This window comes from Pleurodeles waltl, chromosome 11 (genome assembly GCF_031143425.1).
Source record: "Pleurodeles waltl isolate 20211129_DDA chromosome 11, aPleWal1.hap1.20221129, whole genome shotgun sequence".
NCBI lineage: Eukaryota > Metazoa > Chordata > Amphibia > Caudata > Salamandridae > Pleurodeles > Pleurodeles waltl.
Window position 1 is genome coordinate 30,841,024 of NC_090450.1, and position 144,179 is coordinate 30,985,202.

The 144,179-nt window shown below is 43.9% G+C and overlaps 1 protein-coding gene across 1 annotated transcript; it reads left to right on the plus strand.

The window, feature by feature from the left end:
• The first annotated feature begins 14,759 nt into the window (after positions 1 to 14,759).
• Positions 14,760 to 114,740, plus strand: LOC138265296 (cytochrome P450 2J2-like). Its single transcript, XM_069212902.1, has 9 exons — positions 14,760 to 15,126; positions 62,359 to 62,521; positions 68,221 to 68,370; positions 73,143 to 73,303; positions 77,495 to 77,671; positions 78,080 to 78,221; positions 88,269 to 88,456; positions 94,046 to 94,187; positions 114,360 to 114,740. The coding sequence occupies exons 1-9, from the start codon at positions 14,956 to 14,958 to the stop codon at positions 114,536 to 114,538; spliced, it is 1,473 nt and encodes a 490-aa protein (XP_069069003.1). The 5' UTR covers positions 14,760 to 14,955; the 3' UTR covers positions 114,539 to 114,740.
• The last annotated feature ends 29,439 nt before the right edge of the window (positions 114,741 to 144,179 follow it).

Here is a 144,179-nt window from a genome sequence, read left to right on the forward strand (position 1 = left end):
GGATAGGCCACCAACGCGATGTGGCCATTAGGGTGATCAGCTGACGGCTCATGCCCCGTCCCTCTTGAGAGAAATTCCCCAGCTGGACCTCTGTGATCTTCCTAGTCTAGCGCCTCAGGTCCTCCCACCGCTTCCTACAGTGGACGCTATGTTGATGATAGACCCCCAGGGTCCACACCTTCTGGGCGATGGCTTTCCATATAGTCCGCTTCTGATGAGCGTTGACCTCTATGGACACAAGAGATTAAACAAACGTATGTCAAGGCAATGATTTGGCTATTGCTATTGGTTCTAACTCAATTTGTCTACAGCACAAGCCAAAATCATCAATGAACACATGACAAGTTTGCTTTACACATGTTGAGCACTAGCAAGACATGTAGATACACTTGTGGTGTCATCTGCTGCCCACCCTCATCCCTGGTCAAATACTACACTGACTAAGCCAACACACTACAATCATGTTGACCAGTGCCACATACATACCCTGTGTTGCTGGCCACAAAGAAAAATGACATACCATTCAGAGTTTGTGCTTTATTGTACAGACACCTTTACAGCCAGGTCCATTGATTTGAAGCATACGGTCTATAAAGCTTGGAAGCATAGTACAAACTACATCCTAAGATTGGACAGTCATGAGAGCCATCAAAACCAGTGACAGTTTTCTCAATACTGATGTGTGGTAATGTGGACAAGTTAACGTTATATATTACTACGTCTGTTGGAGTGTGTGTAGTATGCATCTACATTCCATAGTTGTCATTGGTGTGGATGAATGTTAACAAATTGTGGCAACAGACTCAAAAGCACTTGTGAAACAAATAATACGTGCACTGAAACTGTGTAAATAGAACTAGACCTGTTTAGGTAAATCATTGCATCATGTAATTTGTCTCCAGATCTGTAGGTGTAAGGGGCCTGTTAACATGAAATGTGACACATTACCAATGTGGTTCAATGGAATGAGGCATTAGGTCAAAGGGGTTACCTCTGTTACCATTCCAAATATATTTCCTATAAAACTATCCCCTGGCTAATAATGTGTGTTCAAATTATTTCAGTGTTCATCCAGTGTTCATAGATCTACAGGGACAATATAATTGGCCTCAGTTGTAGTGCCACACAACCCCTGTCCCATGGTAAAGATTCGGCACAACTCAATCTCATGTCTTGCTAACTGCTGCAGAGCATCTCAGTCCAAAGTGAACCTCATATTTCATGCATTTTTAAAATGACAACATGCAACTTTAGGTAATTCCATATGTGTGTTCAGGGCTGTGTGGCACTCTGAACGTGTCTGTCAGCTACTGATACTTCACAGGCAACATGTTTCTGGAGACATGACCTACACTGAGTCATAGGTGGGAAATTGCACCTACCAAACCTTGTTCACAGGATGTCATTCCAGGATACATTCACAACTCATGCACTAAGGGCCAGACTAGTGTTAGCATGCTCTGAATGCTACATTACTTTCAGCTCCGCGGAAAGCTAAACATGCATATATGGGTTCATACCCTACAAATGGAAGGTAGGGATTTCCACACATCACACATCACACATCACAATGATGATGTTCATTACACAATGTATAGTGCTGTCCAATTCCAGAAACCATTAGCCTATGTAAGGGCCACATTGCTGTAGCTGAGTAATCAGAGTGGACATTAGACGACAGAGGCACAATGTTTGCAATGAGGAGTATTATAAATTAAAACTGAGCATGTGAGACAGTTACTGGTTCCTCTGGTGAGCCATAGAGCTGGCCATACAGGGAGAGGGCCTCATTTGCCAGCATTTCTAGCTCCTCTGAAGAGAAGGCACGGGCCCTCTCACCTGCTTGGGAGGACATGATTGCTCCCAGAGGTCACAAACAGCAGCACAAATGGAGGAGGTCTTGATAGCAGCAGTGTCAGGAGGCAAGTGAGCTTTTTTTTAAATCCCGGTGTACAAGTATGCAATGTACGCGGTCATCAGTGTCAGTGGACGCAGCTATTAGCTCACGTATGCCACAATCAGCCTATGGCTCTGTCCGTCATGTACTCATCTACCTTACTGCTCACTCAATTTCTGTTGGAGGCATCTGACGCACACTGTCCAATAGGCGAGATCAGGCAGCCGCCATTTCAATGGCTGATAATGCTGTAATGGAGACTGTTGTCTGCATCACCATCACTACAAATAAGGGGTTAAATATGTAATCCTGTAAATTACTTTTGACAAGAATTTTAATGAACCCTTCTGTGTCTGGTGTGTTAGTGTGCATGTTGGCTTGATTAGCGCAGTGCACTGTACACCTTCGTTGACAGTATCCTCCCCATTCCCAAATATATGGCACATATATTTTTTTATATATACATCAGTGTGGAACATTTTGTCATCAATGGGCAAACAACATTTCAGGGCAATAGTGGGGATTTTTAATTAATATAGCATAATAAACAATTTTGATGAAAATGTCTTTGGAAAAATAAAAAGTGTTACGTACAGTCACATGCTTTTTAACTTCCTATTCACATATGTTACGGTGGACATTGTGGACAACCTTCATACACTGTCTCCAATTCACACCTAGCTGCCCTGTGAGAGAGAGAGGACAACAGCCTCCTGGGTACCGCCCATTCCCAGACCTTCACATAATGGTAGAAAGATACATCATCTGTAGGTTTTGATTGAATAGGCAAACCGTTCTGAACCAAGTCATCAGTTGGAGACTGATTTCCTACCACAAAACACAAATCCCACATGTTTGACACCAATAGTGAAACTGATGGCAGTATTGCATTTCCTGGCAACAGGTTCATTTCAATACACTGTGGCAATCTGTGGTGGTACGTCATAATCAATGTTCTGTTGTGTGCTAAGAGATGTGCTTTCAGCAATGATGCAACACCTGGACAGCTACTTCCAGTTTCCCAGGTTTGAGGATTTAGCTGATTAGAAGGATGAATGCTATGGTGTAGAAAGGATATCACACGTTGTGGGAACCATTGATGGCACCCATATTGCCTTAGTCCCATCACATAATAGGGAAAACTGTTTACCACATCAGGAAGAATTCCCCTTCTATTAACTTCCAAGTTTTGCTGCTTAACTGATCTGTACATTTCCAATGTCTGTGCCTGCTTCCTTAGATCTGCCCATGAGTCCTTTGTCATACGGAACAGCACCTTACGCCAGCTGAAGTCACAAATACAATGAGAGGGCCTGGCTTGTTGGTAAGTATGATGTGAGCTAACGTTGTGTGGGTATTGTAAGGTAATATAAACAGGAATTGTGTAACTTATATTTGCACCTCTGACTGTCTTCCATCTAGGGGACTCAGCCTCTCCCAACTGGACTTGGTTGTTAGCCCCACTGAGGAATCCTCAAGTCCAGGGCAAGTCCGCTTCAATGAGGACCGTGGAAGGACAAGGTTGCCAGTGGAGTGGGCTTTCAGGCTCCTGAAGGCCAGATTCCGCTGTCTTGGCAAAACTGGAGGAGCCCTGCTCTCCTCACCCGGGGTCTTTCAGATCGCCATGGACTCCTGCATGCTCCATAACCTAACCCTGTGACGGAACATACCCTATATTGCAGAGAATGGAGAGCCTGAAGTGCCACTGGGTGAGGATGATGGAATGCCAAATGATGATGATAGAGAGGAGGAGGAAGGAGCTGTCTTGTGGCAAGATCTCACCAGCAACTTCTTCTCAAAGGTGTAAGTATTTTGTCAACTTGTCATGAATTGGACTGTGCCACCTACTGTTCTAGTGCTGATGGAAGGAGTATTTTGAGGGGAACTATTGTGGAGGACAACGTCATGTTGATCCTGGTTGAGGGTGTTTGTTGAGCAAAGAAATGACATGCTAAGTAGTTTGGCTGTGCTTTGTTTTGCTCATTCAAATTGGAAAGGACTGTGATCTCAAGGATTTGTTGGTCTTAAATGCCTTACCTCAATGGGTTGTCAGCTAATTTTCCAGTCTATTCGGTTTCAGGTACCTTCACCATGGCATCATCATTTGGAAATTTCAGAGTTGTGACAATACTGGTTATTTGGTGCTCTTTTGATGTACAGTGTGGAGAATGGTAGTCCTGTGGCATGACCGAGACAGACTGTGGATGTACGAATCGTGGAGCAGGACAGCTTGCACAGTGATCTTTTGGAGGCAAGGCATACACCATTGCACTTGTTCCTTGTCAGATGCTGGTCATAATGCAATGTGTGTGCCAACATGTGCTACAACATGATGTTGTGTTGGAACCCAATCATTCTATTCTTCCTCGAGATTGGCTAAATCTTCATTGTGTGTAATTTGTTTGTAGCTGTTGATGTGTTTCCTCAGTGTAGGGAAAGGTGCATGTAGCACAACAGATTTGTTGTTGACAATTCACAAGATACTGGGAATGTTGATTGGAATCGTCCTGTGCTTAGAGAATGTGGTACTGCCATGTGAATGTCTGTTGGGTTCATTGAGGAGGAATTTCCTTTGTGGACTTGGTGATATGGCTCGTGGTGGTGACAGGCACCACATAAAGTTTGCCTATTCACAATGAAATGGTAAGATGTGTCCCTTCCTTCCATGTTGAGTTTGTCTGCAGAACAAATCATGGCCACTGGTGCCTAAAATTATTGTTTTGTCTGATTTGCTGTGTCTGGCATGGGGCCTGACTATTGATGCCTCAATGTACTTAAGCTGGTATATGGTTTCATACATCTATGTATGTTTGGGTGAGACATGGTTGTGCCTCTGAGCTAAACCTTGGATATGTCCATCATATCCATATCCATACTTACACAGTACATATTTATACCATTGTCAAGCTCATGTGGCAGTACATGCATACAATGCTAGACGCATGAAAGACAACAGCAGGGAATGATTCTGTTTTTTATTTTTTTATTTTAGTGAACAGAAGAACAGAAACATTGGGTATAACAAAAAAAGAAAAGTGAAGAAGTCAGTCATGGTGGATGAAATCATTTCTGTAGTTGCCACAATCTTTAGAGTCCAAAGTCCATAATACTGCTATTGTCAGAAAGGTATGTGTGTCCAGAAATAGTCCACAGTGTGTATGTGTAACACACACTGGAGGACATGAGGGGTGAGGTTTCTAAGTGTTGGAGGTATTGCCATCCACACTTCCTGGTGATTTTCTGGGATGGCCCCACTTTCTAGTTCGGGAAGGATCCACTGCTGCAGAGACAGAGGTGTCTGGTGGTATGTCCTCCTCTGGCAGGGCCTCTCTTCCTGTGGCTCCTGCAGATATAGATGATCCTGATGGAGTTGGACCATAGGGAGAGGTTGATGGAGAGGGGGAAAGCCCTGCCAGGTGGGTGTATATGTCCATCAGCACCCCTATTTGTGAGCTGATGTTGGCGTTATGGGCCTCCAACTGATTGCGTATGTCCCTATGCAGTTGCTCCATCTCCCTCAGTTCTGTGAGTACCTGAGCCATCATGCATTGGGACTGCTGGTAGACACCCAGAATGTGTCAGATGGTGTCCTGGTTGTGAGTGTCCCCAGTAGCCTCTCTCTGACTGCCCACAATTCACCTCCCACAATTCCTCCCACCATGAGCTTGTGCCCTTGGCCCAGGCTGCCTACTCCCACTTGTTCCTGGCTCCTCTGTAACTGGGGTGGTAATTGTCACATCAGGATCCAGGACTGGGGTGCACATGATAGTGGTTACCGTGCTAGGTACACAGGTTGTGCTGGATGATGTTTGTTGATGTGTTGTGTCTGGGGTGGGAGGTGTGGTTGTGGGCCGGGTGACACTCACAGTTGATGTCTGCCCAGGCAGGCCAGATTGACCAGCACTGTCCTCCTCATCCAGATCAAAAGAAGTGTTTTCATTCCTGACCTCCAGGGATAGTATGGGTGTCTTCTCTCTCTGCATGGGTGGCCCAGGTGTTCTGACGATTAGACCAGTTGTGAGACACAGAACAATGTTATTCTTGGAAGTGTTTTGGGTACATCCTGTTTTTTTTGTGTGTAGGAGGCTGGCCTGACTTATAGTGGGTACCTTGTGGTACTTACACTTTGTGCCAGGTCCAGTTATCCCTTATTAGTAGATGATTAGAAGTGTTCTAGCAGCTTAGGCTGATAGAGGTAGCTATAGCAGAGCAGCTTAGGCTGAACTAAGAGACATGCAAAGCTCCTACTATACCACTTATATCACTTAGCACTATATCATAAGAAAAAACAATACTCAGAGTTACTAAAAATAAAGGTACTTTATTTTAGTGACAATATGCCAAAAGTATCTCAGAGGATATATTCCCTTAGGAGGTAAGTAATATACACAAAATATACACACAAACCAAAATCAGGTAAGTAAACAGTTAGAAAAGTAGTGCAAACACTGTAGAACACAATAGAATGCAATAGTAGACAAAAGGCCTAGGGGCAACACAAACCATTTACTCCAAAAGTGGAATGCGAACCACAAATGACCCCAGGCCTCGTGTAGTGTGTAGAGGGCCGCTGGGAGTGTAAGAAAACACTAAAGGTGTCCAAGATACCTGTAAGGAAATGCCTCCTTGGCATGGTTACCCCCCTGACTTTTTGCCTTTGCTGATGCTAAGTTTTGATTTGAAAGTGTGCTGAGGCCTGCTAACCAGGCCCCAGCACCAGTGTTCTTTCCCTAACCTGTACTTTTGTTTTCACAATTGGCACACCCTGGCATCCAGGTAAGTCCCTTGTAACTGGTCCCTGGTACCAAGGGCCCTGATGCCAGGGAAGGTCTCTAAGGGATGCAGCATGTCTTATGCCACCCTGGGGACCCCTCACTCAGCACAGACACACTGCTTGCCAGCTTGTGTGTGCTAGTGAGGACAAAACGAGTAAGTCGACATGGCACTCCCCTCAGGGTGCCATGCCAACCTTACACTGCATATGCAGTATAGATAAGTCACCCCTCTAGCAGGCCTTACAGCCCTAAGGCAGGGTGCACTATACCATAGGTGAGGGCACCAGTGCATGAGCACTGTGCCCCTACAGTGTCTAAGCAAAACCCTTAGACATTGTAAGTGCAGGGTAGCCATAAGAGTATATGGTCTGGGAGTCTGTCATACACAAGGTCCACAGCACCATAATGGCTACACTGAAAACTGGGAAGTTTGGTATCAAACTTCTCAGCACAATAAATGCACACTGATGCCAGTGTACATTTTATTGTAACATTCACCCCAGAGGGCACCTTAGAGGTGCCCCCTGAAACCTTAACCAACTACCCGTGTAGGCTGACTGGTTTTAGTAGCCTGCCACAATCGAGACATGTTGCTGGCCACATGGGGAGAGTGCCTTTGTCACTCTGTGGCTAGTAACAAAGCCTGTACTGGGTGGAGATGCTTATCACCTCCCCCTTGCAGGAACTGTAACACCTGGCTGTGAGCCTCAAAGGCTCACCCCCTTTGTTACAGCACCCCAGGGCATTCTAGCTAGTGGAGTTGCCCACCCCCTCCGGCCACTGCCCCACTTTTGGCGGCAAGGCCGGAGGAGATAATGAGAAAAACAAGGAGGAGTCACTGGCCAGTCAGGACAGCCCCTAAGGCAACCTGAGCTGAGGTGACTCTGACTTTTAGAAATCCTCCATCTTGCAGATGGAGGATTCCCCCAATAGGGATAGGAATGTGACCCCCTCCCCTTGGGAGGAGGCACAAAGAGGGTGTAGCCACCCTCAGGGCTAGTAGCCATTGGCTACTGCCCTCCCAGACCTAAACACACCCCTAAATTCTGTATTCAGGGGCTCCCCAGAACCTAGGAACTCAGATTCCTGCAACCTAAGAAGAAGAGGACTGCTAAGCTGAAAAACCCTGCAGAGAAGACGGAGACACCAACTGCTTTGGCCCCAGCTCTACCGGCCTGTCTCCCCCCTTCTAAAGTCACTGCTCCAGCGACGCTCCCCCCAGGGGACTGCCCTGCTCTAGAAGGACCAAGAAACTCCCGAGGACAGCGGCTCTGTTCACCCAAGACTGCAACTTTGTTTCAAAGAAGCAACTTTAAAACGGCTTGCGTTTCCCGACGGAAGCATAAGACTTGCTACTCTGCACCCGACGCCCCTGGCTCGACTTGTGGAGAAACAACACTTCAGGGAGGACTCCCCGGCGACTGCGAGACCGTGAGTAGCCAGAGTTGTTCCCCCTGAGCCCCCACAGCGAAGCCTGCAGAGGGAATCCCAAGGCTCCCCCTGACCGCGACTGCCTGTCTCCCAGATCCCGACGCCTGGTAAAGACTCTGCACCGCAGCCCCCAGGACCTGAAAGATCGGAACTCCAGTGCAGGAGTGGCCCCCATGAGGCCCTCTCCCTTGCCCAGGTAGTGGCTACCCCGAGGAGCCTCCCCCCCTTGCCTGCCTGCATCGCTGAAGAGACCCTTTGGTCTCCCATTGATTTCTATTGGAAACCCGACGCGTGTTTGCACATTGCACCCGGCCGCCCCCGTGCTGCTGAGGGTGTACTTTCTGTGCTGACTTGTGTTCCCCCCGGTGCCCTACAAAACCCCCCTGGTCTGCCCTCCAAAGATGCGGGTACTTACCTGCTGGTAGACTGGAACCGGGGCACCCCCTTCTCCATTGAAGCCTATGCATTTTGGGCACCACTTTGACCTCTGCACCTGACCGGCCCTGAGCTGCTTGTGTGGTAACTTTTGGGTTGCTCTGAACCCCCAACGGTGGGCTACTTTGGACCTAAACTTGAACCCCGTAGGTGGTTTACTTACCTGCAAAAGCTAACAAACTCTTACTCCCCCTAGGAACTGTTGAAAATTGCACTGTCTAGTTTTAAAATAGCTATATGTGATTTATGTGAAAACTGTATATGCTATTTTGCTAATTCAAAGTTCCTAAAGTATCTACCTACAATACCTTTCATTTGAAGTATTACATGTAAATCTTGAACCTGTGGTTCTTAAAATAAACTAAGAAAATATATTTTTCTATACAAAAACCTATTGGCGTGGAATTGTCTTTGAGTGTGTGTTCCTCATTTATTGCTTGTGTATGTACAACAAATGCTTAACACTACTCCTTTGATAAGCCTACTGCTCGACCACACTACCACAAAATAGAGCATTCGTATTATCTCTTTTTGCCACTATCTTACCTCTAAGGGGAACCCTTGGACTCTGTGCATACTATTCCATACTTTGAAATAGTGCATACAGAGCTAACTTCCTACAATACCCCACCCCAAGACCCTGAAAAGTAGGAGTAAAGTTACCCTACAACCCCAGAAAGACAGTAAAGTCGAGATAGCGGAGACAGCGGACTCTGCAAAGACAACAACTGACTTCAAAGCACTGAAGACGGATTCCTGGACCTGAGGACCTGCAAAGGAAGGGGACCAAGTCCAAGAGTCACGCAAGTGTCCGGGGGGGGGGGGGCAGGAGCCCACTAAACCCCAGAGGAAGGTGCAAAAGGGCTGCCTCCAGGTGGAAGAAGCCAAAGATTCTGCAACAACGGAAGGTGCCAGGAACTTCTCCTTTGGTCAGAAGATGTCCCACGGCGTGCTGGAGGATGCAGAGCTGTTTCCACTCAGAAAGCCCGTAAAAAATCCTCCTAGCTGCAAGAGTCGCAGTTAACGATTTTGGGTGCTGCCAGGGCCCAGGAAGGATCAGGAGGTCGCCCCTTGTAGGGGGAGACAGAAGGGGCGCTCAGCAACACAGAGAGCCCACGCAGAAGCAGACAGCACCCACAGAAGCACCTGAACAGGCATTCAGAAGATCTGAGCACGGCGGTCGACTCAGCACAACAAAATAGGGTCCCACGAAGTCAGAGTCCAACTAAGCGAGTTGGGCAATGCAGGACATAGTGCTGGGGACCTGGGCTTGTCTGTGCACAAAGGAAGTCTTGCAAAAGTGCACAGAAGCCCTAACAGCTGCAGTTCACGCAACACACAGGATTACTGTCTGGCGTGGGGAGGCAAGGACTTACCTCCACCAAATTTGGACAGAAGGGACACTGGACTGTCGGGGACACTTGGATCCAGCTCCTGCGTTCCGGGGACCACGCTTGTCAAGATGAGAGGGGACCCAGAGGCGCGGTGATGCAGAAGTTTGGTGCCTGCGTTGGGAGGAGGAAGATTCCATCGACCCACAGGAGATTTCTACTTGGCTTCCAGTGCAGGGTGAAGGCAGACAGCCCTCAGAGCATGCACCACCAGGAAACAGTCGGGGAAGTCGGTAGGATGAGGCACTACAATGTTGCTGGTAGTCTTCTTGCTACTTTGTTGCAGTTTTGCAGGCGTCCTGGAGCAGTCAGCGGTCGATCCTTGGCAGAAGTTGAAGAGGGAAGTGCAGATGAACTCTGGTGAGCTCTTGCATTCGTTATCTGGAGAGATACCCACAGGAGAGACCCTAAATAGCCCTCCGAGGAAGATTGGCTACAGAGAAAGGTAAGCACCTATCAGGAGGGGACTCTGACGTCACCTGCTGGCACTGGCCACTCAGAGGTGTCCATTGTGTCCTCACACCTCTGCATCCAAGATGGCAGATGTCTGGGACACACTGGAGGAGCTCTGGGCACCTCCCCTTGAGAGGTGCTGGTCAGGGGAGTGGTCACTCCCCTTTCCTTTGTCCAGTTTCACACCAGAGCAGGGCTGGGGGGTTCCCTGAACCGGTGTAGACTGGCTTATGCAAGGAGGGCACCATCTGTGCCCTTCAAAGCATTTCCAGAGGCCAGGAGAGGCTACTCCTCTCTGGTCCTTCACACCTATTTCCAAAGGGAGAGGGTGTAACACCCTCTCTCAGAGGAAATCCTTTGTTCTGCCTCCCTGGGGCTGGGCTGCCCAGGCCCCGGGGGCAGAAACCTGTCTGAGGGTTGGCAGAAGCAGTAGCTGCAGAGAAAACACCAGAAAGTTAGTTTGGCAGTTCCCGGGCTCTATTCTGACACAGGCAAAAACAACCATACATACAATAAAAATGGGGCTAACATGCCAGGCAAGATGGTACTTTCCTACATTGTGACACAGTGAGTACAAACCTAGGAGAAGAAAAAGGTAGAGATTACTATTGTGACATATTTAATTGGTCTTAAACCTATTGTGAAGACATTTGTAGACATGAGATTTTGTACTTAATTCATGCAGCTCTTTGGATGTCCTGAGGTGTTTCCCTTTTGTATTGGTGTTTGCACATGACATCTCCTCAGCATTCTAGCCAACACAGTGGAGATGTCACATTTCTAACTGACCATTTCAAAGGCCTAGCTGTGTATCAGACAAACTCAGTAAAGATTCTCCTTTAAGAGAGCCTGGGATAAGGGACATACACCTACTCCTCCCAGTCTAAGGAGGGGGAAGCTAAGCACATACATCTAGTAGCTGAAATGCACAATGTGAAACCGGAAAACCTGGGAGAAACACTGGCTTCCTCACTTTACCAAATTGTGTGATCCTAGACAATACTTTTATTTCACTTCCACCCCTTTTTAGGTCCAGTATAGCAGCACTCAAGTGCTGCTTTTCCGATGTGTTGTTATCTATTTGAGCTTTTAACTACACCCACCTCACGCCCATCACTATCACTCGTTCATGGTCTTGCCCATCGAAAATCCTTTGTTATCATTAGTAAATGCTTTACGTTTGTCCCTACTTGGGGCCGTTTGCTTACCGCCTTGGACTTCGACCCTGTTACATGGCTAATTGCATTTTTGCTTATACGTTTGAGTGCGAGCAAACTTCTTTTTCCTTTTCATTGTCTCCTTCACGCTCATGCCTTGCCGCTTTGAATTGCCTCTCTTATGTGAAACTGTTTTACTTTTCATTTTCAATTTATATGGCAAGAAAAGTCAGGTTAGATGTTTACAACACTAATGCGAGACCCATTGCATTGCAAGAGCTTGTTCTTCATTATCACTTAAACAAGGACCTCAAAATACATGATTTCAGGATGCATGCTGTAAAAAACCTTTTCCTCTGTTTGATTTAATAAACTATAATGTTTGACCTGTATAAAAGGAACCCAGGTCCACCAAAGAGTGCACATAACAACTAACTTCCTTATTTAGTTCACTATTGGCATTGTAGGTAGGGTGGGGGGAAGAATTAATGTTTCTAAATTGATATTTGAAAACTATTACTTTTAAAATAATACATCTATATGCAGTAATATAATCTGATGTACTAAAGGGAAAAGGTTCTGCATGTTAATTAAATACACTTTTTGAATTTTGAAGAGACTATCATATTTTTACACTTTTGCTGTAAGATGGCTATAAAAATGAAGGTGCTCCTAAATTTAGGTTGTACGGGGTTCAAAAGTTACTTTCTTTACACCAATTAAGCTTTAAATAAATATTTGCCTGTTTATTTAACATCTTGTTATTGTTAGCATCTCTAGTAAACAGCAGCAGACTGCGGCTGTCCACCAGGGGCGCGCTTTAAGGTCACGAGGGCCTTATGCAGCCCGCAGGCCGTGCTTTGACTATAAGGCCTGTATTTATACTCTTTAGCGCCGCATTTGTGTCATTTTTGGACGCAGAAACGGCGCAAACTTGCAAAACACAATCGTATTTTGCAAGTTTGCGCCGTTTTTGCGTCAAAAAGCGGCGCAAATGCAGCGCTAAAAAAGGATAAATATGGGCCTAAATGCCTTAAAAAGATTGCCACATTTCCCAAAAAAATAAATACCCACCATTTGTTGTTTTTTTCAAGAGTCTGAAAAGGCCCTGACACCATACTAAATAGAACTTTAAACAAATCGTATGTATTCACTTGTAACATGACTTTTTATACCTCTGTGACTTTAGTCAGGGACAGGTAACGCAGCTTTAGAACACATTTAAAAGTACTTTCTATTTATACCTGAAGTTTGAACTTGAAGTATGTACAGGTAAGGGTTAAAACACTGCCTTTAGGAAAGTTTGTTTCTTTGTGTTCTGGCTGAGACCTTAAAATAGCAGTGGTGCGGGTAGAAAACCGGACAGGTGGCAATCCTACTGCCCCAGGGATGAAGGGAAAGAGTAAATGAAGCAGAGAGAAAGGAGGTGCAGTGAATATAAAGGGGGTAAGACAAAGGAAAGAACTAAGATAAGAGGTGGTGGAGCGGTGTCAGGAAAAGTACAGCAGAGAGGCGACGGATGATAGTAATGCGGGCGGAACAGCAAGAAAGAGCAAGAGGCTTGAAGAAACAGGGGAAGAGGAGCATTGTATGTGACGGGCAGAATCAGTGAGGGAAGGGAAGAGTCTGGGGGAATAGTTACTAACATTTTGCACTGAGTTTGCATGACAGAAGCGACACAAATCATATGTGTATTTGGAATGTACTTTCCAGCGCAAAACCTGTTTCTCGTTGGAAAGTCAACTGAAAGTAATGCAAAGCAGTACCTATTGCATCGTGCATTACTTTGTGTCAAAGTGGTGTTCCATGAGCAGTACATGGACATTCTCTTGCAACCACCCATAGTATTTCTAGCTAGTAAACAAGGTTTTGCATAAAACATCACACCCTTTTGACATTGGCAATATTGGGGAGAAATGCTTATAATTCTCCAAGCTTTTACAGCTATGCATGTGTACCTGACTATACTGCACACATACAAAGTAGGAGAAGTGTAAAACTTAGGCCTCATTTAGAGTTTGGCAGATGGGTTAATCCATCACAAACATGACGTATATCCCGTTCATGGTTTTATGATATCCGGAGGATGTATTCAGTGCTTGAAATGGAAAAATGAAAGTGCCGGTACTCTGTATCATAGTACCTGCTTGTTTCTAAGAAGTGCCGGTACTCTCCAATTGAAAGTATTACGTTATTCTTAAGATGTGCCGGTACTATCCTTCTCAAAATAAAAAAGTGCCAGTACTCAGTACCGGACAGTACCGGCCCATTTAAAGCACTGGATGTAATGGAATCGTACTACGGTGGACAGGATATTCATCACAATTTTGATGGAGTAACCCCGTCCGCCAAAGTGTAAATCAGGCCCTTAGTCTAGGCATAGTATTTTGTAGAGGAAGGTAGGAGTAAGAGTAATTTCTGTTGCTGCTGTTTGGGCAATCTGTTGTGGAATTTTAATCATACACTAATCTGGAAACTATTGCTGAACATCTGAGTAATCATGTCCTTCTGGAGAAACCTAGTCCTAGCTTTTAAGTCCAGTTTGATTAATGTAATGTATGTCCAAATTAATACAGACTTAAATATTTATACTTATTTTATTAGGGTTATTACTATTTATGTTTCAGCTGCTTCAAAAATGCCAAAAATGAATGGTCAATTGATGTCACCGCCTGTGATATTACATCTTACAGGGGCCTCGCGTGTTCCTATGCTGCCTGGGATCGGGAACCCCGAGACATCATGCACAGGAGAATAAAATTGCTTTAATGTTATTTTCCACGATCATGTGCACGTCATCGGTTTAGTTCGTCATCTCAGAGAGGACTCCAGAGTCAGAGGTCGAGGCCACTTTCGATTGACTTTTAATGGTCCGAGGGTTTTCACGAAGAGAGGAATATTACCAGAACCTCTGGGCAGCAACTTGATTGTCAGCCAGAAAAAGAGTTATCACCTCCCAGAATGAAGAGCTGGCGATGACTCACCTTAATAACATCTGGGCGACGGGGCGCTAATTCTTAGGAAACGGGCGCCTCGGGGGAAAAGTTCACAGAAGACACATAGGTCGGAGGGAAAATACTGTGTACTGTTCAATGCACATGACTTATCTGATTTATTTACTTAAAGCCAACTCTCCTTGAGTGCCCGGGAGAGGAGGATGGACTGAAATTGGAACAGGGATGCTCTGGGAGTGGTTTCTAGGAGAGGGAGGGATGAGTTGAGACGATCAGAGCTAGGACGCACTGTCAGGAGTCATCAAGTGACAGATGAGCCGGAGGTTCTGAGACAAGAGAGACGGTGAGAGGAGGTAAAAGGGCGAGGAAGAAATTAATGCAACAAAGAGAAACAGAGAGCGAGGTGGAATATAAGTGAAGGTTCAGCCTGTTTTGTACCCAAGGTAAAAGCAGGTGTCCGCCATGCCGCCCCTGGGTGCTGTGTTACTGGCCCTGGTGGTTACTCTTATCGCAACGCAATATCTCAAGCTTCAGTTGTTGAGAAGGCGGTATCCTCCTGGGCCAACCCCGCTCCCCATCATCGGCAACCTGTGGACCCTGAAATGTGAGCTTCGCTATGAGACCCTCATGCAGGTAAGAGCAGCTGGGGAGGGCAGGTCCAGGGGTATCGGGTGAGTCCAGGGTGGACACCACAGCACTGGCTGCTGCTGTGGGAGGACACATCAGTCGCACTGTGGCTGAAGGCAGGTGGTGTATTTCAGTGTTACAGGAGGGGGTGGAGAACTGATGTGTTGCACATTTCATGGTGCGAACTGAGGCACTGATGGTGAAGTAAGAGTGCCTTGGCATCCCTCTCACACTAGCAGCCACCAATTCTTCAGCTCTTCACTCTTACTGTATAGGGAGTGAATGCAGGCAGCACTGGATCTCAGTAAGAGAGAAAACACTGACATTCATACACAAGCATCTCACTTGTGAAGGGAGTGCATCATGACAAGAATGGGCAGTGGCAGCATCACTTGGATCTTGGGCAGGCTGGTTATCTTCAATTAGCAGATCCAGGGGGCAGCACTGGCACCTGCTGAGGCTTTGCAGTTCTTTGAGATAAGTTAGAACAGTTTCTCACTAAACAGGGTAGTCTTCCGCCTTATCCTCGCTTTGAAGCACCCTGAGGATGGCAACCCAAAATACAATAACATATCCAATTCTTACTTTTTTTGTGGGTGCACAGAGATTCACAGAACTCATAAATATGAACTGTTCCTCTGGTTTAAAGGGACACAATATATAAAGAATTAGAGTCTGTTAGTGATAAGCCAAAAAAAACAACTAGTGTTTGTGCTGCACTTCAAAATTTGAAAGGAACCAAACAAATTCAAATCCATTCTTCTAGGTACATATCTGAGTCCCATAGTAACCAAAACCCCATAAATATACCAGCGTCTGTAATTTCATTCCGATGACATACGTCCCATATTGCTCCCAGAGATAGTGTATCTTTTTCAGATAGTACTTGGTCATTAAGGAGCTGTTGATGGGTTACACTCTGTGCTGGAAATATTAGAAAAGAGGTTATGTGGTTCAGGCTCACGCAAATGGTAATTCCTTGGTGTTGGTGCAGTTGCCTCTAGGACCAAGGTAGATCTGCTTTGTTCTGCTTCAATTCCATCACTTGGTTTGTAGATGTTAACCCAATACACAACAACCTAAGCTACACAGGCATGAAGAGATAGCAGGTGTGGATGGAGTAGCACAGGGACCTTGCAGGGACAAAGAGCAAACAGCTACCAACAACATTCACAGCTGTAACTTACAACTTAAAACTGAATGCACCACGGCCCCCAGCAAGAGTGCTTTAACTTCCATTCAAATATATCATATCAAAAGGAAACTTGCACAGTGAAAACGCAAAATTAATCGATTTCTAATTTGTACTATAGAAAACAATAGTAAAGAAAATACTGGTTAATAAAAAAGGGAAACAGGAGTCATGACTACAAATCAATGTAGCGTTCACATAGCAAAATTGTTAGAAATGGGGTCTTTGGTTGGCAGTTAGGTTTCCTCCTGTCCAAGCAAGGGCCCGCTCTCTATCAGGGTAAGACACACACAATCCAAATTATCCTGTGCCCACCATCTGTTAGCTTGGCACTGACCAGTCAGGCTTAACTTAGAAGGCATTGCATAAAGTATTTGTGCAATAAAGCATGCAATAATACAATATAAACACCACAAAAATACACCACACAGGTTTAGAAAAATATAGAATATTTATCTGGTTAAACGCCGGTCAAAACACATTGAAATATCACTTTAGAAAATGATACAAAGAGTCTTTACTTCTTAGAAGCAATAAGTGTCTCTTATAAGCACAAAGTACCTGGTTTGTGTCTAAAATATCCGCAAGGGGCCACAGAGGAGGAGTTTTTTGTAGTTTTGGGCTAATTGTTGCGTCTTTTTCATTTGCTGATGTTGTTTTGGGGGGGGTCTTTCTCCGTTATTTAATGGGTGCTGGGACTTAGTGAAGGCATTTCTTGTTGGGATAATGTCAAAGGTTCCTTCAAAGAGACGCAGGATTGTTTCCTCTTCTTCATCTTCGGGGGAGGATGTTGCGGTTCCCCTCTCCACTCCTGGGGGTTGCCAGGTTGCGGTGGGGGCTCCTGCACCTCTCATGTCCAGGGAGGAGGTTCAGGACATGATTGAGGGGCTGTGTCTCATGCTCTGCAGGCTGGAGCATCCAGACCCGGACGTTCTTCGGCTGCCCGGCCTTCAGGGGCTACGGAGGGGTCCTCTTCTTCAGATGATGACACTCTTTCTACTTCTTGGTGGGAAATATGAATCCAGGGAAGAGATGTGGGAGGTTCTGATGCATGTTGGGTACAGTTTAGGTTTTCCTATTTTTCAACCTACGGGGACTGATTCGCACTTGTTCCCTCATTATCAAATGCCTTCGAGGTTTGCCATGCCTTTTCAGGGCCCTGTTAAGGATATGGTGCTTCGGGAGTGGAAGGATGTGGACAAGTCTCAGGTTCCGCGGTTCCTTCAGAAGCTGTACTTATTGGAAGGGGAAGATGTGTTGCCACCTTCCGTTAAGCTGGATTCCATTTTGGCAACTCTGATTGGCAAGACAGCGGTCAATCCGGAGGATTGTGTTCCTGCTGATGCCACTGACCGTAAGGTGGATTCAAGTCTAAAAAAGGCATTTGCGGCTGAGAATTTGGCCCTCAGAGCGGGTATTTTTTCTGCTTATTCTGCACAATCCTTGGTGCAGGATTTTGACAAACTGGCGGTTGCTGTTCAGGAAGGTTCGGAGTGTTCGGAACTGCTGGCTGTTATGGAACAACAGGCCAGGTTGCTGGCAGACATGTCTTCTGATGTTGTCCGTACTTCGGCTCTGACATCAGGAGCTTTGATTGGGGCTCGCAGATCCCTCTGGTTAAGGATGTGGAAGGTGGATCCTGGGGAGAAGTCCGCTCTCCTGAGACTGCCTTTTGAGGGGCACAATTTGTTTGAAGATCAGTTGCCTTCCATGCTTTCGAAGGCTTTTAAGGAGAGGAAACACGACTTGCCTTACAAAGGTGGTTCTTCTTCTGGCAAGGGTTAGCGGAAGCATTTGCGGTCTTCACCCAAAGTTGATTCCAAGTCTTTTTCTTTCAGGAAGCGTCGTTTTCAGCCCTGTTTTTCTCCTAAAAAGTCTGCTTCTTCGGGGTGGGGCAGATTCAAGAAGGGGTCCCGACAATCATTGTGGGCCTGGAAAAGGGCTGGTTGGGGGATGGCTGAGGCACTTTCTTCCCGTTTGGAAGGAGGATGTTGGCGATCGCTGGGTGCTGGACATTGTAAACAATGGCTACGCCATAGACTTCGACAGGGTACCTCCAGATTCCGGGGTTCGTCCTACTCTGCTGCCTGTGGACGGGGTTCGGAGGCAGGCGTTGTTGGAAGGGGTCCGGGACTTGCTTCTCAAAAGGGCCATATCTCATGTGCCTGTGGGGGAGAGGGGTCTGGGCACTTATTCCATCTTGTTCCTAGTTCCGAAGGTGTCAGGGGGATTTCGTCCTGTCCTCAATCTGAAGGGTGTGAATGCCTGGATCAAGACGGTACATTTCCGTATGCTTTCCATTTAGTCGATTTTTCCTCTGGTCAGTCCAGGGGATTTCCTGGGTGCTCTAGATCTGCAGGATGCTTACCTGCATGTTCCAGTGGCTCTGCCTTCTCAGCGGTTCCTCCACTTTGCGGTGGGCCAGGACCATTTTCAGTTTTGTGTCCTGCCATTTGGCCTCAAGTCCTCTCCACGGATTTTCACCAAGGTACTGGCCCCTCTGGTGGCTCTTCTACATTCCGAAGGGGTGTTTGTCCATCCTTATTTGGACGATATTCTAATTCAAGCGCCCACTCAAGTTATGTTACAAAGGCATGTGGCCCGGGTTCTGTTGGTCCTGCAACACCACGGTTTTTTGGTCAACTGGGGGAAGTCAGATTTGGTTCCTTCCCAGGATCTGGTTTTTCTCGGGGCCCAATTTCAGACTCTTCAGGGCTTGGTGACTGTGTCGGAGGAACGGTTGGTGTGCCTCCAGTCATAGGTGTTGTCGATCTTGTCACAGCCGGCTCCCAGAGCCCTTCAATGGTTACGTCTGCAGGGTCATTTGGCATCTGTGGTTTTTCTGGTGCCGTGGGCACGGTTTCATCTTCTTTGCCTGATGAACTGGTTTCTCGTTTGTTGGTCTCCAGGGTCGAGTTCTCCCCTCGGGCACGGATTCCTGTGTCAGGGTTTGTTCGCCGGGAGTTGGGTTGGTGGCTGGTGCCGGCTCATTTTCGTGTGGGGGTGTCTTTATCTCCTCCTCACCCGGTGGTAGTGACGACCGATGCCAGCCTCTCCGGTTGGGGGGCTTGGATGGGGTCGGCTCATGTCCAGGGGCTTTGGTCACCTCTGGAGGCCAGATGCTCCGCAAATTGGTGGGAATTGAAGGTGGTGCTTCTGGCTCTGGTTCATTTTCAGGAATCCCTGAAGGGTTTAGCAGTTCTTATTTGGACAGACAACTTGGTGACCAAAGCTTACTTGAACTGGCAGGGAGGGACCAGGTCGCAGTCGCTGTTCCGCATTGCGAGGGACATTTTTGTTTGGGCACAAATGTGGGTTCTTTTCCTGCGTGCCACCTACATTCAGGGAGTGGTCAATGTTTGGGCGGATCTTCCGAGCCGGGTCATTCCTTCGTCTCAGCTTTTCTCCCTCCTGTTGTCCCTGTTTCATCGCCTGGTTCACCTGTGGGGTCTTCCGGTGTTGGGTGTGTTTGCCTCCCCAGAGAATGCGAAAGTCAGTCGCTTTTGCTCCTGGTTTTGTTGTCCTCAGGCTTGGGCGGTGGACGGGATGTTGTGTCCTTGGCCACAGGGTCTTTTGTACTCGTTCCTGCCCTTCCAGTTGCTCCGTGCATTTCTGGTGAGGGTACGTCTGCTGAAGGCCAGGGTTCTCTTGATCGCGCCCCATTGGCCACGGGCGAATTGGTTTCCGTTGCTTCGGTTAATGGCATCTGATCAGCATGTGGACTCTCCCTCTCTGTCCCTCGCCTCTGGAGTTTCCTTGCCTCCCGATGGGATCGTTGAGGCGGTTGCACTTGACGGCTTGGAAGTTGAACGGAGGGGATTGATGTGCTTAGGGGTTCCAGTCGCTTTGAGTTCTACTTTACTGGCTTCGCGGCGTCATTCCACTTTACTGTCTTATGGTCGGCAGTGGAAGATATTTTCTTCCTGGTGTTTGCGGCATAGGTTGGATCCTATGGCTGCTTCTCTGTTTGAGGTGATGCAGTTTTACAGGATGGGGCCCAGTTGGGGTTGTCTGTGGCTTCCCTTCGGGTGCAGTGGGCTGCAATTCAGGCTTTTAGGGGTCTGTGGCGTAATCTGTCTGATGAGGGTCATTTGGTGCCTTGGTTTTTCCAGGGCCGCCTTAACTTGTTTCCTCGTCCGATGCGAGCCTTTCCTTCCTGGGATCTTTCTTTGGTGTTGGAGGCTTTGACTGTTCCTCCCTTTGAACCTCTGGATTCATGCGACTTACATCATCTTTCTTTGAAGAACTTTTTTCTGGTGGCCATTACTTTAGCCCGTCGTTTGGGGGAGTTAGGGGCCTTGGCCTGCTCTTTTCCTTTTTGTAAGGTTTTTCCTGATCGGGTGGTACTTATCCCAGTTCCTTCGTTTGTTCCCAAAGTGAATTTGTCTTTCCATGCTCGTCAGGAGGTTATCCTCCTGCTTTTTGTCCCGATCCTTCCTCGGATGAGAAGGTTCGGTTGCATTCGTTGGATGTACGTCAGGCTTTGTTGGAGTATCTAAAAGTGGTTGCTCCTTTCCGGAAAGGTGATTCTCTGTTTGTTAATTTCGGTCCGGCCCGGAAGGGGGAGAAGCCATCCACTGTTTCCTTGAGTCGTTGGGTTCGCTCTCTGATTTTGATGGTTTATTCTTTGAAAGGGGTTGTTCCGCCCCAGGGGATACAGGGACGTTCTACCAGGGCTATGGCTGTTGCGGTGGCGGAGCTGCAGGGCGCTTCTGTGGTGGAAATTTGCAGGGCCGCTACTTGGGCCTCACCTTCTACCTCTGTTCGTCATTACAGACTGGCGGACTTGGGCAGTTTGGAGTCGGTATTGGGTCACTGTGTCCTCTAGGATGTAATATGAGGGTGATTGTCTGATGTCCTTTTTTGGTTGTGATTAAACTTGTTGCAACTCAGTGTCCATCTCCTGTTTTTCTCTTGCTATGTCTCATTGGTGGAAAGGAAGGCGAAGGAGGGACGGGAGGTAATGCGTCCATTACTTACAATAATGTCATTACTCCTAGTCCTACTCCCTCGTCTTCCTTTCCATTCCCTCCCGCCCTCCCGGTACGGACCACCTGAGTTGCTGCCTGGGTTTGTTTCTGCACAGGAGATGGTGTGGGTGGCAGGGGATTTAAGGGGAAGGGAGGGGTCTAGGGATAGGCAGGGAGCCTCTCATTGGTGGAAAGGAGGGTGAGGGAGTAGGACTAGGAGTAATGCCATTATCGTAAGTAATGGACGCCTTACAAGACACCGCCACGAGAAAGGAAAGAGAGTGAGGGTGTGGAAAGATTTCTCTTGTTTGGTACACAGAGGAGCTGGGTTTTTACTTTTTGGCAGGCGTGCGCCATGCTGGTCCTCAGTGCTGCGTTTCTGGCTCTGATTGTGGCTCTCCTGGCGGGGCAGTATTTCAAGCTTCAGTGGTCGAGGAGATGGTACCCCCAGACCAAACCCACTCCCCATCATCGGCAACCTGTGGACCCTCCGGTTTCAGCTGCGCCAAGAGACCCTCATGCATGTACTGTAAAGTTAACAACAAAAACGATTACACGTTTAATTGTGTGAATGCAGTAGGACAACCAGTGTGTCATGGGCCCTCGGGCAAGGAAGGAAAAAGCTCCCCAAACCCAACTGCTGTTTGAATTATAAAACACAGCAAAGCTTTGGACCCTCTAAAATATTTTCTTGTCCTGTGCGTGTGCTGCCATAGCATGACAGCCCGGCCAAGTGTCACATATGTTGCATTAGAATAACGCATTTTCCCGCATTACTGCAATACCTCAGATTGTCACGCAAGTCCTGAAGTCATGTAAAACCTTCTTGTTCCAGTTTCTTACTGTCAGGTAAGCTCCGAGCAGGTGCAGCTCCTCCGTTAGGGCGGAGGAGCATCTACCCACCCCCCACAAGCAGCAACCGCTGCAAATCACCTTTAACAAACAAAATGATTTTAAACCATGCTTATTATATTTTTGTTTGTTAAAGGGGCGGGCATTGGGGATGACAAGATGAGTGCACACTGCACATATGTTTTGCCAGCCATCTCGGGCGAGCCAAACATACATGCGTAGTAGGCTTTTTCTGGGCTGGAGAGAGCATGCACAGACTCCCAGTCTGCCTGGAAGCACCTTGCTTTGAGCAGAGTCAGGATTGGCCGCATCGCCCACTCCCTGCCCCCAACAAAGCCACGTGAGCCGCTCCTGGCCCGAGTAGTGTTTATCAAGGGCCACAAGGTGGCGCTGGTGTACAATGGGAGTTGTAGTATTCTTGATATATTATGATATTTATCTGGTTCCCTCATCTTCATTGCTTTATTTTGCTCACAAGAAAGTGTCACTGATAGTTGTTGAAATGTCACTCATAATTACACTGAAATTTTGAAAATATCACCCATAGCAATTTGAAATCTTGACAGCTATAGCATGGATGCAGCTTTTGCATGAAAGTGATGCTCCATATGTATATATCACACTCACAGAACTACAGCAAGATGTACACACTTTTTGGACAGGTACTGGTGGTTACTGCCTCTTGGATGTGCCCTGGGTACTGCTTACCAGTCCCAGGACCAGTGCTCTGTGTAAAATGGATATGCAAATTGGCTAATTATAATTGGCTAAGTTAACCTACCTATAAGTCCCTAGTATATGGTATGGCATGTAGGTTTAGGGACCACAGCATATGTAGTGCACCCATAGGTGCACTGCTGAGGTGCCCAGTGTCATTTTAAAGGCAGGCCTGCCTTGCTGGCTGCTTTTAAATTAAAGTTATATGCAAATTCGACTTTGGAATTAAAAGTAGTTCCAAAGTCTTAAACTTCCTTATTTTTGCATATAAGTCACCCCTAAGGTGTACCCTATGTGCCCCTAGGGCTGGGTGCCATGTAACTATAAGCAGGGACTTTAAAAAATAGTTTTATAAGCCCTGGGGAGGTCAAAACAGCCAAATTCGTTTTTCCCTCATTGTAGTAAATGGCCTTCATAGGCTAGAATGGGGAGACTTTATTTTAATTTTTAAAGTCTCCTTAAATGATGCATACGAAGAGTTTGGTATCAAATTAATTGTTGTAATAAATCCCACACCTTCCAGTTGTGGGATTTAATATAACTTGTTCAGGTAAAGAGTTTTAAACTTTACCTGAAAAGTTGCCAATTTCAGCCCTGCATTGTTTTTGCTGCTGTGCTCTGATTGGCCAGCCTCTAGCAGCCAGGCTGCCTTGATGAGGTGTGAAGTGGCCTGGCTTCACACAAAGGAATGTGCCTGTGGGAGAGAATCTCCCCTCAGCAGATGGTGAGGCGGGAAGGAGGAGGGCTGTCAAACTGGTCTTCAAAGGCAGAGAAGGACATTTGGAGCAACCAGCAACACCCCCACATCCTGCAACCCCAGACAACTAGGTGCCCCCTTGATTAGATTAGGAGAGGTCAGGAGAGGGGTGTGTTTATGATTGTTAGCCACACCAGTGGGTGGGCTCAGCCAGATGTAACCTCCAAAAATCAGATTCAGCCATGATGGATTTTTGGAGAATGTTGCCTCCTGGGATTGATTTTTGCCACACTTCCCAGGAAGTGGTCATCACAGGGGGAAGGACCCTTCGCCTGATTGGAGAACCAGGACCCCCCTGCTTTTCACCCAGGAGCAAGGATAAAACTGGCAGACCTGCACCCACACCACAGATCCCCATCAGATTCCAACAAGGAAGAACCAAAGGAGAAGAAGGACTGCCCTGCTGGACACCTGGCCTGCACCTGGAACCTGCACTCAGAAGGACTGCACCAGCTGCACACTTGGGCTTCACCACAAGAAGGACTTTGCCTGGCTTCAACTGGTTCAAGGAGGGACTCCCTGTTTGCTACGGGTGAAAAATTGCTATCCAGAGTCCCCTGCACCAAATCCTGAAGAAATCAACCAGCTTGCCACTGCTCGGTGGCCAAAAAGGAGTTTGCGCCAGGTGCCTTCTGGGAGTTGTAGTCCGCACCCCCCAAGGACCATCTCAGAACTTCTGGACCCTTGGGGTGAGCTGTGGACCTCAAAAGAACCTTAAAAGGACATCTGGGAGAAGTCCCAGAAGTTTGGAGAACTTTTGTAAAAAAGCTCCATAGAGGGACCGACCCGCCGCGGCAACTCTAGCTGGCTTGCCTCAACCGCGACCCGGCCTGATTTGCTGGTTCGTCCCGGTAAAGAAAATCTCTGAAAAAGAGACTAAGTCCGAAGGTAAAAATCTCCACGAGGATTCCCGCATCGCGCATCCGCAGAAGGGCTCCAGGAGGTCGGATTGGACTAGCAGGTTCGTCCCGCTGAAGAAAATCTTCGAAAAAGAGACTAGGGGGGTTATTCTAACTTTGGAGGAGGTGTTAATCCGTCCCAAAAGTGACGGAAAAGTGACGGATTTACCACCAGCCGTATTACGAGTCCATTATATCCTATGGAACTCGTAATACGGCTGGTGGTATATCCGTCACTTTACCGTCACTTTTGGGACGGATTAACACTCCTCCAAAGTTAGAATAACCCCCTATGTGTGACATTTTCATAATTTCAGTATAATTATGAGTGACATTTCACAGACTATGAGTGACACATTTTTGCAAGCAAAATCAAGCAATGAAGGTGAGGGAACCATATAAATATAGCAATATATTGAGATTCCTATACCTCCCTGGTGCACCAGTGGAACCGTGTGGCCTTTGATAAACACTACTCAGAATTTACCTAGCAAAGTGAGAAATTTTAATTAGAAGGATTTGGTGCAGTTCAGGACATGGTTCTTTTGCATGACAATGTCAGGCATTGCAGTAATGCGGGAAAATTACCGGAATTGTTTCATTCTAACGCAATATACGTGACACTTGGCAGAGCTGGTGTTGGCATGCAGCTACAAGATGATACGACGGCCTTGCCACAAAATATTTATTTAACATTATTTTCAGCAATCCTAAACAGCAGCCGAGCTGCTCTTCATCATGACTAAAACTCACAGGTGAGACCTATTGGCTCTACCAATGTTTGTTTATTTTAGTATGTATGTGTTGCCACTGAACACAAATGTTTATCTAAAACTGTGTATCTGTGAGCATACGCACATGTACATGCATGCAAATCTTGATGTATGTATGCGAGTGTGTATTTGTACATCTTGCTGTAGTTCTGTGAGTGTGATATATATATCTGGAGCATCACTTTCATGCAAAAGCTGAATCCATGCTATAGCTGCCAAGATTTCATATTGCTATGGGTGATATTTTCCAAATTTCTGTGTAATTATGAGTGACATTTCAACAACAATCAGTGACACTTTCTTATGAGCAAAATAAAGTGATGAAGATGAGGGAACCATATAAATATCATAATATATCAAGAATACTACAACTCCCACTGTACACCAGCGCCACCTTGTGGCCCTTGATAAACACTACTCGGGCCAGGAGCGGCTCACGTGGCTTTGTTGGGGGCAGGGAGGGGGCGATGCGGCCGGGGGCCCTGCGGCCAATCCTGACTGCTCAATGCAAGGTGCTCCCAGGCAGACTGGGAGGCTGTGCATGCTCTCTCCATCCCAGAGAGAGCCTACTGCGCATGTATGTTTGGCTCGCCCGAGATGGCTGGCAAAACATATATGTGCAGTGTGCACTCATCTTGTGTTGGAAAATGGGTTATTGGTAAGGGCAGGTAGATACCTACACTTAGCAATATGCCACTAAACCTCCACTAAGGTCCAGTTAGGTCTCAGTAAATTAGCCCCAGCTCAATCCTTGGTAGCTTGGCAACGAGCGTCAAGGCTTAACTTAGGAGACAGAGGGGGTCATTCGGACCCTGGCGGTAAAAACCGCCAGTGCCAACGACCGCGGGAGCACCGCCAACAGGCTGGCGGTGCTCCCATGGGCATTCTACCGCCGCGGTCAGAAACGGAAAACCGGCGGTGTACTGCCGGTTTTCCGCTGCCCTGGGGAATCCTCCATGCGCCGCCATGGGGATTCCGACCCCCATTACCGCCATCCTGTTCCTGGCGGTTGTCACCGCCAGGAACAGGATGGCGGTAAGGGGTGTCGTGGGGCCCCCCTAACAGGGCCCCACCAAGATTTTCAGTGTCTGCCATGCAGACACTGAAAATCGCGACGGGTGCAACTGCACCCGTCGCACCCTTCCCACTCCGCCGGCTCCATTCGGAGCCGGCTTCCTCGTGGGAAGGGGTTTCCCGCTGGGCGGGCGGGCGGCCTTCTGTCGGTCGCCTGCCCGCCCAGCGGGAAACTCAGAATAACTGCGGCGGTCTTTTGACTGCGCAGCGGTATTCTGGCGGTTCCCGCCAGGCCGGTGGCTTCTCCCGCCGGCCAGGGTCAGAATGACCCCCATAGTCCTTGACAGCTATGCAACACGGATGCATACAGTTCACAAAAACGAATGAGACAGGCATTATTTTCTTTTTATTTACCAATTGAAGGTGGATTAGCAAATAAAACGCTGTGGAAAATGTGTCTTTTTGGTATAGGGCTTACGTGTTTCTTTGCTATAGCGCCAGTGCACTTACAAATAAATAAATAAACCAACGGTGGAGTGTGTTAGGGTTTGTAATGGTGATCCGCTATGCAGTACAGGCAAGGACTACACAGGCATGTTACTTAGTGTGCATACAACAACTTCACCACTCAAGGGAAGTAAACCTTTTGATAACATGTTCCACATGATCTTTGACTCCTCAACTCCTCCTCCTTTGTGGGGGTGAACAAACCTTTGCTTTCACCATGATACTCCCCAGTGAAGGTACGCGTCCAATTCTACAGGGGTGGAGAGGATCTGCTAACCAGAACCTCAGTGTTTATGCTCTCTCTGCTTTTAAAATTGTCACTGCAGGCTAGTGACTAATTTTACCAATTCTCATTGGCACACTGGGACACCCTTATAATTCCCTAGTATATCGTACCTACGTACCCAGGGTGTTGGGGTCCAGGAGCTCCCTATGGGCTGCAGCATTCCTTTTGCCACCCATAGGGAGCTCAGACAATTCTTACACAGGACTGCCATTGCAGCCTGAGTGAAATAACGTCCACGTTATTTCACTTCCATTTTACACTGTACTTAAGTAACTTAAAAGTCACCTATATGTCTAACCCTCACTTAGTGAAGGTTAGGTGCAAAGTTACTAAGTGGGAGGGTACCATGGCACTAGCCAAGGTGTCCCCCCATTGTTCAGGGCAATTTCCATGGACTTTGTGAGTGCAGGGACACCATTACACATGTGAACTACATATAGGTCAATACCTATGTGTAGCGTTACAATGGTAACTGCGAACATGGCCATGTAACATGTCTAGGATCATGGAACTGTCACCCCAATACCATTCTGGTATTGGAGGGACAATTCCATGCATCCCCGGGGCTCCAGCATGGACCCCCGGTACTGCCAACCCAGCTCTCTGGGGCTTTCTCTGCAGCTACTGCACTGCCAAACCTCAGACAGGTTTCTGCCCCCCTGGGGCCTGGGCAGCCCAGTCCCAGGAAGGCAGAACAAAGGATTTCCTCTGAGATAGGGTGTAACACCCTCTCCATTTGGAAATAGGTGTTAAGGGCTGGGGAGGAGTAGCCTCCCCCAGCCTCTGGAAACGCTTTGAAGGGCATAGATGGTGCCCTCCTTGCATAAGCCAGTCTACACTGGTTCAGGGAGCCCCCAGCCCCTGCTCTGGCGCGAAACAGGACAAAGGAAAGGGGAGTGACCACTCCCCTGTCCATCACCACCCCAGGGGTGGTTCCCAGAGCTCCTCCAGTGTGTCCCAGACCTCTGCCATCTTGAATGCAGAGGTGTGAGGGCACAATGGAGACCTCTGAGTGGCCAGTGCCAGCAGGTGACGTCAGAGACCCTTCCTGATAGGCTCTTACCTTGTTAGGTAGCCAATCCTCCTCTGAGGGCTATTTAGGGTCTCTTCTGTGGGTTTCTCAGCAGATAACGAATGCAAGAGCTCACCAGAGTTCCTCTGCACTTCCCTCTTCGACTTCTGCCAAGGATCGACCGTTGACTGCTCCAGGACGCCTGCAAAACCGCAACAAAGTAGCAAGAAGACTACCAGCAACATTGTAGCACCTCATCCTGCCGGCTTTCTCGACTGTTTCCTGGTGGTGCATGCTCTGAGGGCTGTCTGCCTTCACCCTGCACTAGAAGTCAAGAAGAAATCTCCAGTGGGTCGACGGGATCTTCCCCCTGCTAACACAAGCACCAAACTTCTGCATCACCGGTCCACTGGGTCCCCTCTCATCTTGACGAGCGTGGTCCCTGGGACACAGGAGCTGGATCCAAGTGTCCCCAACTGTCCAGTGGCACTTCCGTCCAAATTTGGTGGAGGTAAGTCCTTGCCTTCCCACGCCAGACAGTAATCCTGTGTACTGCGTGAACTGTAGCTGCTAGGGCTTCTGTGCACTTTTGCAAGACTTCCTTCGTGCACAGTGCAGCCTAGGTCCCCAGCACTCCGTCCTGCATTGCTCAACTTGCTGAGTTGGACTCCGACTTCGTGGGATGCTCTTTTGTTGTGCTGAGATGACTGCCATGTTCAGATCTTCTGAATACCTGTTCAGGTGCTTCTGCGGGTGCTGCCTCCTTCTGCGTGGGCTCTCTGTGTTGCTGAGCGCCCCTCTGTCTCCTCCTCCAAGGGACGACCTGCTGGTCCTTCCTGGGCCCTGGCAGCACCCAAAATCCTCAACTGCGACTCTTGCAGATATCAAGGCTTGTTTGTGGTCTTTCTGCATGGAAATAACTCTACATCCTCCCACGCGCCGTGGGACATCTTCTGACCAAAGGAGAAGTTCCTGGCACCTTCTGTAGTTACAGAATCTTTGGCTTCTTCCACCTGGAGGCAGCCCTTTTGTACCTTCTTCCAGGGTTTAGTGGGCTCCTGCCCCCCCTGGACACTTGCGTGACTCTTGGACTTGGTCCCCTTCCTTTGCAGGTCCTCAGGTCCAGGAATCCGTCTTCAGTGCTTTGCAGTCAGTTGTTGTCTTTGCAGAATCCCCTATCTCGACTGTACTGTCTTTCTGGGGTAGTAGGGTAACTTTATTCCTACTTTTCAGGGTCTTGGGGTGGGGTATCTTGGACACCGTTAGTGTTTTCTTACACTCCCAGCGGCCCTCTACACACTACACTAGGCCTGGGGTCCATTTGTGGTTCACATTCCACTTTTGGAGTATATGGTTTGTGTTGCCCCTAGGCCTATTGTCTCCTATTGCATTTTATTGTGTTCTACAGTGTTTGCACTACTTTTCTAACTGTTTACTTACCTAATTTTGGTTTCTGTGTATATTTTGTGTATATTACTTACCTCCTAAGGGAGTATATCCTCTGAGATACTTTTGGCATATTGTCAGTAAAATAAAGTACCTTTATTTTTAGTAACTCTGAATATTGTGTTTTCTTATTATATAGTGCTATATGATATAAGTGGTATAGTAGGAGGTTTGCATGTCTCCTAGTTCAGCCTCAGCTGCTCTGCTATAGCTACCTCTAACAGCCTAAGCTGCTAGAACACTTCTAATCTACTAATGAGGGATCACTGGACCTGGCACAAGGTGTAAGTACCACAAGGTACCCACTATAAGGCAGGCCAGCCTCATACGTTGGTGGTGCAGCGGTGGGAAAAGTACTTGTAACTGCTTTACCACTTTGTCATTGGTGCTTTTCATGAGAGAAATATATATACAGAATAGTTCAAGATATACACATTGAACTAAACAGTTTAACTTTCCTTCTCTAAAACTTTTAAAAGTTTGAAAAAGTTTTTTCTCTGTTCTTTTAAAAGTTCCAAAAATGCTTTCTTTCTCTGTCCTAAACCTTTTCTATCATGTCTGCAGTAGAGCTTACTCCCACAATTATTCAGGCAACAAATGAGAGTTTAAACTTTAAAAGATAAGCCTAAGCTGCTAGAACACTACTAAGCACTACTAATCTACTAATAAGGGATAACTGGACCTGGCAAAAGGTGTAAGTACCACAAGGTACCCACTATAAGCCAGGCCAGCCTCCTACAGCGATGGGTAAGGAGACAGAGTATAGGCAGTCAGGGATGGGGTAGCACATGGACAAAGGAAGCGGGGCAGGGATGGAGAAGCAGACAGACAACAGAGGCTGACTGGGGGTGGGTAAACAGATAAGCAATATGGGTAGGCAGGGATGGGGTAGCACATGGACAATGGAAGGCAGGCAGGGATGAAGAAACACACAGACAACAGAAGGTGGACGGGGGCGATGGTGAGGCAACCAACATGGAGGGGGGAAGCTACTGAAGGAAGCTATTGCGAGGAGAGAAACACAAGGTTGAAAATGAGGCATGTGGAGTAAATGAGGGGGACAGCTGGAAACCACATGCACTCTTGTAGAGTGCTTAATCAAAAAGAAAAATTATGTGCCTGAAAAGTGAGCAGTGGAAGGACACAAGTAATGAGTTCATGCTCCAAAGAAGGGACAACCAACAGAAGAGAAAAGCTCATGAATATGAAGCAAGCAAATGAGAGTGTCAATAAAGCCAGCTGATGGTAAGAACGGGCTGTAAGCCAAATGTAAACTAACAGTGTGTCTTGCAACAGATATCGCGTTTGCTGTCTCAGGAGAGACCCAAAAAGAGATGGTTGGTGGAATGCTTGATTTCATCTTATCTGCTAGTAATCCCTGAAAACCACATGCTACTCCATTTTTTGCCCAGTTTATTCATCTGACAGAGACCATTTGTTAGCATTGGGGTCTCTAGTTGGAAGTGGTTTGCACCCTGTTCAAGTAGAAACCCTCACTCTAGTCAGGGCAAGGGAGGTACACAGCTTAGATAACTCCTGCTCACCCCTTTGGTAGCTTGGCTCAAGCAGTCAGGCTTATCTCAGAGGTCATGTGTAAAGTATTTGTACACACACAGTAACACAGTGAAAATACCACAAAAGAAGTTCACACTAGTTTATAAAAATAGCCAAATATTTATCTGAAACAAACCAAAGCAGCAAAATCCAACATACACAAGTCAAGATATCACTTTTTAAAGGTTTTAGATGAGTCTTAATCCATAGAAATTAATAGTGGTAACTTTTTAGCACAAAGTACCTCCGATACATTAAAACCAAAGACGATGTGGGCCGCAGAGAAGGTGAGGCACTGAAAAAGCAAAGCGATGCACCGGTTTCTTACTGTACAGGGGAGGTCATGCGTCAATTCTTTCTCGCAACTGAGGCAATGCACTGGTTTCTTACTGGCAGGGGAGGTGATGCATTGATTCTTTCCCCGCAGGAAAGGCAATGCATTGATTTCCAGATATGCAGCCTCTGTTCCTTACTGTGGTGCGGGGTCAATGAGAAAATTACACCCAGGTATTATGCGTGGAAAATCCGGATGCACTGTGATGTTGGGGCTGGAGTGAAACTGGCACTGCGTCGATTCTGCAGACGCAAGACTGGGGCTGAGTCGATTCTTCTGCTGCAGGACAATTGCTGTGTCAATTCTTTAGCCTCTGTGTGTTGATTTTCTCCCTCAGGTTGCCAGCTTGCACTTCCAAGAGCCCAGGGAAGGGAGTTGGCACCACTTAGCAAGTCAGGACTTTCAGCAGAAGAGCGCAGGCACTGACAGATAAAGTCTTTGATGTCCCAAGACTTCTTATAAGGAGGCAAGAGAACCTTGGAAAGCAGGATGTATAAAGCAAAGTCCAGTCCTTTCACTCCCAGGACAGAAGCCACAAGCAGAAGGCCAGCACAACAAAGCAACAGGGAGTGTGACAGTCCCTCCTACAGTTTCCAGCTCCTCTTCCTGGCAGACTGTCCTCAGTCCAGCAGTGTTCTAACTATGTGGTGTCCGAGGTCCAGTACTTAGACCCATTTCTGTCTTCAAAGTAGGCAAACATCAAAGTAAAATCTTTGTAGTGCACAAGACCCTGCCTTTCGTGCCCTGGGCCCAGACACAGTCCAGGGGGTTGGAGACTACTTTGTGTGAGGACAGGCACAGCCCTATTCAAGTGCAAGTGTAAGAGTCTCCCACCACTCTAGCTAAGGGAGACCCACCAGCCCGGTGATGGACCATCAGGATATGAAGTGCACACCAGGTGGACCATTTGGATATGCAGGCACACATTAGCTCCCTTTCTGTGACTGTCTAGACGGAATACACAAACAGCCCAACTGCCATTCTGACCAAGACGTGTATTCAGCAGACAGGCAGAGGAACATAATGGTTAAGCAAGAAAATGCCTACTTTCCAAAAGTGCTATTGGTATTTTCAAACTTACAATTCAAAAACCAACTTCACCAAAAGATATATTTTTAAATTGTGAGGTCAGAGACCCCAAACTCCACATCCCTATCTGCGCCTAATGGGAAATTACACATAAAGGATATCTCAAGGTAATTCCCATGTTACCCTATGGGAGAGATAGTCCTTGCAGTAGTGAACAAGCATTTGCAATGCATGTGTGTCACATTTTTGGGATTTAGAGCTATTGGTGTTGTAAATGACAATGCATTTTACCCATGTTGTTTGGCTTGGAGTGGTTGTCTGTGATGTGGAGTGGAATAATGTGGGTTGGATTAGAATTGTTAGTTGTGGAATTGTGTATGGTGGGATTGTGTGGTGTGGACTGGATTTGTGTAGAGGAATTATCTGGCATGGTGTGCAGTGGCATTATGTGGATAGTAATTATGTGGTATTGAGTGTACTGGAATTATATGTAAAATTTTATTTTGTATTGTGGAGTGGTATGTAGTGGAGTTTAATTTTGTGGTGTGCTGTTAAATTTTGTGGCATGATGTGTAATTCAGTGGTGTGGTTTGGATGTATGTTGTGTGGTGTGTAATTGTGCTGTTCAGTTTAATTATGTGTTTTTTTTGTCAAATTATGTGGTGTGGAATGGAATTGTGTGGTGTGGAAGTGTGTGGTGTTGAGTGAAATTTTGCTGTCTGAAATTATGTTGCATGTTATGGATTGTATTTATGTGGATTGTCACTATGTAGCATAGAATGGATTTATGGGGCATTGAGTAGAGTGTAATTATGTGGGGTTGCAATATGTGGCATTGCCTGGCATTTTGTGGCATTATGTTGTGTGGTGTAGAATTGTGTGCACTGAATTGTGTGGCGTGACATTGTGTGGTGTCTCGTGGAATTATGTGGCATACTTTGGAGTGGTATTATGTGGCATGGTGTGGAGTGGAAATACGTTGTATGGTGAGAACACTTAAAAGTACAGAGATCTACCATAAGCGTAAACTACTCCCTAGAAAGTAGGGAAGGACCTACTAGCATTTCTTCTTTCAATCCCCCAAGTCCCCACACCCCAACCAGGTTAAGTGAAGGGGCAGAGATATGGACATTGAAGCAAACAATGCTAGGTCAGTCAAAGCCGAAGGCTAAACAGAATGTTGAGTGTTACAGCATGCCCTGTCAGTGCATATCTGCAATCACTGTGCACGTGAAACTACATCATCATATCCCGCCTGTGCCCCATGTAACACCATATCCGGTTGCGAGGAGGTCATGTAAGTGCAAAAGCTTCTATACTCGCACCATATGAAGGAGTTTAATAAAGGCTACTACAAGGCGCTCCTTAGGAGACACTCATTAGGCCCGGCCCATTTAGTGTGTAAGAGAACGTCAGCCAAAGGGCATTATAGGGTCCTCCTCCAAATGTCACAGAGGATCACACATGTCGGTACTCAGAACAAGTATTTACAAATTATCAGTGTAAGCTTAGCGAGCAGTTCATATTCAGATTTCACCAGCACTTTAAAATGCAATTGAGAGTGAATAAGCAGTTTCATAACATTCAAGTACACTAAGCAACGGCTACCAACTTGCGTATTAATGGTTGTTTATTTTTTCATAAAACAACTCTAAAAAGAGGATAACATTTACAGAACACTTCTAAAACATCAAGAGCTACAAATTTAATGGACATAAATGTGCCAGCTGGTTCGAGGTCTGAGACTTCATACAGTGATAAGACAATCATCACACACCCATTGTGAAGTCGCTCAGATGTCCCCTGAAAAAATCTTCCTCCAGCACTCTGCAATAAATGGAAGTGTGGCCTTTCACCAGGAAACTCAGCTGAAAACCACAATGGCCCTCATTACAACATTGCCGGTAAATCCCAATTACCGTCATGCTGACGGCTGCCAAAATACCGCTGCAGCGGCTTTAGTCCGCTCACAATATTATCACACACACACACCAATCTGACATAATAGCACCACATACACAAATCCGCCAGCCCAAAGGTCAGTGTTAAAGTGTAGGTACCAACACCCGTACCGTTACGCCAACAAAACATCGCCCACCACAATATGATCTACCAATCACCACAGCGGACATTCAATGGCGCTAAACCATTGGCTGTACATACCGCCACGCTCAAAATAGCCACCCACATACAAAACAACATGTCATTGGCCAATTCAAAGCCCACACACCTGACACCCATACACACCCCACACCACTATAAAACACACACCCACTTTACCCACAACCCTTTACAAACAACTATTGCCACCACAAGACTGAGAAGAACAGCACAGAGAGAACTAGACAGACACACTACTCACACCTATACACCACTCACGCACTCCACATCATTTACCCCGTCGTCCGTGTAGAGCCACAGCTGTTTGGAGTACAGGTCCAGCAAAAATCAATAGCCAGGAAGATGGAGCTATGGCGGAGAATCGTGGCCAAGAATTGTGGACAGGGTGAACGCCGTGGGACAGAACCCAAGAACAAGGGACAACATCAGGAAGAGATGGAACAACCTAGAGGGGGAAGGTATTTTCCATAGCATCAAGGCACCAGCTCGCCACACAGAGGACTGGCGGTGGACCCCCACCTCCTCCCCCTCAACTCACAGCATGGGAAGAGCAAGTCTTGGCATTACTGCATCCTGAGGGACTCACAGGAGTAGCCAGAGGAATGGACAGAGGTAACTCAATTTATGCTACTAATCACCCCCCATACCTGCATGCCATCACACCCCATCACCCTCACTCCCATCATTCTGTTGCATAGGCTCTCATTATTCTAATGAGACTACTGGATTTTGAGCAGCAAGATCGTCCACGGTGTGGGAGACTGAGTCCGACCCACAGTGGGTGACAACTGCCGCTCCAAATCCGGGTTTTTTGCTCCGGCTAACTACCAGTGCCTCATCTCTACCAGAAGATAGGGATGATTGGGCAGCAGAGCGCATGACATATTAGGCTTCTCAGGGAAGTCCTGGTCACTCAGGCCACTTCCGGTTCTCTCATTCACAATACAGTCTCATATATAAATGACAGACAGAAGCAGTATATGTTTCAATGATTGGTTTAATAATACTACTGCATCTCAGATAGCAAAGCGTGAGCTGCAATAACCAGGACGACACAACATGACAGTATTAAAATAGTGATGAGAAGAGTGAAGCATAAGAAAAACGCTATCATATTTTCACTATGATCGATGGGTTATTTCCTATCTAAGTCATAATCTGAGCACAGCATGTTAAGCTGTAATTCTGCCTTTCGGGGTCCCCGGGAGGACATCACCCTCATACCTGAGCAAAGGCCTGTAGTCTGCATTAGCATCTGTAGAGAAGCATTCAGAAATCAGGATACAGTCATGGTTCCCTGGTTGGAATCTCCCTCTTAACGTGTAATGGGCCTAGGAAGTGTTTTTACAATAACACAGCTGATGTTCAAAGAAAATGTCCCTACGTAAGGATGTGTATTTTCTACGAATGTTGGAGACTAAACTTCTACCACGTTCACCGGCAATGTACCGAACTGCAGCCTTGAATGAAGCACAGAGTGATCAAGAAGGTCTTGTTTGAGAACAGAGTGCTGGCTTAGGCAAAAACAGTTAGATAGATGAAAATAAAACAAGACCGTAAAACTGGTTATTGTAAAAATAACAATGCAAAGCCGAATAAAACATAACTAAGTTAAAGGGCACAGCGGCCTAATGTGTCAAACTAACGTGCATGGAGCTATTTCTAAAATGGCTACACAACAACTCCACTCCATCCCCCACACTGAACCTGCACATCTGACTAACCACAATGCCAAGCCCTGCATGCCATACCTATGCATGGACACCCCTCACAGCCCTGAATGGACACTCATCACTGAAGCATGCACAGCATAGAGAACTTACAATCCCACCATTCACTAACATACAAAAGTGAATGCTGGCAGGGCAACTCCAACCATAAAGGGGAAGCCATGGAAGTACAATATGTCATACACATCAACCATAACACATCTATTACATCCTCACATGTACCCCAGCCAATGTCACCGCAGAGGAGGTACCACCACCATCCAGTCCCCCAACAGAAGATGTCCCCAGTGATGACAGTAACTCTGGACTTCATGATCTGGATGACCTACCTGGCCCATCAGGGACCACTGGACAGTCGGCCACCCCAGCCCACACTCAGTCCACCACAGAGCCTCCCCCACCAGGATCCAACACCACAGCACCCACCCGGCATCCCCACACCTCTGTCCCCAGGACACGTCAATCAGGAGTGTGCCCACCTGTACAGTGACCCCAGTCCTCACCTCGCTCACAAGACAATTAGGGACCTGGGGTCAGTGGCAGTAGGCACACCGTTCAGGGAACAGGGGCACAGGCCAACAGGTACACTGAGAGGACTGCTGTGTACCAGGGTGAGGACAGGAGCAGAGAACCGACTCTCCAGGAGGCACTCTTCGAGATCCTGGGAGCATACCAACATTCCCAGGACACGATGGGCCTGACAACGTGCAGGGGAACAGGCCGCTGCAGGAGGGACAGTATGAGGGGACCAGGGAGGACTTGCAGGCCATCAACAACACCCTGATCTCCATAGCAGGGATGCTGGCAGACATGGCCATCATCATGAGGGAGGCAGTCTCACACCAACGGGCCCCTGCCACTAGCCAGTCATCTGAACAGCACTCCACTTCGGCTGCCGCTAGTGGCCAGGTGGCCCCGCCACAGGACCAACAGGTCACCAGCACCCCTCCCCCTGCAGAAGGTGAACCGTCCAGCAAACATTCCCTGCGACCCAGGCATAAGCCAGACACACTTGCCAAGCCCAACGCCAAGAAATGAGACTCTCCTGATGCTCACCCTTGTGTCCCACTCTGTCACCTTGTCCACTTTGAACTGCCATTACTCCCCTTCCTATGTCCCCATGAGGTCACCAGCACCCCTCCCCTGCAGAAGGTGAACCATCCCGCAAACGTTCCCTGCAACCCAGGCATAAGCCAGAGACACTTGTCAAGCCCACCACCAGGAAATTAGACTCTCCTGATGGTCGCCCTTGTGTCCCACCCTGTCACCTCGTCCACTTTGAACTGCTATTACTCCCCTTCCTATGTCCCCATGGACGTTGCACCTGTGATACAGACAGACTGGAACTATACCCTGAACTTTCCTCCATCATTACCTCATTCCATTGCACTTTCCCCTCTATAGTTTAGCACAACAATAAACACCCTGGGATAAAACTCGTCTACTAGTATTTTGAACATTTTTAATTTGTAACAGCAACAACCGTTGAAAATGAACTGTAAATTGCATGAGCATAGAATACATGACCTGTAGATGGCTGTTGTGTGCACATCAGGATAATGTTGTCAAATCACCAACATCTGTAATATGAGTATCCATAGGTAACAGTAACTAGGGGAAAGAAGTGGTTAAAGCCAGCATGCCAATTCCACACAGAATACAACAATAGTCATCAAAATGGGAAGTTACAATGTCTCACCTGTGCGTCATTGGAAGCACTGACGTATCACCAATGTTCTGTCCACATCCTCCTCCTCTGCCTCCTCATCCTCACTGTCCACAGGGGCACTGCTGCCACAGGGGCATCTCCAGTCTCCTCCTCCTGCAGATAAGGTACATGCCATCTGAGGGCCAGGTTGTGCAACGTGCAGCATGCCACTACTATCTGTCACACCTTCTCGGGTGAGTAGCACAGGGATCCACCTGTCTGATTGAGGCACCTAAACCTGGCCTTCATGAAGCAAAAGGTCCTTTCAATGATCCTTCTGGTTCGCCCATGTGCCTCATTGTAACGTTCTTCTGCCCTAGTCCTGGCATTCCTCACAGGGGTCAGCAGCCATGATAGGTTTGGGTAACCAGAGTCACCTGCAAATATTAAGGGGCAATATTTATATACACACGATCCTATATGACCAACACCATAGGCATAGACCAACATATACTGGGTGGGTACCAGGGCTCATCTATTAGCCACACCCTGTGCCTCTGTAGTTGGTCCACTACATTTGGGATGCTGCAATTTCTTAGAACAAAGGCATCATGCACCGACCCAGGATTCTTAGCATTGACATGGGAGATGTACTGGTCCGCCAAGCACACCATCTGAACATTCATTGGGTGGTAACTCTTACGAATCCTGAACACCTGTTCATTCTGGTGGAGGGGATAAATGCAATATTTGTACCATCCATTGCCCCAATTATGTTGGGGGTATGTCCCATTGCATAAAAGTCGGCCTTTACTGTGGACAAATCCTCGACCTGGGGGAAAGCAATGTAGATGCACATGTGTTTTAGCAGGGCTGACAACATTCTTGTCAGCACTATTGAGAACATTGGTTGTGACATTCCTGCTGCCAAGCTCACTGTCACTTGGAAAGAACCAGTTGCCAGGAATGAGGACAGATAGCACTTGCACAAGAGGGGGGATCCCAGTGGGGTGATGGATAGCAGATATCAGGTCAGGCTCCAATTGAGCACACAGCTCTGTAATTGTGGCCCGGCCTGGTCTATAGATGAGGATAATGTGCCTGTCCTCCAGTGTAGCCATGTCCACCAGGGGTCTGTACATGGGGCTATGTCTCCATCTCCTATTCATCCGCAGAGGTAGGTATCTAAGGGAAAAAGAGTGAGGAGGCTGTCACAAACTGAACATAAGAGCTACAACGGTAGTTTGCATTCTGTACACATATAATGGGTCAGTGAAATTTGCCCAGTATGTGCCTATTTCACCTGTGACGCAGCATGATTCCATAGGGCTTCCCCCCAACACCATGAAATGGCGTCTGCCTGTCCTGTGTGTAGGGACAGGTGGAAGTGAGATAATTCAGCTGACGTTGTGCACCGTCACGGGAGGCAGTCGAGAATGCCGTGCAATTCCCTATTGGATTGTATTGGGCCCTATGGTGTGCGGTGGCCAATGGGGATCTACGTCGGCGGTGACAGTATGCACCGCCGCGGACGTGACCGCCATTTTCTATCTGATTCATCACTTGCTACCTGACATTCAACAGGAGAGGCCCTACACTGCATGTGCTGCTGTGACCTGTGTCTGGAACCTACTATGGCCCGTGTGACCGGGGAAAGGGCCGCAAACTTCACTTCGGAGGAGTTGGAGAGAATGGTGGATGGGGTCCTACACCAGTACGGACTGCTGTATGGGCCTTCAGACCAACAGGTGAGTACACTGTGGGCACGATGCATGCGGCATGCATGTATGGAGATGTGTGTGATGGCTCCGTGTAAGGGGGGAGGGATGCCCTCCTGGCTGGATACACATTGGGTGCTGGGCTATGTGGGTCCCAATAGTGCTATGAACGGGTATGGTGGGCCATATGTGTAACTGGCTAGACTGGTTGTCTAATGGTGTTTTCCTGTGTGTATTGCCTCTGCAGGTCAGCGCCCATCAAAAGAAGGGTAGATGGCATGCCATAGCCAAGGATGTGAAGTCCCTGGGGGTCTGTGGCAGGCGGAGCACCCACTGTCGGAAACGGTGGGAGGACCTGAGCCGCTGGGCACGGAAGGCGTGGAGGCCCAGATGTGGATGACCTCCCAATGAGGAAGTGGTGCCCGTCGGACCCTGATCCCCCTAATGGCCCGCATACTGGCGGTGGCTTATCCAGAGCTGGATGGGCGCTTGAGGGCATCACAGCAGCCACAAGGGGGTGAGTACAGGGGCTATCATTTCAACGTACGTATGGTGGGGTGGTATCTGGGTGGTGGTTATGTGTTAGTGGGTGCCCCCAGGCCAGGCCTGACATAGCAGCTTAGGTCCTCTGCTAGCTATGGATCTGAGGGACAATCCAACCTACCTAGCTTGTTAGTTTCAACCTCTGGGCAGGGCTACGTGGGTCCCAGGTGTGCTGCAGTTGACAGTGTGTACCCCTCATCATTCCTTAGTGACTAGCCAATTCACTGGTAGTTCAGTTCACATTGCGTAGGCCTGTTCCCTGTGTGTGTTGGTGCAGCCATTGACCCAGTGTCTCCTTTGTCTCCCCCCACTTTCTTGTTTTGTCATCCTGTCCTTATGTGCATTAGCCTCATCTGACGGAGGAGCAGAGGCACCGGCGACAAAGGGAGCTGCATCCCACAGGACCCTGGAGGCAGAGTCCACTGACACCGAGGGAACCAGTGGGATGGAGGGCGAGGGAAGCACCACGGCGGAGACTGAAGGGGACAATTCTGACTCAGATGCCTCCTCCGATTGGAGCTCCCTGGTCATGGGAGACACTTCTGTGACGACCCCAGCTACAGGTACAGCTGTCACCCCTGTACCAGCACTGCCCTCCCAGCAGCCCCTCAGCGAGTTTCCCGTGCCCACTCACCCAGGAGGGTGGGCATCTATTTTGCCCCAGGCACCTCAGGCCCTGCCCCAGTGAACCCTGCTGCCCTGAGTGAGGAGGCTATTGACCTCCTAAGATCCATCTCTGTAGGGCAAACAACCATTGTGAATGCCATCCAGGGGCAACAGATTAATGCATTCCTGGAGCGCATTCAGACTGGATTGGCGGTCCAATAGAGATCGATCCAGGCTCTGGCCTCCTCTCTGATGACAGCCATTGTCCATGTTTCTACCGTCCCCCCTCCAGCTCCCACTTCTCAGTCCCATTCCCCTCATCCTCAACCCATCCCAAGCACACAGCCAGACGAGCATGCACACAGGACAACACCCAAGAGTGTAACAGGCAAACACAAGTACCAGACTTCATCCCACAGGCACTCACACATACACCATCCAGTTGCAGACACAACATCCACCACTTCCACTGTCTTCCCCTCTTCCTTCCTCCTCCTCCACCTCCCACCCAGTTACATCCCACTCACACCTGCATGCACTACATCATCATCCACTACGTACATCATCACCACAGCAAGCAGAACACACACCTCACTGGCAGACACCTCCACAACAGCCATGCACACATCCCCTGTGTCTGTCCCCCCTAAAGTACACAAACGCAAGCACTTGTACACCCAACAGCCATCCACCCCACAACAGCATACAGTCCATGCACCTAAATCCAGCAGACAGACACCTCTAACAACCACTCCCTCATCCTCCACTTCCATTTCTTCTCCCTCTTCCCACCCTGTTGTCCCTAAAAAGGTTTTCCTTTCCACCTTTGACCTCATCCCTACCCCTCCCCCCATCCTGCATGCATGGCCAGTGTAGCCAGCACCCAGCCAAGCACCTCAGCCACACAGTCCAAGGCCCCAGTTCCATCTGCACCTACTCGTGGTATAAAGGATTCCAGGCCACATGTACTGAAGGGGAAGGAGCCTGCACCAGCAGACAAGAAGGGGAAGGAGCCTGCACCAGCCAGCCGGAAGGGGAAGGAGCCTGCACAAGCCTGCTGGAAGGTGAGGGAGCCTGCACCAGCCAGCCGGAAGGGGAAGGAGCCTGCCCCAGCCAGCCGGAAGGGGAAGGAGCCTGCACCATCTAGCCAGAAGGGGATGGAGCCTGCACCAGCCAGTCGGAAGGGGAAGGAGCCTGCACCAGTGTCATGACCACACAAACATGCCAAGTCAAAACAAAGAAGTGCATGAGAAAAACAAAGAGATATCCTCAGTGGAGACAGCAAAGCCCAAACTGGAAGAAGGTTTGCAGAGTAATCTTGCGCTTATTTCAAAAGAAGAATCAAGAAGAGAAGATCCAAGATGGCCGCTGTGAGTCCTGAAGGTTAGTTACAGTTCTAGTCTTGCAATCGGTTGGTTGCTAGGTTACGAGCTCTCCAGCTGGAAGCCTTGCACTTCAACTGAGGTCTGACAGGAATCAGCTGTGTGGAGAGAGAGCGCGCTTCAGAACAGAAACTCCTGTGAGGTAAAATTACATTTGAAGATTATATTACAGAAAAAAGATAAATATAGTGAAGGTGTATTCAAAGAGTTTGATAGTAGACCGTTCCCGTGGAAGTCGGCAAGGCTACAGAGTTAATGTATGAATTAACCTTATGTTTACAAGGTTCTTGTTTAAGATATTAAAGTCAAAGAAAAAACGAACTTTAAAAGAGCAAGTATCTACAAATGTCAAGGTTATAAACAAAGGCCAAGTTTAAAGGAGAAACGAACTGTTAACAAATAAGCATTTACAAATTCAATGGTAATAAACCAAAACAGAGTTTAAAAGAGAAACAAACTTAAATAAACAAGCATTTACAACTACAAGTTATCGACAGATGTCGAAGTAAGGAAGGAGAAACTAACTGTAATAAATAAGCATTTACAAATACAAGTTATCAACAAATGTCGAAGTAAGAAAGGAGAAACAAATTTTAATAAACAAGCATTTACAAATACAAGTATTGACAGAAGTCACAATACGACAGGAGAAATTAAATAACATCAGCTGATTTGAAGAACGCATTATCACCAACTATATATATATATAGCAACTTAAAACCAATCTCTAACAAATGTTGAGAAGTTCTTCCAGAATCAGTAATAAGCATTTTTTTAAGAAGAGCTATCATTTATAGAGAGAAGCAAGGCTACAGAGAACTCAGGGTGAGTGAAGAAATAATAGAATTAAAGAGAATTAAGTGTTGAGAGTAGAAAGTGAAAAAACTGATGTTGTATGTCCCTAGTAATTGCGACTGTGACTCTTGCAGGTGCTGTATCCAATCTTAGATGTGAAGAGGCAGACTGAGTACTGGCGTTCATCATCTCTGTGGCAGTCTCTCTACCATCCCATTCCCCTTTCCCCCTCCGGGGTACTCAGCACGAAGGATTAATATTCGTTGTGAGTAGCTCGGGTCGGGACTGAGGAGTTGTCTTCTGCTTCTGAGGAAATCGAATAGAAGTATCCTGACAGATTGAAGTGCCGTCACCCTAATTTTAGGGAAAAAACAGATTTCCTCCTGAGCAGAATGGCAGAAGGAATTGATATAAAAGCATTAGCCACCGTTTTGGAAGGGTTACAGAAACAATTAAATAACACCATAGAAGAAACAGTCCAAATAAAACAGCGAATAAATGAGTTAGGGAACACCGCTAAATCAAATGAATCTGTGTTTTCACAAATCCTTAGCCCTTCACAGTCTGCAGGTATATCCACTCAAGTAATTCATGCGGTTTCCCCTGTTATTCCTTTGGCTCAACCGGAGCGCTTCGGTGGGGATCCAAATAAGGCGCAGATTTTTCTGACCCAATGCTCATTGCATTTTTTATGTAGACCAGTCATTTTTTCCGAAGACCAGTCCAAAGTGGCATTTATATTGTCTTATCTGACAGGAGATGCGGCCGCATGGTCCATGCCAATAATTTCCAGAAATGATCCTGTTTTATATAATTTCCAAAATTTCAAGGAAGAGTTCTTAAGAATATTTGATCGGCGAACTGCAGCTCAAGCCACTGACAATGAACTACTGGAAATCAGGCAAGGTAGATCTAGTAGCCTATCTGGCTCATTTCAATAAACTAATTGTAGAGACTGCCTGGCCGGAGTCAAAAAGAGCCGCCATATTTTATCGTGGACTGAGAGATGAATTGAAAGATGCCTTAGCACAAGTTCCAAATAGACCCACCGAAATTTCGGAGTTAATTGATCTTGTGTTACAGATTGACCACCGGTTAACTGAACGAAGAGCAGAAAAGAGAAGAGAGTATCGACAATTTCCCCTGAGAATTGATCGTGTAAGAAATGATCATACGAGAGCCGGAGAAGGGATAACGATAGAAGAACCAATGCAAATTGGTTCCATCCGAGGTCCTTTATCTAAGGAAGAAAAAGAGAAAAGAAGAGTGAATCAACTATGTTTATATTGCGGTGCATCTGGGCATTTTGTTAAAAACTGTCCCAAGAAACCCAAAGCTCTTCAGTCGGGAAAAGGCCAGCTTCATCAGTAGAGGGAGTTGCCCTGATGAAAGCAGAACCCAAGACAACTCCTTTAGATCAACGAGTGGCGAATACCTTACAAACCGCCGCGCCACATTTGGTACAAACAGTATCAGTTAAGACCCTTGAGAAGGAAATTCAAGGGATCTCAGTTATGATAGACTCTGGAGCTACGGGCAACTTCTGTGATATCAAATACGCTCGTAAAATGGGTATTCGATTTATCAAGAAATCTACTTTGGAAGTAGTAAGAGCTGTGGATGGAACCAATCTTTCTTCAGGACCCATTTCCCATGAGACCGAACCAATTCAGATGCAAGGTTTTGGTGGACATCAGGAGCAGATAATCTTTAATTTGATAGATGCTCCACAATTTCAACTCATTTTGGGTCTGCCCTGGCTTACAGAACATAATCCACAAATTGATTGGAGCAAAAGAACGATCAAGATGAATTCTTCTTACTGCAAAGAGAATTGCTTTCATGATGGAGTGGAAGTGTCCACCAAGTCCCAAGCGGCCTGTTTATCATCACACTCTTCAATGATCTGTGCACTAAAGACAGCAGAAATCCCAAAAGAATATGAGGATTTAGTCGCCGTTTTTGATGAAAAGGAGGCTGAGAAATTGCCACCACATCGACCCTACGACTGCAAAATTGAACTGGAGCCAGGTGCGATATTGCCATGTAGCAGAATATACGCATTGACCGAAGCAGAGAATCAACATTTAAAGGAGTATTTGGATCAATATCTTGCTAATGGTTTTATTCGTCCTTCTGAATCTCCAGTGTCATCCCCACTATTTTTCATACCAAAGAAGGATGGGAGTCTTCGAACTTGCATTGATTATCGAGCCCTCAATCAGGTTACCATCAAGAATCGATACCCACTGCCTTTAGTGTCAGTTTTATTAGATCAAGTAAAGAATGCTAGAATCTACACCAAATTGGACCTGCGAGGAGCATATCATTTGATTCGAGTGGCTTCAGGGGATGAATGGAAAACCGCTTTTCGGACTCGATACGGATTATTTGAATATCAAGTGATGCCTTATGGGTTATGCAATGCTCCCGCTGCCTTCCAGCATTTCGTTAATGATATATTACGAGAATTCCCCAACCGGATTGCCGTGGTTTATATAGATTACATTTTAATCTTTTCCGACAATCTACAGGAGCACATTTCCCATGTTCGATCCATCCTCACAAGGTTGCAAGAAAACCATCTCCATGTAAAATTGGAGAAGTGTGCATTTCATGTGGAACGAGTTGAGTTCTTAGGATTCATTTTGTCACCAGAAGGCGTTAGTATGGATCCTGCCAAGATAAAGACAGTGCAACATTGGCCTTCTCCTTGCAATGTCAAAGAGATCCAGAGTTTCTTGGGGTTCCCTAATTTTTATCGAAGATTCATATCCAATTTTTCTCAAACAGTTACTCCCATTACTCGATTGTTGAAGAAAGGAGTGAAGTTTGAGTGGACAAAAGAAGCTGAAAATGCTTTTAATTTTTTGAAGAATTCCTTCGTCTCAGCTCCAATCTTGCTTCACCCCAATCCAGATGAGCCATATTATGTGGAGGCAGATGCTTCAGATGTTGCCATAGGAGGTATCCTTTCCCAGCGTCATAAAGATACAGGTCAATTACATCCAGTGGCCTATTTCTCTCGAAAATTAACACCACCAGAGATAAATTATTCAATTGCGGATAAGGAGCTATTGGCAGTCAAAGAAACTTTTCGTGAGTGGAGGCATTACATTTTGGGAGCTAAGCATAAAGTGACCGTTTACACGGACCACCGAAATTTACAGTTTTTAAAATCAGCTCGAACTCTAACAGCTAGACAACTGCGTTGGTCCCTATATTTTGCAGACTTTGATTTTGTTATCACTTTCAGACCAGGAAAAGTAAATGGGAAGGCAGATGCTCTATCTCGAATCGATACCGGTGCAGTTAAAGAGCCTCCAGAAAAAGAATTGATTATTCCACAAGAGAAGTTCATATCTGCCATATTGTATGAAAATTTAACCAAAGAAATTCAAGAAAACTTAACATTCGAAGGAATGCTGAAGTGGTCCAAAGAAGGCCAAGGAAGAGAAATCAAAAAAGGTTTGCCATACTTTAAAGGTGCACTGTATGTTCCGACTGTGGAGCTGCAAGAAAAAATTCTTCAGGCTTATCATGACGATCAATTGGCTGGACACAAAGGAATTCAAAAGACTCAAAATCTAATACAACGAGAATTTTGGTGGCCAAAAATGAAAACTCAGATAAGACAATATGTGTCAACTTGTGACAAATGTCAAAGAGGGAAATCAAATAGAACAGCTTCACAAGGTCTGTTAAGACCTTTGCCCACTGCACCCCATGCCTGGCATACTGTTACTATGGATCTTATAGTGGACCTCCCTAGTAGCCAAGGTTTTAACACTATCCTAGTTTTTGTAGACACTTTCACTAAAATGGCGCATTTCATTCCTTTGAAAGAAATCCCTGGAGCCCCACAGGTTGCACAGTTGTTTACACTACACATAGTACGCGCCCATGGTATCCCAAAAATGATAGTTTCAGACAGGGGGTCCCAATTTGTTTCTCGCTTTTGGAAGGCCTTTAGTAAAAGATTAGGAATTGATTCTCGTTACTCTACCAGTTACCATCCTGAAACCGATGGGCAAACAGAGAGAGTGAATTAAGAGTTAGAACAGTATTTAAGACTCAATTTATTCGATAAAGAGAAGGAATGGCCCGAGTTGATGTGGGCAGCTGAATTTGCTTACAATAATGCTGTTCATTCCACCACTGGGTTCACCCCCTTTTATCTGAACCATGGTAGACATCCTAATGTAATGTTGGGTAAAGAAGATGATTCAGTGCCTGCAGTAGAAGAGATGGTGAGGGATTTGCAGACCACGTTAGTTAGGGCTAGAAAAAACATCATTCAAGCAAAAGACTCATATAAGACTCAGGCTGATAGAAAAAGAAGAGAGAGCCCCATTTATTCGAAAGGAGACAAAGTTTGGTTATCCACTCGTCATTTACGTCTCAAAGGAAATCGCAAATTTCAGCCACGATATATAGGTCCATTCAAAGTTGACAAGATGATCAATCCAGTGGCAGTTAAATTGCAGTTGCCAGCTCATCTAAAGATACATCCTGTTTTCCATGTCTCCTTGTTAAAGAACAGTCCTCCAAATTTACGTCAAAACTCCCCTCCAATTCCTATCCAGATTAGCTCTGCAGAAGAGTATGAGGTCAATCAAATCTTAGATTCCAAAATCCGTAATGGCCAGCTTCATTATCTAATTGATTGGAAAGGTTATGGTCCAGAGGAACGATCCTGGGAGCCGCATGAGTATGTACATGCTTCAAGATTAGTGAGAAACTTTCACAGAACCTACCCAAGCAAACCTAAATTGGAGAACTGTTCCTTGAGGGGGAGTACTGTCATGACCACACAAACATGCCATGTCAAAACAAAGAAGTGCATGAGAAAAGCAAAGAGATATCCACAGTTGAGACAGCAAAGCCCAAACTGGAAGAAGGTTTGCAGAGTAATCTTGCGCTTATTTCAAAAGAAGAATCAAGAAGAGAAGATCCAAGATGGCCGCTGTGAGTCCTGAAGGTTAGTTACAGTTATAGTCTTGCAATCGGTTGGTTGCTAGGTTACGAGCTCTCCAGCTGGAAGCCTTGCACTTCAACTGAGGTCTGACAGGAATCAGCTGTGTGGAGAGAGAGCGCGCTTCAGAACAGAAACTCCTGTGAGGTAAAATTACATTTGAAGATTATATTACAGAAAAAAGATAAATATAGTGAAGGTTTATTCAAAGAGTTTGATAGTAGACCGTTCCCGTGGAAGTCGGCAAGGCTACAGAGTTAATGTATGAATTAACCTTATGTTTACAAGGTTCTTGTTTAAGATATTAAAGTCAAACAAAAAAAACGAACTTTAAAAGAGCAAGTATCTACAAATGTCAAGGTTATAAACAAAGGACAAGTTTAAAGGAGAAACGAACTGTTAACAAATAAGCATTTACAAATTCAATGGTAATAAACCAAAACAGAGTTTAAAAGAGAAACAAACTTAAATAAACAAGCATTTACAACTACAAGTTATCGACAGATGTCGAAGTAAGGAAGGAGAAACTAACTGTAATAAATAAGCATTTACAAATACAAGTTATCAACAAATGTCGAAGTAAGAAAGGAGAAACAAATTTTAATAAACAAGCATTTACAAATACAAGTATTGACAGAAGTCACAATACGACAGGAGAAATTAAATAACATCAGCTGATTTGAAGAACGCATTATCACCAACTATATATATATATAGCAACTTAAAACCAATCTCTAACAAAGGTTGAGAAGTTCTTCCAGAATCATTAATAAGCATTTTTTTAAGAAGAGCTATCATTTATAGAGAGAAGCAAGGCTACAGAGAACTCAGGGTGAGTGAAGAAATAATAGAATTAAAGAGAATTAAGTGTTGAGAGTAGAAAGTGAAAAAACTGATGTTGTATGTCCCTAGTAATTGCGACTGTGACTCTTGCAGGTGCTGTATCCAATCTTAGATGTGAAGAGGCAGACTGAGTACTGGCGTTCATCATCTCTGTGGCAGTCTCTCTACCATCCCATTCCCCTTTCCCCCTCCGGGGTACTCAGCACGAAGGATTAATATTCGTTGTGAGAAGCTCGGGTCGGGACTGAGGAGTTGTCTTCTGCTTCTGAGGAAATCGAATAGAAGTATCCTGACAGATTGAAGTGCCGTCACCCTAATTTTAGGGAAAAAACAGATTTCCTCCTGAGCAGAATGGCAGAAGGAATTGATATAAAAGCATTAGCCACCGTTTTGGAAGGGTTACAGAAACAATTAAATAACACCATAGAAGAAACAGTCCAAATAAAACAGCGAATAAATGAGTTAGGGAACACCGCTAAATCAAATGAATCTGTGTTTTCACAAATCCCTAGCCCTTCACAGTCTGCAGGTATATCCACTCAAGTAATTCATGCGGTTTCCCCTGTTATTCCTTTGGCTCAACCGGAGCGCTTCGGTGGGGATCCAAATAAGGCGCAGATTTTTCTGACCCAATGCTCATTGCATTTTTTATGTAGACCAGTCATTTTTTCCGAAGACCAGTCCAAAGTGGCATTTATATTGTCTTATCTGACAGGAGATGCGGCCGCATGGTCCATGCCAATAATTTCCAGAAATGATCCTGTTTTATATAATTTCCAAAATTTCAAGGAAGAGTTCTTAAGAATATTTGATCGGCGAACTGCAGCTCAAGCCACTGACAATGAACTACTGGAAATCAGGCAAGGTAGATCTAGTAGCCTATCTGGCTCATTTCAATAAACTAATTGTAGAGACTGCCTGGCCGGAGTCAAAAAGAGCCACCATATTTTATCGTGGACAGAGAGATGAATTGAAAGATGCCTTAGCACAAGTTCCAAATAGACCCACCGAAATTTCGGAGTTAATTGATCTTGTGTTACAGATTGACCACCGGTTAACTGAACGAAGAGCAGAAAAGAGAAGAGAGTATCGACAATTTCCCCTGAGAATTGATCGTGTAAGAAATGATCATACGAGAGCCGGAGAAGGGATAACGATAGAAGAACCAATGCAAATTGGTTCCATCCGAGGTCCTTTATCTAAGGAAGAAAAAGAGAAAAGAAGAGTGAATCAACTATGTTTATATTGCGGTGCATCTGGGCATTTTGTTAAAAACTGTCCCAAGAAACCCAAAGCTCTTCAGTCGGGAAAAGGCCAGCTTCATCAGTAGAGGGAGTTGCCCTGATGAAAGCAGAACCCAAGACAACTCCTTTAGATCAACGAGTGGCGAATACCTTACAAACCGCCGCGCCACATTTGGTACAAACAGTATCAGTTAAGACCCTTGAGAAGGAAATTCAAGGGATCTCAGTTATGATAGACTCTGGAGCTACGGGCAACTTCTGTGATATCAAATACGCTCGTAAAATGGGTATTCGATTTATCAAGAAATCTACTTTGGAAGTAGTAAGAGCTGTGGATGGAACCAATCTTTCTTCAGGACCCATTTCCCATGAGACCGAACCAATTCAGATGCAAGGTTTTGGTGGACATCAGGAGCAGATAATCTTTAATTTGATAGATGCTCCACAATTTCAACTCATTTTGGGTCTGCCCTGGCTTACAGAACATAATCCACAAATTGATTGGAGCAAAAGAACGATCAAGATGAATTCTTCTTACTGCAAAGAGAATTGCTTTCATGATGGAGTGGAAGTGTCCACCAAGTCCCAAGCGGCCTGTTTATCATCACACTCTTCAATGATCTGTGCACTAAAGACAGCAGAAATCCCAAAAGAATATGAGGATTTAGTCGCCGTTTTTGATGAAAAGGAGGCTGAGAAATTGCCACCACATCGACCCTACGACTGCAAAATTGAACTGGAGCCAGGTGCGATATTGCCATGTAGCAGAATATACGCATTGACCGAAGCAGAGAATCAACATTTAAAGGAGTATTTGGATCAATATCTTGCTAATGGTTTTATTCGTCCTTCTGAATCTCCAGTGTCATCCCCACTATTTTTCATACCAAAGAAGGATGGGAGTCTTCGAACTTGCATTGATTATCGAGCCCTCAATCAGGTTACCATCAAGAATCGATACCCACTGCCTTTAGTGTCAGTTTTATTAGATCAAGTAAAGAATGCTAGAATCTACACCAAATTGGACCTGCGAGGAGCATATCATTTGATTCGAGTGGCTTCAGGGGATAAATGGAAAACCGCTTTTCGGACTCGATACGGATTATTTGAATATCAAGTGATGCCTTATGGGTTATGCAATGCTCCCGCTGCCTTCCAGCATTTCGTTAATGATATATTACGAGAATTCCCCAACCGGATTGCCGTGGTTTATATAGATTACATTTTAATCTTTTCCTACAATCTACAGGAGCACATTTCCCATGTTCGATCCATCCTCACAAGGTTGCAAGAAAACCATCTCCATGTAAAATTGGAGAAGTGCGCATTTCATGTGGAACGAGTTGAGTTCTTAGGATTCATTTTGTCACCAGAAGGCGTTAGTATGGATCCTGCCAAGATAAAGACAGTGCAACATTGGCCTTATCCTTGCAATGTCAAAAAGATCCAGAGTTTCTAGGGGTTCGCTAATTTTTATCGAAGATTCATATCCAATTTTTCTCAAACAGTTACACCCATTACTCGATTGTTGAAGAAAGGAGTGAAGTTTGAGTGGACAAAAGAAGCTGAAAATGCTTTTAATTTTTTGAAGAATTCCTTCGTCTCAGCTCCAATCTTGCTTCACCCCAATCCAGATGAGCCATATTATGTGGAGGCAGATGCTTCCGATGTTGCCATAGGAGGTATCCTTTCCCAGCGTCATAAAGATACAGGTCAATTACATCCAGTGGCCTATTTCTCTCGAAAATTAACACCACCAGAGATAAATTATTCAATTGCGGATAAGGAGCTATTGGCAGTCAAAGAAACTTTTCGTGAGTGGAGGCATTACATTTTGGGAGCTAAGCATAAAGTGACCGTTTACACGGACCACCGAAATTTACAGTTTTTAAAATCAGCTCGAACTCTAACAGCTAGGCAACTGCGTTGGTCCCTATATTTTGCAGACTTTGATTTTGTTATCACTTTCAGACCAGGAAAAGTAAATGGGAAGGCAGATGCTCTATCTCGAATCGATACCGGTGCAGTTAAAGAGCCTCCAGAAAAAGAATTGATTATTCCACAAGAGAAGTTCATATCTGCCATATTGTATGAAAATTTAACCAAAGAAATTCAAGAAAACTTAACATTCGAAGGAATGCTGAAGTGGTCCAAAGAAGGCCAAGGAAGAGAAATCAAAAAAGGTTTGCCATACTTTAAAGGTGCACTGTATGTTCCGACTGTGGAGCTGCAAGAAAAAATTCTTCAGGCTTATCATGACGATCAATTGGCTGGACACAAAGGAATTCAAAAGACTCAAAATCTAATACAACGAGAATTTTGGTGGCCAAAAATGAAAACTCAGATAAGACAATATGTGTCAACTTGTGACAAATGTCAAAGAGGGAAATCAAATAGAACAGCTTCACAAGGTCTGTTAAGACCTTTGCCCACTGCACCCCATGCCTGGCATACTGTTACTATGGATCTTATAGTGGACCTCCCTAGTAGCCAAGGTTTTAACACTATCCTAGTTTTTGTAGACACTTTCACTAAAATGGCGCATTTCATTCCTTTGAAAGAAATCCCTGGAGCCCCACAGGTTGCACAGTTGTTTACACAACACATAGTACGCGCCCATGGTATCCCAAAAATTATAGTTTCAGACAGGGGGTCCCAATTTGTTTCTCGCTTTTGGAAGGCCTTTAGTAAAAGATTAGGAATTGATTCTCGTTACTCTACCAGTTACCATCCTGAAACCGATGGGCAAACAGAGAGAGTGAATTAAGAGTTAGAACAGTATTTAAGACTCAATTTATTCGATAAAGAGAAGGAATGGCCCGAGTTGATGTGGGCAGCTGAATTTGCTTACAATAATGCTGTTCATTCCACCACTGGGTTCACCCCCTTTTATCTGAACCATGGTAGACATCCTAATGTAATGTTGGGTAAAGAAGATGATTCAGTGCCTGCAGTAGAAGAGATGGTGAGGGATTTGCAGACCACGTTAGTTAGGGCTAGAAAAAACATCATTCAAGCAAAAGACTCATATAGGACTCAGGCTGATAGAAAAAGAAGAGAGAGCCCCATTTATTCGAAAGGAGACAAAGTTTGGTTATCCACCGTCATTTACGTCTCAAAGGAAATCGCAAATTTCAGCCACGATATATAGGTCCATTCAAAGTTGACAAGATGATCAATCCAGTGGCAGTTAAATTGCAGTTGCCAGCTCATCTAAAGATACATCCTGTTTTCCATGTCTCCTTGTTAAAGAACAGTCCTCCAAATTTACGTCAAAACTCCCCTCCAATTCCTATCCAGATTAGCTCTGCAGAAGAGTATGAGGTCAATCAAATCTTAGATTCCAAAATCCGTAATGGCCAGCTTCATTATCTAATTGATTGGAAAGGTTATGGTCCAGAGGAACGATCCTGGGAGCCGCATGAGTATGTACATGCTTCAAGATTAGTGAGAAACTTTCACAGAACCTACCCAAGCAAACCTAAATTGGAGAACTGTTCCTTGAGGGGGAGTACTGTCATGACCACACAAACATGCCATGTCAAAACAAAGAAGTGCATGAGAAAAGCAAAGAGATATCCTCAGTGGAGACAGCAAAGCCCAAACTGGAAGAAGGTTTGCAGAGTAATCTTGCGCTTATTTCAAAAGAAGAATCAAGAAGAGAAGATCCAAGATGGCCGCTGTGAGTCCTGAAGGTTAGTTACAGTTCTAGTCTTGCAATCGGTTGGTTGCTAGGTTACGAGCTCTCCAGCTGGAAGCCTTGCACTTCAACTGAGGTCTGACAGGAATCAGCTGTGTGGAGAGAGAGCGCGCTTCAGAACAGAAACTCCTGTGAGGTAAAATTACATTTGAAGATTATATTACAGAAACAAGATAAATATAGTGAAGGTTTATTCAAAGAGTTTGATAGTAGACCGTTCCCGTGGAAGTCGGCAAGGCTACAGAGTTAATGTATGAATTAACCTTATGTTTACAAGGTTCTTGTTTAAGATATTAAAGTCAAAGAAAAAACGAACTTTAAAAGAGCAAGTATCTACAAATGTCAAGGTTATAAACAAAGGCCAAGTTTAAAGGAGAAACGAACTGTTAACAAATAAGCATTTACAAATTCAATGGTAATAAACCAAAACAGAGTTTAAAAGAGAAACGAACTTAAATAAACAAGCATTTACAACTACAAGTTATCGACAGATGTCGAAGTAAGGAAGGAGAAACTAACTGTAATAAACAAGCATTTACAAATACAAGTTATCAACAAATGTCGAAGTAAGAAAGGAGAAACGAACTTTAATAAACAAGCATTTACAAATACAAGTATTGACAGAAGTCACAATAAGACAGGAGAAATTAAATAACATCAGCTGATTTGAAGAACGCATTATCACCAACTATATATATATATATAGCAACTTAAAACCAATCTCTAACAAAGGTTGAGAAGTTCTTCCAGAATCAGTAATAAACATTTTTTTAAGAAGAGCTATCATTTATAGAGAGAAGCAAGGCTACAGAGAACTCAGGGTGAGTGAAGAAATAATAGAATTAAAGAGAATTAAGTGTTGAGAGTAGAAAGTGAAAAAACTGATGTTGTATGTACCTAGTAATTGCGACTGTGACTCTTGCAGGTGCTGTATCCAATCTTAGATGTGAAGAGCCAGACTGAGTACTGGCGTTCATCATCTCTGTGGCAGTCTCTCTACCATCCCATTCCCCTTTCCCCCTCCGGGGTACTCAGCACGAAGGATTAATGTTCATTGTGAGTAGCTCGGGTCGGGATTGAGGAGTTGTCTTCTGCTTCTGAGGAAATCGAATAGAAGTATCCTGACAACCAGCAGCTGTCACGGAGCCCCCACCACCAACCGTGGTTGTGTAGCCATTGCAGGGTGTAGGGGCTGTGCAAGAGCCTCCAACCAGCAGCACCACCACAGTGCTGCCATCGGAGGGTGCAGGAGCATTGCAGGAGCAATGCAGGAGCCTCCAACCACCACCACCTCCACCACAGTACAGCCGTCACCACCGGCGGACGCAATGTGATCTTGCCTCCATGGGCAGCTGTGTGGCCTCTCCACTCCAGAAGCAGTGAGCAAGCTACCCACTGGAGAGACTGTGGCCTATCACTCCCCAGGACCAAGAACAGGGCATGTTGTCCCCTCCAGAACCAGTGGGGAAAAAACCCACTCGAGAGGCTGTGGCCTATCACTCCCCAGGACCAAGCACAGGTCATGTTGCCCCCTCCAGAACCAGTGGGGAAGACACCCACTCGAGAGACTATGGCTGGCGTGTTGCCCCCTCGAGAACCAGTGGGGAAGACACCCACTCGAGAGACTGTGGCCTATCACTTCCCAGGACCAAGCACAGGGCAAGTTGTCCCCTTCAGAACGAGTGGGGAAGACACCCACTTGAGAGACTGTGGCCTATCACTCCCCAGGACCAAGCTCAAGGCATGTTGCCGCGTCCAGAACAGCTTCCGGCTGAGGTGCCCCCCCCGGAGGGGCCTGCCTATTTGCCAACTGATGCCCCTGCAGTGTTCTCTCCGCATTGATGCAGGTAACAAGTGAGGCCTTTGACTTTGCCTTGTGGCCCACGAGAACTGAGGACTGGGCAGTGTCCCTTTTTTGTATATATGTACAGAACTGTTTCATTGCCAAATCGAATTGATGATTTTATTGTTGATGTCATAACATTCATTTTAGTCCATTCCTGTTTTCCTTGCATTATTGTGGAGATTTTCGGGGTGAAATTGTATATGTAATGCAGCTGGTTGAGTGTATGGTGTATGTTTGTTGGGTGTGTGTCGTGCCTGTGTGTGTCACTCTCATTTTCCTCCCCCCTTCCCTTGTGTGCTAGGCGGCTGTACTCACCGTCGTCGTCTTCACCGGTGTTGGTGTTCGTGGTGGAGCAGAACATAGAATATCAGCGGGAAGACTTGCAGTTCTGGTTCCATGGCAGCGTGGTTCTTCCCTGTTTCTCCAATGGTGAGTCCTTTCACTTCTGTGCAGTGTTACAGCCAGGCTTTTGTTGGCATTGGTACCGCCCCGGAAAAGGTAGAGGACTGTGTGGTCATTATGGCGGTCATTCCGACCGTGGCGGTCGGCGGTGAAGCGGCGGTAAGACCGCCAACAGGCTGGCGGTCTTTTTTCTGACATTCTGACCATGGTGGTCACCGCCATGGCCAGCTGCCGCTTCACCGTTCCGACCGCCACGGCGGTAACGACCGCCGGGCTGGAGACCTGGGTCTCCAGCCGGCGGTCGTCACATACCGCCGGCGGTATTCCGACCCGCCTGACCCCGGCTTACCGCCATGGATTTCTTGCGGTTTGGGACCGCCATGAAATCCATGGCGGTAAGCACTATCAGTGCCAGGGAATCCCTTCCCTGGCACTGATAGGGGTCACCGCCATGGATTTCTTGCGGTTTGGGACCGCCATGAAATCCATGGCGGTAAGCACTATCAGTGCCAGGGAATCCCTTCCCTGGCACTGATAGGGGTCTCCCCCACCCCCCACCCCCACCCCAACTCCCTCCCCTACCCCCCCACCACCCCTGCCACCCCCAAAAGGTTGCAGGACCCCCCTCCCCACCCTGATCCCCAACATGTACACAGACATACACACATACACACACGCATACATGCACGCATTCATGCACATACACACGACCCCCCGCATTCATGCACGCACTCTCAACATACACACACACACCCCGCATTCATGCACGCACTCCCAACATACACACACACCCTCCCGCATTCATGCATGCACTCTCAACATACACACACACCCCCCCCGCATTCATGCACGCACTCTCAACATACACACATACACGCACGCCCCCATGCACGCACACAACTCACAACACCCCCCCATGCCCTTTCCCTAACGGACGATCACCTTACCTGTTCCGGTGATCCTCCGGGAGGGAACGGGACCCATGGGGGCAGCTCCACCGACACCGACACGCCAACAGAACACCGCCACAGCGAATCACAAGTTGTGATTCGCTGGGCGGTGTTCTGTTGGCGTGGCGGTGGAGGTGGAGCTACCTCCACTTCCCTGCCTGCCGCCAGTATGGCTGTTGGCGGCTCTTCGCCCGGAAACGGGCGGAGCGCTGCCAACGGTCATAATGGCCCGTGCGGAAGACCTTCCGTACGGCGGTCCCTCGGCGGTCTACAAAAAAGACCGCCGAGGTCAGAATGACCCCCTATATGTTGGGCGTTACTTTCACTTCTGCCTGCCTGCAGTCGGCTACCACCGTGGTGGCTTTTGTTCCCCCCCTGACGGTCGGTGTGTTACATTGGCTGTCTATTGGAGATACCACCATCATGGTCATATTTTGGTGGTCATAACAGCCAGCCAGTTGGCGGTATTACCGCCACCTTATCTCCAACCACCAGGGTTGTAGTGAGGGCAATGTGTATACATTACTGACTCAAGAGAGCTTGGTCTGCTCCACCCTTACTGTCCAAGCCATGAAGGGTTCAGACCAATCAACTTTGCAGAAATATATGCTACTGGTGCTTATAGACTGCGCCACACAGCCCCATTCAATAGATCTCCTCGCTCATCAAATGCATAGTGAGTATGCAAAACATGCGGTAGATCAATAGCAAAGTATAGATTATGTAACGCCCAAATAATTAACTTGGTAAAAGGCTTTTTAATCATATGCCACCGATAATTGGCTACTCTGCCCTCTAACCAGACACCTGGCGCAAACGGGGCAGGCTTCGCAGTTTAATGTGGCTTCACATCCGTAGTGTATCCGAGCTTTAGTTCTATAGACACAGCTCTCACACAAACAGAGGCAACGCAGTTCGAATTCGACCCTCCCCTACTCCCACCTCCCAGGTAAATCTTTTGTTTTCCCATGGGAAATTATTATTTAAATGAAACACACACACAGCAAGCTGATCAGATTACAATTCCCCACATGCTAAAGTGCAAGAATCTTCTTTTCCTTGGGACAGGGGGCATGCGAGGCATACATGCATTGGGCAGTACACGAATGACTGTCATACAAATGACGTTTTAACCACATCATTAAAGTGTGCCAGAACAAAGTACCTGGCATGTGTCTAGACTAAAGACGAATCTGGCCACAGAGTGGGTGAGGCACCGAAAAAGCAAAGCGATGTGATGATTCCTTTATCTGCAGGGGAGGTGATGCATCGATTCTTTCTTCACAGATGAGTCGATGCATCATTTCCTTACTGGCAGGGGAGGTGATGCATCAATTCTTTCCTCTCAGGAAAGGCAATGCGTTGATTTCTGGACCCCCAGCCTCGGTTCCTGGGAGGAGCTGACACTTGCACCTGCATAGGGGTGTGCCTGTCCTCAAACAAACCAGTCTTCAACCCCCTGGGGTGTGTCTGGGGCCAGGGTAGGGAGAGGCAGGGTTTTGTGCACTACAAAGACTTCTCTTTGAAGTTTGCCTACTTCAAAGACAAAAATGGGTATAAGTACTGGATCTCTGACACCACATAGTTAGAAGGCTTTTGGACTGAGGCCATTCTGCCAGGAAGAAAAGCTGAATGCTGTAGGAGGCACTACCACTCTGGCAGTTGCTTTGTTGTGCTGGTTTTCTGCTTGTTGTTTCTGCCCTGGAAGTGGATGGACTGGACTTTGCTTTCTACATCCTCCTTTCAAGGGTTCTCCAAGGGCTTGAGCTGAGCTTTCCTCCTGTTGCAAAGTCTCAGGGCCATCAAAGATTTCACCTACCAGCACCTGGGCTCTCTTGCTGAGAGTCCTGACTTGTCAAGTGGTGCCAAATCTAGTTCGTGGACCCTTGGAAGTGAGGTCTGGTGCAACTAAGAAGAAAGTAAGCACATCGAGTCTAGAGCGACTTTGGAACTGACTCTACTCTCGGACACCGCAGCGCTGCCTGCACTGGAGCTTCAGTCCCCGCAGAGTACAATGACAGCGACCTGCCGCACAGGCCCGATGCCACTGCAGTGCCTCAGACTTCCTGCTGCAGTGTGAGTCCTGAGTGCCGTGTCACTGACAGCCGTGACAGCAGACTCTGCAATAGCAGCCGCGGCCCCAAGGTGTGATCGTGACACTGCAAAGTTGACGCCTTGAATCTTGACCTGTTGGATTCATCTACCCCACTGGTTTGTAAGGAACCGACACCTCACCACCAACACCCCATCAACTCCCCTGCAACCATAAGGAATCAACACCTCACCTCCCCTGCTGAGCAATAGGGAACTGGAAGCTCACCTCCCTGGTAGCAGTAAGGAACCGGTGCCGCACCGACTCCAGCAAGACACCTCAACTCTCTGACTCCATGCAACCACTTTGTTTCCTCATGGACCTACAAGGTACTGTACCTTTGGTCCGCGCGACTCCGAGACTGGCCCAACTCCCTCGTGAGTGGCATCGGACTGTTGGGAACAACTCCGTCAAGGAGCCGTGATAGCCCCAGCTGGAGCTATTGTGTTTTTAAGCGCTTTACTTAGATTTGATCTTTGAAAGTTTGTATCTCTACTTGGACTTTTGTTGTTTTGATCTTGTTTTACGCAGACATATATTGGCTAAATTTCTAAACTGGTGTGGAGTCCATTTGTAGTGTTTTCACACTGTGTGTGTGAGTGTGTGTGTGTGTGTGAGTACATACATATACTTTAAACACTGCCTCTGAGATAAGCCAGATTGGCTGGTGTCAAGCTACCAAGAGGGTGAACAGAGGTTATCTTAGCTGTGTGACTCCCTCACCCTGACTACAGTGAGGATCCCTAGTTGGACAGGGTGCAAGTTGTTGCCAACTAGACACCCCATGTCTAACAAGCCCACTAAGTGGTTTACTAAGAGCTACAAGAAGATCAGAAATCTCTTGAACAAATGTCGCACCCCCTTAAATCAGGAAATGTTATCTTTCTGGTAAGTACACCAAATTTATTTTTGTGGCCAGAGTATATTTGTTCCAGAGGTTGCCATACTACAAAAACAACCCATAAAGTGTTTTGACATTGTTAAAAATTTCACTACCCCCCAGCCACACTACCCTGCTAGTTATCTTCCACAACAAAGAGATTTATTAAAAAGCTCTCTTTTCTTTGATCAAAAAACTAAAGATTAAGTTTTCCCTCTTCATCACTCTCCTTAATATCATAAAGGTGGTCAATTTTCAAAGTTATAACAATGACTGACTTTGTTAGCAAATTGATTAATCTTAAGCCAGCCTCTCCCTCTGCCAACACAGTCTCTGCAAAAATTATTAAAATGAATGAAAACATATTTTTGTCCTTCATCCCCCTGCTGACTAGTGTGATTAATTTCTCCCTGACTCAAGATGTAGTCCTTGGTTGCCTGCAAATTGACAAAATCACCAGCTACTAGAAACAATAATTTACTTTTTTTCTGGACATTTCGAGGTTGCGAAAGACCTGTGTTTTAAAATAAAAGTAGAATTGTTTTTAAATATAGAACAAAAATAGAGACAGTTCCTGAATCTCGAAATCAGGGCAAAGGCTGTTTGATTATATGAAGACAGTACCTGACGAGTAATCGCCACCTGGTGCTGCTTCTATTTTTGTGCTGCTGTCAATGGTGGACACACACCAAGGTGCATGCAAAACCTCCGGGACATCTGTTTTATGGAAATGAAGCCTGGCGGCGAACTCAGTAAACTGATGCAAGCTGTCCCAGGAAGCAAAATGTAATAAAAAAACAAAGAGTTTTCAGTCATCCACACCATATTTTTCCATCACCGGACATTAACAACAAGCAGTGATGAGGGAGGAAGTGGGGGGATGGCTCAAGAAACGAAGCAGAAGGGGGTTTGAGATATGTGACCTTGGTTTCTGAATACACAGCAAATGTGACAAGATGAGAACAAGATTTACAGGCATGTTTATGCAGCTCGGGGCAAGTGAAAACACAATCACTCATGTTAAATGCTCTTTAACAAAGAAGAAAGTAGTTCCTAAAACAAATCCGACCAGTGGATGAATAGGAGTAATTGGTCCATGCTCTCAGGAACAGGAAGAGGCATGACGCATGCATGCCATGGACAAATGGGGAGAAAAATAGGAGCGCGATGATAGAGCCAGCAAATGGGAAGCCCACAAAGTATATATAACATGTCTCTTTGAGACAGTGGCTGCCCTGTCTAGCTGAGACCTAAAAATTAGATGCAGACACAGAAAACCTTATGAGACTCCACTTTTATTCAATCGCTTCTTCCCAAAATCCCTGGAAGCTGTGTTGCCAAACCAAAACACTACACTGAGTCAAATAACTTCTTTGATGACTTCCAATCAGGCTTCAGACACAACCGCAACATGGATACAGTGATGCTACAAATAGTGGATAGTGCATTGTGCATGCTACACAACATTGGTTTGGGACTACACACTCGTGGTGGCTGGTCTGCAGCATTTCACAAAGTCAATCATTCTTCCCTTTAAAAAATCTTAGAATGTCAAATGGGGATCAGTTCTACTGGTTTAAATCAATACTAATAAGTTATACACATCACAGCACCTAAAACTGTCAAGCTATCCTCTTCCCAATGCTCTTCAGTCCCTATATGGAGTTCTTCATCACCTGGCTTTACATCTTAGAGCTACTCCACTGAAAGCACCCCATTGACCAGAGTACTAAATCATCTGCATGAAGCTGTCATATGATGTCCGTAAGTCTCTCTATGGCGAGCAAACAAACATCACCCACGGAGCAGTAATGCCTCTTCAATGTGAAACCCTACTCTTATAAAAAATAAAGAACTCTGACACAGTGTTTCTTGGAAGTCCTCCCACAATGGGGAACTCCATCCATCCAGCTTTTCATACCAATCCATCATATGACCCTTTCAAGCAAGAAGATAAGCCCTACTCTTCCAGCACCTCTTCTAATCTTGACTGATTTATACGAGTAAAATGACCTCCATGACCCTCTTTCTGGTGTGCCGTTTTCTATTGAAAATTAGACTAGCCAATTGGCCTTATCCAAGAATGTACATATTCTGGTTCCTATTTGATCATTATTTACATTATATTTTGCAAATACATGGGTTAGCCTGTAGTACTACTAGGTAAAGCACCCTGAAGCCCTATACATATGCTTCACGCCATATAAGTATACAAATAGAAAAAATAAATTTTAGGGTAATTGTGGTGCCTTCAAAGAGGTACATGTTAATCATAGCTCTTTGGTTTGGTAAGAGGCTGAAAATTAGAAATCTGGAGTTACTTCTTTATGAGCTGCTAAGATAATATGGTGGCTCTAACTGCTGGCCTAACCTTTGCCTGCTTGTCTCCTAACCTGTATCACTTTCACTTTCTATTCACAGCTTGCAAATACTTATGGGAACATTTTCACCATTTGGCTGGGAAAAACACCAGCGGTCGTGCTGAATGGATGTTGGTCTGTAAGAGATGCTCTAATCTCCCACTCGGAGGAGCTCTCTGGACGCCCCATCACCCCTGCACTTGAAGAAATGGCAAAGGGCAGAGGTAAGGACAGGCCTACCTTTTTATGTGTGAAATCTCTGCAGTTGTAAAATTACTATCAGTAAAATAAAAATTGTAATATGTGAATAAAAAATAAAAAAGTATATGTACACAAAAGTGTACGTTTGCCTTCGTACTAAAGCGCAATAAAGCTTGGGCATCGGCATCCAAGCACAACCACCTGAGGGCCTAAAGGGTGTTCCCTCTTACAATCCACCCCCCAAAGCATTCAGTGGCCCAGTGCTTAACGATTGAAATTGTCATTTGCCAAAATCTTGAAAACCATGTGCATCATTCACCAATGACAGTCCTGCCCTATATGGCTGACAGGATACCGTGTCTGGGGTTCTCAGCACACCCACACCCATGACAAAATTAGACTGCAGGAAAAGAAGTGTAAAAAAAGAAAATAAAATCCAGCAGACCATCTTCATCTATGCAGTCCGGACCTGGAACAAAATCCCTACATCCACTTGGAGTGCCCCACCAAAAACATTAGAGAAATATCAATAAGATAGTTCAAAACTCAGCTCTATTTTATCTCTACAATATCAGCTCTCAGATCTCCCAATAAGGAAAATAGCAAGTTTACACATCTCAAAATCAGTGACATTTTTGTGTACCACAAGCAATGGTCATCTCTTGACATTCCTCTTTTGAGTAAAAGGCAGGATTTGGGCCCTTCCCCTTTAGTTCTTATAGGCATGGATTGACAATGAGAGATTCCGTATCCTTTTCTAGGGAACAGTAAGGGTGGCTGAAGTACAAGCAATCCAGGACTCCTGTTTACACATATGTCCTTTTCCAGCGCAAGTACTGCATGGGATCATTAGTCTCCTGAAATTGCACCAGCTGTTGAGTAGGCTTTGAGTAAGTGTTTGTTTGTTGTGCAGAGTGTATTGCTTATTGTGGTGGAAGCCTTCTTTTCAAGATTGTCAGAAATGGCCCTTTCTGTAGAGCCACCCCAAACATTTTGCCTTCCTTCTTCTCTTTTCCTGGCCTTGTTTTTGTTGGCTTTACGACCCTATGCACTTTTTCTATGCTGACCAGTGCTAAAGTGCTTGTGCTCTCCACTTAGAATGTGGTATCATTGGCTTATCCACAATTGGAATATTTATTTTACATATAAGTCCCTAGTTCAGTGCACTACATGTGGCAAGTGGGTCTGTAAATTAAATGCTACTAGTGGACCTGCAGCCCTGAATGTACCACCCACTTTAGTAGCCCTATAAACATGTCGCAGGAGTGCCATTGCAGAGTCTGTGTGTGCAGTTTTAGCTGCCGTGACAGCCTCTCACCAGGCCGTAACCTTCCTTTTTAATACATATAAGCCACCTCTAAGGTAGGCCCTGGACAGTCTCAAGGACAGGGTATAGTGTATTTGAAAAGTTGAACATGTACTTTTATGTTTTAAATATCCTGGTAGTGAAAAACACTTAAATTAGTTTTTATCTACTGAAAGGCCTACCTCTCCCATAGGTTACCATTGTGATTCCCTTATTACATTTTATGAGGGCAGTTTCTAATTGGGTAAAGATAGATATCTCAAGTTTAGTGTCTCTGGACTCATAATTTCAAAACACAATTTATGGCAAATCTGGATTTTAAGCTGCAAGTCTGAAAATGCCACTTATAGAAAGTTGGCATTTTCTTACTTTAACAATTCTGCTTGTCTATGAATATACGTCTGGGTTGGGTGACAGCTGGGCATTGTGCATTCCCTTTAGAAAGTCACATACAAAGGGAGCTGATGTGTGCCTAATGGTCTATTCTCAACCTGATGCCCATCACCAGGCTGATGGGCCTTCCTGAGATAGAGTGGGAGGGAGGAGCTAACACTTGCACCTGAATAGGGCTGTGCCTGTCCCCACAGAAAGAGCTTCATTCCCCCCCGGAGTGAGTCTGGAGCCAGGGCAGGAAGGATAGGGACCTTGTGATCTTCGAAGGCCCCTTTGAAGTCTCCCCCACTTCAAAAGTACAACTGGGTATAGGTACTGGATCCCTGACCACCAAATCGGAACTCTGTTGGAACGGAGGACATTCTGCCTGGAAGAAGAGCTGCTATGCTGTAAATGGGACAGACACTTTGCTTACTGCATTGCTGTATTGTCTTGCCTGTTGACTGCTGCGCTGTAGGAGAGACTACAACTTTGTTACACGCCTTGCTGTGTTGGCTTGCTGCTTCTTGCCTGGGATTGGGAAGAACTGGACCTGCTCTCTACATCCTTGAACCCAAGTTCTCCAAGGGCTACCTTGCTTGCATCCTGTTTTTGCAGTCTGTCAGTTTACAGGAAACGGAAGTGTCTGCAGTTGAGTTCATATTTGTGTATATATGCTCATGCTGTTCAAACTCGTATTTATGTTTCATTAATGAAAAGCCTTTATTATTAGGGCAAACACTAAATAAATGTTGTAAGCTCGAACTAAGGAACTACAGGTTCCTGTAAATAAGTGTGTACACACACGTTTGAAAAGTTTAACAATATGAGACTATGTATAATGCTCCCAGAATGCTCTCTGATTAGATCCAGATATTTGCAGAAACCTGGTCAGAAAAAAATGAACTAGGAAAGAAACATTTTGCTAAATTACTGTGAAATTTTAAGTACCATTTCTTTAAAGAATCATTTAATAAAATGTGTAGATGCATGCTTGTATTTCCAAAAAAAACATTAATTATGGAAGCTCAGTGTGACCAGTGTCAACAAGACTATGGGAAACATGAAAATAGACAAGCATTGGCAAAGCCAGCTAATCTGACATTGGTGGTCAGACTTTTGGTTCTGTCAGTGGGTGTCTTGTTTTTAATTTGGCTTTGGAAAATGTGTTTTGTTGTGGGAGCTGCCAGGCCCTTAGGATTGTAACAAACATTGGCAAAAAGCAAACATACTTTTTGTTCTCAAAAAGCACACATTGCCACAGTAGTTCCTGGAACTGAACAAAAGTACTTTGTGTGCCTATATGCTCCTTGTTAAAAGCAGATCGCTAGCACTCACAGTAAAGACAGTTGATAGATGGTTAGAGAGAGAAGTAGAATTTTATTATAAACAAAAGGTCTTTTTTTTTACGCAGACTTAATTAGGAGAAAGTCACAAAAGTGCACCCATGGTATATGTCTTTGCATTAGTGCAGAATTATGGCTTTCGTGAATTCACAAGAATTTGCATAAGTAGACCAGGAAATCATACTCCTAGAAAATATTTGTGGACTGTCTTTTAGCACAAGAAAATATTCATATGTAGATTTGCTCATGCGAAGATGTATTGAGGGGTTTACAAGTTCACTTTCCCTTCAACCATTTTTTCCCAACCCTGAAAGAACTTCTAATTCTGCCCCTGTCAGGAGTAAATATCCAGCCTTTCTCAGAATGGGAAAAGATTACAGAAGAGCTGATGAAAATCCTTAAAACATGCAAGTTAGTAGGTTTGCACCGACTCAAAGGCAATCCAGCCCTGGAACTAGCGCTTTCTGCTTTCTCCAGCTCTAGTAAAAGGTGGCCAAATAAGGAAATTGCTAGTATTCAAGCCCTAATATAGTATTCACCCCTGCATAATTCTGAGGCAATTATCAGAGCTCTTATATAATGAGATTGCTGCCATAATTTGTTGCCTCACTATGTGGCACCAAAGGGACAAGTACATTTTTTACAGGTCAAGTAGATTTATGAAGTATCCTGTCCCATGAACAAGTAGATATTTCATTAAATGCCATACCCTTGGCTCTTGGAAGTGGATTTTGCTGTGCTGTACAAAAATCCATGCATTGCCTCCTTTTCACCAGTCAGAACCGATGCATCTCCTTCAACAACGATGCATTGCCCCGCTCGAGGACTCCACATCGCAGGCTGTGAGGCTCGATGGGGATGCATCACCTACCTTGCTTCGAGGCCACTTCTGGTTGCTATCAGGTTGCTTGGCTCAGAACCAACACATTGCCTACATCCAGCTGAACTGAAGACGCATCGCTTCACCTTGCTGCTTGAATCGGCCACTCTTCGATGACGCATCCTCCAGGAAGGGATTGTTTGCGGCGGGCCTTGCATGGTTTCTGTATCTGACACTTACGCCATTGCGATCTGCCTGAACGTTCGGATTTCCCCAGGTCAAGCGCAACCAGATGTCCCAGCTTTGCCCTTTATGCTTCTAAGCACTTTATTGTGTTTAATCATTACAAATTCATTTCTCAAGTTCTACTTCTTGGGTGTCATTCTGGCTTCAGTTTGTTCATTAAATTAAGCTCTATTAATATAACCTGGTGTGGGTTATTATTGTGTGGTGTTTTCACTGTTCCACTTCACTATACAGAGGGTGAGCACAGATTAAATTAGGGTGTGTTTTTGACTTACCCTGATTAGGATTGTGGTCCCTATTTGGACAGGGTGCTAACCTCTGCCAACTAGTGACCCAATTTCTAACAAAGATGAATTCTGAGTTGAAGAAAATAGCTGAATAGTCCCTGCTATATGCTTCTTCTCTTGAGAACATTGCACCTCGTACACTGCAGTGGATGTATTCCCTATTAGGATTAACATATCTAACAGTCAGAAAGATTCTTAATGGTGAAGGGAAAATACTTGTGGGCTGATCCAAAATGTGTATTGACACTTACACCACACTTTGGCCCTCATTTTAAGATTGGCGGTAAATTTCACCTTCCGCCGCTGCGACGGCCGCCAAAATACCGTCGCCGCTGCTAACATCCGCCCACCAAATTATGACCACAGCTGGATTTCTGGCAAAAGACGGGCGGAAATCCAGCTGTGGCCATACTGGCGGATGGTGTTAAGGTGGCGCTGCTACCACCAGCAGCGCCACGCCAGTAGCTCCGTGTCTGGTTCCCTGCAGGAAGACCCCCTGGATGCATGTAAGTTGGCCTTCGGACATGGGAGGGGGGGGGTGTTGTGTGTGTGTGTGTGTGGGTTTGTGTGCATGAACGTGTGAGTGTGTGCGTGAATGCGACTGTGTGCGTAGTATTGTATGCGTGGGTGTATGCATGAATGAGAGTATGTGTATGTATGGAAATGTGAATGCGTGTCTCTGTGTCAGTGTGAATGTGTGTATGCATGTGTGCGAGGATGAGTGGATGCGTGCATGCATGAATGCATGTATGTCTGTGAGTGTGTGTATGCGTGGTGCGTGTCTGCGAGTGTGCATGAATGGGGGTTGGGGAATTGGAAGGGGGCGAGCGTGGATCAGGGGGTTGGGTGCATCTGGGGAGTGTTTGGGGGTGGGGGCCTCCTACCAGTGACAGGGAATGAATTCCCTGTCACTGGTAGGGCCTACCGCCATGGTTTTCATGGCATTGTGAATGCCACGAAAACCATGGCGGTAGGCAGGGTCAAAATGTCATCAGCAGTACAATAACGGCCGCCGGGCTGGAGATTGTTATCTCCGGCCTGGGGGCTGCTACCGCCATGGCTGCAGCCAACCCGCCAGTGTCATAATGTAGTGGTATGTACCGCTAGCCTTTTGGCGGTACTACCGCCACATTATCACCGACCACCATGGTCATAATGACACCCATAGTTTGAAGTGGGATGACCCAAACCCCCCTCTCTAATTTTTTTTTTATAATATTTTTTTTTCATCATATGTGCTCTGGCAAATAGATAAATCTGCCTTTATGCCAGACCTGATGCACTGTACTTCTTATGTAGAAAATCTGGTTTAAAAGAAACAGTAACCTAAAGTTGATTTTTTTAGGCATTGTTCATTCATCTGGGAACAGTTGGAAACAACATAGACGCTTTAGCCTGATGACGCTGCGGAACCTGGGACTCGGAAGGAGAAGTTTGGAAGTGCGAATCCAGGAGGAGACAAAACATCTGACAGAGATTTTTGAGATGACAAAAGGTATATCATGTTCGTCTATGCTATGTGGTTCTGTGTGTGGGTGTGTGAGTGTGTGGGTGTGTGTACATATATATATATTTATTGCTCATTACTTATGCTGGATTGTGAATTTTTAAACAAATGACCTTTAAATATCCTTGTCCAGAACACACTCAGTAAGTGAGGGGAGCACGTGCACCCCTCCTCGCACACCCTTTCGCAGCACTTAGAGGTTTTTCCAGACTGGGCAAATAACTAGACCTGGGTGGAATTTTTTATAATATAGGAGTAATCAGATTAAATTAGGTCATTACACGTTATTTTTTTTAACAGAATTACTGATAATTACCCAATTACTACTTGTTGTATAATGAAAGTTTTGGGGGCAAAATTCTACAATGAGAGCACAATTAGCAAGCTAAGCACTATTGTGCTATGCTGCATTTAGCGCTGTTTCTTAGTGCGAAATGTATCATCGCATTTTCGGATGCAGGGTGCTTTTTTAGCTAAAATAATAGAGCTAAATGCTGGTAATAAGTTGGAGAAAATCCTACCCTAAGAGCAGCTGTTCATGCTTGCTGTTTCTGTTCTGTTACATTTAGCTCTATTTCTTAGCGGAGAATGCATCCTCACGTCCATTTTGAATGCAAGGGAGCATTTTTGCACTAACATACAGCATTAAATGCATAATAAGTCTGTGGTGTTCTTCCTTCTGATTCCCTGTCATCCCCTGATGCAAGCAGCTTTGACAGGCCACGTGCATCATCAAAGTTCTAGGACTCAACTGGGCTTAGATGAAGCTTTCTGCCTCTTGAGCCCAGAGAATGCCTGATCCCTGCAAGGGGCAGTCAAGGTTAGCTGAGGAGAGGCCAGAGGCTGCCAGGTTGAGATAGATGGGGCAGATCAAGTGCACCTGAGAACCAGTGCTTAATTTGTAAATAAAAACGTGCAGGTGCCCAAAGCCCTCCTTTGAAACATGTGGCTGATGCAATTAAATGTGCGAGAACTGAGTACTGAGGCAGCGTAATCCTGAAGCCATCTCGGGCCTCTTCAATCCATATAAAGCCACTCCTGCCCCTTCGGCTCACTCTTGCAGCTTTCTGCTTTCTCCCTTTCTGACGCTTTTTTGTTTTTCTCTTCCTTCTTCTTTCCCATATTTGTCTTTAGCTCGTAGTAAATGCTTGAGGCAGAAAAATAAGTCCTGGCACTCAAAAATAAGCACCGGAAACAACAAACACAAATTAAGCACTGTGAGAACAGAAAAGCACCAGCAGCAGGCAAGACAGGAATATGTGCAGGTAGAAATGTCTACTTCATCCTCCTTCCTTCTCCGATCCCACCCTTCCTCTTAGTGGCAGGTCGCCTGAAGGATAAGCCAGTAATAGGAGCTCAGGGTAAGATGCTTTCCTGCACTGTGCTCTTTAAGAACTGCTGCATCTGTCAGTGCCAGTGCCTGCAATCTTCTCTCCCTGCTTCCTCGTAAAGACATACACTTGGCATGGTAGAGTGCAGCAAAGTCAAAGGCACCCAGCTTTCAGTGCCTGGTACTTGCCTGTATACTGCTCTTCTGCACATGCGCTAGACTCAGCAGCAACAGAACCACAGACCGGTGTGTTAAGCTCCTCTTCCCTCTTCCAGGGCTGGGACTTCACCTTAGATGCCTCCTTGGAGAGAACATGCACTATACAATAGGCACATGTTGTCCCATTCCATTCAGTGCCATGTGGACATGTATGCCTCAGCATGTGTTAGTCAGCGTTGTGTGTGACCATAGATCAAGAATATTCCAGACAAAGTTATCTTGTGCAACCTGGACTCGCTCATGCATTTCCAACCAACTCATGGCCTCTGAAGATGTCGTTAGTCAGCTACTTACAAGTTGAATGTAGATCACAGGGATATTGCAAGTTATGAAGGAGGTCATAACCATGCAGAGGTATGAGGTCGAAGGTCACCGAACTCCAAGGTGGCTTGCAATGTCCTTATGCACGTAAGGTACATGGTCTGAGTATTTTATTCCTTGTGATATGTATTGGCACACAGTCGATCTTCCGTCAACCCTCTGGTGAACCCTCGTTCTCATGTTTCTTAGTATGAAAGAAATATTAAGCTGTAGATAAAAAGAATAAAAGTGTATTTCTTCACTGTGCAATAAATATGATAAAATGGACTTAAATTGTAGGTGGTTGCTAAACGTATCTGAAGCAATCAATGGAGTGCTGCTGTGAAATAAACACAGAATCAAAACAGCTCCCTGTGCCAAAGACTGTAAATATTCAGAGTAAATAGTTAGGAAGAAAGGGCCGAAACCCCACTGCCCTTTCTATTAGTGCTTAAACAGAGGTTGACATCCTGCTCAGTGGCCGGCCTGTGACATTTAATGCCGACTCTGGAGTCACCACTCAGATAGAATAGAATATTTCAAGTAGTCGTTTTCATGTTATAGGTATGTAGTGTAATGACAACTAGGAGGTAATGGGCCAATAAGAGACATACATTGATACAGCTATTTCAGGTTTCCATCTATTAGTGCTAGGTTACTCATCTATGTAACTCTGCATGTATTACATCGTGCATTTCCTTGCAAGGGACTAATCACGAGGGTGTTGGGCAGCCATTCCCATCAAGATTACCACTCTGGTCTCAACAATAGAAATCTCTCCTACTACCACACATCCATTCACTTCTGTATGGTGTTGATCATACTGTTCATTTATTCCAATTGTAGTTGAAGTTGACATTTACATAGCACACTTTTGTTAAAATTATCCATTATCCAGTATATTGCCGTTTTCAAATGATCATTGATGGTTCTTGATGGTAAAATGTATATATTCTGACGTCACCCCTTGGTCACTACATACTGCATTCTTTACAATTTCTATTAATACATAGCTTGTTTTTTGCTTTTGTCCTGCATTGCTGTGATTTAACAATGCGTGTCCTTTTGAATCTCTGGGGCATATGTATATATTCTATTATGCAGTTTTGCATCAAAAAGTTTAGCACCGGCTTGCGCCATTCCTGAGCACCAGCCGGGTGCCATTTTTATGGAATGGCGCAAGCCGGTGCAAAGGGTGGGCTAGTATGAAAAAAAATGACTTAGCCGAGTGGGGGTGGCAACACGGGAGAAGGGGGTTTTGTACCAAAAAATGATGTTAGGCTGGTTAGAGGCAAAAAAAATGCCTCTAACCAGACTAGCGACATTTTCTGACATAAAACCATCCATACCACATCACTCCTGTCTTAGAAAAGACAGGAGTCATGCCCACCACCCCAATGGCCAGCACAGGGGACCAGTGTCTTCTGGGCATGGCCATTGCACCCAGTGCCATGTAGGGGGACCCATTCAGGTCCCCTAATGGCACTTAAAAAAAAAATACTTACCTGTACTTGCCTATACTTACCTGGGATGGGGTCCCCCATCCTCTGCTGTCCCTCTGGTGTGGGTGGGGGTGTTCCTGGGGCTTGGGGAGGGCACCTGTGGACCCAGTCCATGGTGTTTTACCATGGAAATGGGTCCCCAGATCCCCTAATGCCTGGTCTAACCCAGGCGTTAAATAATGGTGCAAAGCAAGCTTTCCACCATTATTTAGCTGCTCCTCCCACCCGCGCATCATTTTAGCACAGGGGAATAACTATGGGGCTATAGGGTTAGCACCATTTTTTATAGAGAATGCCTACCTTGCATCTCATTGATGCAAGGTAGGTTCACGCATCTAAAAAATAGTGCAAACTCCAATATTTTGACGTTAGATGTGTCTAATGTCAGAATATTAATATGAAGTTAGTTTTGCGCCGAATTTGGGTAAAAAATGCAACAAATTCGGCACAAATGGAGTATAAGAACAGTCATCCTCTGGTGTAACTCCTAGCCTGTTGCCTCCCTTTCCCTTTCTCTCAGACCTTCATCATGATCTGGTAACTTTCAGGAAGGTACTAAAACCCTACTTGACTCAGCTTTGCCTCAGCTAATCTGTTAGCTTGTCACTACCCTCACTTACTGTTGTCCTACTGTTACCCTTTCGTGTCCTTTCAGATTTCTCCTCTTGCAATTGTTCTTCTCTGAGTATTTCGGAAGCACATTCTACCCTTTTTTAGGCACAGCTGTGCTATGGAAAAATATCAATATCAACTCAAATAAATAAAGTACAAGACGAAGCAAAAGGCAGAGTGAGTCCATAGTTTCATCACACCATGAAGGAGTGACTGCATAGTTTTATGAAATCTTATCTTAAAAAAGTGTCCCTGTGGGATTGAAATACCTTAATTACCCATCATGGTGTGATGCTCTGATAATGGGACATCCGTCATAAAACTGTAGAAGCCCCTCCTTCATTTTCTTGGCTCTTGTGCCGTATTATAACTTGAAGGAGTTGTTGCAGTTGAAGGAGGTCTGGCAGGCCCAGTGATTGGAGGCTCCACCTACTCTCCTATCATGTCAGCCACAGCGCAGTGGTAGAAATTACCGAACATTGTGTTGGATCAACTTCCTAATTGAGGCTACCTGGTCCATCACCACTTTCCACTGCAACACCCCGCTAGACGAATGTCATACAAACTATAGCGACGATCCAAGTAAACCATTGCAAGTCATTCTGTGAGGGAACTCCCAACTCACACATAAAGTTGGCAATGCAAAGTTATTCCAGTGCCCACATTTGTTGGTGGTGGAAGCTGCTTTTGGGGCAAAAGGACAAGCTTAAACAGAACATCCCTTCCTCCTCTTGCACGCCAGAGGATCTCACTCTGTGCCCCAGTAACTTATTTTCTCCGTGCTGCTCTCCCCCTAGGGAACCCTGTGGATCCCTCTCAAGCCCTCGTACACTGTGTCAGCAATGTCATCTCTGCTGTGGTGTTTGGTCACCGCTTCTCCAGAGAAGACAAGGAATTCCACGAGCTCGTTGAAGCCAATAACTTCCTTCTATCATTTCTGGGAAAAACCTGGTGCCGGGTGAGTATTAAAAAAAAAAGCATTCAATTGAAAAGGATTGGTAAATCTTTTGAAACAAGATGCTTATAGTGAAAAAAATGTGTTTGTTTAAGAGGAACTGATAGAGTAACCAAGAGCTGGGCAGTGATAGAATGGGGTTTCTTGAATCTCAATATTTTAGTGAAATCATCAAAAAGAATCTCCTACTAGTCTTATGGACCTTTGATTGTCCACTTGATGTATAATAAAAGAGCTAACATCATAAGTGCATTGCATGCAGTGGAACCAAGATGGCCTCACAAGAATGGCAGAGAGGATGGCATCCGAACCTTACGGGTTTTAATAACAACGTTAGTTAAAGCTACATATCAACTCAATCGGCAACATTTACAGAAAAATAAAGTAAGAACATACATATTTAAATGTTCATGCAGTCGAAATTTATATATGATCAAAAAGAATATACAAAGCAAAATAACATACAGTAAGCAGGGTCCATACAACCAGGCAGAGCCTCTACGCCAGAGTTCATCACTTGCACTTTTGTACATCATTATTGTCTTTCGCCCTTGGTCACTGAATCGGGTCCACCACCACCATGACTTGTTTTTACTGTTGCATTATCACAGTCTCTAGGGTGCATTGGGCATGAGTTTCAGGACTCTACACTTGCCATCTTAAGCCGGGTGTCCTTCTTTCACTTCAGGAACCTTTTAAGCAGCCACAGAGACAAGTCATCGTACAAAGAACTGCACTCCTACTGCTGTAAGCAAGCCCACATATAGTGTCATGTCCTAAGGGTTGCAAAAGTCCCACAAGTAAAATTTGAGGTCTAGTGCAGGTTCACACCAGAACAGTAACAGTAGTAGGTCCAACACCACACATGGCCAGCCACTGGTACTGCAACACCCGCAGATAGAAAATAATGGAAGTAGGGTCTTAAAATAAAACCCTATCAGAAATATTGTGAAATAAAGTTATTTCAAATAATTATAAAAATAAATAAATATTATTTAAGGTTCAAAAATATTAAAAACAATTATTATTTCATTATAAAATATTTCAACAACCTTTTTCATTTTAAAATTATTACAACATTATATTGTATTATCATATCATTAAATGAAATTACTTTGAAATAATTCTATTCTTGAAGTTTAATACTCCCTATACTTTACCATATGCAGATCACTGGCCCATCCAAGAGTCTTCCAGTGTCCAGAGAAAAGTAAAAAACAAAGGGCCTGATTCTAACTTTGGAGGACGGTGTTAAACCGTCCCAAAAGTGGCGGATATACCACCTACCGTATTACGAGTTCCATAGGATATAATGGACTCGTAATACGGTAGGTGGTATATCCGCCACTTTTGGGACGGTTTAACACCGTCCTCCAAAGTTAGAATCAGGCCCTCAATGTTTAACTTCAGAAAAGTTATAAATAATAGCAATGGTAGGCTTCAAAAATTGCAGCAACATTTTCCAGGGGACACACAAGGTGAAAGGAAAGGGAAATGGATCCTTTAACATGTCTCAATCAAGGGAACGGTAGAGGTAGCTGAGTCATGCCAGACCAGTCCATGCAGTTGAGGTACCAAAATCTTGTACGTATATTGTCTGCAATAAATATTTTGGGACAGTATTTTTGTAAAAAGTTATTTAGGACAGGCTAATTCTGTCAAATGATATTTATGTACCCAGTATTCTGACAAACGACTATGCATGTGAGCGTCCTATAGCTGTGGGACAAAAGACAACATCAAGCCTAACTACACACTATCTCCCCCACCATAGCATTCCAGTCCATTGATTTTCACCCGACATGTTTTTTAGACAAAGGACCACCTTATACAAATCAGTACCAACCCTATTCCACATTGGAACAATCATACTAGAATGGCCAGCCATGGCCTCCTACTGAAAGAACCACAAGAACCCCAAGCTGGATTTGATCTTCTTGGGTCTCAACAGTGAGCTATAGCTTGAGTTCTGAGTCACAATGGGCACTGTACCAAGGTCTTGGAATTCCTGTTGCATTTAGGGTGAGAACTGCAACAACAACAAGGGGATGGATGGAATGCTTGGTATTAATCTTATCCACTGGCAATCACTCTGGGCCGCATTCCAGTCCTTTGTTTTTTGCGTACCATGCCACTCTAGACAAAAGTGCACCATTTGCAAATTACCACTGACCTTGCTCCTAACGGGAACAGTCAGTTCCTGATTGCCAGGAGAGGCTTCCTCCAGAAGGAACCACAAGCAACCCAAACCTGTTTTGACCTACTTAGGTCTCATTGAGTTCAATGGCACTGTGAGCACAGGGCCTGTGTCTGGGCAAACCTGCTTCAGTTAGGGCATAATCTGCAACAACAAGGTGGCGTACGAAATGCTTGAATTATTCTCAGCTACAGGCAATTGCTCTGGGCTCCATTCAAGCTCATTGTTTTTCACCCACCGTGCCACTCTACACAAAAGCCCTCCTTATCTATATAGGTACCTGCCCTGCTCCACATTGGAACTGTCTCTTCCAAAGTGCCAGGCAAGGCCCCCTCCAAAAGGCACCACAAGCAATCCCAGACTGGATTCAACCTAATTGGGTCTCATCACTGAGGTGCAGGGTACGTTAAGTCCAGTACCCTATTGAGCATTGGACCAATGATTGCGCATGCACCTCACAGTTAGAACCTGATTGACACAACAACAAGGTGATGGATGGAATGCTTGAATTAATCTTAGTCTCAGGTAATCACTCTGCACAGCATTCTTGTCCATCCTTTTTCACCGTTCATGCCACTCAAACAAAGTCCTGCCTTATACAAATCAGTACCAACCATTCTCCTCATAGGTCCTATGAATAGTCTGTCCCAAACTGCCAGGCCCCACTTCACGCAAACTGTTTTAGCTGAGCAGTTACTATCCATTTTTAATATCATGTTGAACATCATTATAAACTCAGTTTTTCTAAAGTTAGCTTGAGGCACATAGTTGTGTCTTATTTTAAACCAACCATCAACTAAGCCACAATTTCTACACTTGGGCTTGGTGAAATGATTAGAAATGAGGGGTAGCTGACCATTGATGAGTACTTACACAGAGTAGATGAGCGTAGCTGAGCAGTGATTGAGTACTTACACAGAGCAGATGAGCGTAGCTGACCATTGATGAGTACTTACACAGAGCAGATGAGCGTAGCTGACCATTGATGAGTACTTACACAGAGCAGATGAGCGTAGCTGACCATTGATGAGTACTTACACAGAGTGGATGAGCGTAGCTGAGCAGTGATTGAGTACTTACAAAAATTAGATGACCATGCTCAATAATGCTTAATTGGTCTGGCACAATAAAGGCTCAGCTTGAATGTGTGTGTTAGTTGGTGTTCAGCAATGCAAACAGCAAGGCAAAGTCACCAGTGGTGCTTCTTGAGGCTCAGCGGAATAGTGGAATGCTCTCCGCTGAGTGCTCCATTCACTTTTTGGTTTCAGGGCTTCTGTGTCACTGCCACTGCTGTGGTTTTCGAATAATACATGAGAAGCCCTGAATTAAATGGAAATCTAGCGGTCCTTGTGCATCCTGATGCCCTCCAAGAGTAGCAGCAAGAGCATCTATTGTTTCTGATTGGCCAAAAAGCATGCCTCTCCAAGTTCCTCTCTTCAGTCATTTTCAAAGCTTGGCTTTTGCCATGTGCCTATTACCAAGGCTTCTTGTCAGAGCCCATCCCAGTCCTAACACTTAAACATCCAATTGGTCTGTCCTTTGTTCTATAGCAGACATCAATTAAATAGAAAACACTGCTCATTGAAGTGGATGGGATAGAAGCATGAGAACCACATGGGAGGCACCAGGACTACAACGCAGTCACTGGGTTAAGACTTCTAGGAGCTGTGTGTTTTTTACTTCATCCATTCCCAATACATTCAATTGTCTGTCTGTTTGAATCCAAATTGATCAATTTTGTTTACCCCTGACTGCAGAGTAGATCAGATTGAAAAGTGTGTTGTCTTTGACACTGGTGTGTATTTAAAATGAATACTATGGTACTGTTGATTGCATTTCCAATAATCGAAGATATGGAAATTGAATGGGCAGCTAGGGCCTAGAAGCCCCATTTAGAGTGGGGACTGATGGGCATGTTAACCCTGTAACTAGAATTGTTTAATTTATGATTGTGGATACATACAGGTCTTCTTCAACTCCATTGTTTCTCACTCTAGCTGTATGATATCGCCCCCTGGCTGATGCGATGTCTGCCTGGACCTCAGCAGGATTTCATGAGGCTCAATACTCTCATTGAGAAATTTGTGGAGAAGGAAATCAAAATCCACAAAGAGAATGGACTTTCAAAGGAGCCACAAGATTTAATCGACTGCTACCTGAACCAAATATCCAACGTAGGTATTTGCTGCTTCCGGGGTGGTTGGTCTAGTCCTTTTAAAAGAGAAGAATAAAGGATAGGAAATATAGAATTATTTCACAAGATGAAAAAGCATGACCCATTATAGCATTTCGGGTTTGTATGTCACTCTGTAGTTAGCATGAGTCACAGAGAAACAAGTCCAATCCACCACTTTTCACATCCATCTCTACTTAAATTGGGTATATTCCATCACATCATCTATGTTTGAATGTGCCCATGCAATCTCGTGTTAGTCAGCTGCATCTAGCTACACACTGGCTAGAGTTGTTGACCTCATTCATCCAGCCTCAAGGGTACCTTAACAAAAATATATTTTCTATTGCAGCAAAGATGACTTCAGTATTGGAATTCTATTGAATTTGCCTTTCGTTATTCCAAACAGACCTCAGATGATGCCAACTCTTGTTATGACAATGACAACCTGGTCCGCACTGTGGCTGATTTCTTCATAGCTGGCACTGAATCGCCCTCCACCACTTTAGGATGGGCCCTGCTGTACATGGTGAATGAACCAGCTATCCAGGGTAAGGCCCTGTGGAGGTACAAGAGTCACTATATTATCACATTCTTCTTCAGAAAGCGAATGGACCATTGTGGTTAGTGACATTTAACTAAAGAATGATATTTTATATCTTAGGGCCATAAAGTTACAGGAAGTTATGGATCCTTAAGAACCAGTCTATATAGCATCTGGGCTGGGAACAGGTACTTTGTAAAAACTAAACCATACTGAGTGGTGAGGATGTTTTAATTAATGTCACCACTTTGTCGTCTGTATTAAGCAGTTTTGACATTGCCTGCAGTGCACTAGTCAACTTACAGAAATATGCAGTATATAGCGCCAGCCTTTGCCAGTAACTACTGGGGTTTTAAGAGACCACCCTTTAATGAACAGCAACACTGTCATATGTTATAGCAGCCCCGGGCAGTTAGGGGGTGAGCCCTGTATTTCCCAGTGCTGCTTGTCAATCACAGGCTGCAAGCAAGCACCCACCCTTTTCCAAGTCATCACTGGGTGGAGTGAGGTCAACCCGCAGAAAGGACCCGACCCCTTTCATGAGTTACCTGGGTTTCAAAACTCGTTCGCTCTATCCGCGCTGAATACAAGTTTTACAACTGATATTTATTAGTGTTGTAGTTTTTCATGTTACAACCTCGCTATGTAGATTATTTTCATGATCTCATTTGCCAAATAAGGCGTTGAGCTTTCTTTGATATTTAATTTGCGCCTTTTTATGAGACCCTCCAAATCAAAGTTGCACACACTAAAGGCTTAAGTTATTCCGCCGTTTTGTTTCTTGTGTTTCTATTATTCAGTGAGGTCTAATTTCATAAAATGCTCTACGCGCTCCTTTCCACTTTTTTGCCCCATTTAAACTACGCTCGACATCATATTTATTCAAACGTTTCAGCGAGCAAAAAGGTCAACAAAGTGCAATAACAACCTTTTTGAGACACATATTTAAATTGTGCCCGTGCCTCTTTATCTTTTTACATTGCTGCGCTTAGAGTTCAGCTGTGATCTCAGTGAATAGAACACTTCAGCAAGCGCTCTCATCATGGACGTCAATTCACTGAAATACCGCTTTCACTCACACACACATACTTATACATACACAGAAATTCATATTTACATACACTCTCCCACATCAGCACACTCTCATCCGCAAGCACACGCACAACATACATTTGAAAGCATTTTTACCTACCTGAGCTGGCATGTAGGGGCATATTCCAGCTAATTGCACTCCATTTTATTACACTGATCTAATAATTTATTATTCACTATTAGTTTAATAATAAATTCATACAAAACAAAAAAAGTAGAGCCGCAAACAACATCTATAAGGACGAGCTGCCACTGAGCTTCTGGCATTCGCGGCTCGCTGCGCGAAAGGGGCAGGGCAACATGTGGGGATGGGATAAAAAATGAATTATTAATAAAAAAACTAAGCACTTACCTTGATCGCCACCGCCGCACTGCTCCATCCACTCCTCTGCGCGAGCACAGGCTCCCAGCCTGCCCTGAGGCCAATCCTGACACTGCTCAGAGCAGTTAACCTGTGCATGTTCTCTCCAGCCCGGCAACTGTGACGGCCGGCCAAACATACATGCACATTGAGGGGGAGCGCTGTGCACTGAACCCCACTGCTCATCAACCCTGTGGCCCGACCCTTTACAAGAAAATGATAATAAACACAGTTTATTGCTGTTTTCTTGTAAAGGTTTTGCAGGGAAAAGGGGGGCAACGTTCATCCGCCCTAACGAGGAGCTGCCCCTGGCTCCTGGCATTGAATTTGCCACCTCTGAGACCGGGGAGCAGCAAAGGGCAAGCCAGCGGTCGAAACTGCGGCCCCTGGCTGCCGCTAAATGATGTCCTTGGCTCTCATGATAGTCTCACAAAGCGCAGGGACAGCCATTTTCCCTTTCCGAGTCACAGATAAGATGGTTACGCGCTCCTCTGCTCCTCCCATTAACGGCATAAATATTCCTTCTCTTTCTAAGGCAGTAATGAACATTTTGATGCACTGGTTTCAATTTTTAACTTTGCTGCTTTTATATTCAACTGGTATTGTTTTTATTTGAGCACTACTCTCTGTGTTTGAAATGTAAACTTCACAGAATGATTTTCTGTGAAAATAAAATGTACAAGGTGCTCTTTGCTAATTTTTTTCAATCTTGCAATGCTTAAGGTGAGATTGCATTTAAATTAGCATTTCAGAAAGATTTTACGTTTGAGTTTCTCAGACTATGTTGCCATTTTTCGAGTCAACACAATTGTCTGCAAGATTCCAACCAGAGCTCTTTTGTGGGTGTTGTTTCATTTATATGAGACACAGGATTTTTTTTTTGAGTCAGTCTTTGCAACATGTTATAATTTAGAGGGACATTTCAGCTAAATTGATATTTTAACTGTGATATGTAGTCAGATTGCTATGTTGCTTGTCATACGGCTTGTCAGTCAGCATTAATGCAGTGAGTCAGGAACACAACTTGGAGACACTGAATAACATATTACTTCCTGTTTTTGTACAGTGCACATCCTGATCTCTTGTATTTCAAGGCTCTCTCATATTTGCTAATGAATGAATTCATTAACACATATGAGAGTGCCTTAAAATGGGAAACAGCCTCAACCACATCGGCGAAACAACGAGGTTTGTTGTCCACGAAAGCGGAACAACGCTTTACTGAACAACGACCCTGTTTTCCTCTGCCTTAACCACGCATGTTCGGAACAACGAACATGGGTGGTTAAGGCAGAGGAAAACAGACTCTGGATCGGAGAGGATGTGGTCAGGTAAGGGGGACTGGGGTAGGGTTGGGGTGGGGTAGTTTTAGGGGCGGGGCATAATTTTAGGTTTTAGGGGTGGGGGTGGGTGGTCATGGTAGTTTTAGGGGTGGGGGGTTGGGGTGGTTTTAGGTTTTAGGGGCGGAGTGGGGAGGTCGCAGTAGTTTTTAGGGCAGGGGTGGGGGGTTGGGGTGGTTTTAGGGGCAGGGGTTGCGGTAATTTTAGGGGGCGGGTGGAGTGGTTTTAGGGGTGGGGAGTCGCAGTAATTTTAGGTGCTGGGTGGGGGTTGGGGTAATTTTAGGTTTTAGGGGCAGGGTGGAGGGGTTGCGGTAGTTTTAGGGGCGGGGTGATGGGCTGGGGTAGTTTAGGTTTTAGGGGTTGGGGTGGTTTTAGGTTTTAGAGGTGGGGGTGGGGGGTCACGGTAATTTTAGGGGCAGGGTTGGGGTGGTTTTAGGGGCAGGGGTGGACGGTTTGAGGTAGTTTTAGGGGCGGGTGGGGGTTGTTGTAGTTTAGATTTTAGGGGCGGGGTTGGGGTGGTTTTAGGTGTTAGGGGCGGGGCGGGGTGTGGTCTGGTGGTTTTAGGGTTTAGGGGTGGGGGTAGCTGTCATTTTAGGGCTGGGGTTGAGGTAGTTTTAGGTTTTAGGGCTGGGGTGGGGATCGAGTAGTTTTAGTGGCGGGGTGAGGGGCGAGGGCGATCGCATGCTGGAACCATGCATGCCTTTCCCTGGAACTGCCTTTACAACGCAAAATTGTTGTTAAGGCATTCGTGGTAAAGGCATTAGTGGTAACAATGCAGTAGTTGTTCCGACTGCGTTGTGGTCAGGCATGCGTGGTTCCAACATGTGTTGTTCTGACATACATTCCCTTGAAATACCTGAGCTAAGGACATGCACGGTACAAAAAGTAATACATGACTCAGTGACTAAGTATTGCCAAGTTGGGTTCCTTGTTCACTATATTAAAGTGCTTTGCTTGGCAAAACAGAAATCGGAACTGCATTTTCGTTCCATTTCTCACAGGAGTACAGTTTGAAATTGTGCCAATATAAACCAGTTTTTTTACCCCCTCCGAACCTCTCTGAGAAACATCAAGCTCTTTTGCCTGGTTAAATTTATTTGGTCTTATGCCTAACCACTTTCAAATTCGACGAGCCATAACTGGGTGCCATGAAGTTTTCGTCACATCTCTACCACTGGGTTTCACAACTTTGGAGGTCATTAAATGCCAATAGTGCACTCCCATCACATTTGTATTTTTTTCTATACCTCCTCGATTCAGTCTCGAGCTTTTGTGCAGTGAGGTGCTCAATAGTCTCCTCCACATATATATCAGGTTTTTTACCATGTCTTGGATGCTGCAAAATGATCTCCTTGGCAGAGCAGTGTAACATCTACATGTGGTGCTTGGACTCAGAATAGAATGCTGCTTGACATTCCAGTGCCTCCATGCAGCCAAAGGCTATCAGGAAGCTTGAGGCTAATGTAAGAGATGCAAAATTGGGTAGACCAACTATATTCTCATCATCATCAGAATTAATTTCTAATAACAAGGTCTAGATTTGACAAGCATTTATTTCTGGCTAGGCACAACAAGAGACTAGTTGGGGAATTACTGAAGCCCTCTGTTAAGGCGTATATTACAATCCAAACTACCTGGACTTAAAACCACACGTTGATCTAGTTTTTCACACGTGGGAGCAAATTTTGCTTGGTCTCTAGATTTGGATTGTGGTTTATTAGATACAATTTGAACTTTTTGTTTTGGCAATACGTCACTGCCACAGTATGCTGTAGCCAGTGTGATAAATATTCACCCCAGATCTTGATGCATTTCCTATTTTTTTCTGAAGGTTTTTCAAGGCGTTTAAAAGAACGTATTTGTTACCCATTTTGAAGAGACAAGGTTTTCGGAGGTGCAGAACTGCATTTATTTTTAAAAATAATATTACTCTATACTGAAGTGTGTCTCAGTGTGGATAATTTTCCTAAACCAGCGATCGGGCAATGTCAAAGCTTACTTTTAAATATCTGATATCTTACAAATTCACATGAAGAGTACAGGCTAATAATATTGTGATATGTATGAAATTGTGTACGTCTAAAAATCTAATTGGTTCTATAAATGTATATTGCAGCTTGGTTTTGCCATTCAAGCCCCTCATCAACACTATTTGCAACTTGTGTAGCTCTACTTTAAGAATTGGGAATGGTCAGAATGATTATCATGTGTGATTTGTGTATAATTTATTTGTTTTTATTATTGTGCTTTTATGGTTATTTAACTATATTTGAATAAAGACTTTTGATGTTGGCAATGATTTTCTGGAGTTTGTTTTGAGTTTCTCTTTCTTGTTTTTCCTCCTTGTTTGCCCTTTTCACCTTCTTTACCTCCCCCTCCTTGGAACCACAAACTGAACATGACTTTATCTTTATAATTCAACGACTTGTGTCACCATCTCTTCATCAACAGCTCACACTCTTCTTGTATGAGGTGTGTGGTCCTAATAGGGTAAATCGCCACACTTCACAGCCTTATTCATCACTCATTTCACCTAAACACAACATCTACTTGTTCAAGGCCATGGCAAATGTTTAGTAGCCTTAGAAGATGTTGTAAGTTTCACCTGATCTAGGATGGAGTGTGCTGTTTCAATCATACATGCAGAAATCCAAGATCAGTTCATCAGTACAAATTTATCAAAGCTGCTGATGGCATTCCAGGAAGTCTAATAGTTCTTTCCATGATCACTTCACAGGGACCTAACCCTGTTGATTTGTAGGAGTATATCACCAGTAGAAGTGCTTCTGGTCAATTCAGTAAATTGATACACTCTAATTCCACTTTGTTTATAATTGTATGTTGTGCTTTTCACCATGCCTGATGCTTCTGGATAATAACTATATTTGAACTTCTTGGTTATTTTCAATGCAGCACACAAAATTCTCATGATTTCATTTTTAAAGTGTGTCTCCTTATCCAACTCAATTACTGTTGGCATTCCAAAACGAGGGATAATTTTTTCCAGTAGCAATTTTATAACTGTTTGTACATCATGCCTTCTTGTTGGATATGCCTCAGTCTACTTTGAAAACAAGAAAACAATGACTAATATACTTTGCAGATTATTGTGTAGTGGCATTTCTACAAAATCAATCTGCGGTCTTGTGATTGGACCATCTGCCTTCCCTACAAGGCTCAATTTTACATGTTTTCTTTACAGTATTGTTTTGTTGACTTACCATACAACTAACAGAAATATTCTTCAGTTGTTCTGAAATTATGATTAAACGAAAGAGCTTTAAAATGCCTTACCATCCCATTATGTCCCACATGAGAACATCAATGAAAGTCTTATTTTCTTTAGCAATGAATCTGGCAAGACAAACCTCCTATCAGCACATTTCCAAAACTCATCTTGATCTTGCTTGCTTCCTGCATTTTCCTGCTTTTTCTTTTCAAAATCTGACACTTCATTTTTATTACATATTTTAGCTCCTCTAATTATTCTTTTTTCACACAAGATAGAGCATCTCTGACTTCAAAGTATAATTTTAAAAAAAGTATAATATTAGTATAATATTAGAAGTTGTCTCTCTCTTTGAGAATAGGTGGTTGTGAGACTGGGAAAGGAAGAAATCGGGTGACAAGACACACTGACCTATGTGACAATTTATTTTGTATGATTGTTCATCTGTTTCTATGGATTGTGTGGTGGTAGTTGTTGCATAATACTTTGCATCTGTGACAGTACAATATTGCCCAAAATTACCATGTCCATGTGCTGCACATTTCAACACTATTATCCTTTATGGCAATTTTAAAGCATATTACAAATAAAAAATGCACTGGTCATTTTTAATCAGAATACCAGTTGAGGGAACGAGACCACGTTGTGACCAAAAAGGATCAGTCACAAACAACATCAAAACAATATTGACTATCAGTGTAGACAGTAACACTCAATGCATTGGCTACGCAGCAAGCTCTTAATCAATTCAGCTATTCATGCAGAGTGTTATAAAGTCGGAAGCAGATTGATTTTACAAGTCAGACTTTATTTCCATCTCCAATACTTCAATTGTCTCTTCCCTTCACACCGTTCACGTTCAGCCACCTCAACAGCCTCCTCTCCTCCCTGCTCCTCACTTAACATTTCGAACCACCTAACCTTGCACCAAAAAGGGGGGGAACATAAACGGGAACTACCATTTCTACTTTATTGTATATTATAACATATATTTACCTTATTATGATTTTATTCCATAACTTAATTTATGAGAATTGTAATAAAATATTCCTATGTTAAAATCTATAAGATAAGTAAATAAATTATACCAACTAACTATATTACAACACAGAGGTTACACAGCACAAGTGGATGCCTCAAAATTGTGTGTCAAAGTGTAAACTGCATATGCTGCTTGTAATTTGTTCTGGATGTCTCTCAAACAAGAGCCATCCACAAAAAAAAACAATTCAGCCAAAGTGAGTGCTACATCCTGAATATCAGCTCTTGGTTTGGTGCACAACTCTGTCACATCCACACCATCATATTCATCCATATCTTGTACATCATCCCTATTTTTTTAAATCACTTGGAAGCTGTAAAATAGTCTATATGTTCCATTCCTATATTGATACCCTCAGTTTTACCAGCATCACCAATTCATTTTTAGTCAATCTCAAATTGGTCATACTCTGGGCTTTTGTGTGGGCTACAAGTGTCTCTACTGAATGAGGCATTAACTCATTTAAGAGGTGACCCCTACGTATTGAATCACGCTGGGTAATGGCAATTAAAGTGGAGCACCCTATCTCCAAGGCAAAGCCCTAGCAACTATATCTAGGGTTCCAGAACAATATGCAGTATGTCTTTTATTACCACTGTGCTGTCATAACAAAACAGAACACCCTTCTATGTCAAGACAAAATAAATAAAATTATATATTGTAAACAGGCATTGCTAAAGCTAACATTTAACACATGTTTTAGCTCCAAAAACGCTTTCATGCACTTGTCATTCCATGGCGCCGGATCAGTGATGTCACTATGGGCCCGATATTACTGGCAGCCGGCCCACCAGCTATCAGTGAGGACGGTCGGGAGAACGCCGCCAAGCCAGCTGTCTCCCAACCGCCGCATGATGACATCCCTGACAGCATGCCGATACCAATGTGGAGCTAATGCTGGTTGCACTGAGTGCGTAGCCAGCAAGTCAGGCGCACTGTTGCTAAACACCACGTTGTGCATGGCAGTCAGTGCACACACAGGCAATGCTGGCAGGGGGGCCAGTACAACACTCAGGACATCGGCATATTTGTCCTGGGGCCCCTCCTGAGACTCTTTCCCTGCCTTTCTGATGACCTTTTCATGGCGGTGTCCCCGCCATGAAAAGGTCAGAGGAAAGGCAGGTCGGAATGTGCACGGCAGTGCCACTGCTGGCACCACCTCAATTGTCCGCTGCTGTCCCTATCTCCACCATGGTTGGTCAGGAATTGGCGATGCCGGCGGTCTTGTCGTGGTCCAACCACCACCACCTTATCAGGCGGTCAGACCGCCAACGTTGGTACAGCGGTCCCAAGAACGCTGTACTCGTTATCTGGCCCTATGTGACAATCAAGGAAAAGTTGAAATTCCACTGACAACAGTAGCCTACCATTGCTAGAAGGATTCTCACGTCTCTCTGTGATGTTGATAAGTGATACAACCTGTGGATGCTTTCTCCCTCCTCTTTGAATATGATGTCCAAAATATATAACTTCTGTCTGACAAAACTGTAGCTATGTAGGTGAAACCTTACGTCCATTGTCAGCTAGATAATCCAACAATGCAATGATATCCAGTTTACATTCTTATTTTGTTTTTGTTGCAGTCATCTAGTCATGAATATATTGCATGAAAGCTGGATCACCAGGCAACTCTAAAGATTTTAAATTATTTTTAATTGAACGAGATTCTGTGCACCCTTGTGGATCCTTGCCCCAAACCAGAACTTTATTTTTAAATTTGAATTCATAAAGATACTGACTATCTTCATGAAGAGTAAATGAGAAAAATGCAGAACACAAATCATTCACTGTGAACCGTTCTACATCTACTAGAATTCAATACAAAATCTCTCTTGGATTCTGGACTATGGAACATCACAAAATATTATCTTACTGATTTTGGGAAGTTCCTGAACTGTCTTCTATTTCTCATTAGGTTCTTGAGGACCTTTATCGCTGATTCACATGGACTTCCCAAAACCTCTTTTAAAATGCCTTAATACAACATCTTTTAAATCACTGTTGTAATCCCTCCCTCACTTCTTCGATAAAGTCTTGAAACTCAAGGGATTTTCTCTTCTGTGAGTACTAGAAATATATCCCTTTTCACTTCTTGTGATTTCAGTTTAAATTCTACGTCAGGATTCTTGGTCTGAATGTAGACACCAGCTCTTGTAAAATAGATCAAAACAAGTATTTTTTCATAATGGGTCACAACAGATTTACTGGACTAGTTCCACCTATCATGAATTCATAATTGCCTATTTCTGAACCTGTTTTTACTAGAACATTTAATGACAACTTAATATTGCTGGTTTATTTGAAATACCTACAGCTAGGACTTCTTTTCTCAATAGGGTAGGTTAGGAACTTCCACTGGTCTAATTGTGGAACTGGCCGCACCTGTATTAATGAAAAATGATACGGAATGGCCATTAATTTCTTTTATAAATGGGCCATTCTAATCTGCATTTAGAATTGCACCAAGAGTACAGTCCTTTTCCACCCAGGCACCATCATTGCATCTCACTCACTCCCTGAAAAAACTCCAAGAGTTGCCACAGATGATAGAAATCATCCCCTAATCATTTATGGTCTCACTTGGCGTTGGGCGAAACTTTTTAGAAATTAAAAATATGTAAATTCTGTGGAAGTACTGTCGCAATATTCTGCATTAAGATAGTAGAACTGGACGTGAAGGCATAGATCGATTGAACAACCTTGTATTTTGCATATTCTGCATAGGAGTCAGTAAGGCTGACTACCATTGAAAAGCACTAGAAGACAGATGAGAGAAAATAAATGTGGGAGAGACCAGTTTTGATGCAGAATCGGATTGGATGTCAGGCCATGCACTGGCATGATCTCTCCATGATATATCATTTGTCAGTGAGTTAGGAAAGCATGACCATGTGAATCAATTTAAGTGTAGCTACTAGAGGCAGTAACAGCACCTAGTAAAATCTGACAAGGACATTTTCCAACACTAACTAGAATTTTTTTCTCATTAGAGAAAGTTCAGAAGGAGTTGGATGCTGTCCTTGGAGAGTCCAAGACAATCCAGTGGGAGGACAGGAAGATTCTTCCGTACACCAATGCTGTGATCCATGAGGTCCAACGCTACAGCAATATTCAGTCAGCTGGTGTTTTTAGAGAGACTGTAAAGGAGACAACATTGCAAGGTTTCAACATTGTAAAGGTAAGTTTGGACTCACATTGTGAGTCAGGGCATCAAACATATGGGCGGAACCCACAATGTAAGATGGGGCATGAAGCTTAGGCATTATCCTCTCGCTAGGCAGAGACAGATTAGAAATATGAGCAGAGAAGAATAGTCTCTAAAGCTAAGGATCTGATACAGGCCATATAATGTAACTGTGAGTTGTTGTATGATGTAAAACTATAGGGTTTATATAAAAGACAGCTGCTGTAAGAAATTGGATCATTATTTGGGATGGATGACTACCCCCCTCAAAGAATAATCATCACGCTTGGCAGGTTGAACCCTCAAAGTCACTAAAATATGAAATCAAAACCCTGTTAGGTATGGCACAGAGCAGGCAGGCTTAAATTAGAGCAATTTGTAAAGTATTTATGAAGTACCAAAGCGAAATTATAGTCATAATGCAAAACAATACAAATCCCAAATTGAGTTAGACAGACTAAATTCAATAAACAAAATGACATCACAATGACAAAAAAACAATATTGGAATCTGGAGACATGATTTTTTTAAAGTATTAAGCAAAAATAGTGCCAAAAAACCACAACACACCAATGGGGTATTTTTTAAATCAGGACCTCGGAGCAATTTGAAGCTGAACATGATGGAGCTCATATTTGAAACATCACCTTGGTTTGTCCTGGCCAAATATTTTATCTTGTAACTTAGGGCTTGATTGGTATCTTGGCAGATGGGATACTCTGTCCACTTTATTGTAAGTGCATTATATCCAGGGTCACTGGAATTATGCAGAAGGGGACAGTCAAACTATACTGTAATGATAAGAAAAATATGTGTCAAGAGAAGACAAATTATGCGGGTTAATGTGCCACATTTTGTGACACCATTATTCTGTCATGTTTGCATGGATTAACACTGTATGGGCATTAGTTACACCTTGTTAGCACCAGTCTACCACCCAAATAGAGCAATAAGCAACAGATAAGTGACTAGTCAAGCTTTGCAAAGGGCCTTCCACTGTGCAGCAATAAGTGATGCTGCGTTTTTAGTAACGTTTGAGCTAGAAACAAAATTGTTTGTGTTAAAATCTGCGTATTATGCATCAGATGATGGAGTATGTGTCACATCTCCACATTCTTCATCTGTGTGCCCAGCCTGGACTCTCAAGAGCTGCTGACAAGGCTGCGGAGTCCCCTCTTCCATCTTTCAATGGCCCTCTCAAGGGAAGGTAAGAGTGATGCAAAGAGGAGGAAAGCACTAAGTAATAAGTACATCAGATACACCCTTGCACATATGCTTGCAGTAGTCTGCAAAGTCCAGAATGAAGACCAGAACATTAGAGACAAAGCTCATTCAGTTATCTTTAGCGGTTATCCAGAAGTGTTCTGTTCTATAGCCCAGTGAACCCTCAGAACTTCAGAAAAACCCAGGAGAAATGTTAAAGATCTTTTTCGCTCACAGCTTTGTCCTTCTTGGACCCAATGTTCCATGTCGAACAGAGCAGTAAGACTGAGGAAACAGGCAACCGGGAAACAAATTACACTACTAGAGAGCCATTGCATGCCAAGCCAAAAGTTGGGTATGCTTTTTTATGCACTGTAGAAAAGAGCCTGAAGCCTTAAACACCACCATTTGACCCACTCCACAGATAGATTCCTGCTCAGGTTCTCAAACCACCAGGTTCATCACAGGCGCCACCCTGCTGATACTGGAGCACCACAGAAATTAAACTTCTCAGTACTTGTGGAAGAGACCCACTCACACTCTCATTAGGCAAATAGCGAGAGCACCCAAAGTTTGTGGGGACATGTTACTTCCCAATAATTCACTATCACGTAATCTAACAAATTTGTGTATGCTTGGAATAATGCTAGGTGGGAGGGCCTCTTTCGACATCACTTCCCAGACTTCAAAGAAACATGTATATGACCAGTTACTGGCACATTTTCATCTCTGTCTGTCCATTTCACTCCACAGTATTAGTTAAAAATCCAAAAATACCATGCCCAGCTCTACCGGAACCGGGTACCATAAGACCTTGCCCCTTGCAGCTACTTTCTTTAAAAAATCTGCATCTTAGAGCGTTTATACCATATATACACTGTGGAGCGCTCCTCCCAATGCTGACTCCAGCACAGACCATCTTTTTCAGGAACATTTGTTTCTGGCAATGTTCAATAAACTTGTTATGAGCTTTTCAGGCGCTAAAGAGTGATCATCATGTCTTTTCAAACTATGACAATGAGAGAGTCAAAATGTAAATAACCAGCAAGGGAGGAGGTAATTTTGGACACGGAACTATAGAGGGAGAATGGAAAAGATATTGGGAAAAAATAGTCTCCCTGTCTACCATAGGGAATATACATATAAGTGATGATGGCTTGGTGTCAGATGCCCTACAAAATCCAAAAAATGTTCAGATCATCCCATGATCATCATCACTGGACAGGACGTCTCTACCTCAACTAGGAATAGGAAGATGTCTGTAGGCAGGCATATTTTATAAACACTGTCCCTGACATACCCTTAATTAATTGGTACTTCCACACTATTGCCGCCACTAGTTTCATAGTCTGTGCTACCAGAAGTAGGGAAAGACTGCACACCTGCCTTATGTACCGCCGTAATGGAAAGAGGCAAGAGTAAACACCATGAACTATTACCTGAGCAGAAGACATAGCATATCCCACCACTGCCAAATCTAAAGGCCACATTCCCCCAAATTGCCACCAGAAGGTGCTAGTCAGAGAACCCATTCATTGTATCTGAAGGATCTCTCTATCAGGTGTGACATTGTGCTGATATTATCTAAGGCTCTTCATCCCTTTACATATCCTACTTACTCAGGGAATACCAAGCCAGGAGCATTCCCTCCATATATAACCTAATATTGAGGTTCAGTGGCTTGACTGGGCTATAGGGTGCTCATCAGGTGTCACTGTTGCCCCTTTTAATAGGATAACAGTTATATCCTTCTTTTTACCATACACTGCTGCACAGCTTTTCCCTCTGTAACAATGTTAAATACCTGCCTGTGTGTGGGGCAGCCAGCTCACGGAAGGTCTCAGAACTATCATGTACATCCATCAGGTCCCAGGGATGCCTTGTTCACTTCAGACCATTAATATTCTGTAGAACTACTTCTTTGTTAACCCATGGCCCTAGACCTATCACCAAAAACTCAAATTCCCCCAAAAGGTCACACAATGCATTATGCTGCCCTATTATACAGAGACTCATTTAAAGGGCTAAATCATGGTGGCCTTCAGCACCTGCTCTTCATCTGCACCCATAACATGTCCTATTTTAGATCTGTCTTTTTATCAAGCAGAGCATCTGTAGTATTCTCTGTTGTCACTGAATGTTTGCTTAATAGCCAGTTTTGACCTCAGATTTAGTTATTGACGAGTCAACCTCCGACCTTTCATTTTTTGTACTTCCCTAAAAAACATTCTGGACTCCAAAACCTTGTGTGCTTCATCTGCCTCCCTCAATGCACTCATAAGCTTTCTCCACATTGGAGAACCAAACCTAGCAGCTGCTGTTGCAAGTGATGCCACCTTTCCCCTCCCTGCAGCTTTCTATGCATCCTGAATTATAACTGCCTTCAAGTTAACATTTACATTACATTCTAAATACTCTTCAAAGCAATGCTTGAGGTCCACTGCATTGAATATTCCTCTCATCAATTATCTCCCCAACCTCCAACTCCAGTCTCTGATGACAGAGACTTCCATATCCATAATAACAAAAGAAAGTGCATGATTTGATCCTGTAATCCTGCTAGCTTCATACCTCTAAAGTCTCTCATTAGTCCTGATATCCACATTATGTGCTCATTTTTTAAATATATGTTATAGATATGTAAAAATGTACAATCACATTCTGCCATGGTATTCTTACAAATGTCAGTAGATCAGTATTTATATCTCAATGTAAAAAGGTGTCTGTTTTTAATAAGAATAGCAGTGCCAGAATATTACATCCATTGTAACTTATATTTGTGCTAACTGAAGGTTTAGGCCCTGCAAAACATCATCCTTCAGTAGTAGTGCTTGACTGTTTGAGCTCACTATACCCTAAAAGCCAAAGGCTAAAAATGTATTCCATGGCAATTCAGTGAGCTTGCAGTACTAGCTAGCATCTCTGGTTCTAGGGTCAATGACAGTACTTATCTGAATGATTGCATTGTTACTCCCCAGTTACAAAGACCCAGAGTGCCAGTCTAAACAGCCAGTTAGCTTAGGCTCAATAAAGGACCTTGAAAGATTAATGCCTTACTGTTAACTGTATGGTTTTCATGTACTGATCAGTCGTATATAATCTGCAAACATTAGCAAAGGATTCTGGGTTATAAGGCATTTTCCTTTACTGACATCAGACGCTTCTCAATTTGTGCTGGAAACCCATCTCCTCTCTTGTTCAGTCAGCCACTGCTATATCTGAATGCACATTTAAAGTTGAAGCAGGTGAAAAGACCCATACTCCCCATGTCATGGGTGCTCCATGATGCACACACACTTTTTCTAGGATTTGCAAAACAGAGAAAAAAATCATTTCACACAAAGATTTCAAACACTTGTTATTTGGAAGGTTCTAAATCCTTCATTATCTACAAGTAGAGATTTAGGCAATAAAGCAGAATTGTCAAGCAATAGAAAGACCTCAAAGAGTGGTTGAGGGCACCTGAGATGACAAGCTCAGCTGGAAGCGGTCTAACTAGGCTGTCACTGTTAGCCTTACCCAGAGAGCAGTACATTGAAATGCTTGTTGGGGCGAAGCAGAACAGTGTCTATAGGATTCATTGTTCAGTGGTTGTGTAACAGATGATCATGCTCCAACTTTCAAACCCTAATTCCCTTATCTTGCTGCTTCCGAATTGGAGATTTATTAATTCTATGGTGTGTTTTATAGCAGAAGAGGGAATAAAAATAGTTGTGAAGGCTATTCCAAAAATGTGGATATATATGATGGGATTTCAGCTTTGTTATTTTTGTGTGAGACTTTGCTTTCCTCTTTTTTTGGTTGGACTAAATAATTTACCAAAAATAAGCTTCATCTGTTCTTCTACATTGTCTTGCATTACACTTTTTGGCTCATTGTTGACACCAGGGCAGGCATGTGATTGTAATGGTATAATGTTAGAATTGTTTTAGGACAAGACATTTTCCTACAGCTCTCCATTACCATTCATGTATGGTGTACGTGAAAAAAGGGTTTAAAATGACTGTGTGTAAGATAACATGAGACAACTTCCATTGTGTCTTTACTTTCTTCAGGATCACCATTGTGAAATTGTCTTAATTCAGTGTTAGACTTAGGTCACAGTCAATGGACACTACCATATGTTCATCTTTCCACCTATATGAGTACCTGAGCTCTTTCAACCTTTTTACATCATTAAATAAATAAATAAATTAGATATTTGCTTTTATTCATAGATGTGATAGTGGCCGCTCTATGTATTAAACCAAGATTTTTAAAGTTAATTTTTTCTATTTGGGCTGTTTTATTGCAGGATGATAGAACAAGAGGCTTAAGACAATGATTGTGAGATGAGGTGTAAAAGATGAGAATAACTTGAAGGTGGTTTAATTCCTTTAGGGCACCATCATTATTCCTAATCTGGCATCCTGTCATTTCGACCCCGATCACTGGGAGACACCCCATCAATTCAACCCGAACCACTTCCTGGACAAGGATGGGAACTTTGTGAGCAATGAGGCCTTCTTGGCATTCTCCGCAGGTAGGTCTTGTAGAAATTGTGATGATAAAGATATGTTATATCTCACTTGTTGTTTCTTGATCTCCACTTCTCTTTTTGGTAAAAAAAGATATCATTGGGTCACCGCATTAGAATCAGAAAATTGCCACTGAATGCGCCCATGACACTGTGGTTCTGTTTTCTTCAAAGACAGATATTTACATATGAGAACTCCCTGGTGAAGTGCCTTGGAAAAGTATGAACTGTACAAATGCTCTTTAGAGCAGGGCAAGTCAACAGATAAACAGGGAGAGCCTAGAAGACCTGAGCCAAAAGTCTGGCTTGGCTCTTATTGCCCATGCACGAGTCGAGCCCTAAAACTGTTTGCCATGTAAATCATGCAGCAACGTCAGGTAAAATATGATAATGTCTCTTAAGAATAAAAAAAAAGTGTATTTCTTTAACTTGTGGATTATTTAACATCAATGTGTCACATTATAGCACTGCACTGTGAAGTTATTATTAAAAACTATAGTTTTTAAACATGAAGTTAGAACCATATCTGTCCCCAGTAAGAGGCAGGGCAGGTTCCCTGTGAACCCTGTATGTGGTCCTGATTCTTACAAATAGTGCAAATTATAGCCTATTAAATGAGAAAGGATAGGTATTCGTACAGCTGGCAGCCCAAACTCACTTACTAAATGAAGAAAAAGGAGGAAACGTGAAAAAACTATTTGCCTAAGATCATCTAATTTGGTTAAGCAGTGAATCTGCAATTAATCCAGGTTTTCTAGTTTCACTTTGTACCAGTAAAGCACTGAAGAGTATCTGCTTGTCTCTCCTTTTTACCTCAAATGTTGATGTTTTATTTTTGCCTCTTTGTGCATGAGGGTAGAGCGAGAGTGGCAGACAGAGGCCACATGAAAGGACGGCTCCTTAAGGGTTCACGGTTCCAACTGGACCTCAAGCAGAGCCAGAGTATGTGCTTAAGCCTGGCTCAAACTTTCAGTGGCTCACCCACCTCTAATGTTCATGCTATTTTCTTACACAGAGTTTGTCACAACACAATTGTTGGAGCTAGAAATGTCCCTCCTTCTGAATATCATCAGGAATCTGGGAACAGTGCTTGATTTGAGGTGGCGGTTGCAAGTTGGTCCCTCCAGAACTCATTTTTGGAGACAGAATTTATTTTTCCTCAACAGACTTTGATCCAAAGCAAGAGAGGGAAACACAAAAGGGGTAAAGAAGGAGAAAGAGGAAGACAGAAAAACAGCTACAAAAGGAGAAGGGATGAAAAAGAACCTTCAAGAGTGACATAAATAGACAGAAATAAAGAGTGAGAAAAAGGGAGCATCTGCAGGGGATTTAAGGAGGCATGAGATGGAAACAAAACTTTGCAGCCTTAGTATTTGGCACAACTACCTTCAATAGCACCGGCTGCTGTTTTCTGAGCAAAAGTTTAGGCCTTCACTTATGTAAATATTGTACTATATAAGCACTTCCTGAGATAAACCTGCAGCGGGGGAGAGATTAGTGGTTATTTCTGTCTTTCAAATGCTGAATAACATCATTAATCACACTGAAAGCCTGTTGTTGACCATTCCAAGAGATGCAGAACTGGGTGAAGAGGACATTTTTTTCTTTATATTGTACAGCCCAGCTAGAATTTATCAAAGTAACTACATTTTTTAATTTAACTGGGCAACATTACTTTAAGAGGAACTATTATCTAGATTTTATAGCTTGCAAAATGACGGTCACCTTGCAATAACAAGCCCTAGTCCTTTCTACCACAGCTCTGCAAACTCTTATCCGGAAACTCCAATCCAGCCAGAAGGCTGGACAATACTACCTGGGTTCGGTCCTAAGGACTAGCTCCCCGGGGTTTCTGTGGCTTTTTGTTCTAGTGCAATAGCAATACTTTCCATTACCTCCAGTCTTTGACAACAGCAGAGTCTGAACAGCAAGCAATGTTCTGCAATCCCACAGTACACATCTGAGTCGTGCGGTCTGTTCAAGTAGGGATGGAGCCCGTCCATGATGCTTTGGTACATCTGTAGCAGCATGGACGTACTTCTGAGCTGGGCGTCACAATTCTGAGGAGCGGACCCAGGTGAATTGTCAGTTGTACATCTGCAGAGTAGTGGACAGCTGTCACACGCATTGCATACCCCATAGCTCCAAGCCCATGGAGCATGACTTCGATGATAGCCAAGATCTTGATAAGAACCAAGACTTAAAGGACTTTGGGCTACACCCGTCTCCGTGTTAGAGGATTTTGGAAGAGCTAGTTGACACAGTCACTGATACTAACTTCCTAGTCAGTCACATATAGCAGAGAGGGGTTGAGGATGTTGCAAAGTTCTGCTGTTGAGATGCTACACTTAGAACAAAGTAAAAACCTGTGCACACTCTGTTTGCAGGATCTTTGAGATCCCAAAAGCCAGTTTGCGGTGCTGCACTGAGACCATTAATGTACCCAGTACTAGTACACCTGGGATACAACCAATCTCATTTACGCCACAACAGCTGATATTTGCATTGTGGAATTTTTTGTTAGATGGGGATCAGTTATTTACCAATAATTCTCATTACACTGATTCTTATTGTACTCATAATATGGTAGCAAGTCATGCCTCAGACACATGCACTTTGCCCATAACTGCTTGTTAGACACCCGTTCCTCATGCACCACTCACATCTAATTCCATTAAGGACGCTGTGTCTATATACCACGAAGAACCCAAATCCCTTGCCTGACTTGAGAATCTAGAAGGCTTTGGTTGTAGTCTGGAATATTGATTTACCTATTTATATCGTCAAGGTACATAGATATGATGTTAGATATGAGAAATCTATCCTTACTTATCTGTCAATGTTTTTATTCCTTGATGTTTTGAGAATGATATTGAGGTAAAATAATATTCCCTACTCGATATTCAGACCCTCAAAGCCAACCAGTGTTTGAAGGTCAACTGAAGGCACAACAAAAAGCCCCCCGGCAACACATAAAATGAATACCGCAACCATGCCAACCATATTATTTTTTTATTACAGCAGACAGGAAAAAAACACAGAAATAGACTAAATAACAGGAAACACTGCACTCACTAATCATCAAGAGGAACTTGGAGCCAAAGAAACACAAACAATAAAAATTCAGAACCATGATCAAAGTGGTGACCAAAAACAGCACCAGAGCAAGAAAAAATTGATCAACCCGACAATTAAAGAAACCTTAGACATGCTCTCAAACACATTGACTTTTTTACATTTAGGGTACAGGGTAGGTTGAAAAGACCAGCCTGTGTAGCTATGAACCATTCCGGGAGCAATAGTGTAAGAAGGAAGTTGTTATCGTGCCTAGTTATGAGCATAAAGTACTTTGCAGGTAAAGGTATTTTTTGCTGGTTGAATGGTGGTAGTGATAGTTATGCAGAAGCACAGCAATTATTTAGCACCTGTAAAAGGTAAGATTGTTAATAAGTATCGCCTTAGTTTCCATTTACTTCCACTAAACACTTCTTTTGGCTGCCCTACCTTGAGGTGTGGTTTTGTATGTGTGCTGGGCTTTGAAGTAGTTGACTCAGAGGCTCATATAGTGTGGACATGTACTTTCCAAATCATAGCTGATTATCAATCCATGGCAAACAGGCCCATAAAAGTCACCATGTGTGTCTCACACTGGCAGAATAATCATACATACATAAGATCAGATGACTTAGTTTCATCAGGGACACAGGGTTCCAGCTGTGGTGACCTTTCCTTTTACAAATTCATTAATATTTACAAGAGTTTCTGTTGAAGTGAACTCGGAGCATAATTCCCAAAATGCACTGAGGTTTTAAAGAAAAGTCCTTGACTGGGAAATTGCATTCCTGGTGATAAGAAGTCATCTTGTAACATTCTTTCTTTGCACCACCATGGGCCGGGCATCACCTGACCCTTGCTTGGCAACCTTATAAAACCACCCTACACCTGCAGTTACAAAATACATGGTAGCTTGCAACAAGCTCCTTCAGGACACCGAGGATAATCCCTTCTAGTTTTCTTTAGAGCCACCTAACAAAATTGGGCAATGCCATGAAATGCTGGCTGAGAAGCACGAGACTTGCATCAATGGCAGAACTAAGGGGGGAGTCTGGAATAATGTGCAAGCCATTCATTAATCCATAGGTGGACATGCACGATTCCTCCAGTTTTGTTTGTTTGTAACTGGTGCTCATTCATTTCCTCAAGGTTTGTCACTCTTACACAGACAGTAATCCAAATTAAAAAGTTACTGACAGAAAAGAAACAGTATTCTCGATGTTTAAATAACACTAAAAAATGTGGACAGGATTTGCAAATTGATGGGCAGTGTCCCTACCAACTTGTAAAGAAATGTTTTATAAAACATTGACTAAAACTTATAAGTCTAGCTAGGATCATTTAAAATGTTTGCCATACCAATGAAATGTAAAAGACTTGAAAAAAGTCACAGACCAAGGAAGGTCACCAGTGAAACAGGTGTCAGTGGTTTATAAATCATGTGACTAAAACAGCATAAACACAGCGTCAGGATTGGTGGAATCAGGCTCTCTCAGCACTCACCAGAGCGCTAAAGACCTGTGCTTTCTCAAACCCAGCTGTCTTAAGACAGTTGGGTTAAAGATGTTTAAAGTGCGCATGTCTGACTGCCCGTTACGAGACGGCCAGCCAAAAGGACATGCGCACTTTAAAAAAATGCACAACTCCCTGCAGCCACTCTGCAGCAATAGCCCCATCCCTTAATGACACTCTGTTTTGGATGGGGTGCTGAAAAATGAAATGGTAATAAACAAAGTTTATTACCATTTAATTTATCTGTTATGAGGGGCATTTTTTTGGTGGGGCGATGTTCCTCCGCTCACATGGAGGGACCACCCCTGAATGCGAGATGCGTGCTTTCTGTTTACTAATTTCAGCATTGTCACAAAAACGGGGCCGTTATAGTTTACATTAAGAATTCATTAACCATTGCTGTTTATCAGATTTCCGCAAGTTACTGATTTTCACATGCATGTTGTCTGGAGTATGCAAAGCAGCCTTGACTGTTTCCACAATTCCATATATGTAAATTTTACAAAGCAATGGAAGTTTCTGCAGTGACACATATATTATTGTTTCAGTGGCAGACTATGTTCCATGATGACTATATAAGTAAAGCATACCTTGCTATGTCAGTTTGTACAATGCCCTTATAAATAAAGAATACATTGCCAGGCTAGTTTCCATCAATACCTCCTATGTTAAGCATGCATTGTCATAACAGTTTCTACAATGCATCTGCATTGAACACCCACTCCTCCAAACAGGCTAAGAATGGTCTCAACACTGTTTCACAGTAATACATGGTCCAGCACATTAGTGGTGGTACCACACTGGTGTCATGCAGAAACCACACTGAGCTTCTGACAACACACTCCACAGAAGGTCCTAGAGTTCGCTCACTGAGCTCTTACCACCATTTTAATGGGAAAATAGCAAGTACCCCACATGAGCTCTGGTGATCTGCACCTTTCCTGATGGGCTAAACCATCATCCACATACTGAGATACTTATTTTCTCCACTTCTTCACTTCACTTCTTTCTCATCTCACTTGCACCTGCTGCATTCCCATTCTTGATCCTTTGTCGCACACCTCGTTTGTCTTCCGCTAAACAGCTTCCTTTCCTTTCCACTGCTATCTCTATGGGATTAAAAGGTTTTAGTGTGAATGCAGCTGATGTTTTCTGGTTAGTTTGCTGCTGTGAAGCACAACCATGTGCCCCTCCTTTATGTTTGGCCTGTGTCACTGGCTCCCACATTTGAGCCTTTATCTTATCCGAGCAGAACCCAACAAACATCTATGGCTGGTTTGGATGCTTTAGGTGACTGGACTCTGGTTTGTGTGTAATTATACCAGAACCCAATATCAGCATCATTTGAAGACCAGCTTTCAAACACTGGCTCATTTCTACTGGTTCTGGGGAACAAATATGGACATATGTCATTATGTTGCCTCCAACCCCTGCCCTGTGGCTCACCATTGAAAACTGGTCCAGTTAATTTACTCATTCTGAATGCAGGTAAACCTGTTTTTCTCTGCACATGCAGACATGCACAGTGAAAGCTCATAAAATGGTGGAGCAGTCAATATGAAGGCCCCACTGAGGGCTAACACCCTTGCAAAACCATTCTAAAACCTGCTGTGCTTCAGTGACATAGGGCAAAATGATGTCCCCAACACAATGTGGGGAGGGACCCCAGAGTTTCCAATATTGGCTCAGATATTCATAGACTTTGAACTGAATAGGGGCGGCCTGAATGTCAGGGTCCCCGCTGCAGGCAAAGGGTGCAGAGGCTTACATCAGTTGTGTAATGAAACTTGAGGGCCCCACCCCTGCAAAAGTGAATAGAGATGGAACACCACCTACTACTTTTGCCAAGGGGGGCTCCTGGAGGTCGCATTATGTGGCTACAGGGACTTATGTTACACAACTAGCCTGCATCATGCCCCTTCTGTGCTTGATGGTAGAAATCCTCAAGAACGTGTTTCCAGCTGCGCTGAGGGTTTGCTTTACTGACCAGTCTAACCTTTGTTAACTTGAAGTGCTGCGCGAGGCAACACTCCCTCATCTACACCAAGTACCAATTCAACTAAGTTGCTGGGTGTTGTGGCGTGGCGCCTTTTCAACTGGATGAGTCTGGTGCTGTCCACGCAAACGCATTTATTGCTTGAACGCGACTCCGTTCTCTCAGGAGGTTTTGTCCGTTAGTGCAAGACGGGGGATGGCGACAAGAACTGTATGAGAGCAGTAGATGCTGAGACACTCTCCCCAAGGTTGTTAGCAAATAAAGTATTTTTTGGACACCTTACTAGTCTCATAGATATCAATAACACTGAAAGATTTGCCATTGAGCTGGCAACCTCGGTTCTCTAGATCCCATGCTGCTGATTCCCCTGAAACTCTGCCCATACCACCGACTTTCATGCTGCCTTCTCTAAGAGGACTGGGTTTTTCCCTTCCTTCTTCTTGCATATAAGAAAATTACCCAACGCTTACAAAACTACATCAATGGCTAAGTCATTTTCATGTTTCTACTGCATGAAGGTACTGTGCATTTATTTTTCTTGCCAAGGATTGTGGCACATTCGATGATGTGCACACCACTCTAAACCAAATACTTGTAGTATGAAGGCATCATTAACTACTTTGTGCTGTTTTGTGTAAATTTTTAATAAAAACTGTACCTCATATTCTGATTCATCCAATCTGAACTATATTGTACGGTGATCTGCACACCTGTTGAAAGGTTTACTGTTCTGCATACTGATAATTTGCACATATTTTCACCTTAGTCAGCTCTACATTCCTATTACAGTGCCATTATCAATAAGTATTTTCTCTTGTTTTGAAATTCTTACCACTCTTATACAATAACATTTTTTCTCTCAAACTGGAGGCTGTTCATCTGCCTCCCTTTTTTGCATTTACATTGTGATCCTCTTGTTGCATGGAAGGATTAGTATGGATCATTTAATGTTTATCTTGGTGCAAAGGTGCACAATATTTTATAGCAGAAAGAAGAAAATTCATATCAAAACACTATTTAGGAAGAGAAGGTCAATATATTTTTTAACGTTTGCTTTCGTGTTCTTACTACACCTAAACAGAGATTAGAGAAACGTTTTGACACACAAGGTATTGTTGCCAGGTACTGTACTATTTTTTCAAGGAAGCAAAAACTAGAAGAATCACTAGAATCTTATGTCACAGGTGTATGGATCTTAGCAGTTAACTGTGATTTTGAAAATTTTAATGAAAAGTTAATAAGGGACCAGTTAGATGTGAAGTGTCAGAAAGCCATTTAGGAAAAAATACTTTACTTCATGAAACTGTTCCTTTAAGAAGTAGCTGATGCTACTTCGAATGATTGCATTTTCACAGGACACAAGAGTTAAAAGGTTAAAAAGTATAAAAACAAATCTGGAAGAATGTGTTCTCAATGTTAAAAGCACAAGTAATCAAGTTGCTAATGGATTCTGGAGCCAGAGTCATCATCATCACAGACAATATGTTTGAGAAGTATTGCAAGAACAAACCGGTTGAAGATCCTGACATCAGAACTAAGGGCCTGATTTAGATATTGGTGGACAGGTTGCTCTATCATAATGTTGACAGTTATTCCGTCCGCTGAAATCCAAATCCCATTATATCCAATGGGATTTAGATTTCGGTAGATAGGATATCCGTCACCATTGTGAAAGAGTAACCTGTCCGCCAGTATCTTAATTAGGCCCTAAATCTTTTCAAGGCTCTAAAATTAATCTCAATTGACATTTTATATCTACCATTAATTGCCAAAACAAATGAATTACTGGTACAATGTACATTAGTTACAAATGAAAGAACATTCTAAGCTGTGTTCATCAGGCTATGTTAGATATGGTTCTGTTATCAGGTATAAGTGAAAAAGTATTGTCTTACGCTGATCTTTTCACACGAGATTCTTACACAGCTTGATGTACATTACATTACCAATAACACTGCCAGTATTAACCCTGTTCCTCTTCTAAATAATGGTGACAGTTTTCATCGTCAGATTCAACAATTGATTTAGGAATTACTAAGAAATGTTTGAAAATAATTTAAAGTTGATTGATTTTGAATTAAACATTAAACTTAACCAAGGGTCCTCCCTGTCAGGCACGATTTCAGGAATATTCCCTTGAGCAGTAGGGATGATTTGTCTAAAGCACTTATCTCACTACAAGAACAGGGTGTTAGTGACCCTGTTGATAGTTCAATGTGTCTTTCTCCCATTGTTAGAACCAAGAGGAAAAACCTGAAATTACAAACTTTCATTGTTCTTGGATCACTTAACAAGAATATGTGGATCAATGCTTACCCACTACCTAGAACTGATGATTTGTTGGTCAAGCTTAAATGTGCCAAAAGCTTTAGTAAGATGGATTTAAGGTCAGCCTAACATCAACTTGCCCTTTCAGATTCCTCACATTACCATACAGTTACACCGGATGGTGCATTTCAATTCAGAAGGTTGCCTTTAGTTTTAGCCTCCATGGCCTCTGTTTTCCAGAGAATTATGGACAAAATATTTGGCAATTTAGCGGATGTTCTAACTTTTCAAGATGGTGTATTAGTTGTGCATGAGATCCTCACTGTTTTTGAAAAACTTAAAGTTAGTGGTCTACGTTTTAGACAGGAGGAATTTAGTTTTGGTCAAGGTCAACTTGCGCATATTTTTAGAGAGCATGGAATGCGTCCTAAGCCAGGAGTTGTCAAAACCATTGAAGATGCTCCACAGCCTAGTAACAGAGAACACGTTATGTGATTCATTGGATTGTCCGAATTCCATGCTACATTTCTTCCAAATTTTGTGTCTATAGCTGAATCCATTACTAAACTGTTGAAGAAAAAATTGGATTTTGTTAAGAATCCCCAACAAAAAAAGAAGCTTTAGATTGCATCAAATCAGACTTATTGTGAGCACCTCTTTTATAGCCATATGTAACAGGGTTCCAGTTTACTGTAGATGCCAATGAAAGGGTTAGGAGCTGCTGTTACTGAAAAAATCCAAATAACACTGAACGAACAATTTCTTTTGATTCTAGATTTTAAAGTATTCAAAGGAATCATACTCTGTAATTGAGAAAGAAATGTGAGATTGTACATGGACAGTGGAAATGTTCAGAAATGTACTTTGGGGAATGCATTTACAGCTTTAAAATGATCACAAACCTTAAATGTACATATTAAACAGACTCATTGGTTACTCTGAGAGACACACTATAAGGCTTACAAGACTTTCCACAAAACATAATACAGTTTCAGTAGTTCATGTGCCAGCATATACCAACAAAATGTCATTTCTCTAGATTTCCAATAACATCAGAAGAAATTTGACAAGGTGTTTGAAGAATATGCCACTGCTTCTGTTGTTTTCAGCAACCAGTCTTGTATATCCAAAGATGATTGGAATAAAACATTTTCATCTAATCATTGATTGTGTGTAGCTTCTTGGTATATCATTAGTGGTTGACCCAAACAGAAAGATTTGAAATCTTTTCAAAAATTTAACCTGAACGTTCATTAATTCAGGGCATTATTTAAAGAGGTGTTTCACATTAGTTCAGCATACCTCTTTCACAAACACATTACTAGATTTAGGTCATGTTGGACACTTAGGCATGAGATTGGACAGAAAAATATTACATGAAACTTATTGGTGGCCAAGTATGTATTTGGATGTTGAACGAAAAGTGAAAAGTTGTGAAATTTGTCGGAAGGCAGACAAGCAATTAATTGTTAGAACATCACATATGGTATCAGAAGAATTACCTGAAAATGTTTGAGACGAATTAGCTTTTGATTTCCTAGATCTATTCCCTTGATCAACAATAAGCATGCTTTGGTTATTATTAACAATAGATGGAAGTGGACTGAGGTTGAATTTGTAGAAGTTCCCAACTCAGTTGTAAATATTAGTTGTTAATGGGTTTTTCACATGAAGGTATTTACTAATTTTGGTAACAGACAATGGTGGACAGTTGTCGTCAAAAACTGTGGTCAGATTTCTTAAAGTAATGGGTATTGAACATAAAGGCACCAGTCTTTATCACCATGCCTTGCTGAAAGAGCCAGTAAACTTATTAGTGACACTATTGGGTCAGCACTAACTAATAATATGCACCCTGCAAATGCCATTCAAGAAATATTAACTTCAGATAATGCTATACCTCATTCAAAAACAAGAATTTCTAATTTTCAAGTACTGAAAGGTATTCTTCTAGTTACCCTAGTGGAACTTCATGAGGCTAAGAAAAACCATTTGCATTACAATTGTCAATCTTGCAAGAAGAAAGTTGATGAATAAGTAAGGAAGAAACATGTTAATTTTTGTTCCTGGTATATAACACATTGAAAAGAGTACATTGTACTGATTTTCAGATAGGTGATTTTGTAAGACTGAAAATTCCTACATTCGTCAGAAAAGGTCATGTAGAACTTAGCAATTTCAAAAGAATTATTGTAGTATCAATTTCTTCAAGTTATCTAGATGTCAGAAAGTGTTGGGTCACACCATCAGTTGCTCCTCCTAATTCCAAAGAATTTTATTAAATCAGTCAGAGAAATGTAAACAGAGTGAAAAATAAAACTTCAGATTTTGCTTTATCATCTGAGAAAAATGGGCTTGAGCAAGTCAGTGGTCGAAGCAAATCTGAGTGGGTTCCATCTTGTAGAAATCACAAACAAAGTATTAATTCTCCTGGTACTCATGAAGCATTCTTCACACAAGCAAGGGGTTTAATAAAAACATTAAATATTGTCAATTAATGTTTAGAACAAGTGGTCCCAAACTTTTTTACTTTACTGGAGGAAAAATTATATTTAGTTCAGTCTTTGGGTCATGTTAAGATTTTGATAATATTGCGTCTTTACTTTTTCTCATAAATAGGATGTTCTATTTCCTGTTAGAGTGTTGGAATGTGTTAGGTTTTGTTTTGTATTTATTTCATATGTTCCAAAAGGAAGACACCTTGTGGGATGTAGCAATGCCTTTGCAATTCGATTAGTTGCGCGCTGCGCATGCAATCACCTTTCTCTTCTGCGCATGAGTTGGTTTTCTTTGGCCGTTTCATCCGTTAGAGAAAGACCAGAGATGACAAAAGCTGTTTGAGAGCGGTTGCTACTGTGATGCTCTCCCAGAGGTTGTTAGCATATAAATGATCTTTGGACACCTTACCACTCCCTTTGATGTCTGCACTGGGCTATCCGAAAGGGGCAATCATGCCATATTTGTCTTGAAGTAAGGGAGCAGTGTGATACCAGAGCGACAAATCAGTTTGTTATGGAATGTACATTTTGAGAGCACAGCATTTTCCTTTTTGTCAAATGGCAAACTGTGGTTGCTTATTGATATTAGGTACCAGGTTTCTGTAAAACACTCTCAAGGGGCAATCCTACAGTGTGCAATGGAGAGAATGACAACTTAGCACCTCATGAATGTAAATGGGGTGTGCCATATGTGCTTTGGTGCACTCAGCCTTTTTGCTGAATGCTCAGTAAGTAGATTGGGTGCAGGGCCAAGGTCAGGCCAAGGTCCCACGCTGTACAATGTAAAGCTAAGGCAGGATAGGAGATGGTAGATACACCTGTCTCCTGATCTCCCAAACCTGAGGGCAATCACCAACCACAACTCTTTTCTGTTTACCTTATTATTGCATTGAAGTTGTACTTGTAGACCACTTGGTCATTGTCTTCTGGCCTGCAGTCTAAAGCAATGGCCACAACTGTGCACTGGGTCACTGGCCCTTAACTTGCCATGCAGCAGGAGTAATTGGCATCGCAACTTGGTTAAGCACAAGCCATTTGTCAACAAGCCAAACTGTGCTTGTAATGTTTGAAAACAAATCCCAGAGAAGTTGAGATTTGAGCAAACGTGCATGAGCTGGTGTCACAGTTTTAAGCTGCATTGTGTTCTCAATGAGAAAAGCGTAAGTCTGACTAATAGCATGATGACGTTGTACATGATGGTATGCTTTAATTGATTTGAATCCAAAAACTCTGAATCTGGCGTCTCTAATATTTAATCCATGCAGCATTCAGTTTCTCTACCCTTTCTTCCCATGCATTGGTGCAGCGGTCTGAAAGGTGAATGTGGCTTTCAAAGGGGTGCTGGTGACTCTATGTCTATGTGTTTTCTTTTGTTCACTGTACTTTGGGTTTTCGCACTTGCCATGCATGAATGTTAGTGCAGGAAAGCACGTGCAAAAACCTTTCGCACATCTGGGCCCATGTGATCGAACGTAGAACACTGCTGTTACTAAAAGGTATCTGAGAGGACCTGTGTGGTTAGTGGTGCTACTCCCCAGCTACGGATACACTTTAAAATTACCCCTGTAGCCATTCAAATATTCATACATATATAGTTAGTTTTCAAGAACTAATGCAGTATGCTACATGTGTACTTACTGTGCTGTTCAAACAAAATGCATCAATGCCACAATATTTCTCCAATATATTTACCATGGAAAATTTTGCATCAGGAAGTGCTGCTTCATTTAGTGAATAATGCATCACAGGCCACATATTCCTGCCATAAAGAAATGTACCTACAATAGATTTAAAAAGTTTAGAATAAAATGTAGTATTCATATTCTAACAATCATCAGAAATTACCTTTCCACCTGGTAATTGATGTGCTCAGATTTTGAAGAGTTGTGAATATCTAGCCAGATGAAGTTACATTCCAGCAAGAAGTGACTGTTGGTCTGGGGGTAAAGAGTTGGATTTTTTTAGCCTTCAACAGGAAACAAAACCGACAAATTGTTAAAGGAATATAAAAAAAGTGTGTGTATTTTTTACCATATTTCAGTTAATATCTATGTTAAGCCTAATCAAATAACAATTGCAAAGATAATCAATGGACCCTATTGAGCAAAAACAAAGCCTTATATCTAGCTTGAATGTATTTTTATTTTTTCATTCTTTTGCTGTTCACAAATATTCACGTTAATATGCCTGAAAAGCTGTGAGAAACGCAATTTTCCTGGTACCTACCAAAAACATAATGTGACTATTCCTACGGGTACCATCTCGAGCTTCTACATAGCATAGAACACTGTACAGGGAAAATGCATCTCCTGCGAAAATTCAAATTATTTCACATTTTCACAAACAAGAAACCATTTTTGCCAGTGGAGAAATCTGTTTCCCTGCACCCCTAGCAAATCTGTGTGTGATCCATTCCCCTTCCCATCCTGGAAGGAGAGCCACTCCAGTCACTGGCTGGAGTAAATCTGCAGCCATTAACCGGTTGGAAAAGGGCCAGAGAGGAGCTTAGCAATGCCCAAATGTTGGTGGGCATTGCAAATCTTCCAATGCAAACTACACTTCTGAACCCTGCCCACCATCTTCTCTTTGCACATTGCTGGCAGGCGAAAAAAGATGTATTTTCGGCCATAAACTTACATTTACAAATAAGAATTCCTTGCTGCGTATAGTCCAATTTGTGATGTGCAAACGATTTATTATCCAGGTAAACACTGAAAGTATTGTACGTTTAAAAGTTATGTTTCAGTGTTAAAGCTCCTTCACATTTACATCACAGTGGTCTTAAAGGTGAGGTTTTTCAAGTGGTTAGTCCAAATGTAATTTATATGTGTAAGATGACATTTACATGTGTTTGTTAGGAGTCTTGTGTCTTTCTCCTTTTTATCTACCTTAAGGCCCTCACATGCAGACTTTTCACTGCCATGTTCGGAACACTCACAGGGAAAGTAGTCCCTTTTTGCGCCAGGGACTTGAGGACCAGGGTTGGCTTTCAGAAACTGTACAGTTTACCTTTTTGTGAGGCCCTGATCTCCCCAGGCACCTTTATCTGGTCTCGCCACTACTTGCAGTGTGTTGCATTCTGTGCTCACAGCAAGTGCTGTACTTAGTGCGGTGTGACCGGTGCTGTGGCACTGGGTGGCAACCTCAAGGGGGCGCCCCGTGCATGGCTGCGATCTTTTTATGTGCCCGGCATTTTTCAGTGAATGATAACAACACTATGATAACATTGGTGAATAATGCTCTTGATGGACAAATCTATGAATTGCCTAGTCACAGTTTTGATTTATGATAAAATAGCATGAGGGTTAAGTTCTTGCTGTAGGGCATAACATGTGACATAGAAAACACATTTGCATTTTATGTAAGTGGTTTAATGGGGTGTTTGCACACAATATTGGAGAAAAAATATCAGGTGGACAAAATATTGTGTCAAGAATATTGAGGACAAAAATATTGTGAAGGTAAGTTTCTATGGGCAAGCAAACTTTGATTATACTTAACTCCGCATCTATGTACCTTGGCAATATATATATATATATATATATATATATATATATATATATATATATATAAATATATATATACATATGTATATATATATATATATATACATATATATATATATATATATATATATATATATATATATATATATATATATATATATATATATAACAAACTAGGATTCACTACACCCTCCCTATTGCCGTAACAGATATGATGGAGGTTTGGGATCCCATCGCTAAAATTGCTCTGCACTAAAAAGCTAAAAGCATAAAAACTAGCTAAAAAACTTTTAAAATATGTTAAAAAATAGTAAAAAATATTTAGCCAAAATACATACAGAGGTGTTGATGTCAACCATGACAAGCACGGCAGGCCAAAGCAAAGTCAAATTGAATGCATACTTTTAATTGGGAATGGCAAGCCAATTCATCAAATCATTTGCTATAGTCATGATCTCGAAGAGTGTCATCGAAGTCACCAACCAAGGACCTCAAAAATGAGTCCACATCATCTGATGTTAAATAGAGCGCCGGGCGGGAAAACGGATCCACAGAGCAGTAGTGCGTGTCAGTCTCTAGTGTAAAGCCATCTGCCACAGTGCCGTCGTCCATAGTAGACATTAGAACGGAAGGCTGATAGGTTGCCTTGCGGAGCAACCTTAGTCTCAAGGGGCATGACCGTGTATGAACCCTCATTAGGGACATCAGCAGTGCATGGTCCACAGGAGATGCCAGTGCAACAGCAAGACATACCATAGGCAGGTGTTCGAAGAGGCACCACACGCAGCGGAAAACTGGTTGTACGCACCAGAGAAGTGGCCGAAATGACAACGATCAATCATGCTCCAATTCCACCAGCAAGAGGACACCGAAGATCCGAACCATGCATTCACCGCACAGTTGAGTTGGTGGGAGCGGCTCCATTGCTCTGTGTAGCTGGAAAGAAACAACCACTGCGAATCAGAAGAAATAGCAGCAGTAGTATGCCAATCAATGCCAAAATAATCAGAAAACCACCAAAAAGCTTGAAAAGAACGAATGGATGGCTGATGGGATGACTCCGAAAACAGTCTGGAAGATGGACACGAAACCAGACCCGACAGCCTTAAAGAAATGGACAATCCCAACAGTGCTTGAAGCATTGAATATTCTGGACACCAATTCTCTAAAGTGCTTGGGGAAGTTGGTATTTAATAGGGATTGTATCTTGGCGGATGATCTCGCTATCTGGAGAGCATACGTCTCTCTAGCAGATGTCAAGGCAACCTGTTTTTGAAACAATAGCGCCTTTAGTCTTCTCAGCTTGTCATAATTTACATTAATAGTGTCTATGTGGGGCCACATGTCAGATACTTTTATCTCTTGTGTAGGGGGGAATAGAACATGTTCACAACACGTAACGACCTTCGAGACTGAGATTGCGTAGGCAATTCCTGGTTGCATGCCGCAACAACTTTGATCGCTCAGTACCACATAACTTCCATTGGAAAGTACATGAAATACTGGTTAAATCAAAGGGACTGGAGTACCCTTCAGAAAAAAGGCCAAGTTTTTGACCCCCGCATTGCAAAGGCCATAAAGGGACACCTGCTTAAATAGCATTGAATGACTAACAGTAGTCTCACATTCGCTTCCACTAAGAAAAACCTCTGTTTCGCCGTTCAAACATGTATGATCAAAGGGCAGCTCCCACTTCCTTAATATAGCTATCACCCAGGTGCTCAAACCTGTACACTGCAAGATGTTTCAAGCAGCTTGAGAAACGAAAGGTTGAAATGGGTAAGTTAATTATGACATGTAAGAGCCAAATAGTTGAAGGACTCTCTGCTACCGTGAAGGGCAACTTGTCTAACTTCTCAATGTGAAACATGGTGAAACTAGCTTCCCTTTTAGCCATTGTCTGTTGTTCTACAGAAAGGTTAAAAGCAGTGAATAATTCACTCCCGTTAATATACTTCCATGGAATGCGTCCATTTTTCAGCATCTGTAATGTCCAACCCAGCTGCATGATGGAACGTAGCAGTGTTTGTCCATGAGATAACCGGGACAAGTCTGTCTGAGTGATATCAATAGCAGACAACACTATGTTTGATAGTGAATAAATCCTGTTGGATAGAGTGTTCATGCCGTTGTTGACAACTGCTAAAGCATTCTCTAAGTGTTCCTTATCTAATTGCCTCAAACGTGCAGCAGCTTCTATCTGTGAAAGTTTCCAGATCTCATTATACATAGCATATAGGAACCTTTTAGAGCTCTGTTTCCTAGGACCTAGCAGAAAATCCTGCAAGTCTACATCTTTAGAAAGAGTGTTCAGATGTTTCTTAACTGCGGCTAACATGTTAGTCTGTACCCATTGTTGGCACACTGTATGTTGTAATTATACCTGTATGTTGACCCGATACAAAGCGAGGGTCTGGCCTGTTAATTGTAAAACCCCCTGAAGAGTTAAAAAAACGTGCTTGACACCTATTGGTGGCAGTTGGCCATATTAACCACCCACCGAGACTGGAAAGGGAAGAAATATAGGTACCAGCCTTAACCACTGCATCTAGCGTTTCCCCGGTGATATTAAGGAAATATTGACAATCATTAAACTTTGCCGGTGTGGGGATACTGGGCGTGTTCATGTCTTTAATTTTTGCTAACCCCAGACAGGATGTCTGTTGAATGGTGTCATTTAAAAAAATCATTTGCACAGGAATCAGGCATGCTTGAAATAAAGCCTCCCTACCCTGTATCTGCCAATCTTGTGTTCCACACACACTTTTTAAGTCAATAGTGCTCTTCCAGTATTTGTAACCTTCAACTGAGAGCGGGGAAACAAAGGGATCTGAAAAGATCAGTTTTGTGTTAGTTAGCAAAAGTTTCCTAATCTGTGACGGAGGTAATTTAAAATAATATGACTCTGCATTTTCCGTGTCATGCCCAGAGAAATATGTAAATTTATCTGTATAGTATTTTAGGCTCCCCACTGGTGGTGTTGAACAGTGTTCCCAATGTGTATAGTTCAATACTGGCCTGGGTCTAGTGGCACGGTGTAGGTAGTAATGTCCCCAATTGTTGTAACAGAACATTCCTGCATAATTCATTGTATGTCCTATACATCAACACTTTCAAATACGGAATAGTCCTTCATTTCAGCTAGCATGGAATCTACTGTTTGGACATCCCAATCATCAGATACAACATCAGGTGTAATCACATCTGTCATAGATATTTTGAACATGTATGGTATTTGAATAACCTTAGTAGGCCCGTATATATCAAGGGGAACATTGTCCCACACAATCCCATCAGAAATCGGTATTGCTGTAATATTCACAAGGCACAAGTCTCTTCGGACCTTATGTGAATAATATGGAGTTAAGACCTCATCCACAGGCTCAACAGAGGAGCCTGATATGTGTATATATATATATATATATATATATATATATATATATCAAAGGTACATAGATGTGGAGTTAAGAATAGAAAATCTATGCTTGCGTCATTGAACTTACATTCTCAATATTTTCTTCCTTGATATTTTTGACACAATATTCTGTCTACGCAATATTTGTTTCCTCAGTATTCTGTCAAAAAACTGGATAATGCTTTTGTCACATAGACCCTTTTATTATGTATTTAGCACATTGATATATGAACTGGCATAAAAATACTGCATGCAAATTACTAGCATAGATTTAGAGCCTTCTTTTTTTCCTCAATCTTTCATTATTGTAAGATTGCTAAAAAAGGGTTGCCTTGGGTAGTAATACAATTTTATTAAAATGCCACCCCCAATCATTGCTACATTTCAACTTCTGAGTTTACGGGACAGATTTATTACCATTTTAGGCCTGGTTTGCATCTCAAAAAGGAAGCAAATCTGGTGCAAGTTATTGTTTTTTTAGTTTACACTTCCAGCACAAATCCTGAATTGTGTTAGAAAGTAGCCGTAAAGCAATACAAAGTAACACGATGCTCAACTTTGCACCAACGAGGCATACCATAGGTTTTACCTGGCTGTTCCTATCCACCTACCCATGGATTTTGATGCTAATCCATACCTACTTACTTTGGTAGAGAGGGATGTGCATCAAACATATGCCTCCTCGAAGCTGGCGTATGATTAGAGAAAATATATATTTTCTCCACACTTCTCCAACCTTGTGTGTGTGCTGCACAATGGAGCTCATATACAAAGTGTTAAACTTTGTGAAACCATAGAATTTTGTGCCAGGAAGATAACCTTGTGGGCCAAAACAATGTTTGACATCATGCACTATGATGAATTAGCACAAGGCTGCCTAATGTCGGCCAGAACCACAGGAGGGATTAGCAGCACCATATCTTAGCAGAAATGTTGCTGTTGTGCTCTCTCCTTTTCACACAATGCAGCACAGCATCTTTGGTTACTAAACTGAGTGAAAATTAGGTAATTCTGCAATATCGTTTCTCCAAGGCCAAACACTCTTAACATATAATTCCTACCTGTATGGATGAAATGTGAATGCTGCTCCTTGTAATTCTCCTTGTCTTAGGTAACATTTCCTATGCATTTTTACACCCTGGTACAACTCTTTATCTCTGTATGTTTGTTATGTAAAGCTATGTGAAACTGTACATCGGGTTGAGAAGTGCTAAAAAGTAAATGTGAGAGAGGGACTAGGGAGAGATGTATGGTACCATTGAAGGGTGGTACAGATGGAATCCTTGAAGGAGCTCATTGAAGAGGATTGGGAAATATGACAAAGGTTGTCACACCAGGCCCCACCAATTTTAAAGAAGGCCCTTTGCCTTGCTTGTGGTGGCTATGTTTTTAAGATTTGCTCTTAACCTATTAACAAATGGCCACCCCTCTGTGCATATAAGCATGCATGTGCACGTAAGGATGCCAAGATTTAAATGGGCTTTCAACCCATCCCAGAATGACTGCCCTTCCATGTATATGGGCACACACCTACATGCAATAGCATCCATGTTCCAATGCTTTAATTAAGCTTTATTTACAAAACCATAAAAAGAAGTCAGCCTGTCCACACATTCATAGATGGACAGGTGGCCATCTTTTAATAGTTTTGTAAATGTTCATTACAGAAATGTTAAAACTCAACAGTTTGTACTTGGCACATGTGTGTGCATTCGTGGGTGCCCATCTCTTAACGTTCTTTTAAAAAAGTGCTAGGAAAACATTGAAAAACACAAAAAGTGTCAAAGCCAATATGCTGGCAGTCAACACCTGACCTATTGGCTATACTAAGGTCCATTTACAGAATTGTCATCTGTTCTGTATGAATAGTTATTCATGTTAAAATGTGTTAATAGAGTTAACCCATATTTCTTATTCTGCATTTTGTAGGGCACCGTGTGTGTTTGGGGGAACTGCTAGCAAGGACTGAGCTCTTTATCTTCTTCAGCAGTCTGCTCCGGGCCTTCACATTTAAGCTTCCAGAAGGAGTAAAGGATGTCAACTTGGATTACATTTTTGGGTTGTCTCTGAAACCTCACCCATATAAGATCTGTGCTGTGCCACGCTAGGCAGTGGGCACACTTGAAAAACAAACAAATATCCTTAATTCATAAAATCAGGGCCGGCTTTAGGGGGGTGCGACCACCACCATACCGAGCACCAAGCTCAGTGTGGAGCTGTTTTGAAATATCTCATGGTTTTAAAAGCACTTGCTGTAGAGTTCTTTGTGTTTCCAGCAATTTTTATACAACAATAAAAATATCAAGACAACTCTGGTGATTAATGTTCTGGGGGGAGAGATCATAATTTTGTCTAGTAACAGCTTATTTGACTCATCATAAATAAGCTCAGGGGGTTAATATGTCTCCTGCATCATAAAATATACTATGGCTCAGTAAGGCACAGCGATCAAAGGACATGTGCTGATCAAGCTGCGTCCTTGCATAACAGCGCCACTTAGTGGTGAAGTAGAAGTATAACAGCACTGCTTAGTGCTGATGTAGAAGTATGTGGTGAAGTCCACTGGAGTGCTGGCCAAAACTGTTATTACTGGGGTAAGTTAAGCATACCCTTCTTGCGACCAGGCACCTGGTAACAGTAGCAGACTATCTGGAAAAAAGGCTGCTTGTTGAAAGCTTGGATGAAAGGTCGATGCCTAAGAGGCAGGAATATTTAATAGACGCTGCATCCTGTGAAATCAAGCCATCTGACTTTGCCATCATGCAGGTCCCTTGATCCAAAATACATCAGTATTTTCCTTCCACCTATTATTCACTGTGGGTGCTGTTATCCTATGTAAATACTGGAATATTGCTAGCCTTCTGGTTTACCGAGTGTCTTTGGGGGTCCTTATGTGTTTCCACTGAAATTCTTGTGCCGCACGACCTGCTGCACATGTACTGGTATCTTCTGACCTATTGGGTTGGTTAAAGGGTCAGGTGATCTGGTCAGCCCTGCTTTTGTGGCATTTTATTGGTTATTAGCATTAAATACAAAGAGTGGAGCAACACAAGCTCCAAGGTCAACACAGCCAAGAGAAGGTCAACACGCCACTCAGACATGCGTCAGGTGAATACACAAATCAGTACTGATCACGTCAAGACAAGTAAATATCTTAGTATTGAGTCCCCCAGCACGCAGCTCGGCAGTGTGCAAACAATCACCACCTCACATTCCTCCAAGCACAACTAAATAGTGTCTCCAGTGATTGCATACCTTGTCTGCCCAAAGCATGACTGCAGGAGATCAGACAGTACAGTCTTGGGAGTGGACATGATCATTGCAGATGTTGGCAGGGCATCTTTTACATTGCTAAGTAAGGGCATCGTCGGTGTCCGCTCAGGCATATAGTTCGTGATCAGCATAATAGTATCTAAAACTTCAGACCAAAATCACACAACTCTGGGGCACTCCTATACCAGTGCTTAATTTGTCAATAAAAAGGTGCCGGTGCCCAAAGCCCTCCTCTTAAACACGCGGCTGCTGCAATTAAATGTGTGAACATTGAATACTGGGGCGGCGTAATCCTGAAGCCTTCTCGGGCCTCTTCAATCCATATACAGCCAATCCCTGCTTCTTCAGATCACTCTTGCAGCTTTCTACTTTCTCTATTTGTGACGCTTTTTCGTTTTTCCCTTTATCCGTCTTTTCCACGTGTCTTTTTCTCGCAGCAAATGCTTGAGGCCAAAGAATAAGCCCTGGCCCTAAAAAATAAGTGCCGGTGCTCAGCACCGGAAACAACAAGCACAAATTAAGCACTGTCCTATACTAAGTGCAAAAAGTTTGCATTGGACGCAGCCCAAGTCATCAGACAGACCCATCCCGTATAGGTGTGAGGGTGCACGGTATAATCTTTGCAGGTAATTAAAATGGACTAAGCAGAGCCTGTGATTTGGGAAGGGGCCAAGCATTGAGGGCAACCATAAATGTTTAGGGTATAATGTAATGCACTTGCTGAGTGGATCCGTGTGCAGTCTAGCAACAGGTTTATGTCATAAAATAGCATAGAGGGTTAATGTCTGCTGCAGAATTTAATGTATCACATTTATGCCAACATTTCACTTTAATGTAGCTGGATGAAAACTGCAAGCCGTATATTTACGCCGTGTGTGGGTTTTTATGTATTTATTTTCTTCTTATGTAATCTATCCTGATTGCTAGAAATCATTCCGTTAAGTAGTGATGAACACTTATTGTAAGTGATCTCGGAAAGAGTACTAGTATATAATTACTCAAAGACGTGTCTCACTTTCTTTTAGTCTATGCGTATCCCTTTCACTCAAAGCTTTGAAAAGTAGGAAACCTAAGCTGGAAAGCATTGATTATTTCTTAAGCATTTGTAAAGTGACAAGCTGATGGTCTTGTTCCCCTCGATGGCACTGGCTCCAAGGTGTTCGGCTGTGGCTAGCTCCCAGCCAGAATGAGGGTTGAACGGAAGAGTGCGGATGGTCCTTTAGGTGAGGCACTTGTATTGTGCCCAGCTGGACCTGAGCGTTGGATACCTTCCTCGTCTGCGGCTCTGAGCTCAGGCGCACTGAATGTGTCCCAGTGCTGGCAGAATACACCCAGACACGTCCATCGCATTGTACTGGGCCTGGTCATCCAGGCCAGTGCCATCGGATGGGGGTGGCGGAGTGACAGCTGGTTCTTGAGTGCCAGTGCCCTGGCCAGGGAGTACAGTTTGTGCAGCCAGCCCTCCTTCCCCTCGGTGTCTCGGGAAGAGCAAAGGTAATCCTCCCAGCGACCTGTAATCCTGCTTTAAATTGTTCCAAACTAGGACCGACTGTGATCTCTCTACAGGGTTAAGAAGTGCACCACCTGCCTCTCCAGGAACAGTATCTTGTGATATGGACCGTGGGCTGTAATGCAGCGAGTGTCGGTGACACTAGAGCCTTGCATGTAGAAGTACTTTTTTTTTAAAAAAAAAAAATTGTAGAGACTGCCATATTTTTTCATGATGTTTGTTGCATGACTTCGATGGCAGCTATTTTCAGGACTCGGCTCGTGCACGGGCCTTTAGAACCCAGCCTGACCCTTGGCTCGGCTCTCCCTGTTATTAATTTGTTGGCTCGCCCACCTCTACCCTGCACGTAGGTTGCACTCTAAAGACGCTCTCTGCCAGCGATGCAAGGACGCCTCCTTGTCTCTGTCCGGACAGGGACCGCGGTGCATTGTGGGTTCTGCTAATGCAATACATGGTGCTTTAAATGGGCAGGTACTCACAGGTACTGGGTACCTGTACTTTATTGTGAAAGGAAGAGCACCTGCACTTCTTAGTAGCACAGGTGAGTACCTGCACTTTTCTATAGCAGTCGGATACTCTAGAACTGTACGTACACACTTCTGTAATTCCATTTCAGCCACTGAGAATACACTCATTACACGGAGGTTTGGTTAAGAGTATCACTCAGTCAGCCCTGAAGAGAGAGCCATGTGGCAGCCCCCCACCCCCACCAGGCTGACTCAGTGCTGATACATAGTGCCCTGAGGCTGCAAGGCCTCTCGTTGACTCAGTGCTGATGCACAGTGCACAGAGGCTGCAAGGCCTCTCGTTGACTCACTGCTCACCCAGGGTGTAACTTGTACACTCTTTCACAACCAGCTGTGGTTTGTAGGAAGAGCGAGCCCCCGCTTCCCGCTCTGGGCTGGAATCCCGACGTATAGAGGGCTGCGTGTTCTTAATGTCGGCCATACACTGAAACACAGCTTCACTAGGTGCACAGATAACCGCTCAGGGGCATTGGGCGGATGTTACTTGCACTAGCTTAACTCCACCCAACGGCGTTGTGCATTCACCAGTACTCAGTGCTTAAAGTGGAAATACAGGAGTGCAGGTGCTCACTCTACAGAGCACCTGCTTGCTTCTGAGAAGTGGCGGTACTCTCCCATGGAACGTATTGCACCAGTGCTTAGAAGTGCTTGCAGTCAGTACCGGACAGTACCTGCTCATTTAAAGCACTGCCCGTACGTTAGCCGTGTTTGGTCATTGATGTATGTGAGCTTTGTATGTCGGGATGTGTTAGAACATTATAAACGCCGAACCGCCTCCGAGTTGAAGTAGCCATGGAAACCTCCTCCCGTGCCCTCGACGCTCTTGGATCCATCTCTTGTGCTTGTGCACACTGAGCGGCGACGCTATAGTTACCTACAGGCGGATAGACGCGCTGATCCAGGTCGGGGCGAATATATCTAATGCTGATTGGTTGGGGTGCACTTTATTAAAGTTGACCTGTAATCCTACGTATCGGGTTACATTTGGAGTCACACAACATTAGGAAGAAATCGGATCCTCCCTTTATTCGTACTCCGTGCTGCAAGATTTACAAGAGGAAAACCACCCAGCCCTCCGGCACAACTCGACACATTTTTGGCACATGACCAAGTGGGAAAGCACGGTTTTATTTTGTTTCTTTTATTTCAGCCGTTGGTTGCTTGACAGCTGTCCCCCGCTGTCCGAGTACCACTTTCTCCTCGGTAACATTGGATAGCTCCTGGTTGGAAAAACGTGCAAACCCGTCACTGTGCACCACCTTCCGTGCACCCCTGTTTTAGTCAGTTGTGTCTAGACTCTCCGCGTTCATTAGGCTAGGAGGGTGCCCGTGGGAGGGCACGAGCAGTGCATCCTGGACAGGCCACTGCTGTTTTTGGCTCTTGCACAGTCATGCTGTGCACATACATGTCCTGCTGTAGCTGAGCGAGCGGTGATGGTGTCAGGTCCCTTTGTTAGGAGATCCTCTTGGGGTTGGGCGCACACACCTTCCAGCCAGCGAGTATGTCCTGCAGGGAGCGCGGGTTCACAAACCTGCTGGCCTCCGTGCCCAGGGGACACCGCTTGCCAGGCGATGACCGGCTCTGCGCTGCCCCTCGGAGTGTTGAGCGCAGTCACTTGGCACCCGGTGGGCATTAATACTACACTTACTGATCACAGGGCGACAGAAGGCGGCAGGTGGTTTCTCAAGGGCATGCCCCCTGCGGCGTTCTTGTTGCAACGGTTTCTGTACATGCATCCGTTCGCACAGGTTACCACTTGGCAAAAGTTTCAGTGTGTTGATCCTGCAGGTGCTGTATGGATTTGTAACTTGCAGTACGACTTTGTTTACACCAAGTACACTTTAAGAACACCCAGACACTTGTGTAGCATTGTAGCGCTTGGTTCCTTCGTCTGTCCCCACCACTGAAAGCATCATGTTAGTCTGCGTATTACAAATTAAGCCAAGCTGTTCTAATTGATACGTGCCGTCTTTCAATCCACGAACAAAGATTACCTGGAAACTAACACAGAAGTACTGAGCTTGTGACTAGTGTTCCAGGTACGCCGACCCAGATTTCACGTGTGTGGGTATTTATATGAAAAGCAGCTCTCACTTACCTGTCAGTTGTCGACGTGGAAAACTATTTTCCCTCCTAGTTGGATCAAAAGTGTTTTTTCTCTGGCAGAATATCTTTGATGGGGAAAAAATGTACCTTGAACTCATTCATTTTTTTTTTTTTTTTTTTTTTAAAGTTCATTGGACTGTTTCACTGCAAAACTCTTGCTCAATTCGGTCAAAATTCTCAACGATCCCACAGTTGAATTACACCGAAGCTGCGTCAGTTTTCTTTGGCAATGACAATTACACTGGTGTTTCGCAATAGTTGCCTGTGAGTGACATCTGGCACCGTGGATCTCTTACGTTCATGACATGTTAAGCCTTTTAGCCGTGCGTCTTGGCTTACCCTGGCATTCAAACTTGAAATGTGGGTTTGACGCATTTGACGAGAAAGAGGGTAGAAAGCACAGTCCATAGTTAACAGGATGTTCCCAGCCTTTTGACTTCGGTGGACCGCCCCTTCCTCATTACCGGAACCCAGGGACCCCCACTGAGTCACCATTGGAATTAGGGACCCCCACTGACGCATCATTGGAATCCGGGAACTCGGGCTTATACATTGTAGATGATTTGAAATGCAAAATAATACACAAAAAATACAGACACAAGCATTCATCAAACATACACAAATAATAACACATTTTTCTTAATTTGCAAACAAAACTAAAAAAAATTTATCAGGTTTGAGCTTTTTTAAATTCAATTGAAACCACACAACGCCCGTACTATATTGTGTTTGCTGCACCTGAACTGATCCCACAAATCAATCTGAGGATGCTCATTAAATTTTTAGCCATCAATTTCAAATTCCTTGACATTTACAGTACTTTCTAAAATTTCCAATTGTACATTTAGCCACTTAATTTATATACACACTATTAATTTGTCAATATTATTTAATATCCTAAGCAGTTGCGGAACCCCCGATGAAGCTTCACTTACCCCCAGGGGTCCCCAGACAACAGGTTGGGAATCTCACTTTAAGCAGCCCTGCATCTGGAAGGGCCCTTTGCCTGTGAGAGCAGGCAGGAAGAGGGGGATTCAAAATATTGGTGAACAGCTTTTGGGGAAAAATGCAGCTTGCTTCTCTAGGTGGCTTTCAGCATTCCTTTTATTTTCCACATCAGCACATAATTCACATTATATGGGTAAAGAAGCTTGAGGTTTTGTTGAAGTCTGAGGTCAGTTTCTTTGAACTCTAGTATTATTTGTCAGAATATTTGCAAAATATATTTGAATTTAAATTGCCCCCCGTAAACACATCTATTACTAACTTTAAATAAAAGGGTATCCTGTTGATGAACGTTCTTTTTCTAGTTCAAGCGCAACATCCAGGTCAAAATCATTCTGACCATTAAAACAAACACATTTTTAGAAGATAAACCATAAACGAATACTATGGAATTTCAAAACCTCACACAATCTATAACCAGATTCAGTGTATACGTTGCTCTGGGTTCAGCATGAACAAACTGATTTTATTTGATAGATTTTCCTTAAATCCCCTGTCATTCTTGGGTGTACTTGAGCCGGCCACCTCAAAAGTGAGTCACGTGTATTTCGGGTCTGGAAAGAAATAAATATGGCTCGAACAAAAAATTAAATCCCATAAATTCCTTTCTATTATAAACTGATGAGTTTAATTGACAGCAGACTTCCTCAATGCTTCTTACAAATATTTGGTGTCATAATAGCCTTCCTGTCAGTTGCAGTAGATTGAGAGAGAGAATCCCTCTTTAAAATACAATTATTTCTCTTAGAGGTTTAGAAAAGGTTTATCATGCACAGTGACATTTTTGAAGCACTGTACAGAGTAAGTATGTCCTTGGTAGGGAAGAAGTGAGTTTATAACTACCTCAAAGGGACACAAGAATAGCTTGCATTCCAATTTACCATCTGAAAGTACCTGTGCCAGTCTGAAACATGGCAGCGAACATTGAATCATGTGACGATCAGTACATCACAATAAAAAACCCTCATGTTGATGTGGGTGAATTTCCATTGTGGCAATAGAAACCTGTTACTTTTCACTATACAGAAGAAAACATGCCAAGGTTCTGAAAGTAGAAAGTGGTTGTAGGTCAGACAAAAATATATATATTAGATGAGTATTCTTTTGAAATATGCTTGCAATGTACCCCCACCTCGCACTTTATCTAGCTGCCCTATCAGCATCTATCCTGATGAAGCAAGATTGACTGTCCACAGGGTAGTTTACACACCGCCTTAGTTGCTACTGGAACTTTTGTTGATCTATGGCCAATACTGAAAATCGGGATTCTAAAGTAGTTGTGGGTGTTTGGGGAAACTGTATAATTATGTTGGAGCTCTTTGTCACTAAACAAGCAATATTGAAAGTGTAGCTAGACCATGACAAGCGAACTATCAATGTTATCAAGCAAAGCTATCAATGTTATCCTTATAACTAATTTCCGAGTTTGACCTTGTTTCAAGTGATGTAGATGGATTGGGTATTTGGCAATACATTTTTCTTGTGGTTGGTTGAGTGGATTTAAAAAAAAAAAAAAAAAAAAAAAGTGAGGCACGTGCCAGGCTTACAAGTACTGTGGTTCAGCTTTGGAGGCCTCATTCTGCAATAGAGTGATGGTATTTGAATCCTGTGGCCAAATTGGTTTTCTTTCACTTTCTTTCTCTCACTTGAGTAGTAAAAACTTGATGGGTTCCTTACTAGAGGATTGTTTGACAGATTTGGGGACATTTTGTGGTATACTGTTCTTCATTGGGACACTGTGTCTCAGTAGAGCTAGGGTGAAAGAATGAATGACAATGGTCGTGATTGCCGTTACGGCAGGGTAAGTAGTGCACTTCCTTTTTTTATTTTATTTTTCATTGCTTTTCGGTAATCTTTTCACTTAACATTTTTTAGATTTTTTTTTTTTTTTAATTTTTTTATGTTAAAGCTTTGCATGAGAAATTCTGTCTCCTTGGCTATGGCATTCGTTGTTAGTTTTTGGGACCCAGAAGAAGGGGTTTGGGGGGTCCATGTTTCTTAACCCTGTGTCCCCAGGCTGAGACCCGTGGGTCAAAAATGGGCCTTCTTGTCCAGGATGGACCGGCATTGTGATGGTTTCTCAGAAACATGTTTAGAATGTGTGTTCGACGGTAATATGGGCACAGTCTTTTTTAAGGTTCGAGCTGGTGGGTAAGACAAGCCAAGCTTTCATATTTGTATACTGGTTATAATCGAGAGCAATCCTGACCTCTTATGGAAATAGCGTAATATGGTTTGTCAAGTTTTATGTCAATCTTAGTTTATCTTGTCGGTATAATGTGTGAGTGAAATTTAATCAGGTTTTTTTTAATTTTTTTATTTTTTTAATGGATCCTAAGTTACAAAAGGTTTTTGTAAGTTTTTGGCTAGAGCAGGATGCCCATGGCTTCTAGGCCCACAGCTGAACGATGGTTAGCAGTCAGCTGCATCAAGACAGCTCACTTGTATCCAGTGGTTTGCTGATATGTCACGTTGTACGCACTATTGGCGCATGGTTGAAAGTTAGCACCAGGTAACAGGGAGTCAGTTGGGATGCAGGAATGCTCTTCTACAGCCTCCTGTTATGCCTGGAGGCCTCCACCAGACATGCTGCACAGGGGTATAGTTTGCAGCTCACGGTCATCGTGTGAAGTGTCTCGGCTTGTCACACTGGATTTGACTTGCCATAGACTTTTGACCCCCTATCTTACCACACAGGCTGGGAAATACTCCAAGCTGGATTTGTAATTTACATGTTCCTTCGGGATAGGATTTGGTTTGTCGTGGTTTCTCTGTACTGCTACGGTGCTGTTGCCCTCACGGTAGGGAAAACGTGTGTGTATCCCCGGTTTCTTAAGGAGACGTGTGCACATCTGTATCATTCACTCAACCAAACACAGCATCTCGGATTGTCTGACTCACTGTGTGATATCTTTTAAAGCTGATCCCTGACTAGACCAAGGGAAGACTTTGCAGTGAAGGCTTGGTGGTGTTCGCTTCCGAGCACCCTTCTCTGACGTCTTTTCGCTCACTTAGCTCCACCCTCTAAGATCTAGTTATTCAGCAGGGAAGTACTGCCTCACGTGCCCTTCACCGTGAGAGATGTTACAGCCTCCTTTGTCTGGCCAGATTCCTCTCACTTGAGTCACTTCTCAACTACAAAAATATCTAGACCTAGGTCTTCACTGGGGAAGGGGCCCTGGGGGGGGAGGGCCTCAAGTGATCCCGGGAAAGGGGGGGGGTGCTCCGGCCAAAAGAAGCATTGTTAATAACAAGGCTTTGTTTTAGGCTGAAAAAATTGAGCAGCAATAAAATGCTCTGTAATGGGCCATCACTAACATGTTTTGTCATATATATCCAATCTCGGGGTGTGTCGAAAGGGAAGGGACCCCAAATACTTTTTTGGCTGTTGTGCACGGTTTGATTCGAGGTCTCAAACTTCTATGCCATTAAATTTGGTGCGGATTTTGGTATGAAGTGAAATCTAAATTAATTTAAAGCACAGCTGTAACCGTTTTATCTCACGGGTGCCTTACAAACCTAAATTTCCGTTGGCTGTGTGCATTTCTATTTATAGTAATGCCTTTGTTGGCTCTACTCGGATCCTTCACTTTAATAAATGTTTCATTTAAAAATATATATAAAATGTTAGTCTTTTCCTGTCCGTCGGTTGAGCTATTTCTTGGGCCACTGTCCATATGTTACACACCACATACATCTTCACAATGAAGTGCGCCCTAGCTCCAGGCTTCAACAAACTCACTGACTTGGCAGTGTCGGATCCCGCCTCCATCCATGAGGACCACGCTCACCTGAGCCCTTCCCGCAGCCGTGTCAAGGGTGGACCCTGCAACAAGATCTGCGGATCAGTAAACACCCGGACCTGTCACTCATCAGTCCACCCGAGGTCAAGGGTCAGCGCGCACCGCGTGCAGGGGTTTCCTTCCGGGTGACGTCGGCCGTGGGCCAGCTGGCACGAGCAGCCTGCACCCTCTCAGGTTTATTAAGTGTAGCATTGCAGCCTCCTGAGCTGCCAGCCCTGTAGCTTTTCGCGCGCGCCAGGCCTTGAAAAGAAGCCAAACAAACACGGCTGATTGCCTCGCAGGTGTCGCTTGTTTGCCATACAGCTTAGTTCGTGACATGCAAGAGGCACAGGATCTCCTATCCTGATATGACCCGGGGACACTCTTTAACAGGTTGTGCTCTCTGCAGGGAGTGCCTTCTAGATTTTGGAGACCAAACCTCTTATGTACCGTTATTGTGGTTTCAGCTCTGTACAAATTAATAAAAAAGCAAGCATTGGCAAAGCCAGTAGGGCTGCCCTTGGCAGACTTGTGCAGTGACTACGTTTTTGTTTTATTTTTTTATTACAAGCCTATGCTACAAAAAGAAGAAATAGGAAAGCTTCCGGCTGCCTAAATGTGGCTAACAAGCCTTTGCATTAAATAAAATGCTTGTAATTTGAAGGGAACAGTACAGGCGCTTCCTTTAGTCAGATGTGCAAGGTTAAAGCAGCCGCGTCTCACTTTGTTCATAAGGATGCAGCGCGCGGGAGGGTGTGTTAAAATTTGATAAAAATAAAAACGTAACTCGCTCCTCTCCTCTCGCTGCAAGCACAGGCTCCCAGTCTGCCCTATAGCCAATCCTGACGCTGCTCAGAACAGCGTCAGGATTGGCTGGGACTGTCCAGCCAGGGTGCTCTTGGGCAAACTGGGAGCCTGTGCAGGCTCTCTAGCCCAGCAACACAGTGCCGATCTGCAGAGAGCCTACTGCGCATGTGTGTTTTGGCCAGCCAAACCTACATGTGCACTGAGAGGAGGGCACCTCCCTCACCCCTTGTCACCCTGTGGCCCCACCCCTTTAACAAACAAAATGATAATAAACAAGGTTTATTATCGTTTTGTTTGTTAAAGGTTTTGCTCCTCCTGCTGCTAGTGGGAGGGGGGCGGGGGGCTGCAACGCTTCTACGCCCATCCCTGGTTTGAGGACAAAGAGACAAAGAGTGCAAGAAGCCAATACCCTCAGATGGCTGACCCTTTCCACATGCTGTGGTGAGCAGAAGCAAAATGTAAATGACAGTTGAACAGACCAATGGATGCAGAAGGCTGAACGAAAGCTTCTCTAAGGGTGTACAAGTATCCTTTTTTTTATTTTATTATTTATAAATCTTTTCATTCCTGGAGGCTGCTATACAACAAACTGCTGCTAGGCTGGACATAAATATGGGAAAAGGGGAGTCTCCCACATTGCCCAGATGAGTTTTTTTATTTAAAAACAAAAAACAAATTACGCTTAGAATCACATGCCAGTTGCATTATTTTCCCTCTGATATTTATTCAAAAGAATAGCTCGGGTAATTCATTATATTTACATTTGGATCTACCTGTTTAAAGGTGCTCAGTGTAATTGATGTCTGACATTCGGTAAGTGGGAGTGGAAGCCCTGCATAGCATACGGGGAGTCTGCTGTGGACATCTGGGCCAGCTGGACTTATCATTAGGAATTGTCGAGGCAATAAACAACTTTCTGATTTTAAGGTAGTTTTTTTTTTTTTTTAAATAAGAGTTCTTTCAACTATTGTTTGTGCCACGTTGTATACCATAGGTATACATGTCATGAAAAAACAAAAAGCATTGGCAAAGCCAATGGGTTTCGCCTTTTTGTTTTTTCTTTTTATCTGGCTGGGTTACAAAATATTAGAAAAATGTTATAATAATGTTTGCATTAAATTTGATGGACCGTTGTTGGTTGTTTATGTTGTGATGTTTATTAATTCAACATCCATTACAACATAAACAACCGTTAGTGGTTTGTCAAATTTTAAATAAACATAGCGTTTTTCTAATGTTTTTGTAACCCAGTTAGAGGGAGAGAAACAAAGGCGAAACCTATTGGCATGATGGTATGTGGCAAAGAAGACTGCAGTAAAGAAAGATGGAAGCGGTGAAGACAGAACACGACAGTGAAGAAAGAAGACAGCATGTGGTGAAGAAAGACGTCAGCTTAGAAAGAAAAAATTACCTTTGGTTTCGTAGCCAGAGGAAGGACACTGGCTAGTGTCCAATTTCAAATGACCGGAAGGAGTACTTGGTCCCGAGGTAACACGATGGCGTGAATGACAAAGAAGACAGCAGGAAGTAACGCAGACAGTGTGCTGGCCAATTAGAAGCATGTAAATTAGAGCAGCGTTGGACCAAGCCATTGGTAAGTTCAGGTAAGTAAGGGGAAGTTTCCAAGCTCCTTTTTTTTTTTTTTTTAACAAAAGATTTTGCAAGCACAGCGCGCATATGCATGAGAAATCTATTAATAGTGATTGTTAAAGCAATGAATGCGTTTAAAAAAAATAAAAAATGAACCAGCAAGGATGGGGCTTAGGATCATTGCTTGTCTTTGAAAACTGGAATTACCTTAGGGCTATTAGGGTGGGGGGAGAGGGGGTTTGGAGGAAATTCTGTAACCTTTGCCTTCTGTCCAGGCTGTATAGTAGTGTGGAAAGCGAGGACTACCAAGGAATTGTCTACAGCAGTGGTTCCCAACCTGTGGTCTGGGGACCGCTGGGGGGTCCGTGAAGCCGCCTCACGGGGTCCGCGACTGCTTAGAAAGTTAAATATTAACAGATTAGGTCCCAAGCTTTCAGTAATGACTGGGTGGGATCCCAGGATTCCAATAAAATGAGGGTCCCCGAGCTCCAGTAATGACAAAGTGGGGGTCCACAGAAGTCAAAAAGTTGGGAGCTACTGGTCTACAGTCCTTCATTCCCTTCTTTCATGAAGTAAAAAAAATAAATAAACAGCTTACACGGGGGAGAAAGTCTAAACCTCTTCGCAAGACTGCTTACTATACGAAAAACTACTTTGCCTGCTAGGTGGAGTGCTTGGCCCTTCGCTTTGTTGTTTTATTTCTTTACTGTGTTTTACAAAATAGTTCAGTAGGTTCTTATGGATACTCAAAAAAATAGAAGATAAACATCTCAGTTTTGTCTTATTTAGATGATAACTGATTTCTGGGTCTAACCAAATATGTAATCCAATAACTTCAGATCATGGAAAATTGTGGAAATTTGTTGTAGATGTTAATCCAGTCAGCGTACCTAACCTGATCTTCCAAAACATTGCACCTGCTAGCCAGCATTATCCATGTTTACATCCTTGGCCACTGCTTTTTTTGGGTCTACCATATCATTGGGCCCCATGCCTCGTCACTCGATGCTCCACCAATGTTTAGGCAAAATTTGGTTAAGCAGATCAAATGGATGCTTTTCCCCTCCTATTTCCACAAATACATAATTTCCTTTAGAACTACCTATGTCTCTGCATTTCAAATTTGATTTGCGTGGTATTCTGTTGTCAGCAGTAAACATCTTTTTGTCACCTCCATGTGCATTTATATGCTTTTATAAATGATTCAAGACCCATCTGTAAATGGTCTCCCAAGTTTTTCCATGCGTTCTGGAAACAGTTGCATGTTTCTTAGCTTTAGAGTGCCTTTGATGCATCCTAGGGTTGATGCTGGCTTTAATAGCAGTGAGGGGTGGCGCCTGCAGGCACAACAGGCTTCTGCTGCTACATGTGACCAGATGGACTTGTCACTCTCGCCCCAACCGCCTCATCTCTGCTTTGGTCCCTGAGGTAAGGCAACGCACTGTGACGGTGGTACTAGTTCTCTGGGTGGGTTGCACCATGATTAGAAATACATCAGTGCTTGAACTGCTACCCTGAAATACATTTGTTTGCTAATGAGTGCCAGCGTGCTTCCCTTACTCCCATCAGCATCATTTTTGAGAAGTGGTTTTAGCTGCACTTTTAGACTAAAGTGCAGCTATTCAGCATCCAGTAGCACTTTCCTATTTAAAGCATTGTTCGATACATATTTTGCCCTTTTCGTTTGGGCTTCCATGTAGCCCGGGGGAGGAACGATGCATCCACAGAATGAAGTTTAACTCTGCAGTCCTCTCCATGATTTGACGAAGACTGAATCCTATAAGTTTTCGGAGAGCCTTTTCCTGCCTTGGTAACATGTCTGCAGCTGCTTGAAACAGTGTAAAGGCCTTTCCTCATGCCGTCAGTATAGGAGCCGGATTTGGTGTTCCAGCCCTTTGTACAAGCTCACCATGTTCTGAAGAGCTTGGACCTGCCTTCTGTCGCAGGGAACACATATTAGGCACGCTCTGGCAGCACGTCTGATGCTAATGTGCCCTCTTTTTGAAAGAGCACACCAGGCGAGAACTTGCTGATCTACTGGGCTCTTTGTACTGAACCTGGAAAGTGCCCAATCGCTGCTTTTCTTTGAGCCTTGGGGTCCACAGACCCTAAGCCCCGTGACTTTGCAGATTGCTGATGTGCCTTTTGCTTTGTCATATTATGTGCAGAGCTTCAGATGAAACTGCCCTGTGTGGGTATTGAATGTCTCAGACTTGCAGATATATAGGGTCTTTTTATTTTAACAATACTTAGTTATTGTACGAACGCCAGCTAGTTTAGTTTTGGTTGTTGCTTAGTTTCTAGAGAAAATACTTCTTTGCTGGTTGTTTGTAGAACTGCAATTGTGTTAAATATTTACGAAATGTAAACCGGATTAGATGTTAATAGTGTGCCAAAGCTCAAGGGTTAATTTTGTCACCGGGACACTTGTAGGTAACATTGTTAGAAGAAAGGGGTTAAATCTCCTTAGCTGGGGTTTTCCAAAGTGGGGAGATGGGCCTCCTATGGGGGCCTCAAATGATCCCTGGGGGTTGTGGTGGGGAAGGAGAAGTGCGGGGGGGGGGCGGTGGGAGCAGGGGGGGGGGGGCAGGTTCTGGCCAGGAGAAACATTATGCGGAACACCACTCAGTAAAGCCATCACTAACCTGTTTAGTCATTTATATCCAAGCTAGAAGTATGTGTCAAAAGAGAATGAACTCTAAATACTCTTCAAAACCTCCAACCCGCCCTCACTCCTAATATTCACACTGTGAATACTTATACACCTTAGCAATACCTGCCTGACCAGAATAGTATGTTTGGCATCATGTATTTGATTGCGTTTTTAAAACTGTAACAGAATTTACTTGCAATGTGTTAATAAGTGTAGACACATTGTAACATTGCCAATTTGATAGACTACTTTGAAAAATTTCAGAGTGGTTTACCGCCCAAGCCTGTGCCAGGTTTGGGCTGCATCTCATAGGGCATCATCTGGACATTTTTGTAGCAAAGTAAAGGCCCAGGATGCCAGTTGACGAGGATGCATCCTGCATTACTTCAGGGGCCCTTCTCAATCTCCAGCTAATGTGCTCTTCTGTCTTTAGGGACATGCAATGCTTTCAGTAGGCTCTTGACAAAATCTACCTTTTAAAAACCATAGTTGTTTTTCCCTTAATATTAAATACTAATGTTATGTGAAATCTTACATCTAGCCTTAGGCTAGATCAGTAGTTCTTAAACTGACTAGATAATTAAACCACATTGATTTACAACTGGGTGGCCTGCAGAGCTTGCATGAGTTCACTTGATTGCTCAAAGTCCTTCATGTCGATTTTAGAACCCTTTCCTATGAGCGCCGAGTCCAGTGCCAAGTACCCAGCTGCGTGTTTGGCCACCGGGGCGGTCTGTATTTTGTGCCAGCAGTTTGTATGGGATTTCATTAACTTGAAGATTTCATAGTATCAGTTGGTTTTGTGTAGCCGGAAACTGGTCTCAAATGAGGTTTGTCGGATTAAGAAGGATTGCGTTGAACTGGACTGTAAGCCGTTACTTGGACGTTAACCAAACCTGTTGATGTTGCCATCAACCGGCTCGTTGCCTGCATGGTCTGCGAATGCTCGAGCGCATCCTGTGTAGGCGTATTTGTAGGATGTTACGGCATCAGACCCTGGAAGAACTCGCGGATGTCTCTTCCTTTATGGGTTTTTTTTTTTTTTTAGCTCCGCAGGAGCATCACAGCATTACTGAACCCATCACAGAGCTTCCTAAGAGATGGGCCTGCAGGAGACAGCTGAAAACTCACTGCTAAATGTATCCCTCTGCTCTGCAGTAGTGTTTTCAAAGAAGGAAATTCACTGACTTGTAAGGGGAAAAAACTTGGCCGCTCAGAGTTCCCTGGCATTCTGATTATAGCTGTCCTTAGAAGAACACCAGTGCAAATGACTGAAGTGTGGCCAACTGTGTGGTGAAAGCTCGTAGGTTAGGCCCTTGCCTATTTGGTGCCTCATCAACTGAGTGCATGTGGCAAGAGCCGTCTCATTGTGAGGGTACTTGCCTTGACCAGTTTGTCTGTTTCTAGGCAGAAGTGTGAGGCAGTGGCGTGGGTACAGGTTTCTGCAGAGGCATCCCTGTCACCAGCTTCCTATGTGTCTGGATTGGTAGAGGGTAGGATGAAAGACTGCACCTGGGCATCTGAAGCTGTGCCTGACGTGCTGGGCATGTGACGTAAGACACCAGTACTTGGAAATACGGTGGCTTTCCCTGGGATGAAATTGTATCTGGACAAACAGTGATTGCACCGTGGTTTGTGGGCTCACTGTGACATAAGGCAGATCCCTACCTGTTGAATTTTCCAATGCTTGTTACATTTAAGGTTTCCTACCATACTGGTTTGTTCCTGTGCTAATTTATTCAGCAGTGACTCCACTTACAGTGACTCTTGTATATTAATTTAATTTAGACTGACAAATTGTCACCATGGTGTGAAACTTCAATCAACACCATAGACTTTAAATTCCGTAAAGCAGCTGTTTGATAGTTTTAAGACAATTAAAAAAAAAAAAAATTATTGGAAAAACATTTTCAAGAATTAAGTTAAACTTCGTTCATATAGATACCTTCCACGTGTAATTAGCACCACTGCGCCTCCACCTACTGTTAGCTATTTTCCTTGAATTTGGTGTTTCCACTGACGCCTCCTTTTTTAATTCCCTATGCATTGTTTTAATATAATTGCTGCAGATGAGTCGAGGTCTGCGTAACCAGGAAGTGTTTAAAGACCCAAAGATGTGTTGCCTTGCCATAGAATCCAGCCGCACTGGCACACCTGGGGAAGGCGGGTTATATGAATTGGCTGTTTTTAGGGTATGGATTGTCATATCTGTACCCACACCTCTACTCAGTGGTAGCATACAAGGTGTGGCACCCTGTGGTACAGCGAATCCATGCTGCTTTCACTGACTGCATAAACTCTGCCACTACCTCTAAGTTTCATGCTCACCCTTAAAAACTAGTTCTAGGTTCATAACTAGCTGGGTGGAGTACAGGAGTGGGCCGTAGTCAATTATTTTGGGATCCGAGGCAGGAAAAACCAGTGACCCAAAACATTCCCCAGTCACCCAAAACATTCCTCACTGTATAGAAAATGTGTGGACCCTGTTGGATAATGAGGTGATGCTGGTTATAGTAAAAGCGGACTTTGCATACAGTGTCTGAAACCCACTAGTACCACCTCTCCTGAACCCGCACATCTATTTACTCAAATCCTGCTACTGCTTTGAAATTAGCAATCATGCCTAATTGTATTTGGCAATGTAGGGACTAGTCGTTTACTTCAATGCACAGTCTGAGAAGGTGGCGTCCATCCTCACCCTCGGTAGTCCCACTCGGGTCTGGGAGGTCGGCTTTGAAAAGTGCGGTTTAGAAATTTAAATGTCCGCTTCCTGGCGCTCAAAGTGCGAACCTCTCCAAAACCTGGAGCGGGAAGCGCCGCCCACTTCGGCTTCTGATAAACTACGGGCAAATTGTACTGATGCTGTAACAAGGTCATACATATTTTTTTCTGTATCAATTGTTACAAATGCTTCCTCAATTTCGCATTTATTGGCGAGTTTCAGGAGGGCCTTGAGCACACGGCAGCTTACTGCCTGGACTGTTTTCGGGCAATCTTGAGTCATTTCCTCTTTTCATCTCGGAATTAGCGCTTGCGTCTATAGGGACCTCCGTGTCCACATGCAGTTCATACGGAGCAGATTGCCTTCGCACTGTTTGCTTTGCCATAAAGTGTTCTAGGCAATAAATAGCCTTCCTCCCGAAGCTGGCTTCATGGCGCTTGCAGGTGAGCTCTTTAATCATTTCCGTGTGAAATGGTCGAGAACCAGATGTCTGGTAACCCTTGTGACTTTTGCTTTCGGACAATGTTACTTGAACTCCTAGTGGGTCAGCATTGCACAAGAACTGTTGCACAACTTGGCATCCAGCTGGCGCAGTGCGCCCGTGGTTGCGCACCCGGATGCTCTGTGCCTTGTTTTCAATCATCACTAGGTGCGCAGCCACCTGATCGCACACTGCCCCAGTAACCTCTGCCTGCAACGCCCGTGTGCTCCGAAGCGAGCTTAACTCGGACTTCATTTACTCCACTCGCCCCTACGGGCAGCCACGTGATTGGACGAGACTTCAGGTATTTGGATTTTTAGAGGCATGCACTTTAATTCTCTGCTAGATTGCAACACTTTGTTTGGGGAGTCTGCTGATGTTAAGCTCACAGTAAACTACCCGGGAGAGTGGCTTGTGGGTATTTAGTGGAGCAAAGGGTGCAGTAAATGTTGAAAAGGCCTCCTTGCACCAGTTTTCTACCCGTGAACGTGGTGTGGCCTTCTAGTCCTTGGACACTGTTCTGGGTGCGTAAGTCAGCGCATCTTGGAAGTCTCCGGGGGACTCCTGTTGGCTGCTAATTGCCTCTTGTTGAAGACTTGCACGCATGGAGTGCCCTCTCGGGGCCATAGGACTTCTGAAGGGTGTTTTTCAAGTGCAGCTCTTCTCTCAATCGCCTGTTCATAAAACATCTGCCTGTCATGGATGACAAGGCTGGAAGAATTAAACTGTTTTTTAATTTTGTTTTATTTCGTTACTTTTATTGATTTACTGATTATTTTTTCTTATCTTGCAGTATATGTTTTCTTATCTTGCAGTATATGCAAATTTTATTTCAGTTTGTTCATCTGCTTGTTTTTCATCACTCGTTGGCTGGTGCTCTTAAAAACACACTGAGCATTCAAAACATCAATCTGACCACCTCCATTTAGCCTACCATTCACAAAGGAATGAGAATTCTCAGCGCCATACACGTCTCTGGATGGACGTGTGCGTGTGTGTACACACACACACACACACACACACACCGGTTCGGTCCTCATAGCGTGAGTAGACATTGTCAGTTTTAGACAAACACTGTCCTTGTGAGGACCAGCGCGTTAGGAGGACCGCTCCACATAGTATGCTTAGGTACTTTCGAGCAAGTGCATCAAAAAGCTAAAAGTGCAGTTATATCTGCCTCGATCTGCTTTATAACCTTCCCTACTATCAAAGTAGGTGTGGAGTTAGAATAGTAAATACACACTTCATTACGGTCAATGGTCGGTCCTCATATTTATAGGTATGTCATGTTGTGTGTCTGTTTTTCTTTCCTCCTTTTTAGAATACGATTAGGCGTCTGATGTTTAAAGCCTTGAAGAATGAAATGCCCATCCCCGCTTTTCTTTAGAAAGTATCCTCAGATCTGCTTTCCACCATTCTGAATAGCATCTGGCACAGTTGGCTCTTCATTGTGTGCACGGCTCAAAGGGCCTTTAGGGCGTTGGGTGGAAGTCTGTACAGCTCATCCTCGTCACTTGAGCCAGGCTGTCTTGTTTGTCCGCTTCTAGAGGTCACCCCCGTGGTAGCCTCTTTCACACCTGTCTGGGTGACTGTTTGCTGAGGCACAGCTCTGACTAATCTGGAACACAGTGTGATTCACCATTCTGTCTGAATAGGGGAAGATGGATACAGTACAAAAGAGGCTACATGTTGGCGACTTGATGTTCCTTCCATGCAGCTCTTTCATTCTCCCCGCTGGTATGTATTATTTCACCACTAAGGGTCTGATTGCAAGAGCCCTAGACAGGCATTGAGTATTTATTGCACTTTGGTTAGATCCAAGGCCTCTGGTTTTACAGTTTGGTGGGTCATATAAATTGCACCCATTTTCAGTTTTTCTTCAATAATGGGAAATGCATTGAGATCTAAATCTGCACGTCCCTGTATTTATTTATGGAGCCTTCTCTCCACTCACCCTGTTAAAGTTCAGGCTGGAACTGCCAGAAGTTTTACTGCAGTTTGTACAGAAGTCTGGAAAAAATTACTGACCAGTTGTAATGCCAGCCTAAGAGAACCAAATCTGTCTACATATTTTGGTTTGTGAGATGTGTGGGTAGGCCTCCGAAGCAAGTCAGTTAGGACCATCTTCACCCATCTGTGATGAACATCGCAGAATGGATGAAAGATTGCTGTCTCCTGCTCAACACAGAAAAGACGGAAGTCCTCATCTTTGAACAACACCTCGGCATGGAACAATGCATGGTGGCCTACTGAACTTGGCCCATCTGCTGCAGTGACAGAACACGCCCTCAAACTCTGTATCATCTTGGACAGCAAGCTATTTGTGAAGAAACAGGTAAACGTAGTATCGTCCTCCTGCTTCCACACCATCTGCATGCTTCACAAGATGTTCAGGTGGCTCCCAGTCAACACCAGAAGGACCATCACACAGGCACTCGTCACCTGCAGGCTGGACTATGGTAATGCACTCTACATAGGAATTGCCACATGTCTCCTGTAGAGACTAAAGACAATACAAAACTCAGTGGCAAGGCTCATCCTCCGCCTTCCCTGACGGACCAACATTAAATCCTGCCTCAAGAAGCTACACTGGCTCCTGATCCAGCTCAAGATGCTGAGACACACATACAAAACCTTGCCCAATTAAAGACCAGCATACATCAACAAGGTTCTCACACCTGGCGGCCAAAGCTTGGCACGACCTTCCCCTGCACCTCAGTACCACCTCATCACTCCAGAAATTCAGCAAAGGGCTCAAGGCCTGGATGTTCGAATAAGATAACCACGAAGCAGTTGGAAACTCTAGCCCCTTGAGATCCTCACAGGTGATTTGCTGTACTTTATAAATCCTTGATTGATCTAATAGACTTGTATATAACAAAATCTCCTATGTCACATTTCTCTTGTGCTTCATTTTTGTTTCCAAAAAATGGATTGATCATAAACATTCATACTAGCTTTCTGCCACACTGAACACACATTTTACACACCAGTCAGATTGTTCAATAAACCGCCTCCTTTTATTTTAAAAAAAAATCTTTCTCCATCTCACAATGCTCTTGAGTGCCAAATAATACTATTTAGGCAGAAAATCATAAGTGCTCGATTTTGGTCCCTCTGCACTTCTTTTTCTACTTTACTTCTTGAAGACCTGTTGTCTTCTATCTTTTCACCTGATCTCTAATCTAAAGTATCTGACCGTCAGTTCTTTGACACTGGGAGGCAGTCTCTTCTTGTATGCTAAACTCCATGGAGGCCCACGTCTTTCACTTTCCTGCCAAGTCAAAACCCAGGCATTTTCAGGTTCCCAGTCTCGTCACCCCGTTTTCTATGCTAAATAATGTTTTCCTTCTCTCAAGACAGTAGATTAATTTTTAATTTTCTGCAGTTATGCATCACTAAGAGTAGGGATGACAAGTTGAGCGACCATCGACATAGGGTGTTTATGTGCATCCGTTTGTGCAGCAAGGTTTTCACATCATGCAGGGACTGGTCAATTCTCTGTTAATGTTTTGAATAATGTAGAAAATGCTCAGCAGAATGAAATATGGAAATGACTCCCTTCTCTTTTCCCAACTGCTCCCCACATCAGGTTGTTGATACTTGTTTTGAAAACGTATACACTTATGTGATCCTTGTGCTTTTTGGGTTTTATGTGTCTTTAAAGCTGTTGAGATTTGATCTATAAGTTGTATGAGTTGTGTTTTTTTTTGTTGTTGTAATTTTTTCAAAAAGTGCTTGACTTCTGCAGTTATGTCACTCCCCTCTTACATTCATAGTCCCAAATGTGTGTGGAAGGGGGGAGGTGGCTGACAGGTTTATCTACCTACCTTAACCACCATTGAAGCAATTTTAAAAATGCAGTGCTTCGTGGGGGTGGGGGCGGGTAATGGGAGAGAAGTGCAAATCCACCCTTGCTTTACACATTGAGTGTTGTATAGGGAAACTAACGGTATGTACCATCAAACCATCTTACATGCCAAAGACATAGTATGCTTTTCATAAAATACAAAGAAAGGAGCAAGGAAGTTCTTGCTCAAACCAAGGTGCCTCTTTGTGCTGCTTATGAGATATCTTTTAAAATTGTAGGTCGCATCCCAGGGGCATTTTGCTATACTGATGTGTGGCTTTCTCTTAAACCTCCAGAAAACTCTTAAGCCTGTTAGGAGAAGATGCTTAGTAGGTCTTAGTCTTTGCAAACATCACCTCTACGTCAGTCTTACACGGCTAAGTCACCTCCAGTGGTGTTACATGACCGCTCCCAGAAACATTTGAATTTGAAGATGCACTGCCAAAGAGTAGGCAACTATTCACTTTCTGTTTGCTTTCATTTACTTTTTCTTTTTACCTTTTTTGGTCGAGCTTATAAGACTTGGCCTGTGCTGGCTGTTGTGAGTCATATTGTGGCTTACCAAGAAGATGGAGAACTTGGACCCCGCCCCTTGCTTACCATTCGCTGGCTTTCTTTGTCACTCATTCGTCTGCTTCTTGTTAGTCTCCGGTCTTGTGCTTGTCCCTCCAATTTAGACATGCCTTTTTACAGACTCCGATTGGCTGGCATTTCTGCTTCCCCTGTTTACTTTTGTGTGAAGCAATTCATGAGTGCATGCGTTTTTTTTTAGCAATCTCCCTCTCTCTCCTGCACTATGATTTGCTTTCTGTTTGCTTCTCTATCCTCCCATCGGTGCTGATAGGGAACCCTCACCCTGTTTTGATTGTTCTATTATGCACTCCCAAAACCTTCCTCCGTGTTGCTTCCACTTCTCTTACCTATTTAGCCCCCTCCTATGTCACTTGGATTAGTGACTTAATGAAAAGCGTTTGTCATTTTGTAGCAGTGCACACCTACAAAATAATCTTTGCCAGATTTTTATCCTTCCAAGGCAACACCAATTCTCTGGGGATCCGTAACTGGAGGAATGCCTGCTGTCTTTATTATGGCTCCTCTCCCAGCATCCACTCTGACTCACTTTACCTCAGTGATGCCAGCTTTGACATTTGCTCCTTTTCCTAAATACCGGTTTCTAAATAGTGTACACACACCTCCGACGACACCAGCATTAACAGCTTGGTTTTACAGGGAGGACGTTTTTAGGTCGAGCATAGCAGCGCACAAGGCTGCTTTTTTCAACGTGTTGGTATCTATGTGGGCTTTTAACCACGCCCATCACTATTACTCGTTCATGGGTTTGCCTTTCAAAAATCCTTAATCATTGGTAAATGCTTTACATTTGTCCCTCCTTGGGAGGGGGGCGTTTGTTACCGCCTTGGACATCGACCCTGTTACGTGACCAATTGCACTTTTGTCGATACATTTGACTACGAGCGAACTTCTTTTTCCTTTTGTCTCTCCATCACGCTCATGGCAGCCGTGCGCTTTGAATCTGCTCGCTTATGTGAAACTGTATTACTCTTCATTTTCAATTTATGTGGAAAAAAAAAAAAGCCCGGTTAGTTTACAACGCTAATAGCTCTAACTTGAGCAACTGTGCGAATTGCATTACATATGCTTGTTTAAATGTCACACATGCCTTTTTTTTTCAAGTTCAGTGGTATTTGGGCAGTCCTCATCCAGGCTCTCTGGGTGGTCTGTGGCTTTTTTTTTTATTTTTTTTTTTTAGGGGAGGAGCAGCTAACATCTGTTTTGTGTACATTTCACTTACTGCCCCTGTTGTCACCAACATTGGAGGCTGCTGCCTGCGGTGCAATCTCTGCTTGTGCCCTCTCAGGAAGCCAGAGTGTGAAGCCCGCAGCTGCCTTTCTGTTTAGAGATGGAAATATCCGTCCCCGACTTACATTTTAATAATTTCGGGGGAGTGACACTTCGTGTTCGTTTTTGCTGTCATTAAAAAGTCCAAATATCCGACGTCACAAACCGTGCTTCAGTTAACTTGATTTATTTACGTTTACAAATCGGCACACGTCGCCTGCGTCCTGCTTTGGGTGTTTACAACCCACTCTTAGATGTACCTTTCGATTCATCTCCAGTGCACAATAGACGACACGTAGGACTAAAGATCTGTTAAAACGTCACAATATTCCGGTGCACTTGCAAACAACGGTTGAAAACATGAACGCATCGCACTGTTGAGCACTCCTCAAAAGCGGCTTTTCTTTTGCCCAGGGAGAGCTTTGACATGTCATGTGCAATTACTATGGAATGCTTGAAAATCGAGTTTAAATTCCAGCATTAGCTTTTTTGATGCAAGTCACTTTTTTTTTTTTCCTCGGGGGTGGGGAGTCTTCAACAAACACTGTTGTTGCCCAGTCAATGCCCGGTGCATGCACGAGATAACTCGCTTTTTCTAAGGCAAAATAATGAAACGCCAGTTGTTCAAGTGAAGATCGACCTTGCTTCCAACTTAGGCACTCACCGCATAAGGAAGATGCTCTGGGCACGTGACGTTTGATATTGCGCCAGGCTGCATCTTAGTGTCCAAACTTGTGAAAATAAGCCGCAAAGCTGGATTTTGCACACAGGAAACAGTTTTACCTGTGCAGTGTCTCCAGCCAGGATTGTGGAAAAACTACACAGGCAAAACTCGGATTCAATTCTATTTCTGCTCATTCTTCCTTGCGCTTAGAGCAACTGGGCTCAAAACATCTATGCTCATTTTTTCTTTCTTTCTTTCTTTCTTTCTTCTTTTTTTTTTTTTTTTCTCCTTTCACCCCCCCCCCCCTCCTTTTTTTAGGTTTAGCCTACCAGACAGCGCAACCTGGTGGAAGTACATATTGTGGACTTACCAACAGCACAGCAGCTTGGATTCGCCCTTTGTTTACCTTCTCGTGCTCATTTAGCTGCTTCTTACTTGGTGTGGTTTTAGGAGATTGTTTTTAATCTGTTTGTGTGATTTAAATTGTGCTTAAAAGCTGTGTGCCCCCCTGTATTTTTGCCTTAAAAAAGCCCGATTTTAGAGTGTGCGCCCAGAACTATTGCAGTGTTTGTCTCTTAAACAATCTCCCCCTTACCTGGAAAGTAGACTCTGCTAGCTTGGAAGTGTGGATTCAGCCTGTCTGTATCCAAGGATATACTGAATAGAGCAGCAGTAGCCTTCCCCCAGGCCACAGGGACTGGAGTTTAGTTAACTTGCTCCTTATATAGGTTCCTCGTGGTTGTTGCATATGCTGTTGTGATTGGTTTTTGGAGATGGTGTTTCATTGGTTGCTAGCTCCAGGGATGCAGTTATGATTGGTGGATAGGGCTGGGATTCTGATTGGCTGTTGGTTCTAGGGCTGTGATTGGTGGATAGGGCTGGGTCTTCCATTTAGTTGGCTAAATCAGGGTTTAAAATAGGATTGGCTAGGGTTAGGACGAGCTTCTTATTGGCCGGTAGGGCTATAAAAGGCCAGGATTCAGGGCATCTCAGCCCGGGCGTTGAGGCAAAGGGCGGAGAGGAGAAGGGCAGCTGTCTGTTTGGGACAGGTAGGGACTAGGGACTAGGGCCAGAAATGCTGCCCAATTCATATTCCCCCAGGAATGGTTTCTACCCCAACACATCCCTCAACATGCAAACACATTATCTGCAAAGATATCCAACTCATGCATCACAGACTGACCACAGACATATTGCATTGCCCCACCACCCAACACAATACCCTACATACAACACATATACACATACCCCCCATAAATACTACAGTCAAACACCTTCATTCTCACAGCAAACACTACTCTGTCCCCTCCAACTAACACTACCTGCCACCACCCACACAATACAAAACTACAACTTACAATTCTCTCAGTTTCAGTCTCCCAGATACACACACTCTGCTCATACTAACCAAAAACACTATCCGCTGTTCGCTCCACACAGACCGCCTGTCTTCATAACAATGCCCAAACCCTGCCTTCAAACGCATCATCTACAAACACTCTTCCCCTCTCCTCACCAATTACACACAACCATACAATCCCCACATTTCACTCCACCACACATATTACCCCTTCCGCTCATCTCAACTAATACTTATTTCCCTGACACACACCCATCACCTCTTACACACCTCTTACATTCATCTCCAAAACACATCAACACCCCATCTAACACTCTAATTCCACTTAGCAGCACTAACTCACATACAAATCCCTCACCAAAAACAACTACACCAATAACCCCTCTCATTCTTCCACAAAAACAATACCGCCACAAACATCAGCACATCAAAGCAACACAAACTTACATTACATTCATCATCATACCCACTCCCACCCCCAGGACTACACAAAGGATACAAATTCCATCCTATCTCCAGCCCTACCGCCCCACTCTTCACAAACACCTACCACAAGCACCCCATCCCAGCAACCTTCATTCACTCGCCTCTCCTCCATTGCACAATTTAGGGCCTTACATCATGATCCACATGCTCCTCCACCACCCCTAACCCATACTCCATCCACACTAAACAAACGCAAACAAAATAAAAAACATGCCACTCATAGCAACCTCGCATCCCCTTGTTTGTTACATAATAAAACTACCCTACAAAAAACACTACACTCCTCATGGCTCTCTCAGCCACCAAGTTCACCACCCACACACACAGACCCAACAAAATGCCTCCCTAACCTGCTGGAAGAGGAACACTATGTTGAAAAGCAAGACTATTGTGAGCCTCAAACAGTTATCACAACTAGCAACACTCCTGCTTCAAGCTCACATTATACTACTTACCCTTCTACTAAACAAAACAACACTACCACTAACACACCCTATCTAAACTGCCAGCTCATAAATGCTCGATCACTCTAAAAAAACAAGCACCACATCTACGACCTGCTCACAGACACACAACCTGACTTACTATTCATTACGGAATCCTGGTTGGGAGATGACATGGCACCAGTGTTGCACGAAGCCCTTCCTCCGGGCTATCAAACCATCACACAAAACCGTATAGGCAAGAGAGGAGGTGGACTAGCTATTATATTCAAACAGGCAATAAACGTCAGTAAAACCGACAACATCTCCATACAAGGTTGTGAAGCCCTCCTTACCAGATGCCACCCTACTCCAAGTTCCTCCTGTAACTTTCTCCTCCTTTACAGACCTCCACCTAACAACTCCACTTTCCCTGATGCTTTTCTTGACACAGTCTCAAACCTTATTACACTATACTCCAATCTATGCATTCTTGGGGATCTAAACATTTGGTTTGACAAACCCAATATGCCCCATCCAAAAGCTATCACCACTGGCCTACTCGCATTGAACCTACATCAGATTGTACACAATCCCACACACATCGCTGGTCACATCCTAGATGTCATTTTTGCTAAGCCTGAACTCGTTACTATTCATAGCATCACACCAACCACCTGGTCAGACCACCATCTGATAACTTTCCGACAGACAACTCCACAAATCAACACACCCCACAACCACTTACATACATACACCTATCGACCATGGAGCAAACTCAATTTGGATCACTTAGAAACACAACTAACAGCAAACACAGATCTAGATACAATCAATTCTGTACCAAAACTTTATGAGTGGCTACAGGAAGCTTTTGATGTCCTAATACCACTCAGAAAAACTAAACATGACAAAAGGAAACCAACACCTTGGAGAAACACAGAACTTAAAAAGATAAAGCAACAAATCAGAAAGTTGCAGCGGACCTGGCTCAAAACAAACAACAGTCAAGACAAACTGCAGCTACACAAACTTAACAGGATATACAAATCATCAATCAAAAAAGCTAAAAAAAGATACTACTCAGACCGAATTCTAAATGCTCAATCTACAACCAAGGAATTTTATAAAATTCTCAATGAATTTCGAAAACCCACATGCATGGAAGGAAGTCATCCCACCACTCAAGATTTCACAAACAAATTGGCAACTCACTACACAACCAAGGCAGACACATTGGACTCCTATTTAAAACAGAAGAAAACCACCAGCACCAACCCCTTTACTAAAATACCCTTTAAGAATAAACCATCCCAACCTCTACAGTCTTTCAAACAAATATCCCAGGATGAATTTATGGTTTTGGTCAAAGCAAGCAGACCTTCTGGTTGCCCTTCTGACCCTTGCCCACCACAAATCTTCAAGAACATCCTGCTATCTACTTCTGCTGCCACACCTGTATGAATAATCATCAACAACTCTTTAACTTCAGGAACTTTTCCTACAGACCTGAAAAAGGCATACATACGACCATTATTAAAGAAAACAAACCTAGACCCGCAAGACCCCAACAACTACAGACCTATCACAAATGGACCTTTCCTGGGCAAATTGATAGAAAGAGCAGCATTCGCCCAGATGTCACAATTCATTGAAGACATTTTCTATACTTTCAGACTGCCAAACTGGATTCTGCCCAGGAACAAGCACTGAATCGACACTCATGGCAATCTGGGACGATCTTAAAAACACAGTCGACCGAAATGGAGTTGCTGCACTACTTCTCTTGGACCTCTCAGCTGCCTTTGATACGGTTGACCATGACACCCTAACTCAAAGACTCCACGAAGCCGGCATACAAGGGATTGCTCTCGACTGGATTACTTCCTATCTCCAAAAAAGAGCGAATATCATCCACTCGCCCCACTTCTCGTCCGAACCCTACCTCACAAAAACAGGGGTCCCCCAAGGGTCAATCATCTCACCTTTGCTTTTTAACATTTACATGATATCTTTACCAGAACTGATCAATGATTTCCATCTCACATGCTACAACTATGCAGATGACACACAAATACTACTTCAATTAGAAGACCCCAAAAACATTGAAAACTCACAAATCTTCAGTTGCCTCAGAGCCGTTGATCAGTGGATGACCTAGAGCCATCTCAAACTAAATACCACCAAAACAGAAATACTCATATGTGGTGACTGGAAAAATTATGACCCTCTGTGCATCTGGCCTGAAGTTCTCGGACCACCTCCTCAATTATCCAAGGAAGTGAAAAACCTAGGAATCACCATGGATTCCAAGCTAACTATGAATGCCCAAGTAGACAAATTAGCACGCACAAGCTTCATCACCTTAAAGACTTTACGACGCATCTTCCCCCACCTCGGATTCCCACACAAGGTGCAAGCTACTATCTCACTTGTATTATCCAAACTGGATTATGCCAATAGCCTCTGCCATGGATCATCTCTATCTGTTATGAAAAAACTACAACGTATCCAGAATTCCGCAGCCAGGCTACTACTACGTATAAATCCGCAAGCCCACATCTCCCCTGCCTTGAGAGCACTACACTGGTTACCCGTTGCCAGAAGATGCACTTTCAAACTGCTTTGTATCCCCCACAAAGGTATACGTG

Coding starts and splice junctions, on each gene's coding strand:
- LOC138265296 (XM_069212902.1), top strand. CDS start 14,956: ATGCCGCCCCTGGGTGCTGTGTTACTGGCCCTGGTGGTTACTCTTATC. Junction 62,522..68,220: donor AGAAATGGCAAAGGGCAGAG/GTAAGGACAGGC, acceptor TGATTTTTTTAG/GCATTGTTCATTCATCTGGG. Junction 68,371..73,142: donor GATTTTTGAGATGACAAAAG/GTATATCATGTT, acceptor CTCTCCCCCTAG/GGAACCCTGTGGATCCCTCT.